Source organism: Beta vulgaris, chromosome 9 (genome assembly GCF_026745355.1).
Source record: "Beta vulgaris subsp. vulgaris cultivar EL10 chromosome 9, EL10.2, whole genome shotgun sequence".
Taxonomy (NCBI): Eukaryota; Viridiplantae; Streptophyta; class Magnoliopsida; order Caryophyllales; family Amaranthaceae; genus Beta; species Beta vulgaris.
The window spans coordinates 13,801,845-13,946,023 of NC_079210.1; the positions used below are offsets into that span (position 1 = coordinate 13,801,845).

The following is a 144,179-nucleotide window of genomic DNA, read 5'->3' on the forward strand; positions in this document are numbered from 1 at the left end:
TGTATGTGATCATGGCTTTGCCTATTGATCCTGTAATGATCCTTCTGGTGAGCAGAGTCAGTATTGCATTGACATTACAGGTTCGCAGATGCATCTCATTGGGAATCTGGAATGGAGAGACTCATTGTATTACTAGAGTATTTAAGTTGCTTTCGTAGGAATATGTTTTCAGACATTAGTTTATTTTGAGTTGGTGTGTTTAGTTTCAGACAGTTGTCAATTTATTTCATAAGTTTTAATAAAGTTGATTTTTAGTAAGTTGTTTTCCGCTGCAAAATTCTGAGTAAGCCGAAACGTTATCACACGGGCGATACTGCCTGGGTAATTCTCTAAGGTTTTATTATTAAAAGTATTTTATAGAAAGAGAGAATTATCGGGGTGTTACAGTCGATGACCCTCAGGGTATACTATTGTCTAGTGTTGCACCAGAAGTGAGAACGTTCGCTCCATGGGTGCAACATTTGGCCAGGACGTTGCATCCATGGGGCGAACGTTTGGTGTGGACGTTCGCCCCATGGGCGCAACGTTGGACATGACGTTGCATCCATGGGGCGAACGTTGCCAAACGTTCGCCCAATGGATGTAACGTCCTGTCCAAATGTTGCGCCCATGGGGTGAACGTCCAGGTCCAACGTTCGTTATTTTAAATTAGTTAAAAAAACCTCTTCTTCAGAAGACGACATTTTCTGGTGTTAATGGCGTTCATGCTGCGTTTGGTTGGAAGTCAACGGTGGCGATGAGTGGTGGTAATTTTAGAGAGAAGCGAGAGTTGAAATAAATTTGAAATGAAGTAAAAAAATTCAAATGATAAAGTAAAGGAGTTAAAGTAAAATGGTAAAATGGGAAAATGTTGAAGTAAAGTAAGATTAGTAAAAACAACAACAAGGGTATAATAGTCCATTCATATATAGGTTTGGACGATTTTAAGTACTTTATGGGCGACGAATAGAAGTTCAGACTCTAAACTCAACAAAAATATACTTGCCCTCAGCCCCTCATCACCAATAAGAAACTCAAATGGACCGGTGCACACTAACTTAGCGTACACCGGGTTGGTAAGATATTAACTTCATATAGTGAATTCTACAGAGATATAGTGAACCTATATACAATATAGTATATTTTATTAACGAAAAACACAATGTGAAATTATATGCAATATCATAGAGGAATTAATTAAAATGTTTTAACATACATGAAGATCTGAGTTGCGCAGTATATATCATTACACGTGTTCTAACATATGGAATGATTTAGTTTCTCCATGATATAATGCGTGCCTGAATGATATAGTGAGTTTCTATTTGATATAGTATGTGTGTAATTATATATATAGCCCTTAGGGCTATGTATAAGTTGCTTAAAATGGAAGTAAAAAATTGAATCAAGCATTTATTACCTCAAATAATGTGAATGTTATTATGAATTCTTAAATTGTTTCAATTTTAAGACATGCATTTAATGCTTATATATAGCCCTACGGCCTACATATAATTTTACCCTTGAATGATATAATGTGTTTCTGCATGATATAGTGTGTTTCTGAATGATATAATGATTTTATGTATGATATAGTGTGTGTGAATGATATAGTGAGTTTTTGTATGATATAGTGTGTGTGTTTGAATGATATATAAGTGTGTCTAAATAATATAGTGAGTTTCTGCATGATATAGTGTGGGTCTTAATGATATAGTGAATTTCTGCATAATATAATGGGTTTTCACATAATATGGTGGATTGTTCAGTAATAATATGTTGTTTTGCCTGGTGCACTCTAATGTTAACGTGAACCGGTTTCATACAAATCAGATTGCCTCACCAATACTTGATATTCAAATGATACTAATTTCGATCAGGCATTCTAAATTCTAGTTACCTAGCCTACTAGCCTACGATTCTCTCTCTTGAAACTTGAAAGAACAAAAACAAAGATTTGCCTTTTCAGTTCATTAATTTCAAATCAAAATCTGAAATCACAAGACCTAAAAAAATTCCTTGAAGAAATCAACAATGGAGTCCGACCAAGAAACTCTAGCTGCATCAGCGACAACAACAACTACAACAACAATGATCAAGATTTTCATGGACATCACATCCTCCACTGAAGAAGAAGCAAAATTCTTCCTCGAAAGCCATAAATTCGACGTAGACGCCGCCATTTCCACCTTCTTTGAGTCAAACTCTACTTCTCCAACCATTGCTGTCGCTGATAGTTGTAGTGTTAGTGGTGCTGATGCAAGTATTCAATCTCCATCTCCTTCTGCCTCGCCGTCTCGCTCGCGCTCCCGTTCTCCGCCCTCCGGAACTCGGAAAAGTACGAATAACAACAGCAATGATGATGATGATAACAATGGCAGGAGTTCTAATTCTCGAAGTCGTATAGCCCGCGTTGGAGGTGTTCGTAATTTGGCTAATCTTGACCGGAATGCTTCGGGTTCGCATAGTGATTCTGATCATGATCATGATCATGCTCGTCCTCCTCAACGGTACTCCCTCTACATTTCTTTTCTTCCTACTTTAAGTTTGCGCGTCAATGCACTTGTTTGACCTTAGTATATTTCGTTAGATATTAGTAGAATTATAGTAATTGAATATTGATAGAGTAGAAAAAAAATTTCTCTAATTTTGAATAATGTCAAAATTCAGACAGGAAGTTAGATATCTTTCGTTATATATTAGTAAAATTATATTGATTGAATATTAATAAAGTAAAAAAAAAAAAAAGATTTTCTCTAATCTTGAATAATGTCAAGATTCAGACAGGAAAACAAAAAAATATAGACTGGATTTTATGAATTATAGGCATGATACTGAAACCCATGTATATATTTGTGAATTCTGAATAACTGCCAATCACTCTACTTGCTTGGTAGATTGAAGAAAAACATGGCGGTGAGGTTTTACTATCATGGATATTGGCATGAGATTTTTCTTACAAAATTACACTAAATTTACTACTATCATCACCATTAATTATTGCCTACCGGACAAATCGTGAGTTTCATTTTAATATAAGTTCCTTTGACAAGGATGCCCATATTTGATAGGGTGTTTTGTGTATAGTGAATTACTTTGACAAGGTGGCTATTTTCTGATAAGTAGGAAAACCTGTGCATATTTGGCTAAGCCTTTGGAGAACAGAGAAGTATGGGCCAAAAACATGTAGGATTTAACAGGTGGTATTCTACTTTGCATGTCGTTAATAGATTGTGGTTGATGCGATGACAGGCTTCAGTCTAGCAGTTCTTTTGTTTGAGTGTAAATTTCAGCTGGCTATTGCTGACTGCCGAGTTCAACTTTTCGCCTTGTTTATGAACTTAGCTGATTGTAGTGCAGCTTGCAAACTCTCTTTGCTAGGTGGAAAATATAGGTTTGGATTGAGTTTATTTCAGGTTGCCATTTGAATATGTTAAATACTTCATCCCTTTTTCTTTTGTGTATCTACATAAATATGTGTTTCCTTGCATATAAATCATACAAGATGGTCAAATTAAAGTTTGTGAATAGTGTCACAAATAAATATGGTACAACTATTAATAAATGGAGACATATTATATGATTAAATCAAATACCATTATGTTATCCTTGTATTTCCAATGAGGCTTATGCTTTAAGTGGGAAAATGGACAAGTTCTTTTCTTTATTGATAGTGGAGAACGAGGCCTTTGATTTGCATTTGCGTGGACAACACTAACAAGACTATGAGCACTCATAATGCCTCTAAAGAAGCTCCCATCCTGGCTGGTGCAAGGGAAGTTGAAACTTTATCCCTACTATAAGAAAAAGGCTGTTTTCTATTGATCCTTTTGACATGTAATGTGTTCTAGTCAACTATAATCCCAAACTCCAAAGTCACAAAACAGTGAGTTCTTTAGCTCCATTGAGCTTGCTTCTGATTTTGGAAAATTCAGATAGTTATGGACATGTCCTGACTGATGTGTTTTTTATTGTTGATTGCTTGATTCGTTGCATAAAAGAAGATACCTTTGTTTTGGCATGTTCTAAATTTTTCCTTGCATACACATGGATGCAAAAACTTTGTATGATGTCATATAATTTTTTGGCCTTGTCTATTAGAATTTATGAAGCTTCTTCATTATTAGTTTTGTGATGAAATAAAAGCTTACATTTGAACTTAAGTTGGATTACAGTCACAAGGTAATGTAATTCAAATCTGCTTTGTCATGTTTTAATCTGTATTCTCCTCGTACAGTGTCATGATTTTGCAAGATAATGATGTTGATGCGATTTTCGAGCAAGCTAGACGTATGCGAGCTATTAAGGGACCACTTGATGTTCACCAACCATCTTCAAGCTCAAGAAGCTTTACTGGAAAGGCTAGATTACTCTCGGGAGAGACGGTGTCAGCTTCTCCTCAAGAGCGGGATCCTGAAGTTATTTGGCATACTCTCACCTTTTGGCGTAATGGTTTTACAGTGGATGACAGACCGTTGAGAAGATTTGATGATGAAGGCAATGCTCCATTTTTGGAGGTAATTCTGAAAAATAGTGTTTACCTGCCAATGTTCTTCAGTGTTTCTAGTCTCTTATCCTTTTTCTTTTTTTCCCCTACCAATTAGGGGGAAAGGAGGGGTGTATTGTTTTTTCTTGGTATATGAGGTCAAAACAATAATATTTGCAAGACTAGCAGGTTTACAGACTCCTACAGGTTGGGGTATAATATAGTTTCCTATATTGTATGCGTAGCAAGTATAACTTAGAGTTTATGAGTAAAGTGCTTCATTTATACTAGCTTTATTTATTTGTACTACTAAATGTGTCTCCATGTACCACTGTCTGGATCTAGTTCAAATTAATTTTGCGTAGAGTAAGATTTGTCATTTGTGGGGTATTAGTTTACATCTCTTTGGAGACCAAACCCTCTGGATTAGTTATTGATTTGCTGGGCTGCTCCTCTCCTTGCCATAGAGCTACTAATTTTATGTGCCTTTAGATATCTTGCACTTGATTGTGTCATTACATGCTAATAACTTGGGAGGACCGTGTTTTTAACATTCTAATATGATTGCTTTGTTATAATCTGATTGATAATTCTTGTGGCTTCTTTTTTCTTTGGTAAAATCCTCCTTGGAGTTATTATTGGCATTTACATATGCTGATTATGCAGAGCATAAAGAGGACCGAGTGTCCAAAAGAGCTGGAGTCAGCAGACGGGAAGAACCCAGTCATTGTCAACCTTGTGAGAAGATATGAGAACTGCCCTGTATGTGTACTTCAGTTACTTGCCTAATTTCTTTGGCCTTGTTGGTTTTGGCATTATTTAAAAATTCTTGCTTCATGCAGGAACCAAAAAAACGAAGAATTGCATTCGAAGGAGTTGGAAGGACATTGGGTACCAGCAGCCTTGTTTCTTCTGGTCCTGCTCCTGCCACTGCTCTCAACTCTGCTCCATCCCCTCTGATGGGCCTAGTTGTGGATGATAAACTGCCATCGACCTCAATCCAGCTTAGGGTAGCTGATGGAACCCGCACGGCTCTACGCTTCAACTATCACCACACAATAAGAGATATTCATGCCTTCATTGATGCGTCAATGCCAGCTAGAACAGGAGCTTATACACTGCAGATGATGGGGTTCCCTCCCAAGCAACTCACTGATCTTGACCAGACTATAGAGCAGGCTGGTCTTGCCAACTCCGTTGTCATCCTGAAATTTAGCTGATCGTTTCATGGATATTGGATTTGTTGCATTACCTTCTTTATACGCTGCTATAATAGGCTAATAGCATTGAAGACTGAAGAACTAACAAATGATGATTGCTAAAAAGTTTAGTGGTTGCTACATTTATTGAGCACATCGATCTGTGAATGTCTTTATTTCTCCTGTAACGCGGGGGTTATCCAAAGGCTAGCCAATAGAAAACCGTTAGCAATACCTCCTGTAAGACGGGGTTTATCCAAACATGGGGGATAGCAATAGAAAACCGTCGCTACACAATTCACCATTTCAATTTCCGGTAGAGTAGAACTCGAGAAGGCAGTTTTATGGGCATTTGTTTGAAAACAATTAAAATTTTGGGTTTCTAATCACGTTCATATGCAATTCCTCCATTGCATGTTACTTCCCTAGTTTTGTAGATCTATCAAATTTCATTTGAGATATCTCAAAATATATTTCATTCGTTTTTTAATAAGTGACACGTATTTCTTTTATGGAAATATCACATAAGAGACACATAACTTAAAATGGAAAATTTTTGTTACGTTTATTACAAAATTGCCATTACCAGCTTTTCATAAACCAAACTCCTTAATCACCTAACTACACATTTAACCCAAATCAAATTTAATCACCCACCTACCTTATGTCTAAATGCAAAATGTACAGGCATGTTGTGAGTATATCATGATTCGAAAGTATATATCATATTCTAAAACAACATTTTTCCTATGGTTTTAGAACCTGTGGTATAAGTATTTATTTCATTACAACATGGATATGATTCGAAATTGTTGTGAATCTTGTGATTATATATAATTAATCGATAAAATTATAGATTTGTTGAATTTGCATGATTTGGTTGTTACATTGATGTCTTCTGCTTAAAATGATTGATAATTCCTACTATATTGAGCATGTCAATCCTCATTGCTTATTTGTTATCCCGAACTTGGGTTTCGTTGGGAGTTTGGGTTTCACGTATTTTTTTAACTTAGTTCTGCCATGGGTTTCATGTATTTTTTTTTTTAAAAAAAACAGAGGGAGTATTTCATATGATTGAGATTTGAGAGATATATCATTATTGATTAGAGTTTTGTGAGTATTAATTAGAGTTAGATTCTCTTTTTTAGAGGTATAGCAATTATTTATTCAATCCGATTTGTGTGGACCCGATTCACATTTAAAATATTGTGGGCTATACACCTGACCCGCTACAAACTATTCACTCCCACTTTTCAAAATCTGCTTCTCTCTCCGGAATCTTGCTGTTCCTGTATTACTTACTACACAACACTCACTCATCAGTAAAATTCACACTGTTCCCTTTGTCGCAAAATTGAGAAATACTAAGTAGATTGTGTTTCAAACCCTCGACCAAAAATACATTATCTATGGAATGTGACTTAGACTTTCCTACCTTACCCATAGCTACAATATTACCGGTAAGATTGTCTCTGAAGGTCACAGTTCCTCCATCATAGGCTGAAAGCGAGAGAAATTTCTTTTTATCTCCTGTCATGTGTTTAGAACAACCGCTATCGAGGTACCACAGGATGTTCCCCCTGACCTGTATCCAAAGAAATCAGTTAGTGGTAGGAACCCAGTCTGAATTGGGTTCCTCTGTTGGGCTAGTATTTCTCTTAACTTTCCATACTTGCTTAATTAAGCGAGTGTTCATCTCAATATGTTCTTCTCTGGAGGAACAGTCAGACACTAAGTGTCCACTGTTCCCACAATAAGAGCATACTCGGCTGCTTGGAAGATCAATATATTTTTTCATTTTGTTTTTCTTCTTGTGATTGAAACCTAACCCACTCCTTCCTTCATTTTTATACTTTTGTATCCAACTCACTGGATCAGGAAGTTTTGTTCTTGAAGATTCCATTTTCTCTTTAAGTACCAGATACTTATTTAAAAGCTTTTCATGTTCGAACTTTAATTTCTCGAACTCGGATCTGGTATTTATAGAGGAACTAGTTCCTTCAGGAACAAATAGTTTCAATTCAGCCATCTCCATATTCAAGAAATAATTTTCATTTTTAGCATTTTCAAAAGTTTCTCGAATACGTCGGTTTTCATCAAAAATTCAAAGAATCTTTCCTCAATATTAGCATTTTCTAAATTTTCTTCTTTAACGCAAATGGCCCTATAGTCATCCAGTTTCCAAAAGAAGTTTTATTAATTGATTCTTTGAAAGTTCTTTTAACTCTTCTTCAATAACATTAATGCATACCTTATTGTTTGGCAAGTCTTCTTCCTCGTCTGTCTTTGCCATGAGACGCAAATGAGTTGTTTCCTCTTCTGGTTGTTCCTGCTCCTCGTCTGAATCCGATTCTCCCCATGCAGCAACCATGACCCTTCTCATATCAACTTTTGAGAACGGTTTTTGTTGTTCCTTTCCCTTCTCCTTGTATTTTCCTTTTCCCTTGTCAATTTCCCAGAGTGGATATTCCTTTATGAAGTGTTCAGGACTTCAAATTTGTGACAGCTTAGCTTCCCTGGCTTTTTCAAGTTCTTTCCTTTGTAATTCTTATTGAAGAACTTCTCGATCAATGCTGCCTCTTCATCATCAGTTTCCGAATCCTCTTGTTCATCGGACTTGAGAGCCAAAGCTTTAGGTCTACTAGAGTCAACTTCATGAGTTCCTAGATGTATTTCATGAGTCAACAAGGAACCGGAAAGTTGCTTGATATTGAATGTGGTGAAATATTTTGTTTCAAGCAAAGCAGTGACCTTTGCCATCCATTTGTCATTATGAAGTAGGCTTCGTAGTACTTTTCGTACTTGTTCCTCTAGAGTAATGACCTTCCCTAGGGATTCAAGCTCATTTATTATGTTGGAGAACCTTGTGAGCATTTCTTGGACAGACTTTCTAACACCCCCCAAAATCCATACACGTCTACAGCTATGTTGCATCGACTTTGGGAGTGTTACCGCTGCGACGAAACGCAAGGCATAAATCGAAAAACGGTAACTCAAATCATTGTCTCAAAACTAATATGCAGCGCAATTAAAAATATAATACAACTCGGGAATCCTCAACGATCCCTTTTATTCAAACCACAAATCATTTATGTAAGTTCTATAAAATCCAATAGTACTTAATTCAAAATGCTTAAATTCAAAACTAAAGACTAGCCCCCGTATGCTTGATATCATGCAGCAGCAGCAGCACCAGCACACCTAGTCTGCTCCCAATAGTAGCATCAATGGTTCATCACAGGTCAACAAACACATAATAACACACAATCCGCTATGCTGAGTACGTAATGAACCAATGAAGACATATAAGCATAAATAATGCACAAATGAACAATCTTAAGCCTGATACTACATTATGTTACATCCTTTAATCTTTATTTATTTGGCATCGAACGGGCACTGTCATATTACTAGAATCATACGGGCTACTGAATCCTTAACAGACAACTTTGTCTATTAGATGAAATGCAAATACGATTTTGTTCTGTCTCACACCCATCACCTTAGTATGCATACCCCCAAGATCGAACGGAACCTTCCGCCTACTTGAGTTATCAAAAATATAAGGACACTACTGTCGTCACAGTAGGCCTGCGTAGGAGTGTAGGACAAGTCCCACACTCCCCCCATTGCTCATCACTTGTAGGGATTATTCCAGCTACAAGTTATTGCCATAATTCACTTTAATACTGTCCATTCATTTCATAACCACATAAAGTCATTTACATGTTCTCTTAGTTACAATGCTCAAATCGTATCTCTTGTAACACTCTTGTTACACTATGGATCAGATTAATAATGCTCATATTTGTACTACAATAGTATTACGCATTCCAATGCAAGATATCGATGTCAAATTACAAATGTCTAACCAAACAATCTCAACAATCAAACGTTCCCTATCATGCTTCTAGGTTCCAATAGAATAGATTGCAACCTAATCATGATACTAGTACTTGGGATTAAACTGGTACGCGTACGTACCTTGTAACGGAGAATTTTCGCTGTCTTAATCGAACGTTCCGCTTATGAAATTGGTACCTAAATCGTTAAATAAAAACTTTAGTGCTACGTCCTTGATAACATTATCAACTAATACGTAACTAAGACTATAACGATCTAGTAATTCGAACTAAACGATAGCTAAACCCTTGTTCATGAACTTCCGTTACTTTTTTATTCTAATGAGTTTAGCGTCTTTGAGGAGTCAAAGTTAGTGAGCAAACTAAACTTAGTTAGTGTAATTAGTCCACTACTTTTACCCAACCAATCAAGCCAAGTGTCCAACCACGTCTTATGTCCAGAACTCTTAAGTCCAATCCAGTCTTATGTCCAAAAGTCAGGTCTTATGTCCAAAAGTCTGGTTCGCATAACAAGATGGTACCTCCAACTAATAACAGTAATATAATTTGTTCTACTTCCCATCTTACTTAATTACAAACCTAAACCAGATTCTCAACGAAAATCAGAATAATAAATTAAAACTAATTATACAGTCTAATTAATTACTAATTAACTTGAATTACTAATTAACTAATTACAACTTAACGTAGAAAACAGAAAATATAATTAAACTAATATAATAATGTACATATTAGGTTTATACCGCTAAATCTCGCCGGCAAAAGAACTCCGGCGACCGACCTCCGGAACCGGAACCCTCGCGCGTCCCTTCGCTCCACCACAACAGCGACGCACGATGAACCACACCCTCACAGCCCGCACACAGCCAACCCACGTCGAAGGCTCGCTCGTCTCACTTCGCGCAGCACTTCGTCCGTCGCTCGCTCGTCTCGCACACACCTTCTCGCAACTTCGCACAAACCCAGATTCGTCGCGCAACCTTGCCGCAAACGCTCGCGCAACACCGGCAAAACCTTCGAACACTCGTCGCACTCCCTCGAAGCCTCGCGTCGCACAACACAGCATAGTCCGACACTCGCGTCACACACGTGAGCCTCGCACAACACTCGAACGCGAACGAACCCTTGCACTCCCTCACTCGCACCTTCGGACACCACACACAATAAATCTTGCACACCAAACCTCGTCTTCGTCGACGAGATTCCGAGTAGATGACGAGGGAGAAAGACATGACTTTTGAGAGAGAGAAAAAGGACGGCTGAGAGAGAAGAGGGAGAATAACGGCTGAGGAAGGAGAGAGAGAATGAAAGTTAGGGTTTTCTATTTTTGATTTTTCACTTCTTCTTTTCCTTTTATACTCCCCTAATTAAAAAGTGGCAACCTTAGGTCAAGTGAATTCGGTTTAACCTTTTATAAACTCCAAAATTTACTAAACCATCTCATATTATTATTATTCTATTCTTATTATTTTGTAAATAATACTAAAATACCTTTTTATTAACTTCTTTTTATTTTCTTAATTATTACGAAATAACTCCAAAATACGGAGTATTACAGGCTTCCCCCCCCTTAAAGGAAGTTTCGTCCCGAAACTTTGAGGTAGGCAGTCTTAACGACGATCTTTTGCACTTTTAAGTCCCAAAATTTCACAAGCGTTTTCTAACAATCGCACAATAGATAAGCAGTAATTACACATAACTAACATAATTAACATACTTTAGGGTGAAAGCGCGAAATTGTATCGCATTCTTCCCCCCTTAAAAGAAAAGTTACGTCCCCGTAACTCACGTACCTCTTGAAAAAGCTCAGGGTACTTCAGACGCATCGCATCTTCGGCTTCCCAGGTGGCTTCCTCGGTATTTTGATTTCTCCACAACACTTTGACAATTTTGACATTCTTATTCCTCGTACTCCGCACCTTGCGGTCTAGGATCCGGACAAGTTTCTCCTCATAGGACAAGGTTTCATCTAACTCGACGTTTTCAGGTTCAAGGACATGTGACTCATCAAGTACATATCTTCGGAGTTAGGATACGTGAAACATGTTATGGACCTTTTCTAAGTCGTTGGGCAAATCCAGGCGATAAGCGACTTTGTCTACTCTCGCCAGTATCTTATATGGTCCTATGAATTTAGGGCTTAGCTTCCCCTTTTTCCCGAATCGCATCATTCCTTTCATTGGGGACACCTTAAGCAATACTTTTTCCCCGACTTCGTAATTCTCATCCCTTCGCTTCTGATCCGCATAGGATTTTTGCCTGTCCTGTGCAGCCTTAATCTTTTCTTGAATGACTCGCACCTGATCCATGTCTCCTGAATCATCTCAGGTCCTAACACCACAGTCTCACTAATGTCGTTCCAACACAAAGGGCTACGACACTTTCTCCCATACAATGCTTCGAATGGTGCCATCTTAATACTAGCATGGTAGCTGTTGTTGTATGAGAATTCTATGAGGTCCAAATGGTCTTCCCATGATCCTTGGTATTCTAAGGCACATGCTCGCAACATGTCCTCTAAGGTCTGAATAGTTCTTTCGGTTTGACCGTCTGTAGCTGGGTGAAAGGCTGTACTCATCAATAGCTCACTACCAAATGCTTCCTGGACCTTTTTCCAGAAATTCGAAAGGAATCGCGAATCTCATCTGATACTATACTCGTGGGTACTCCATGCAATCGAATGACATTTTTCACATAAGCCTTGGCTAAGGCTTCCATACTCCACGTATCCTTCATAGGTATGAACCTTGCTGTCTTGGTTAGTCTGTCCACTATCACCCATATGGTATTATTGCCTCCCCGACTCCTAGGTAAGGCGACAACGAAGTCCATGGATATCGAATCCCATTTCCATGTCGGAATGTCTAAGGTTGAATCTTTCCTTGAGGTCTCTTGTGTTCACTTTTGACTTTCTGGCACGTTAGACATTTGGAAACAAACTCAGCTACCACTCTCTTTATCTCATGCCACCAGAACATCTTCTTGAGGTCCTTATACAACTTATCTCCCCATGGGTAAATGGAATAAGTCGTGTTATGACCCTCACTCATTATCTCTGTTTCAACTCTTCACACTTTTGTGGTACACACCACCTACCCTTATATCGTATGCTTCCATCCTCATGGATCGCAAACCCCTCTGCTTTGCCCTCCTTAAGCTTTGCTTTGACTCGCTCAAGCTTCACATCCCCAGGTTGACTCTCTCTTATTTCGTCTAGAAGTTGGGCTCGATGGTTAGGGCACTCAGCAACTTTCTACCTCCCCTTCATGAACAACTTCTATCTGGAGTCTAGAAAATTCCTCACAAAGTTTGTCGGCAACGACTAATGTATTCAGGCTATGGCTAGACTTGCGACTTAACGCATCAGCAACAACGTTGGCTTTACCCTCATGGTACTGGATGTCTAAGTCATAGTCCTTAATAAGCTCTAACCATATGCGCTGTCTCATATTAAGGTCTTTCTGGGTGAAGATGTATTTCAGGCTTTTGTGATCAGTGAAGATTCGACAGGTCACCCCGTAAAGGTAGTGTCTCCATATTTTTAGGGCAAATATTATTGCGGCCAATTCTAGGTCGTGTGTTGGGTAATTGACTTCATATGGCTTCAACTGCCGAGATGCATAAGCTATGACCTTCCCATTTTGCATAAGAACACAACCCAACCCATTCTTGGACGCATCACTATACACATCATATCCCTCATTCCCGTTAGGCAAGGTTAGGACAGGGGCTGATGTTAACCTCTCTTTGAGCGTTTGAAAGGCTTTCTACTGTCCTCATTCCAGTTAAACCTACAATCCTTCTTCATCAAGTTGTTCATGGGCTTTGCTATTTTGGAGAATTCTTTCACAAATCTCCTATAGTAACCGGCTAAACCCCAAAAAAACTTCTTATATTGTGACATTCTTTGGGTAGGCCATTCACTCACGGCTTTGATCTTTGCAGGATCTACTGACACACCCTCCTTGGAGACAAAGTGACCCAAAAATGACACCTTTCCAACAAAATTCACACTTCGAAAACTTCGCATATAGTTGGTTGTCCCTAAGTGCCTGTAAAATGACTCTCAAATGACCCTCATGTTCCTCCTTGCTCCTAGAATAGATCAGTATATCGTCTATGAACACAACGACAAATTTATCGAGGTAGGGTCGAAAGATCCTATTCATAAGGTCCATGAAGACTGCAGGTGCATTAGTTAATCCAAAAGGCATGACCGTAAACTCATAATGACCATATTTAGTCCTGAAGGCAGTCTTGGGTATATCATGATCAACAATCCTCAATTGATGGTAACCTGACCTTAGGTCTATTTTGGAGAACATCCCCGCACCCTGAAGGTCGTCAAACAAGTCATCAATCCTAGGCAATGCGTACTTGTTTTTCATAGTGACATTGTTCAACTCCCGATAGTCTATACACAACCTCAAACTAGCATCCTTCTTTTTCACAAACAAGACGGGTGCTCCCCATGGTGACATGCTAGGTCTAATATACCCTTTATCGAGTAGTTCCTCCAACTGATTCTTCAACTCATTCATTTCTGCTGGACCCATTCGATATGGGGCTTTCGAAATTGGTCCAGTCCCAGATACTAGGTCAACGGTGAACTCTACATCTCTCCTTGGAGGCATACCAGGTATATCTTCAGGAAAAACATCCTGGAACTCTCGGACTATGGGCACATCTTGAGGCCTCAACGGATCATCCAGTAGTAGAATAAATGCTTATTGTTGCGGTAAAAAAGTGGCCTATTGTTGCGGTTTTGGGCGCGCAGCAATTAAGGGGGCAGCAATAGGTAATAATTACATTGCTGCGGTTTCAAACCGCATCAATATATGTCAGATATTGCTGCGGTTTCTAGGCCAAACCGCAGCAATAAAATTATGTGTTATCAGTTTATAAGAGAATATTGCTGCGGTTTTGGTCAAGAAACCGCAATAATATTACTTTTTTTTATTATTTATATAAGCATATTGATGCGGTTCCTTAGCAAAACCGCAGCAATATGTCAGGGTACAGGTAAATTTTTTTTTTTGATATTAAATTTGAAAAATTAGAACCAGGCAAATAGCCCATGCACTATCCACCAAATTCACATAACAAATGAGCATCAGATCTTTTAAGAGAAAGATGACACCACATTCATTCACAACAAATGAAACTAACAATAAATCAAAAGAATTGAAACTCCTAAATAGTAATAGTATCTCACTTACAACAAAAAGATGATGAAAATTATAACAGTATCTAAAATCGAACTAAATCTAAAAAATTATAACAATAGAAGAAGAAAATCAGAAAATCAAATCTAAAAAAAAAAAAACTAAAATCGAACAATGAAATCTAAGAAAAAAAAAAGAACAAAAACAAGCGCCCAGATCTTCGCTGGGCTTCGCGTGTTGCCAGTTTTGTGTGTGTGTTTGGTGGGCTTCGCGTGTCGCCAGTTGCGGTTTACTGGTGGAGCGACGACGGATATTTGTAGACCACGAGCGACGGCCGAGATTTGTAGACCACGAGAGGCGAGCGACGACCTAGATTTGTAAACCACGACCGACGGTCGGAAATGGCGGATGAAGAGGATGAGAGAGAAAAGTACTTTATCTTATTTAATCTGGCGACCTTGTGAATCTGGCGACCGACCCACGAGAGAGGGTTGACGAACGAACGACAAAGAACGGTTGGCGACGACCTTGCGAATCTGGCGAGGGACCTTGCGACGCCGTTAATTTCGAACGGTCGACCGGCGTGATTGAGCCGTTGATTTCGAACGGTTAACCGGCTTGATTGGGAGGAGAGAGAGAAGATGAGGGGGAGGCGTGAAATGATGAGAGGAAAAGATGAGAGAGAGGAGGAAACCCTAACTGGTAAATCAGATAAATAAACGCATCCATGGGCCTTTTTATTATAATTTTAAAAGTCTATTGCCGCGGTTTTGTATAGGAACCGCAGCAATAGGTTTAAATAATATTATATATATATTTTTTAATATATTGTTGCGGTCCTACGTGGAAACCGCAGCAATATTAGCTGGCCAGGGCCCCACATTTTTTTCAAAATGTATCCGTTGAACAATATTGCTGCGGTTTAGGGCGGGAACCGCAGCAATATTGTTATTTTCTGTTTTTTCTTTTCTTTTTGCGTGTTATATTGTTGCGTATAAGTAAAACCGCAGCAATATCACCGCAGCAAATAACATTTATTCTACTAGTGATCCTCAACTCTTCTCACCGAACACATAAATAAGGGCCATCCCTTGTCTACGTAGTCTATCTTAGCCATGTACTTTCCAAGCCAATCCATCCCCAAAATAACGTCTAGGTTTGATAAGTTAAACTCTATCAGATTAGAAGGAAAGAAATCCTCCCCTATTTTCAGTGGCACTTTTAGAAATCTTTTAGAGCAATTAACAGTCTCCCCAGACGGAATAACTATAGGCATAGAAATCGACTCGGACTCGATCAATGCTAAAGTTCTAACAGTTGAATGGGAAATAAATGACAATGATGCTCCAGAATCAAACAATACTTTAACAGGAGTGGAGTTGATAGAAAATGTACCCGTGACGACATCTCTACAAGCCTCTTCTTCTCTAGTCGTCATCATGTACAGCTTCCTCTTGCCCTTATCTTAGGAATTGGTTGCATTGTATCCATTAGAGATCTAATTGTTGGTGTTGGTTGAAGGCTTGGAGTAGTTAGAATTCCCATTGTAAGCACTTACCCCATTTCCATTCCCGTGTCCATTACGGGGCTTGTCCCCATAATTCCCCTTCTTTTGGCCATTGGGGTTCAGTTTGTTTTTCGAGTAGCACTCGTATGCTCTATGTCCCATTTTCTCGCATTCTCGACATTCGACCTTATTACCTTCACAGTCCTTACCAGGATGGTTGTTAGGGCACTTTTTACACCTATACACACGCTCAGGTCTGCGGTTGTTGGCGTTGTTATTGCGGTTATTGTTGTTGGGATTGGAGTTGTTGTTATTGGGTCCCTTACTGAAATTCCTTTGAGGGTTTTGATGGTTTTGGTTCCTATTATGCTTTCTCAAACTTTTGGCCCTCAGGGTTTGAATTATCTTTGCGTTTCTCACCAAGCTTACCCCCTTCCTCTCTCTTCTTGATGGCATAAAGATGAGCAGCTTTGCTAAACACGTGATCTAAAGAGGTGAATGTATCTCCCCCAGTCTTCCTTCCAGGTCAAGGGTAAGTCCTAGCTCGAGGCTTTAGCCTCCTCAGTAGGGGCAATCTCCGGGGCAAATCTCATCAGCTCAATGAACTTCCGGTAATACTCCTCCACAGACAGGGCCCCTTGCTCTAACATCATAAATTCCCGGACTTTCTGCTTCTTAAGATATGGAGGGTAATATTTGTCTCTCAAGGCCTTTTTGAAGGTTTCCCACCTAAAACCAGGTTGACTCATAAGGTTGTCCTTAGCTTGGGTCCACCAGAAATGGGCATCTCCCTGTAGGTAGTAGCTAGCTAAGGGCACGGTTTTCTCATCAGGGCAGGATAGGGTGAAGAAAAGTTTGTCGAATTCCCCAACCCAGTTTTCTAATTCCTCATGTCCCCCTTTCCTGTTCAGTATAGGTGGGTTTCTACGGGCAACCTTCTCAGATAAATCCCCATCACGGTTGTGACCTTGGGCTAGGTTGGCAATGATTTGTACCAGGTCACGTATCGATTTCTCGATATTGAGAGAGGTTTCCAGAGCTCCTCCCGTTCGAACCATTCTGCGCTGAAATTAACGTAATAGCTATTTCAGTGACTTACACATAATCTTTAACTCATTTAACGATACACATTGTGCATATAACCAGTTATTGCGAACAAATATCAAGTCTTTGCTGACTTGCACTACAATCATCTTAAATAATATGCCACAATCAATAATAAAGAATAACACCATGTACTATTATTGAAAATGGAAATGTAATGTTTGTAAAGAAATACCATATATATATAAATAACCAAGTAATGCTACTCACTATTCGGCATGCAAGCCTTATTAACACTGAAATAAACAAATGAATAAATACGACAAAAATAAAACAAAAGTCCTAATCCTAAATATATGACCAGAGGAATTATGGACTATGGCGGCGAGCTTCATCCTCTGATTCAAAATCCTCTATCACTCCTTCCACGTCGATTTCATCTGCATTAGGTTTGTCGTCCTCAATGGGTATGTCTTCCAGTAGGTGTTCTTCGCCCTCCATGGGTTCTTCTTCCTCAATGGGACCATCTTCCTCAATGGGATCCTCTTCCTCAACAGGATCTTCTTCCTCAACAGGTTCTCCTTCCTCAACAGGTTCCTCTTCCTCAACAGGTATATCTTCTAGTGGGGGTGGTTCATCATCCTCATTTTCCTCATCTAATACCGGTGCAGCCTGATCCCCGTCAACTACTACGATAAAAGTCCTATTGTTCCTCTCATCATCGGAGATGTAGGTGATGGTTCTAAGGTTCTGGTAGCTCTCAGGTACTAGCTCGTCTTCAAACGCTTGGTATCTTGGCCTCTTTGCAACTCTAGGTGGCGTTTGTGGTTCAGGTTTGACCCTTGGGTTCTCAGAACTCCCATCTACGGCCCTAGTTCCCGAACTTTCCCCCACATAATAGGTTCTTCGGGCTGATGGTGATGAAGTAGAAGGGTTTTGACCTCTTGTTTAACGAAGCCTCCACTCATTCTCGCAGTATTTGAGGTCAACTAGGAAATGTTTTTCAGTAGGAAGGTTTTGGTGCCAGTAGGTATGCTTTTCTCTGTTAAAATTCCCCTCTTAATTCGGTCCACATATGTTACAGCCCGCACTTCCGAGCTGCTAGCTAATCATACTTAACATTCATAAAACTCAATTAATACTTAATAACCTCGAATTAATATTTACTCGCAGCGGAAAACATAACTATTAAACGATCCTGGAACTGTGGGTCAGGGCCCACAACACATCATCCTCAATAACCAAATAACAGATTACATAATATCTTACTCAAATCCCAAATATATATAATACTTAAATATCAAATGAGAACTTAATATTCAACAACTTATATTTTAAATCTAACTTCGAATCACTAATATATTTACAACTTTATCACCAATTCTTATTTTCTGATCCACTATGAGCTCCCAATACAAACCTGCAAATTAAAGAAGAAAATACAAAACAAAAACAAAACTAAAATGAGCGAAAAACTCAGTAACTTTACTTCAGCCCGTCAAAACGGTTTTGGTTCGTAAACATTTTCATATCAGAAACAAAGTTGGTAATTGTTCGGAAATGATTCATCTTTTTAATATATCGCTGGCATAGCTTAATCACATTACATAAATCGCTGGCAAGTACAGGCTTATAACATAACTTAACATAATATTCGACCTTATCTAGTCTTAACTCATATACGAATCATTTTACTCCACCCGTACCTTGCCCACTCTTCATCTCAGTTCATAAACTAAGCCAGCTAATACCATTTCGAAAACATTTTCTCATTATCATACTCAAATCACATTTCTAGAATACTTTATAGTTTCCGAACAATTCCAATAATATAACAAAGTATTATTCTTTCATAACCATCAAATATCAATTCACAATTAACTTATAAATATGCATCTATAACCATGGCCATGACTATAAGCAATGTATGATATTGAAAACACAATACAACATGGGTATGTAAATTCATTTTGCTGAACATAAAGGTTACCTCAAATGCAAATCAATTCTCACATACAACTTCTTCTAAGCTTCCAAGACTCTTTCGCCTTCACAGATTAATACCCACAATCCACCTTAATAAGAATTACAATATAATCAATATATTACTCATTTTACTCTTAACATAAAAACCAATCCTTCGACTTTTATTATTATTATTATTATTATTATTATTATTATTATTATTATTATTATTATTATTATTATTATTATTATTATTATTATTAGAGCTAATTATCTAAACAACTAATCCTTTAACAACATAACTTGCATCAATCTGCTCAATTCTCATTCTATTAAATTTGAAAGGAAATACCCATCTGATCACATCTCCAATTTAAACAAGATAGGCCCTCATACTTCATCATTTCTCTAACTCTCTGATTATTGCTATTATACTAGAAATTGCATCCCAAACAAATATATGAGTTCTTCCTGTACAAAACGAGTGATGACAATAAGAAATCAAAAGAAAGTTCTGAAACACCAACATAAATTACAAACTTAGTTCTTCCTTTTGCACAGAAGAGGTGAAAATAATTTAACTTACACCTTAGATCAATGTATAAATATATGAAACTGAGCATCCAACATTATCATAGAAAACAAAGATAACCCATCCAATTCACCAAAGAATTTCATAAACTAATCTTAAGAAACAAAAATACAGATTTTGAGCTTTAACCCATCGTTTAGAGTGAAAAGGTTCAATCTTTAAAATTTAAAAATGCTCACCATAATTTAATTTCTGCCAATCAAAGACAAAAATTCAGAATTGAACTAATTACCAAAAGGTTTGTCACAAACTAAACCAATTTATACCACAACATGAATTCTTGGAACAAAAACATAGAAGGAGAGATGAGAGTTAATTTTATACCTTCACAAAGAATCCCTTAATTGAAACTCAACAACAATCTACGAATAAGGAGCAGCAGCAACAACAACATACCGGCAGCACAGAACAGAGGAGAGAGAAAATTCGCCAGCATCATTAACGAAGCAGGTGATGCAATGACGGCGGCAGCTCGTCGGCAAGAAACATCAACAATAGCAGCACCGAACAGAAGCAGAGGAAAGAGAAAGACAGAACGGCAGGGAGGCAACAACCACCGTACAACACGAATCAACAATAGAACAAAAGGAGAGAGAAATTCCGGCAACACTAGGCGCAAGAACGACGACAATAACGCCGGCAGAGGAGTTTAAAAATCGATTGTAACCAGAGGAAGGAGAAGCACCGTGAGTGAGTGAGAGAAGAAATGAAATTGGGGTTTAGGGCTTCCTTTATTTGTTTGAAGGATTTTGGGAATTTGACAACAAGGCTATAAGGTGGCAACTCCTACATATGCCACGAGAGATGACAAAATGAATAGAATTATTCTTCTCTTCTTTTTTTTTTTCGAAAATCTATCTTGAACTCAAATTACATTTAGGTACTAAAATTCACCTTTTCTAATATGTTTTTTTTTTCTATAATTTAACATACAATTATTGTAATAAAATACAATTATCTTTTTAATGAAACCTGCTTAAAAATACGGCTATTACAATCTACCACCCTTAAAATAAATTTCGTCCTCGAAATTTAAAACTTAAAACTTTAGATCATTTCAAAATGAATACATTACATAAAACATTTCGCAGAAATTTCCTCAGAACTCATAATAAACTATAACATCTCAAAAGAAAAAAAAAATTCTAACTTTCTGCTATCTCAATCAATATAATTCGAACTTTTTCTTATAACCACTCAAATCTAAAACCCAATAGACTTTTCACTTTTTGCAAATTTCCCAACACTCAACCTTTAATTTCTCATTTTCTAATTCCTCAATTTTCAACTAACTAATAACCCAATCAATTTCAATCATTCCCAAATATCTTCCTTAACCTCATATGCCATGATATGAAGATCACGACAACTCTAAAACGACCATGCTCTGATACCACCTGTAACAGCCCGCACTTCCGAGCTGCTAGCTAATCATACTTAACATTCATAAAACTCAATTAATACTTAATAACCTCGAATTAATATTTACTCGCAGCGGAAAACATAACTATTAAACGATCCTGGAACTGTGGGTCAGGGCCCACAACACATCATCCTCAATAACCAAATAACAGATTACATAATACCTTACTCAAATCCCAAATATATATAATACTTAAATATCAAATGAGAACTTAATATTCAACAACTTATATTTTAAATCTAACTTCGAATCACTAATATATTTACAACTTTATCACCAATTCTTTATTTCTGATCCACTATGAGCTCCCAATACAAACCTGCAAATTAAAGAAGAAAATACAAAACAAAAACAAAACTAAAATGAGCGAAAAACTCAGTAACTTTACTTCAGCCCGTCAAAACGGTTTTGGTTCGTAAACATTTTCATATCAGAAACAAAGTTGGTAATTGTTCGGAAATGATTCATCTTTTTAATATATCGCTGGCATAGCTTAATCACATTACATAAATCGCTGGCAAGTACAGGCTTATAACATAACTTAACATAATATTCGACCTTATCTAGTCTTAACTCATATACGAATCATTTTACTCCTCCTGTACCTTGCCCACTCTTCATCTCAGTTCATAAACTAAGCTAGCTAAAACCATTTCGAAAACATTTTCTCATTATCATACTCAAATCACATTTCTAGAATACTTTATAGTTTCCGAACAATTCCAATAATATAACAAAGTATTATTCTTTCATAACCATCAAATATCAATTCACAATTAACTTATAAATATGCATCTATAACCATGGCCATGACTATAAGCAATGTATGATATTAAAACACAATACAACATGGGTATGTAAATTCATTTTGCTGAACATAAAGGTTACCTCAAATGCAAATCAATTCTCACATACAACTTCTTCTAAGCTTCCAAGACTCTTTCGCCTTCACAGATTAATACCCACAATCCACCTTAATAAGAATTACAATATAATCAATATATTACTCATTTTACTCTTAACATAAAAACCAATCCTTCGACTTTTATTATTATTATTATTATTATTATTATTATTATTATTATTATTATTATTATTATTATTATTATTATTATTATTAGAGCTAATTATCTAAACAACTAATCCTTTAACAACATAACCTGCATCAATCTGCTCAATTCTCATTCTATTAAATTTGAAAGGAAATACCCATCTGATCACATCTCCAATTTAAACAAGATAGGCCCTCATACTTCATCATTTCTCTAACTCTCTGATTATTGCTATTATACTAAAAATTGCATCCCAAACAAATATATGAGTTCTTCCTGTACAAAACGAGTGATGACAATAAGAAATCAAAAGAAAGTTCTGAAACACCAACATAAATTACAAACTTAGTTCTTCCTTTTGCACAGAAGAGGTGAAAATAATTTAACTTACACCTTAGATCAATGTATGAAATATATGAAACTGAGCATCCAACATTATCATAGAAAACAAAGATAACCCATCCAATTCACCAAAGAATTTCATAAACTAATCTTAAGAAACAAAAATACAGATTTTGAGCTTTAACCCATCGTTTAGAGTGAAAAGGTTCAATCTTTAAAATTTAAAAATGCTCACCATAATTTAATTTCTGCCAATCAAAGACAAAAATTCAGAATTGAACTAATTACCAAAAGGTTTGTCACAAAATAAACCAATTTATACCACAACATGAATTCTTGGAACAAAAACATAGAAGGAGAGATGAGAGTTAATTTTATACCTTCACAAAGAATCTCTTAATTGAAGCTTAACAACAATCTACGAATAAGGAGCAGCAGCAACAACAACATACCGGCAGCACAGAACAGAGGAGAGAGAAAATTCGCCAGCATCATTAACGAAGCAGGTGATGCAATGACGGCGGCAGCTCGCCGGCAAGAAACATCAACAATAGCAGCACCGAACAGAAGCAGAGGAAAGAGAAAGACAGAACGGCGGGGAGGCAACAACCACCGTACAACACGAATCAACAATAGAACAAAAGGAGAGAGAAATTCCGGCAACACTAGGCGCAAGAACGACGACAATAACGCCGGCAGAGGAGTTTAAAAACCGATTGTAACCTGAGGAAGGAGAAGCACCGTGAGTGAGTGAGAGAAGAAATGAAATTGGGGTTTAGGGCTTCCTTTATTTGTTTGAAGGATTTTGGGAATTTGACAACAAGGCTATAAGGTGGCAACTCCTACATATGCCACGAGAGATGACAAAATGAATAGAATTATTCTTCTCTTTTTTCTTTTTTTTTTTCGAAAATCTATCTTGAACTCAAATTACATTTAGGTACTAAAATTCACCTTTTCTAATATGTTTTTTTTCTATAATTTAACATACAATTATTGTAATAAAATACAATTATCTTTTTAATGAAACCTGCTTAAAAATACGGCTATTACAACATATCTCTATACCTACGATGAACGAATCGATAAGGCTCTATGTCTGCGACATACCGAAGCATAAAATGTATCATAGAACACTCAGACCTTAACCACTGCTCCCCTTGCATGATTCTATAATCCATGGCAGCCTTCATCTTAAAAGCCCAAACATCCCAATCCTCCCCTACTGGTTGTTTCATCAGATAATCTTTAGAACCTATGTCGAAAACCATCTGCGAAAATAAAGAAAATAAAATAGTCTAAGCTTTTGTATATAATAGGGTTGAAAAACATACATTATATATATAATGTTTAGGAGCTAAAATGCTCATCTTAACTTTGAAATTCACATGTAGGATTAAGATCGTTTTGATCAATGAAGTAATTTCATACTAAAATAAGTTTTTAGTCCAACATCATCTTAGACCTATCCTTGTACACTCTCTTAATCTAGTCATATTTGAAGATTTCAAGAATCTTTCACAATTTCAATTAAACAAACAATCAACACATACGAGTTCAATGCACGAAATGAATATGCAGCTGAAATCATTCCTATGACTTAATGCACATAACATGATCTATATGATCCTATCCCATACTACCCATTTTGAAATGGTTTAAAAACGTCTTTGAAAATAGGAGCTTCTGACTCTGAATCTAGTTTTGTAACACCCTCCAAAATCCATACATGTCTACAGCTACGTCGCATCGACTTTGGGATTGTTACCGCCGCGATGAAACGCAAGGCATAAATAGAAAAACGGTAACTCAAATCATTGTCTCAAAACTAAAATGCGGCAAAATCAAAAATATAATACAACTCGGGAATCCTCGACGACCCCTTTTATTCAAACCACAAATCATTTATGTAAGTCCTATAAAATCCAATAGTACTTAATTCAAAATGCTTAAATTCAAAACTAAAGACTAGCCCTCGTATGCTAGATATCATGCAACAGCACCAACACACCTAGTCTGCTCCCCATTGTAGCATCAATGGTTCATCACAGGTCAACAAACACATAATAACACACAATCAGCTATGCTGAGTATGTAATGAACCAATGAATACATATAAGCATAAATGATGCACACATGAACAATCTTAAGCCTGATACTACATTATGTTACATCCTTTAATCTTTATTTATTTGGCATCGAACGGGCACCATCATCTGACTAGAATCATACGGGCTACTGAATCCTTGGTCTATTAGATGAAATGCAAATACGGTTTTGTTCCGTCTCACACCCATCACCTTAGTATGCATAACCCCCAAGATCGAACGAAACCTTCCGCCTACTTGAGTTATCAAAAATATAAGGACACTACTGTCGTCACAGTAGGCCTGTGTAGGAGTGTAGGATAAGTCCCACACTCCCCCCATTGTTCATCACTTGTAGGGAGTCCAGCTACAAGTTATTGCCATAATTCACTTCAATACTGTCCATTCATTTCATAACCACATAGAGTCATTTACATGTTCTCTTAGTTACAATGCTCAAATCGTATCTCTTGTAACACACCTGTTACATTATGGACCAGATTAATAATGCTCATATTTATACTACGATAGTATTAAGCATTCTAATGCAACATATCCATTTCAAATTACAAATGTTTAACCAAAAAATCTCAACAATCAAACGTTCCCTATCATTCTTCTAGGTTCCAATAGAATAGATTGCAACCTAATCATGATACTAGTACTTGGGATTAAACTGGTACGCGTACGTACCTTGTAACGGAGAATTTTCGCTGTCTTAATCGAACGTTCCGCTTATGAAATTGGGACCTAAACCGTTAAATAAAAACTTTAGTGCTACGTCCTTGATAACATTATCAACTAATACATAACTAAGACTATAACGATCTAGTAATTCGAAATAAATGATAGCTAAACTCCTTGTTCATGAACTTTCGTTACTTTTGTATTCTAATGAGTTTAGCGTCTTTTAGGAGTCAAAGTTAGTGAGCAAACTAAACTTAGTTAGTGTAATTAGTCCACTACTTTTACCCAACCAATCAAGCCAAGTGTCCAACCACGTCTTATGTCCAAAAATCTTAAGTCCAATCCAGTCTTATGTCCAAAAGTCAGGTCTTATGTCCAAAAGTCATCTTATGTCCAAAAGTCTGGTTCGCATAACATGATGGTACCTCCAACTAACAACAGTAATATAATTTGTTCTTCTTCCCATCTTACTTAATTATAACCAGATTCTCAACTAAAATCAGAATAATAAATTAAAACTAATTATACAGTCTAATTGATTACTAATTAACTAATTACAACTTAATGTAATTATGAAAACAAAAAAATATAATTAAACTAATATAATATGTACATATTAGGTTTATACCGCTAAATCTCGCCGGCAAAAGAACTCCGGCGACCGACCTCCGGAACCGAAACCCTCGCGCACGTCACTTCGCTCCACCACAGCAGCGACGCACGATGAACCACACCCTCACGGCCCGCACACAGCCAGACCACGTCGAAGGCTCGCTCGTCGCACTTCGCGCAGCACTTTGTCCGTCGCTCGCTCGTCTCGCACAAACCTTCTTGCGACTTCGCACAAACCCAGATTCGTCATGCAACCTTGCCGCAAACGCTCGCGCAACACCAGTACAACCTTTGAACACTCGTCGCACTCCCTCGAAGCCTCGCGTCGCACAACACAGTCTAGTCCGACACTCGCGTCACACACGCGAGCCTCGCACAACACTCGAACGCGAACGAATGCTCGCACTCCCTCACTCGAACCTTTGGACACCACACACAATAAATCTCGCACACCAAATGTAACATCCCGTCTAAATCAAAGAAGAGTGAAAATTTATAGTAAAGAAAATGATACATAGAATGGCAGGGGAAACACCAAATAGGACGGAGGTGCTACTCTATGGAGTAGAATATGAAACTATAAATAGGTAAAGCCTTCAAAGACATTAATCAAACTCCAAGTCACATATATATAAAAAGGGAAAATGAGGTCCCATACCCTCATTCCAACAAGTCTCAAAACATAACATAGTTTCCAAAAGAACCCTCCATCATAGAGAAAATCCAAACCAAAAGACAGCTAAAACCGTAGTTCAAAATACATGACAAACAAAGAGGTAGCTACTTAAAACCGACTAAGTAACTAGTCCTAATTCTAGCTTCGAAGTGCTCATCCACTATAACAAGCACCACTTCCTTGCTCACATGGTTATAACGCACAACCCCGGTCCAAACCGTGACAATTGTAAACAGCATCACCATCTGCACAATATTTCAACAACTTCCACAATCAGTGGGGAGTAACTAGCAGTTCTCCCAGCTCAATAGAAACAGATAAGGAACTTAAATAATTAGAAACAACACCAGAGAATACAATATCAAGATACCATACTCACTACGAGGTACAATCGATCATAATAACAATTAAGACACCCCACTTGATTTTGATTGAATTTCGGGAAGGTATATGTCATTTTTAGAAGTACTAACTACGGTAAAATGATTGAATTTTTAAATATGTATTTATTCCTTGGTTGTTTTGCAAGGTTTATGCGAATTCCACACCACGTTTGAGGAACTTCACCAAAGAAGAAATTGATGAAGTTCGGGATAAGTTGGTGTCCCACATTACCGATGATTGCATAGGATGAGATTTAGCTCGAATGTACTAGTTTCTATCAATCCTATGTACACTTTTTACATTATTAAATATATATGAAGTTAATTATTACCTTTCTCCACTTGTCATATATTATCGTATTTTAATTTGCGCTTTTTTTTTGTCCAAGGGAGGTTTTGGGTGGGGGTGGGTGGTGGGGGTGGGGTGGGCTGTGGATGGGGGTGCAGGGGTGTGGTAGGGGGTGTGCAGGGGTGGGCTGGGAGGGGGCAGTGGGGTGGGGTGGGCTGTGGAGGGGTGTGGCAGGGGGTGGGGGCTGGGCAGAGGTAGGGGTGGGGGCTGGGGGTGGGCAGTGGGTGGGGGCTGGGGGTGGGCAGTGGGGTGGGCTGGTGGGTGGGGGTGGGGGTGGGTAGTGGGTGGGGAGAGGGGTGGGCTGGTGGGTGGGGGCTAGGGGTGGGCAGTGGGGTGGGCTGGTGGGTGGGGGCTAGGGGTGGGCAGTGGGTGGGGGGTGGGTGCAGAGGTGCTGTATGCAGGTCTGGATGTGTGCAGATGCAGGTGCAGAATTAAAAAAAGAAAAAAAAATAATAGGAGAAGGGATGCGCTAGTTCTAAAAAGCGCAGCCCTTCTTTCATAAAAGGGCTGCGCTTTTTAGAACAAGCGCAACCCTTCTTACATGAAGGGCTGCGCTTTTTGTAAACTAGCGCAGCCCTTTTAGCTTATAAAGGCTGCGCTTTTTAGTAAAAAGCGCAGCCCTTCCTTGTGAAGGGTTGCGCCTGACTAGCGCAGCCCTACTTGAAAACTGAAGGGCTGCTATTGAAAGGGCTGCTGTCAAAAAGCGCAGCCCTACATGCCATTTTCAGCGCAGCCCTTCTGCTTTTTTCCACTAGTGACAAGAAATCCCCGTAAACCATGCAACAAATGCGGTCAACAAGCTCAAACACAACAGACCATGCCGCCTATGAGTAGACTTATTGGACCATGCCGTCCAAGGCCTACGTTGCTTATTCGAGGAACCATACCGCCCTTTTCAAATAGCCTGCATATTCGAGGAACCATACCGCCCTTTTCGAATAGCTAAATTTTACAGATCATACCACCTGTAGTGAACCTATGGACCATACCGCCCAAGGTTAGTAACCAAAATCCTAGGACCATACCGCCCTTAGGATGATCAAACACAAATTCCTAGGACCATGCCGCCCTTAGGACAATCAACTCAAGTTCCTAGAACCATACCGTTCTTAGGATCACCTACTCGAGACCTCTAGAACCATACCGTTCCTAGAATCACACTACTCAACAACGTACAAGTATACACATCAAGGTATACGCCAACTAATCCAAATCCAACTTTCAATGTATATATAACAAGTTATAAGAGCAAATCAAAACAATCTTACCCATCAAGGTTCCACCATGAGCCTACATAGCCAAACACAAGTAACCGACCCATTTCAAGGCAAATAACCAAAAGCTACCCAACACAATTGGGCACATACCCTTAATGTAACACTTAAACCAACAAAAGCTTACTCAAACATCCTTAGTATACATACCTAAGACCAACCAAGCAAAGATACATAAGCTGCAAACCAAAAAGGAATTTAAAACACAGCAGAACAACCCAAGGGACAGACCCCTCGTCGCGGTTTGCAACATCCTGCCATCGCGATTCTCGATGAGGCTTGCGAGTCGCGAGCAGCTACTGTTGTGGCCTGCGAGCTTCGCTCGTACGCCCACCAAAAATCCCACGAAACTTGCACTAGCCTCCTACGTCCACTCCAACTCAACCCACGCCAACACACAACACCAAACACCCTCACATGTGTCAAAACTTCACCAATAACAACAACAACTCCAATCCAAGGCAAAATCAAAGAGAACCAATCAAATAAATTCAACCACACAACCAAAAAGAAAACAACTAATTGACAAGTCCTATCAATAAGATCATAGTAGCAATCCAAAACATGAAAACAACACCAACAACCATAGAATCCACATGAAAATTTAATCATACAATCCTCTAAGTTCCACCTAGCATGATACTATGTTCTCTAACGTAATTCTAACAACCTAAGTTCAAAATCTATACTCTACCGAACTAGGATAACGCTAGTTACCTTTTTTTGCAGATAAATTTAGTAGATAGTCTCAAATGTAATCTAAACACCTTTTGGAATATCACCACCTTCGACTCCTACGAACACAATGCAATGATCTCGACACGTGCTTGAAAACCAGTGCAAAAATAGCTTGAAACCAAGAAATGTGGACTGATTTTTGTGAGAAAATAGTGAAAGAAGAACCAAGACTTTTCCTCTCCCATCTCTTTGGTTTAGGCGTGTGAAAATGAAGTGACAAGGGGGACAATTTTCTGATTCTATTTTCAGAAAAATGAAGGTGAAAAGATGGAGATTAAAATGTGCATTAAGGGAGGTATATGAAGGGATAATCTCTTGATTATCATAATGTTACAAGAGTTCAATAAAGCTGTCCAAAGACTCTTCGTATACCATAAATAAAAATCAGAAATTTCGGACCTCCAAATACACATAATACAATGTACGAAAGAAACACTAGTATAATGTACATTTCAGGCACCAAGTAAAATCGTTCAAAAATAATATATATATATATATATAAGTAAGTATTTTTCAAAATTGAAAATTATAATTAGTAATGTAATACAAATACGCACACACTATACTATCACATTTTATACTCGGCACGGACACAAGCACTACATTGTCCGTTTCGTATAAATAACGCAGATACAAACATTATACGACTAACAACAATGCCACACGAAATAAACACATTATAAACACATTGAACAATACCGATTAAAATAATGTAGATGTAAATATATATATATATTTATACTTTCTGAAAATATATTAGTGAAATATAATTTAACACTCCAATAATAATAATTAACGCGCGAAAATTTCAGAGAAATTTCGGGGTGTTACACCAAACCTCGTCTCCGTCGACGAGATTCCGAGGAGATAGCGAGGGAGAAAGACAGGATTTGTGAGAGAGAGAAAAAGGACGGTTGAGAGAGAAGAGGGAGAATGACGGATGAGGAAGGAGAGAGAGAATGAAAGTTAGGGTTTTCTTTTTCTGATTTTTCCCTTCTTCTTTTCCTTTTATACTCCCCTAATTAAAAAGTGGCAACCCTAGGTCAAGTGAATTCGATTTAACCTTTTATAAACTCCAAAATTTACTAAACCTCATATTATTATTATTCTATTCTTATTATTTTGTAAATAATACTAAAATACCTTTTTATTAACTTCTTTATATTTTCTTAATTATTACAAAATAACTCCAAAATACGGAGTATTAAAGGCTTCCCCCCTTAAAGGAAGTTTCGTCCCGAAACATTGAGGTAGCCAGTCTTAACGACGATCTTTTGCACTTCTAAGTCCCAAAATTTCACAAGCGTTTTCTAACGTTCGCACAACAGATAAGCAGTAAATACACATAACTAACATAATTAACATACTTTAGGGTGAAAGCGCGAAATTCTATCGCATTCTTCCCCCATTAAAAGAAAAGTTACGTCCCCATAACTCACGTACCTCTTGAAAAAGCTCAGGGTACTTCAGACGCATCGCATCTTCGGCTTCCCAGGTGGCTTCCTCGGTATTTTGATTTCTCCACAACACTTGACAATTTTGACGTCCTTATTCCTCGTACTCCGCACTTTGCGGTCTAGGATCCGGACAAGTTTCTCCTCATAGGACAAGGTTTCATCTAACTCGACGTTTTCAGGTTCAAGGACATGTGACTCATGAGGTACGTATCTCCGGAGTTGGGATACGTAAAACACGTTATGGACCATTTCTAAGTCGTTGGGCAAATCCAGGCGATAAGCGACTTTGCCTACTCTCGCCAGTATCTCAAATGGTCCTATGAATTTAGGGCTTAGCTTCCCCTTTTTCCCGAATCGCATCACTCCTTTCATTGGGGACACCTTAAGCAATACTTTTTCCCCGACTTCGTAATTCTCATCCCTTCGCTTCTTATCCGCATAGGATTTTTGCCTGTCTGGTGCAGCCTTAATCTTTTCTTGAATGACTCGCACCTGATCCACTGTCTCCTGAATCATCTCAGGTCCTAACACCACAGTCTCACTAATGTCGTTCCAACACAAAGGGCTATGATACTTTCTCCCATACAGTGCTTCGAATGGTGCCATCTTAATACTAGCATGGTAGCTGTTGTTGTATGAGAATTCTTTGAGGTCCAAACGGTCTTCCCATGATCCCTGATATTCTAAGGCACATGCTCGCAACATGTCCTCTAAGGTCTGAATAGTTCTTTCGTTTTGACCGTCCGTAGCTGGGTGAAAAATTGTACTCATCAATAGCTCACTATTAAATGCTTCCTGGACCTTTTTCCAGAAATTCGAAAGAAATGCGAATCTCTATCTGATACTATACTCGTGGGTACTCCATGCAATCGAATGACATTTTTCACATAAGCCTTGGTTAATGCTTCCATACTCCACGTATCCTTCATATGTATAAACCTTGTTGTCTTGGTTAGTTTGTCCACTATCACCCATATGGTATTATTGCCTCCCCGACTCCTAGGTAAGGCGACAACGAAGTCCATGGATATCGAATCCCATTTCCATGTCGGAATGTCTAAAGGTTGAATCTTTTCTTGAGGTCTCTTGTGTTCACTTTTGACTTTCTGGCACGTTAGACATTTGGAAACAAACTCAGCTACTGCTCTCTTCATCCCAGGCCATTAGAACATCTTCTTGAGGTCTTTATACAACTTATCTCCCCCTGGGTGGACGGAATAAGTCGTGTAATGACCCTTACTCATTATCTATTTATGTATTGCAATCAACTAAACTAGATTAACATGTATTGAAAACCACTTTGGGTAAGTGGATGTCATTTTGGGCCGATTTCGGCTTTTCAAGCTCAAATTCTTTACTTTATCGCTTTTAGCCGCATGTAATGTCTTGGCTAGTTATTATTAGTATCTATATATGATTGCAATCAACTAGACTATATTCACATGTATTAAACCCACTTTGGGTAAGTGGATGTCATTTTGGGCCGATTTCGGCTTTTCAAGATCAAATTCTTAAATATATCGCTGTTCACCGCATGTAATGTCATGTTTCGTTCTTATTAGTATCTATATATGTATTGCAATCAACTAAACTAGCTTCACATGTATTGAAACCCACTTTGGGTAAGTGAATGTCATTTTGGGCCGATTTCGGCTTTTCAAGATCAAATTCTTTAATTTTCGCTTTTAGTTTCATGTAGTGTCATGTTTAGTTCTTATTAGTATCTATATATGTTTTGAAATCAACTAAACTAGCTTCACATGTATTGAAACCCACTTTGGGTAAGTGGATGTCATTTTGCGCCGATTTCGACTTTTCAAGCTCAAATTCTTTAATTTATCACTTTTAGCCGCATGTAATGTCATGGCTAGTTCTTGTTAGTATCTATATCACCATTAAAGTTATGTAAAGTTGGGTCACATGATGGAAGAAACCATTTTGGGTAGATGAATGTCGTTAATGGCCTAAATAAAGATTTTTGCGGGGGTGGGGGATTGTGCAAGGGGGGAGGCTGAGCATGGGGTGGGGACTATGCAAGGTAGGGGGACTGTGCAAGGGGGTGAGGGGGACTGTGCATGGGTGGGGGATTGTGCTTGGTGGGGACTATGCAGGGTAGTTGGGTAGTGGGGGAGGATTGCGCAGGGCAGTGAGAGTGAGTGCAGTGGAGTGGCAAGTGGGTGAGGTGGGTTAGTGAGGGTGTGTGAGGGAGGGGACAGTGGCAGTGGGGCTATGGGGGGAGGACTGTGCAGTGGGAGGGTGTGCAGTGTGGCAGGGCAATGGGTGAGTGAGGGGGAGTGTGGCAGGGCAGTGGGGCAGTGGGAGGGTGTGCAGTGGTGAGTGTGTGAAGGGGGAGTGAGTGTGTGTAGTGCCAGGGCAGGGAGGGGGTGGGAGTATGAGAGGGCGGGGAGGGGGTATGTGCAGTGAGTGTGGGGAGTGCAGGGGTGGTAGTGCTGGGAGGGGGGCAGTAGGCAGTGGCAGGGAGGGAGGCAGTAGGCAGTGCCAGGGAGGGAGTGAAGTGCGGGGGGGGGGGGGGGGGGGGGACTGTGCATGGCTAGTTCTCTAAGTTCATTCATTTTTTTTTTGTTTAAGTATGCGATTTTCTAATTTCTTTCATGTTCTTGTTTTATCTTTCGCGTTTATAATTTCTTTCTTGTTTTTGTTTGATCTTGCGCGTTTCTAATTTCTTTTTGTAAATATTTCAGGATTCTCAAACATGGTCCTAGATGATGTGATTGTGGAGGAAGAAAATGACGATGAATACGATAAGTCATTGGATGATGACGAGTATGATGCGGATAAGGAGGAGGATAAAGGTGAACTGGAAGATATAGCGCATGATGAGCAGAAGCGCTTGGAAGATGAGGAAATGTGCAAGGTTCAACTCCTTGAGGAGCAAGGCGATAATGCTCCCCCCCCCCCGTTGGCAACAACGCTCGGGAAGATTATCCAACTGTCTCATCGCTCAGTGTGCCACCCAAAAAAGCCGAGAAAAAGTTGCAAGTTTCAACCAAAATTCCAAGGAGTGTTGCAACAAAGAAGCGGAAAGGGAGGGGTGCGAATAAGGGTTTGAATGTTAAGACCCAAATTACCCTCGAGTATAATGATTTGGGTCAACCTTGTGGTCAGTGGCGTGTAAAGTATGGGCAACATATTGGGTTTTGTATGCGCAAACTCAACATTTTGGTGAAGTGGAAAGGTGTGCCCGAGGCAATGAAGAAATCATTATGGGAAGACACTTGTGTAAGTTAACTTTGTAACATTTAGCAAAGCATGTTCCATGTACTTAGTTTCGCGTATTCAGCAACAAGCAGTTATGACATATTTAGCTCTAATAACAACATATACGACCATTATAGGCAACTAAAAGCATTCATATACTTAGAAACCCATTTTGGGTAAGTAAAGGTCAATTTGGGCTGATTTTTGCTTTTCATGTTCCATGTACTTTATTTTTTGTATTTAGCCACATGTTAACACATATGTAACTATAAATACAACATATATAACAATTAGAGTCAAGAAAACTCATTTCACATGCTTAGAAACCCATTTTGCGTAAATGAAAGCCAAATCGGGCCGCTTTTTGCTTTTCATGTTCCATGTTCTACGTTTCACGCATTTAGCAACATGTTAGGACATATTTAGCTCTAATAAAACATATACAACCATTATAGGCAACTAAAAGCATTCATATACTTAGAAACCCATTTTGGGAACATGAAACCCATTTTGGGTAAGTAAAGGTCATTTCGGGCCGATTTTTGCTTTTCATGTTCCATGTAATTTTGTTTTTTGTATTTAACCACATGTTTTCATTGATGTATATGTATAAGAAAATTAACTCCTAGTTTATTTCTTGTTTCTATAGAATTTGTTCCATATTACTCCTAATGAAGCTAAAAAGGCGTTCTTATCCGCGGTGGCTGAAAGATTTAGAGCTTTCAAAAGCAAACTAGTTAGTGGATGGATCACGAAACGGAGAAAGAGGAATGAAAAGAGGAGGAAAATTAAAAAGGACGGGGGAGATGAAGATTCACGACAACCGGAGAGCATGCCTTTTGAGATTTGGACACATATAAAACGAGAAGATTGGGAGGCATTTGTTGCCCAAAATACTACGCTCAAGATGGTGGTAAGTATATTGTGCTTTAAGCTATATTAGAATATGCATATTTACTTTAAGTATAATTAGATGTGTTTTAAAACTAACCATGTTACCTTATAGGCTAAGCGTGAGAAACATGCACATAGTGCAAGACAGAGGAACCACTATCATCATATGGGTTCCTACACTTATGTGAGGGTGAGACAGATGTGGATTGATGACAAATTTTACCCTTCTGCGACGATGGATTCTACCTCCAACGCCACATCTATCAAAGTTGACCGTGTCGCTGATTGGTGGTGCTCCATGCATAGGCGTGATTCAGACAATAAGATGACCATTTCAGATCCGGGACCTTCAAGATAAACAATGCCATTGTAAGTATCTTCACCCCTTTTAAATTGCCCCCCCCCCCCTCCCGTTTTTTGACTCCCCCTAGTTTTCTTTTCAACCCCGCTACATATTTTGCTCCCCCGGGTTGTTTTTGCTCCCCCCGGTTTTTTTCCTCCTCCCCTAGCTTGCTGCCCCACCCCTCCCAACCTTAGACCCCCCCTCCCCCACCCCTTTAGTTGATGATGAGCGAGTTTTCTCAACTAATTTTAGTTGTTAATTTGGATTTTTGGTGTAATTTTGTTGTTAATAAATTATATGATTAACTTTTTGTAAAAAAAAAAACATTTAATGATGTGTTTATGATACCTGAATTTGATCATTTGACATGATAGATGATGATGATCAATTATTCCTAAGAGGCAATTTAAGGCTTTAATATGTTGATATAAGACAAGTTAGTTTGTCTCACACTATGACTTTGCGTATTTAATATTACATATGTTCTAAAAGTTATTATATATCATTTGAAAAATAATGTATATATGTCTATGGAATGGTACATATTCTAAAATTTTACTAGAATTGATTCATAATGTACTTGTAATCATTTATAGCACACTAAAATAATGTAGAACATGTTGAAAATAATTTAGAACATACTTCAAATAATTTAGAATATAAATTTAAAATTTTAAAACATGTACATATCAATATATGTACGTGTGTTTTTTTTTTACAAACGAATAGATGATTAAATAGCAGAGAAATAAATTACAAAAATTGGTCCATCTTTCTAGCTTTGATAGCTAGACAATGAGCCTTTTCAACTTTTTCTCTAGCAACTTTAACAATTCTAAAGGAAGAAAAACTATCTATTGTGAGCATAATATCCCTTATGATATGTTTACTATTTGAAGGTACGTTTTTGTTCCTTTTGAGCCCCTCCACCAGTTGTTTGGAGTCTGTCTAGACTTCTAAGTCTTTTATTTGATTTTTCTTACCTTCCTTTATGCCCAACAGCAGAGCCAGGGTTTCTGCTTGCTGAGGAGAGTTAGCATTTATAATTTGGCTACCTTGGGCAACTGTCCTATTCATGTGTGTAATTTCCCAACCATAAGCTGCCACTCTTGGATTGTCTTTTCTTACCTTGCTTTGCTTTCCATCTATGATATTAGTCGCATGATTGTTGTTCTCTCCAGTTTTTACTCCAAGTAAGAACATTTGGTATTGACTCCTCCCTCCGCCTATGGATTGAGCCTGTGGTAGGTTGCAGTTTTACGGCACAATTCAGCCATCGAGATTTCCAATGATTAAAAATGCCAAAAACACCACTAGGCTTAAAGCTATATTTAGGATAAAAAGCAACTTTGTTCCTTAGTAACCATATACTCCATAAAATCCCTACAAAGTCAATAACTCTTGAATCCTCTATATCCCGATTTTGCATTAAGTACCAGACCCAGTTTTTTGCCCAACTGGATATAGAGATATTATCCAGTATACCCGAGTTAATTCCAAGAATTGAATTTTTCCAAATTCGCAAGGAAATTTCACAGCTTTTGAAAAGGTGAGTATTCGACTCCTCATGTTTCCCGCAAAACGGGAAAGGACTCTCGCTTAGGATTTTTCTTTTCCTAAGGTTTAATCTGGTGGCTAAAGCACCAATTACTAGCTTCCAATAGAATATTTTTCATTTTGGCCAAAATTTTGGTTTCCAAAACAACTTCCAGAATGAAGAAGTTCCAACGTGTGGGTTTTGGAGATGAGAATACACCCAGTAGCCTAATTTAGTCGGAGTATTCTCCGTGAGTAGAAGCCTCCCAAGTAAACTCATCTTCAACCTCTGCTGATATGGACTATTTGAATTGTTTTGACATCATCCAATTCGAACCACTTGTGTAATAGGGAGGAATACCAACTGTTGTTTTCTGTCATTAGCTCACTAACCCATCTTGGTTTTTGATCTTGAGAACCTATAACGCCCTCCTTGAACCACATCTTTCTTCCCCCAGCCCAGTTGAGATCTAGAATACTTGTGAATTTTCCATTTCCTATTCGTTTCCCTATCCCCTTGACGAGGTCACCAACACTTCTCATAAAGTAATCATGTACGTGTGTTGATAAAGTTCTTACGTAAAAAAATGTGTTCATGTTTTCAAATTCATAGCATATGTTCTATAATTTATTATTCTAAAAAGTATTACATATGTTCCAACACCAAAACTATTGCATATGTTCTAAAAAATCTTGCGTATGTTCTAAACATAAATCTATTCTCACATATGATATGTATAGTCATGTCTATATAACAAGCCTCTTTGTGCACAAGAGAGATGGTGAATTTAATTATAAACAGAGAAAATATATTAAAAACTTCACCATAATATTTGTACATATACAGCTTCATATATTAGAATGTCATTACTTGTCAAGTTAATTTAGCAATTCGGTGTTTGATGTGAATGTATATTAAGTAACTAATTGTTGATTTTTTCTTTCCGAAAAAATTCATTACATGCTGAATATCACTTAATACGAGTAGCTAATTACTTTATCTTCATACATTATTATATGTGCTATTACAAAGTAAAGGGAAGATCAATAAGGATTGCCATTGATTTTTCTGGTAAGCTCCAATTATAGTTGCTTTCTTAGTAGTTTGTCAATCGTAGAAAATATCTCTAATTCCATAATTCAAAGATATTAATAGTCAACTTAGGGTGCGTTCTGTTCAACTTAAAAAATTAAGTTTCAGGTCCAATAAGTTCAGATAAGTTCAGATAAGTTGCAATAAGGTCTAATAAGGGCAATAAGTTCCAATAAGGTCTAATAAGATCCAATAAGTTCCAATCAGGTGCAATAAGTTCCAATCAGGTGCAATAAGTTCTAATTAGGTCTAATAAGGTCCAATAAGTTTCAATCATGTCTAATAAGGTCCAATCAGTTCTAATAAGGTCCAAATAGTCAATGTTTAATAAACATTTGTATTATTGTCCATTATTTTGTTATTCATAATTTCATATCACTATTAGCTGATTATGTTATGATTAGAATTTTAATTAAAGTACCACAATGATTATATAGTATTATACTTGTATTAGTGTCTATTATTTTATTATTTATTTGTATTATATCTATTATTTTATTATTCATATTACTATTAGCTGATTATGCTATTATTAGAATTTTTATTAAAGTACAACAATGTATAGTATTATACTTGTATTATTGTTTATTATTTGATTATTCATATTGCTATTAAATAATATTATAATCATGGTCAAATAATTAAGGTTAACAATAATAATTATTATTATAGTTACAATATTTTGCAATTCATCTTTAAATAACTAGAGATAACATGTTTTCGTTACTAATAACAATGAAAGATATAAATGTTAATTAATTTTTTATTTTCTACTAGTGTTTTATAAAATCAAAACAAGACTATTAGATATATTAGTGGTGAAAGTTATGTATAGGCAAATATATAAATAGTAAATTTTTTTGTTAAATTAATTATCATAAGAGATAATTAATAATCATTATTTTATAAAGGACCAATTATAATAATTATTAATCCAGAAAAAATTTTGAGGGATAGTATTTACGTTATTGGTAATATTTATGTTATTCTGCTTATTCATGGTCAATGTTTTTGTCTAATAAGGTCAAATAAGTTTCAATCAGGTCCAATAAGGTCTAATAAGTTTTAATCAGGTCCAATAAGGTCTAATAAGTTTCAATCAAGTTCAATAAGGTCTAATAAGTTTCAATAAGGTCAATAAGTTCCAATAAAATCCAATAAGTTCCAATCAGGCCCAATAAGTTGAATCAGGTCCAATCAGGTTTAATAAGTTCCAAAAAATTCAGTCCAGGTTCAATAAGTTCAATTCAGATAAGGTCCAATAAATTCAAAGCCAATAAGTTGAATAGAACGCACCCTTAATGTGCTAGCAAATCTGCACAACCAAAATGTATTAACCTTTCAAGCACAGGGAGAACTCCATCTCACTATTTGTTCAACCCATGAAAACATGAATTATAAAACAGCAGAGATTTATCAGTAATATCCAAGTAATTCAACAGCTCAATTGTACAATCTCGTACCAAAATTTTTCACCTAGCTCTCAACATTTGCTAGATGTGTTGGCTGCAAATACAAATTAACATCTCAACAACGATCTAATCTAAAAGAATTCCACTTCACCTGTTATGAGAACAGGTGGATCAATTTCAATACGGGAAGCCATCCCCTGTGACACCAATTCGGGCAAAGTACTTGCTTCTTTGGCAGCAATTCCTGATGCTGTCCACAAGGTAGCATGAGGCCATTTGTTCTTGCAATTGATCTTTTCACCATCAACTGAGCCAAGGCGGGCCTCCAAGGCAGCTACATTATCGGACAACAACAAAGCAGTAAACTCGACATCAACCTTACGGTTAAGATATTGCCCATAGTTAGCCACTGCTATGACACCATGACTTCTCTTATGAGCAAGAGTGATATGAACCTTGTTGAGGGTGTCAGCCAAATTCTTGTCACTAAAGAAAACTTCAACCTTGGGGTTACGAACAGCAATCTGTTTGATGAGACAAGGTACGAATTGCAAATATCAGTCGCAAATATAAGTCAGATCCAGAGCACAGCTGCTGATCAGTTCTATACGGAGAGAGATAAATGAGGAATAATATCAGTTTATCAGCAAATTATAAGGGAAACACAAAAAAAGTTAACGTTCAACAAAATACAAACTAAGCATCTAGTTCGACTACTGATCAGGAATTCAGGATGCTCCATAACCCTGCGTTTCACATGGTAGAAAAACTGGTTTGGGATAACGTCACTGATAATACAGTCGGCCACAGTAAATTATTATCAAATATATCATCACAAAAATATTACCACCACTAAAGTAAATCGATTAAAAAGTGGGAGGTGTCACAACCTTCTTCCCTTGAAACAACACAGGCTTTTGCGAGGATACACAGAAACACGGGTGTAATGAACTAACATTGTTGGGGCATATTAAAGAAGAAGATTAAGAATTAAAACTGATGTTGATTGATAATATGGAAATTCAACAGAAAATGTAAGATAAATTATCTAAGTTCTCGAGTGACTTGAGTCTTGACACACTGCAAAAGCTAACTCGAACAACTCTTGATTATTTTCATCATAACCTTCTTCTCTCCCTCTCTTCTATTTACGGAGTTGCTAACTCGAACAACTCTTGATTATTTTCATCATAACCTTCTTCTCTCCCTCTCTTCTATTTACGGAGTTGACTTGCTTTCTCTCCAAGCTGTGCTTTGCTTCCTATATTACCCCTCCCTCATAACAACGAGTCACGACATAAGGGGTGCTGCCCCACCACACCCCTCCAAACTAACATGCAGGTCTCACTAATTCGCAGTAGGAAGTAAGAAACAGGTTTAAAGCTCAGGAAAGGGAGGTGGTCAGAGATCTGTGACATTAGACGAACACTGCGACAACCAAGAATCCAATATTCAGAATATCGTCAAGGGTAGATATCAAAGAAAATCTCAGTATCGAATTCTAATTTGAACTCCCAACATCAAACCACATAGCTTGATAAGGCACAAGGGGAAGATTTAAAATGGCTAGATTCATGTTCTCTTCCTCAGTGGATTTAATTTCCTGAAGTACTCATTAAAGAGCTCCAACAAAATAATAGGCAAAGACGGGACCTCTGAAATGGCTTTAACTGGTCAAAAGAACATGAATGTTAAGAGGTTGAGATAATATGTATTGAAGTCATCTGATCCAGAACTTTTCATTTATCTTGTTTCAGTAAAAAGCAATAATAATTAAAGGTAACAGGACTCACATTATTGAGGAGATGATGAACTCCGATAACAGGTAAACTGACACCTGCATAAACAATTGCTCCAAGCTGCCTCTTTTCTGTACTAGGAGTTATATAATCACCTTCTGCAATTGTTTTTAATTGCTCCAACACACTCTTTACAGCTATCTCAAATGGAACCTGAAAATGCATATGCAGATTAAAATCACTAAATCAAACTTCAATTTTTTATGTTCTAACAGGAAATGCCCCTTCAAAGACAGGAACAACATATGTCCCACAAATCCTTGAAAAGAGCATGCAACATTGCATATTAGCTAAGTGAAGGTCAAGACAAATACAGGTTATGCAAGCTAAGGAGCACTTATTTCTTGAATAACATTACATAAAATCAAATGCAATCCATATGGCGTGGATCCTTCATGACCTCATGTTTGATAACCTTGTGAGAACTAAGTAGAATAAAATAATTCCGAGCATATTTACAAAGGATACAGCAGGTTACCTAGATTTGGAGCATATCACTGCCATGTATTTACTAGTTACTACTAACATCCTCAAAAAGTATGTGGACATAATGGAAAACTACGTCATCTTCTAGGAAATATCATCATATAAGTTCTCCATTTCATATAAACGGCAGTGCACACTAAAACAAGAATTACCGAGTCCCATAAAATTCGAAGTCTAAGAGCCTTTTTTTGTATGCGGTAATAAGTGTTGGTAATGGTAATGAATCTAAGAAAGTACAATGATAATGTTCGTCTGTCCACCAAATATTTCTTTTTCTTCAAAACTTTTCATTACCATCTATTACCACTTTAGAGGTGGTATTGATCACTGAGTGCCAACGGGAATTTATGAAAAATAACACCTTTTTGCGGATGATAATCCATTACCATGGTCAACGCCATGAGATTTTCTTACAAAATTAAATATAAACTCATTACTAATTTACCATCATTTAGTCTTGGCTAACAAACATGCTAAGCATACAATTCTGCACCTTAAATTCAGGAACGTGACTATAATTCTATCTTCCACTTTAGTTTCCCCCCCCCCCTCCCTCTTTCTTCCACCTCTCAATCTGCTGTCACTTTATCGTCTACATCTCCTTTTCAGTTTCACAATCTTCTATCAGCAAGGCCTTATTTCGTTGAGAATGGAAGACAGAAAATGTATTGTGTCGCGAATTCACTTCCACGAAATCCATATTCCCAGTTTAGCTTCGATTTAACATGAGAAGTTGTCTCCAGTTAGGGAATGGTGAGTGCAACAACCCCTACACATCTACTTCCTCCACTACTCTAACTGCATCTTATGGGAGTGGCACACAAATTAAGGATTGCATAACAATGAGCAGATAGACAAAAAAGAGGGACCCAAGTGATAGGAGAGAAATAGACAGAAGTCACAGAACTCATACCAAACAACAATATGATGCAATCAATAAAAAACTTCCCAAAATGGGAAATGATGCAATTAATATGAAACTTCCCAAAATGGGAAATGATGCAATTAAATGGAATGAAGAAATTATCAAGTTTGGCCACTTTTTGGTATATGTTGGAACTTTACAGCTTCACTTGTGATCCTCTGGAAGTTTTTATATAGACCAAATGAAACCAGGTCTGGAGTTATTCTCCATACAAGTTAAACTTAACTTTATGTTTAAATTCCCATCGATGAAAATACTAGCAAAGTTATACTTGTCGAACCAAGCAAGTCCCCAACATGATGGAGACACTACCTCTTCATCTCTTTGTCAACCCAGAAATTGAAAGTGTCTCAACAAATTCAATTTGATGAATAAAGTAGTCCATTTTCAAAAAAAAATTTCCTTTCTTCTTTTTATCTATTGCCTAGTACAACAATTTTTAGGTTCTCTGAAATTATATTCTTCTATTATCTTAGATTAATCTAACGAAGGGACCTGCATCTGCTTCAAGCCTTCAACCAAATTAAATACTTCTTGTTAGGTAACAATTGTTTTCACTGTGACTGCAGTCGTTCAGCATCTGAAGTGAAATTAAAGGAAGCAAAGTTCTTTTTAGCAGACTTTTTGCAGAAATGACTCAGGATTATAATTCACATACTGGAGCTGTGCTGCTGATTTTGGCACTTTTTCCCTAAAATGGTTAATAGGCAGACATGGGGTTAAATGGAGATGAGAGACAGATGGTATTCTAGGCAAGGGAAAGGCAGGGGTAAGAGCATCAAGCCATCAGGACCATTGGGAAGATAAATTCTTATTCTTGCTCCAATATCGTGCATCATGATATTCCTGTCCATAAGATACCTTACAAAGTGAAGCCATGTTCTACTAGAGACTGACTATAGATAGTGAATCATCTTTGAAGAAGAGGTTACTTACAGTAATTAAAACTGATCACATTTATATTTTCTCTTCGAGGAGATTTTTTCAAAAGCATGTAAAATGTTTTGTCACACAAAAATTATCCAACAGCATGATGAAACTAGTACAATAGTAGAAAATATAGAAATCCCTTAAATAAATCAATGGAAGGTTTTTCTAACATTTGAATAGCAATCCAATACTAATCCATCAGCCAGATCATACTAGTTGGAACTTGGAACTACTAAAGAGGTAATCAATGTCAGGCAGATTAAATTTTAGTTTTAACAAGTGTCCCCAACGCGCCCCTAGGCACAAAGCGAGCCAAGGCTACGAGCAAAACAAATCCATCAGCCAGGCGAGGCGAAAGACAATAGGCTGGTGCTCAAGGGCGCCTTTTCTCGAGGTGCAGGAGGTGGCCGCTTTTGGGGTTGAGGCGTGTGTGTGGGCGATCACCCCCTTTTTAAAATTTTATTCCACGTTTTGCTCGACACTCTGGAAACCCTAGATCTGCTTGACCTCAACTCTCGCTGCTGGACCTCGCCGATGGTTCCCAACTCCTCCTTTCTCCTCGCCGGTGGTCAACAATAAGTTCTCTTTCTCTACTTCACTTTATTTTTGTCTTTGTTCTCTTCTCTTCTTCTTCATTCTTTCTTCTCTTTCCTTGCCGTCTCCTCACCGGTGGTCCCCGATGGTCTCCGGCAAGTAACCTCTCCCTTTACTTCATTTTCTTTGTATGTTCTTCTCTTTTCTTCTTCTTTCTTTGTTCTTTTTCTCTTTTTTTCTCTCCTTCTCTTTATTCCACTCGCTGCATCTTATTTTTCCCTGGTGGGTCTAGTCAGTGACTAGTAACTTTTGGAATTTCTCTGAACTGGGAAATCTTTTTTTCCCCAAGGCATTGACAGGTTATTTGTTTTTAATCATTTACATGCTTTTTTATGTTATTAGTTTTGGATTATCATATGAATTCTGGTGGGCTAATCTTGAAAACTTTGCTTGGTTTTCTTTCTATTTAGTATTTTGACTTGTTTCGGTAATTTAGCGATGAGTCATGATTTCTTATATCCTTTTATGGGTCTTTAATATAATACCTATGTTCTTTTAAGGATTACAATGCATCTTCATTTGATTTGCAACTTTTTTGGCACTAAAGGCGCGCCTTGAGCCTCGGTATGCTCTGCGCCTTGTGCCTTTTAAAACTAAGAATTAAACAATAAAAAGGAAAAAAAAAACAGCCAACCATTACTGGCCAATATAACTCTAAATCTTCTGACTTCATTGTTTGAAACTCTCTTTATAGTTCTTTTTCTTTCCATTTTCGGAACTTCTGAAGCATACATCTCTATCTTACTTGTAATGATCACTAATTGCCATACCTCACTTTATTATCAATGATTCCCACCCAAGAACATCAAAAAGAAGATTTTCTGAAACAGACATGTAAACTTCTATATAATAATCCACATCTTGCAACAGCGTTCAGGTTCAAAGAGTTCTCAGTCAGACTGCAATCATCGGCCTAATATGACAATTGATACTTCAAAGGCATTATCATTACGGAGAAGTGCCCTTGGATGGTGGGAAGTGGGAAGTCAGATAAAAATGACGTAATCAATGATTTAGGTGGATTAGCTTCAAGTACAAAAAGTTACCTGAATAGAGTTTAAGTACTCGAGATTGCTCAATAAAGTCTCTCGCAAATGCTTCTCCCACTTCATCCATTCTTTTGCATAGGACCCTTTAGTTGATTCCATTCTGTATTTGAATGATGACTCACAGTTACAAACTATCCCAGCTTTGAAAAAAGGGAGAAAATAAAAGCAACTTTAAGTTCAGGAAATCAGTCCATTGCTTTTTTTCAATTCATTAGCATAAACCAAGTGAGCTGCCGGAGGTTCAAAGTTCAATTCCTTGATTGGATGGAAGAAAATATCTAATCAATCAACATGGAGGAAAGTTAACAGAGCTCCAAAGTTCCATAACTCCTTTCAGAATATAATCACAAAAAAATGCTCTAACTACTTCTACCTTGTACTTGCAAAACCACAACCCAAAAGGTGATGTCACATAGCAATCAAAGGACCAACTGGGAAAAATTAATACTAACCTTCCATGCTGCTTTGTGTGTAGCCTGTACAGGTTAATCCCTTCCTCCAACACAGCTTTCATTGGATCAGGTAGATAGACCCTGCTCAGTAGAAAAAAGAATAATAAAAGAACTAATGTATTGTGCCCTCAGAATAGCTCACACCATAAATAAATATGAAAAAATAGAGAGATACGGCTTATCTCAACAGGAAGCACCAAGTTCATGAACTGTCAACCATCCAACATCAATGTGGTTACACTTGCGTTAGTTTGTGCTGAAAGGTGCCTTAGTTGGTCGCATCATCTATTTTGGGATGTGAGAGGTTTAATAAGGTCTGTTTACACACTGCTGCCAGAGAAGGGAGACTGAAAACTAATACTTCCTCCATTTCATAATACTTGCTACATAGAGAAAGTGGGCAGTTTTTAAGAAAGTAGAAAGAGCAACTGGGGGACGACTGCTTGAATAAAAAACATTTGTTAAGGAGAAAGTGGGGGCCACTAAGTTTGAAGGGTATTTTAGAAGGTATATTTATAGTATGTAGCAAGTATTGTGGCATTTTACTTTTTGGGAAGTGTAGCTAATATTTTGATACAGAGGAAGTAGATTAGAATGAAAAAAGTTCAATTTAAATTGATATTTTGAAACAGAGGAAGTAGATTAGAATGAAAAAAGTTTGATTTAAATTGATATTCTGAAATGTAAATCCAAAGAAAACAAAAAAAATCAAAGAACAAATATAGGATCCCAAGACTAACCTCCATGAGCATTAAGGCTGACCAGTCTTACCTAATTCGCTATCTAATTTGCCTTTTGAATTCACCAATTCGCCCAAAATAAGCCAAATATGAACCAAAACCGACCATAATTCGCTTTTCTCAATTCGCAATTCGCGGGGGAATTAGGTAACACTGAGGCTGACATTAAGTTTTTTCAACCTAGGTATGAGAGAGATGGGCTCACTCGTCTACTATTGCAGATGAATCAGTTTTATTTGGTAGAGCATATTTGATCTCAATCAGATTAATGTATGGTGTTCTCTTGATATTTTTTCATGCTTCTGGATCGAAGCCAATCTAGATAATAGTTGTATTTACTTATCTCGTACTGATGAAGCCTTGCGACATGAGGTTACCTCAACTACTGGATATGGCTAAAGGATCCTTTCCTTTTAGTAGTTAAAGCTTAAAAGTTCCTTTGTCTTCGAAGAATGTGGCTTTGTCAATGAAAGCATCTGTTAAAAAAGATCTTCTCCAGGATTAGTGAGTGTTACTGCTAAACAATTGTCATATGCAAGAAGGCTCGAGCTGTTAAAGTTTCTAACGGTCCCTCTCTTTAGTCTCCAAACATTCTGGTGTCAGCATTTTATTTCCTAAATTAGCCAGTAAAATGACAGACAAATGTTCTTATCTGGAATAAACCTCCATTTTCTAAGCTCTTGCGGGCTGTGAATTTCTAGCTGGATAAAGTGTGGGTTAAGCTTCAAAGGTTTTTTTTATTTTGGGGAAGAGATCTTGATGAGTTCCTTTTAATGGTAATTTTTTCTGGATGATGATGTAGTTACAAAGATAATTAGCGCTGCTGGTGGATGGGCTAAGTTTCAAATCAGTCATTGCTTCTCTATTCAGAGATACCAGTACATTATGCAAGGGAGCTTCCTTATAGTGCCTTGAGAAAGGATAACTCGTCACGGTGACGCAAGCCCTAATATCTTAATCACTGTAGTGTCCAGTACCAATAGGATTGTGAACTGGAATGTTAAAAGCAATCTTTTTGCACTCTTTGTTGGCTATCTGGAGCGATAGCCATAGTTTCTTTTCTACAGCAAATTGAAGTATGATATAGGAGTAGTCAATGAAGATTTACTAGCTTTACTTAATAATCTGTTATGGCTTCTCTTTCCACTTACTTTTCTCTAGTGGCTATGAAAAGGAAATCTGGCAGAAATTTCTCACGTACTTCATGATCTCAAGAGGTGTGCTATATTTTTAGACTGAAGTTTGTAATGCTTTTAAAGATGGACACTTTAGGAAAATAGGTGAACATAAATTATTGTTGGCTATTTGGAGTCATAACTGTAGTTTGTTTCTACAGCAATTCGAAGTATAAATGATATAGGATTAGTGGACGAAGATTTACTAGCTTTACTTAATAATCTTGTTTAGTTTGTTACTTCTTAGTCTTTTTAGTTAGTATTTTAGAGCTTTTGAATAGTTTAGCTTTGTTAATTAGCTAATTGCTTGAATTGCACATTTCTCCTCCTCTGCTCTTTTTTGGTTGTTTTTGTCTAATTTCAGGACATAGCAGCATGTTCGGAGGGTGCTTGCAATCCTGGACACAAGGAATCAAAGCGAAAGGTCAAAGAAGCATTAAGGGAGCTCAAAAGGACAAAAGGAGTGAGGTAGAGTCTGCTCTAGGTAACCTGACTCGCCCGGGTCACCTATGACCTGGTTGTGTTACCCCCCCAGGTCAACTCGAATCCACTTTCACCATACAGTCTGCCATGATGAACTGCCCGGGTCACTGGGTTGACCCGCACGGGTTGAGTCCGACCCGAGCACTCGGGTCGGCTGCTTCTTCCGGAAATGTTCCTCCTTTAATCTTGTTTTTGTAAGAGGGTTTATGTGTAATTGTGCTTAGTTATTTTAGCACAATATACGACAAAAATTTGTCATTTTAGGTTAAGCTTCATTACATTATTGCGAAGTGACATTTTTTTATTAGCATTTCAAGATTAAAGTTAGTAATTTCTTAATTATTTCATTTCATCTATCTTTAATCTTGTTTATTTTATGTTCTACTTTAATTACATTTTGTTTTCTTAGTGTATTAAATCTCTTTTTCTCTTTTCCCCCATTATTATGTTGATGAGATTTCTTGAAGCTTTGATTTGTTTTCCTAATATGATGTGTGAGTATTTACGTACTAGGGGAAGGGACGTAGCTTTCATATAGTCCTTAGATATAATATAGATTGGAAGGGTTCATATTGGGGTTTAACTTGTTGATCAAACTTAGGTGATTCATCACCAGTCACCACCTAGCTTGAATTTAGGACTCCGTAGTGAAGGATTGGGTAATAAAGCTAGGGCTAGACTATGTTTGATTATTAGAGATCTCCATGAAAATAGGCATTTCTTCATTTACAGTTTCTTGATTATTATGCGTAGATTAGCTACTCATGCCATGAGAATAGGCCGTGAGTGACTAATCGAGCTTCCTTAATTAGCTCGAGGAATAATTAGAATTCTTATTGAATGATTAATCCCCTTGCTACAACCCCTATTGTGATTCCCCTTGGTCTTGTTTTGGATGTTTGGATTATTTGATTGTGAATTACCCTAATCCCCTAGTGCCTTTATCCTTGATTTACTTCGTCATTCTATTTTTGTTATTTTAGTAATTAATTTCCTAGTTATTTGAGAGTTTGGACGTTAGTTTTTAGTCAATTCAAAAACCTAAAAGTAGGTTTAGCTCATTGTAATTGGCAAATTTATCGTTGGTTAGCCCTACTTCCTTGTGGTTCGACCCTCTACTTGTCTATTATTGGTTAGTTTAGGTTTGTTTTTGACTTGTTACAACGAACCTGTCATTACTCCATAATGAATGTCCTCTTGGTTAAGGTCTCGTTTGCTGCATGGCAACTATCTTGGAAGCACCACAAAGTTTGTTGTTTGCTTAGTGAGTTATAACTTGGATGGCAAGTAGCTTGTTTGGGGCGTCCAAGCTTCACTTAATTGAGTTCATTTGGGACTCGTCATATTCTATTTCATTTAGAATTTGGCTTACAAGTTATTACTATTTCACTTGTAATAGGGTTTTCTTGTTTTAAGCACTTTAAAACACTTCATTATTCTATCTTTAATTTATCGAACATGAAGCTAGTAGGATTTAATTAGAAGTTGGTTTATCTTTAAAGTTCTAGTTGGATTATGACTTGTACTAACCATAATAGGACTCTGTGTTGCCTATTTAAAGCCTTAGTGTTAATTGGATAATTAGTTTATAAAAGTCAGTTTTGTTTCTACTCCCTCCGTTTCCTAAAGATCTTCCCACTTACTGTTCCTACAGATACCAAGGAAAATCAAGTTGTGTGGGGCATGGTGTGAGTAAAGTAGGAGAGAGAAAGGGGTTAAGATAAATAAACAAATAAAAAGGGGTTAAAGTAGGAGAGAGAAAGGGAGTAAAATTGAATTAATAATGTAATGGTGGCCATATGATAGTGACATGAGAGGGTAAATAGGGAAATTTGTTTTGCCAAATAAGGAATAAAGCAAAAGAGGGAAGATCTTTTGGAAACACCCTTAAACGGAAAGAGGGAAGATCTTTAGGAAACGGAGGGAGTATTTATTTAGCACTTATTTATAAAAGTCGATTTTGTTTCTCTTTATTTAGCACTTATTCTTTTTGTGAAAGTTGGTGATTCAATTCTTTAAAGCTTTCATAATTCAGTTTTATTTAATTAGCTGGTGATTCAATTCTTTAGACTAATTTTACAATTCAAACCTTCTGATTTGTTCTTCTTGGTGATTTAATTCTTTAAACAAAACAAGCTAATGTTTTTATCCAGATTTCCGCACCTGATCTGGTCTTCCTGGATCAAATATAATAGTCCTGCTAAAAGCTGGGCATTCTTGCACAAAATCTCGCCAAAAAGCTCTTGAGGAAAAGAATTGATGTGTTAAGCACCCAAGAAAAAGACTTGCCAAAAAAATTCATAATCTCAGATAACTCAAAATCTTGAACCTCAAACAACACATAGAGCTCCTCAAACTACGTTCATGTAATGACGCTATATAGATGGAGGTCTGAAGAAAGACAATAGTATGAAGTAGAGAAAGGTTAAAAAGACCAGGTAAAAGGACAAACAAGGTTGCTCCCATCTCCAAACAACCTCCTATAACCTAGTATGCCGAGTCGCCGACCAAACCTTGTACTTGATGAGAGAGGAAAAAACAGGATCCACTTTAAAATAAAGTTCCCTCAACATGCAAGGGTCACCATCATACTCTTATGAGTACCCACCATTCAGATTCGGTAAGTACATGCTCCTAAGAATACAATACAAACGAGACCATGCTTGAAAAGAAGAATGACATAATGATTTACCCAACACTTTTCAACTTGTAGTCTAAACACCAAAATATTACTCACAAAATGATTCATTGGTCCTCCTCAACATCACACAGAAGTATCTCAAAGCAATCGCTCAATCTTGTTAGCAATTGCCAGACCGACATGACAGAAGTAATATAGTAGTAATATGATCCTGCCACAGAGAATACGTACTAGCTCCAAAAAGGACATAGAATTCTAAAATGGACAATTCCAAAAAGGCCAATTCTAAATTTAACATCACAGTAAAGCAGCAAAACCGCCAAATGGGTTTGCGCCGCAGCTACATTCAGAAAGATTAACTGCACTAAAAACGGTATTATTGATTGCTTGACCCATGAAACAAAGTTGTTTTTCTACCCTCACTTGCATCACACGCTTAAAGCTTTCATTTAACTGATATAAAAACTGGCTTTCTCTCGCATGTTCCAATGACAGGACTCATGTTTGTTATCACGATTGTTGTTGACCATTTATTATTCCTGGAATCATCTTGACAACACAAGAAGAATACATTTCTTATATTTGTTTTCAACTGGGGACCTCCTGATATTTCAATCACTAATGTTCTACTGTTGATGGAAATATTCCTTCTCATCTTTGTGCACACATACAGATAAAATTGTAACAAGTTAAAAAAAAGATTTCAGTTAAGAAATTAAGAACCTAGATCATTTATCTAAGCCTGTCCTGTTCGAGGGAAAAGGTGAGATGGTCATTGTCATCGACTCATCGGTCTCTACATTGATAGTCAACATTCTTCAATCTATCTGCACAATTATATAAAAAGGCGTTCCTGCCAAAGGAACGCCTTTTTATAATCTCACTTAAAAATATTAACAATGTGTAGCTACTAGCAATCGAACAAATACCTTTGAAATGACATGTGAGAGTTTAACCACCATTCCACTACAGGTTCAATTTTTAATGTTTCTCTTACCCCAATTCCATTGAAATTGTTATTTTTATCCTTAATTCATTTTAAGTTTTTTTTTTTAAAACAACTTCATGCCATAACGTCCATTTTCCAATTTTGCACTAGACATAAAATTACTAAAAAGCTAATAAAATTAATTACTGTAACTATTTGTAACTGACCCAGGGCATGTCGCCAAGACCAAAATACTAGTTAAAAGCTTAAATGGAGAGGTAAAATAGACAAAAGGTGACGGATCCCCAAGTTAAAAGCTAGACATATATTGTTGTCAGAAGATGCAGAAAAAGGTAATCGCAGACAAAAGAAAGTCAGACTTACTTTTTCTAGAGTAAGTCAAGGATCTGAGTCAGGACGAAAACATTTTTTAAGTAATTGGGGGAGAGATACTGACCTTTTAGTTTTGAGCAAAGGCATTTTCACAACTGAACCAAAACGTTCAATTAGTTCAGCTTCAAATTCTTTGCGACTCTGAGGAGAAAAGAAAAAAAAAAAGATGAAAAATTAAAGAGGTGCTTGACATAGCTGCACTGGATTCGCAATACTTATTAACTCCATGTCGGTAGATTCTCCTCGTTAGCCACATAGGAATATTTGGGAAAATGAATGACAGAATGTAACAGTTCTTGAAGCAAAAGGAGCTAATGAAAATATGAGAATCCGTAAATCAAAAATGAACAGCTCAAATGACAGATATATATATGTTTTCTTCGTTTTGAGATACCATCTTCTAAATACAATTCTGTGAGCAAGGACCTTCTAAAATTTTTTTTGCCTAGAAGCACCTTAAAAACGTCTTTTGATTATTTGGTGGCACCTTAACACCCAGATTTTGCCATATGGCCATGGACTTACATTTCCCCATTGTGATTCTCTCTCCCGCCCTTTTCCTTCTTGTTGCATAGAGTTCCCTTTTTCTCTCTTTGCGGGCATGTGTATTTTTGTCTCATTGTTGTAGGAAAAACTTTCAAATATGCGGGAAATTCTTATTAGCATGCAAATTTCAATACTGTTTTGTTTTTTTTTTTTTTGTCATGCTTTGGGTTTGATTTGTTGCTCCATCTCAGGAAACTGAAAAACAAATATAAATAAAGGTACATAGAATTGAATTTTATAAACTAGTATAATCAAATTGAATGGGTAATAATTAACTAAATCCCAAATCCAATCTCCCAAATCCCAATAATATAGAATATTAAAATTCCCTATATTTTCAAGCATGCACCAAGGAATAGTGTTACTATTTCATGCATGCACCGATAGTTTTGAATCTAGTGTACTAATAGTGTAAGCAAAGCTCAAAATTGCTGTGTTGATGGAGAAGAAGGTGCCTGAAAAGATTAATTTGTGCAGCTTACCATGAAATAAACTCGATATTTTTGGTGAGAAAGATGGACATGAATGAAGAGCTGTGTGGGACCTCGATTTTTTTTATTTGGTACATAATAGAGAAGGGGAAAGAGAGAATGACAGGAGGGGAAGGAGTGTGAGTCACAAGTGAGGAATTTCCAAATGAATAAACAAATGGAGGAAAAAAACGGTCATAACCAGAATGTTGATTACTTTGCTATAATCCAGTAGCGAAGTGCAACAGCACAAAATATACATGTTATAAAGTTCTTGTGTGCAAAAAAAAACAATTAACAGGTGCTTCTCACACTTAAGATGTATTGAAAAGGTTTTATGCTCCAAAGCATCTAAAGAATATGATATTGACAATATTTTAAGACAAGTGATATAATCTCATACCTTGCCCTCATAAAGGTGGTAAAACATAAGCAGTACATATCCTGCATTTGGAGATGCCTTATCAAGATTTCCCTGGCATGAAACAGAAACCCCAAAAACGAAGCACACTACTGAGATTAGAAACAATACATAATGTCATACTATTCAGATTAGACGGAAGGAATTACCGGATGATTAACTCGTTGAAGCACGCGCAACATAAAAACAGACAATGCATCCAACGAAAATGGATTAGAGTCAGTGCCTGCACAACCGTAAAGACCAGAAGGTGCGAAATCAGAAATACTATTTTAATGACGACAGAGGATTCATATTCAAATCATTTTGGGACTAAGGCTTTTGTTGTTATTGTAGAGCATTCGTATCACAGGCGCAATCACATTGATCCAGAAATTTTGTAAGCAGCATAAAAGTAAACTGTGAAACTTAGCTATAGCACATGTCAGAACTTAGGATCTCATAGAGAGAGTTACAAATTTATTATAGTAAGGGGTCTCCCACTCGTGAGAGCACATATCAAAGGATTGGTCATAGACATTTCCGTCCAAAACTATGAATCATAAATTTTTGTTGAATAATATAGCCATCTATTTCCACTCGGGGAAGAAAATCACGGATGTGGTCACGTTCGCGGTATCGGTTGCGATAATGTGGAAGTAGGTTGCAATGGATGAATGCAGTGACAAGTTTGTATTTATAGTTTAGCTTTGCATTTAAAGTTTAACAAGTATTACATAAACACAATATGACTAAACTATCATAAGCTTGGGTTATATATACAGTGAATGAACAATCACTTAAGATATGAGTGCTTTATTCTATTATTCATATAAATAAATGCTTAGGTCAATCTACTTTGTGGAACTCAAACTTTAAGAGGAATGTCAATCTCACTGATTTGGAGATCTTCCCTATTTCTGCTACCCGTCATGAACATCCTATTGTAGTGTTTGATTGGGGAAATCTTCAGCTGTCTTCTCGTGCAATTCTTCTTTGATATGCTTGTAAATAACCAACCCCCCCCCCCCCCCAAAAAAAAAAAAAAAAAAAAAACATTCTTTCTTCTTCCAAGCATCACTTAAAAATCAAACCTTGTTTGTCTCATTGCTAAATTTGAGCGTGTCCATAGAAGAGAGATTTTAACCTGCGCTTCACTTCGAGATTGAGCTGCTCTTAAAGTTCTTATCCACCCTAGTCCACAAGGAACCTTAATTACTTGACCACTTATACCTTAAAGAATAGGACGGATACTAATAAATTCAGGTTAATTATTTGAAAGGTTGGCAATACGACTACAAGATTACTTATAAAGAAAAGAGTCTCAAGGTTGCATCATTATTCATTAATATGAATTCAGGGGGTGAGGAGTTCAAAGTGATGATAATTGAAAAGAGATGAAGTCATATAACCTTCACAATCGGGTACAACTGGAACCGCACATGCCCTGCTAGTTCGACACATGTTCTCAATCTGCAACATAGGAACAAATTTCAAATCCAGTGAAGAAACTCTAAGTGTCAACCAGAATCCCTTGGAAAAGAGAAGGCTGAATCAACACTCAATACATTGCATCAACACATGCAATACAAATGGCAGGCAAGCAGATGGACATCTCTGAACGTGTTCCGACAACAAAGAAAGGTTGCTAAGAACAAGAGACAGTTATGCAACAGGGAAGAACAAAAAGGAAATCAATATCAGAGTAGCACGTTGCAGATTGATTAACCAATGGACATTCTACATGACATTTGGGCAGACAACTGGAGACACTTCACTTTCAGACTGAGGAAACTGAAAGACAAACACACGTTTTGCTAGGTGCCATACAAATTCAAGTTGGTAGAGCAAAGTTCTAGATTTTCAAATAACATAACAGCACAAAGGCAGATAACTCATGAGAATGTTTGAAATTTATCATCGTTCTCCAATTTTACAATATAATCAACAAATAACATAAAATAAAGTAGTTAGCTTCAAAATACCCACACAAAAGTGAAATAGAAAATTAGCTGTAAGCCTCACATTGCGGGCACCAAAAGTGATACATGTGATTACCTGTTTCCATACTTCCTCGTTTGGAGCATTTTTGTCTGCAAGCATTATGCAGTCGGATTTTCTTTTACATATTTCAGCAACTTTCTGCCAGTATCGCCCTACAAATACACAATTAGCATAAGATATTTTGAAGTCAGCAAATAAAAGTGTCGGTCAAATAGGACAAAAAATATGCAACAAAGTCTATGAGCATGCTCAACTAGCTTAAAATTTAAGATGCATATGCAAGCACCAAAATGTTTGTTGATCAAATAAGCACCAAACAAGGGGGCCATTAAGTACATCCCTTTCTTATCACTCCCCCTTTATAGCTCCCTCTTGTTGGCCAATAATAATGCCCAACCTTCTATTTACCACATTCGAGATGGGATGATGAAAGGCATAAGTGGCGCGAACCAACTAAAGGGAAAATAACACACAGCAAGTGATACAGAGTCAAATAGCATCTGCTTCAGGATACCACATTTGCAACCTAAATTTACACAATCTTTATTTTTAGATTATGCCTCACTTCCATGAGGCACACACCTCATGCTAGTACGTTGCACTTTGGCTCCAGGACTTCCTATCACCTCTAATGCGCCTTCAGCCTTTTTAACCACTGACTTAGGCATTAATCTTTCTCACTTTGAAGTTAGAAAAGGTCTATTAGTTCAGATAAGGGCTACAAGTTTCCTGACTACAAAAAATTTAGATAAAGGTCAAGGAGTTGGAGTAAAGTTTGATAAGTGAATTCAGGTGAAGAGACCAAAGCATTCGTGTCTCTTTCTTCTGATAAGATCTGCATCATATTAAGCACACACACAACTATATATATATATATATATATATATATATATATATATATATATATATATATATATATATATATATATATATATATATTATATGGTCAGGTGAGAATGGATCCTTATGTGAGAATAGATTTATGTTTAGAACATATGCAATACTGTTTAGAACATACTTAAATTTTTGTTTTTAGAACATATTCAACACTTTTTAGAACATATGCTATGATTTTTAGAATATGAAGACATCTTTTTATGGAAGAACCTAAACAACACATATACTAATATTGATATATACATGTTTCAAATTTTCAAGCTTATGTCCTAAATTATTTCACTTACCTTCTAAAATATTTTAAGTGTGTCCCAAATTATTTCAAATATGTTCTAAATTATTTTTAACATGTTCCAAAGAAGAAAGCAAGTAATTTTCAAATAATTTCAAGAAATTTCAGTGTGTTTTTGGTAATTTCCAGTTGATATTGTTTCAATTCCAAAAATGCAGAAATAAGGGATATAACACTATTCATATTTAATTTTTTCATAAATTTATAAATTAGGAACATCAAAAGTCTAGTGCGACTATTTAGAACATGACAAGAATTATATAGAGCACAATAAGAACTATTTAGAGCACTGTAAGAACTATTTGGAACAGAACAATGATTATTTAGAACACTAGAAGAACTATTTTGAACATATGTTTCACTACATATAGAGCATAAGAACAACCACGTAAAATATCCTTTGTTATTATCAATAGAATAATCACAAAATCAACATGAGAGAAAAATATGTTATGAAACATATGCTCTAAAAATTTAAGTATATACTTCCTCAAAAAAAAAAAACTCAAGTACGTATCCTAAAAAAAAAAGTTCAATAAATATGCTGTTCTAAAAAGTGTTGCATATGTTCTAAAAATTTAAATTTGTTTCCTTACAAAACTTCAAGTATGTTCCCTAAAAAAAATTATGTTGTTATTAAAAAGTGTTGCATATGTTCTAAAAAGTTAACTATATTTACCTAAAAAAGGGTTAAGTATGTTGTTCTAAAACGTGTTTGCATATGTTCTAAGAAGTATTTCACATTTTTCTAAAAAGTTAAGTATGTTTCATAAAAAAAAAATAAGTATGTTCTAAAAAATGTTACGTATGTTCTAAACCAAAATCTATTCTCACATAAAAAAGCGTTCTCATATAAGAGATGTGTTCTCACAAAAGCCTTCTATATGTATTATAATGTGATGAAATTCACAGAGGCCCTATGCTATTCTACTTTCCTCAAAAAATTGCAAACAATTAAGGGAACATTTGCCATCACCTGGTATACACTGGAGAATCCTTAGAAACAAAATTTATAGTAAATCATTAGAGCTTCACACTAACTTTTAGTTGATCAAACGAAAAGGGAGCATCATCACTAATTATACCAAGAAGGCCAACAAGGTCATTTGGGATAAGTTAGCAAAACAAGGAGCATCCATAACATCGTCAATCTATTAAACTGTAGTGTTTTATTTGACGAAGGCATCGAGAAAGCAGAAATGAAAAGCAACTAAGAAGGGCACTAGAATGTTCTTCAAGGACTCAATAGCATTGAAAAGCAATAACAAATGCAATTATCTTCAACAATGCTGCAATAACTTATCCAAAAACGGGGATAAGTAATGATATCATCAAGAGTACATCTCATTTAGTGTTGTTATGTTTACTGCAATATACATACTTAAAGATTTTCTGAAGCCATAACTATGCACAATCACAAAATCAAGCTCTAACATGATAAATTATCAATGAAAGGGCATACCGAACAAGACCAAAAGACCAAATTCCTAGAGAACCGAATCAAATTCACCATGCTTTCAACGACTATGCAACTCATCAAACTTTGTGCAAATCATGAAGAAGGGGCCAATAAATTTGACATCAGACTTCCTTCTTTCTATTTTAATTGGAATATTTCTCTTACTTGAAAATATCTTCTCTCTATGTCTCTTCTATCACATGGATCTCACTTTGTATCTTTATCTCTCTCCTCTTCACATGGCGAGCTTAAAAATGTGCTAAGGGGATGTTGCAATATTATTGGAATGGAGGAAGTTATATTAAACTTGACAAATTAACAGTTTTGAGCTATAGCATGCAATAGATGGTTAAGAATCTTATGCCTTTAGTAAGATCACCCATCAAACTTTGGACATGACGACCATCACCAAAAGCACTCGGAGCATTTAGCAGTTCCCTGCAAAGTGCAGACTTGGCACAGCCCGGTATTCCTGCAAGAAAAGAAATATACACAATACAGCACTGTTCATCATTCTGAAGATCATAGAAGACTTTGATCAAGGCATGAAAGAACATCAATCCCAAATAACATTCCACACTGTAAAAGATGTAACTGAAATGTCATCATACAACATGATCATATCTCCATGCATGTCGTGAGCTTACCAAAATGATGTGCAACAAATTCAATGATATTAAGGGAATTAATCAGGTCTGATAACTTAAGTTGCACATGGACGGGGAGGGGAACGAGTGCGGATTCAGGTACGGGGCTAGAAAAATGGCAAGATTTTTGAAATTTTAGGAAAGGGTATGTGTACCCATACAAGATACGTATCGTATCGAGTACGGGTGCGGGTACGAATACATGACCTAGAAGAAGTACCCATGCTACATAGGTAATAACTAAGTATTTTTTTCGAGCAAAAAAGGAAAAGAAGTCTTTAATGAGGTCAGCTTAGGGGTGTAAGCGGACTACGAAAAGTCCAGAGTCCAATCCAGTCCAGTCCAAACTTGTCGGACTGGACTGGACTGAAATTTTTTCGGACTGGACTCGGACTCAAATTTTCGAGTCCAAATATTTTTGGACTGGATTTGGACTCATCCCTTTGGAGTCCAAAAAGTCCAGTCCAGTCCAAAAATATTTTTATATATAATATATATTTAATACATATATAATGTATATATTAAAAAAAAATTGATACTATTTTTAAAATTTTGGAGTTTTCAACCTTCCCTCTCTAAATATTTCAACTGGCGCCAAACAATTTTACTTGGCGCCAGATTATTGCACTTAGCTGCATTTGTTAAATAAGTAAATTATACTAGCATTACTGCATATCTCACTTCACTCCTCAGTCCTTACTACTCACTTCCTCTTACTCTTCATTTCATTTCTACCTCGCTGTCTCGACTCTCGCATTCTCTATTTCTCTCTCAGATTAATTCTTAGTCTCTCTGCTTCCTTTCAGCTTAGATCAAGGTAAGCATCTAATCCAACTTTTTATTCATAGTATTTTACTTTAATTTAAGCTTTCAATCTAATTTGTGGATATTGATAATTGAATCATATGTCAAATGCTCAAGCATCTCAAAAAATATTGTGAATCATTGAATCTAAATCGGGAAAAAAGATATAATAATCGGACTGGACTGGACTGGATTCGTACTCAAGAAAAATTTATCGGACTGGATTGGACTGGACTCAAAAAATATTTGGATCGGACTTGGACTCAATTTCTCGGGTCCAAAAACTTTGGACTGGATTTGGATTTGGCAAAGTCCAATCCGGTCCAATCCACTTACACCCCTAGGTCAGCTACTTAATTTGATACATGTATGATACAGTAGGTTTCAAAATTGAGGATATAGGGCTACCATTCTGATTTTGAACACTGAGTACAGGGATACGGATTATCGCATTTATTGAATATTATTTCATGTATTTATTTTGAAAATAAATATTTTAGTATTTTATGAGGGGTTAGTATGTAGTTGTTTTAATAGATTATGTCCAAGTTTCCCTTTAATATAAAATTAAAAAAAGGAGCCAGGTAGGTGTTGCCTGTTGTGGGTCCAAATCCCATAAACCAAATTTTAAACTTTAGCAGCTAGACCTAGAGTAGAGAGAAACAAAAGAATCTCACGTTATTGCCACAACAGAGAGGAGAGAAAAAAAATAAAAACAGATGAAAAGTCAGCATGTGGGAGATGAGAGAGAAAGAATAATAAACAAAAGGAAATAAGTGAGGCACTAGAGAGATGAGAGGGAAAAACTGGAGGCAAAAACGTCGCATCAGAGAAGCAAAGCTGTGGGTATGCCGATTGCCATCGTCGGATAAGACAACCATAGGAGCTTGAATGTCGTTCGGCTCTCCTCAACCCCAAGAGTAAAATCCCGAACATTCAATTCATTTTTGTGATGGATCTTGTCATCAATTGTTAGATCCAGGGTTTCTCTTTCTGCCTCTTCTACCTTGGGCGTATCCAGGTGCAAAATGAAGGATCCGACACGTATTTCTTTCATACCCGGATGTGTGTTGAGTCATGTTGACATCAGCATGTTGGCTATGCATTGATTTCAATGATTACAGTTTTACAGAGACATAATTTTTATATCATAGATACTGGTGAGAAATTGGGACTTGGAAGGCTTTGTGGGATATAAGTATGTAACCGTAGATATTGCTTCCGTTCAGTGTTAGTTAAAACTTAAAACAGGGAGAAGGTTTCCATGGTTCGTTAGGAATGTAGATAAATAATTGCTATTCTACATTATTCTGTTCAAAGGACACCTTATCTTCCATTTACAAAAACATTCTTAAATGTTAATAGATTTTTATGTATCCTCAAAGCTAGTACCAAGGTTGTACGGCATGACATAAAAAATGTAGAGAAGAGGTACAACACCTGGAAAGAACACAATAAGGCCTTGTTTTTTTACAGCTTCTTTAGTGCTAGGAGATGTGGTAGTAGATTCCATTTCACGTTCTCTTCCAAGGTCACCTTCTTCATCGATGGCTCCAACAATGGCCATGAAATCTTCAGATCTCACCAGATTTCCAGCTGCACCTATGAGTGCTTGATTTGCCGGACTTCGTTTCGCATACTGTTCAAGGAAAGGCTCAGCCTCACTGAGGTAAATATCAGACCTCAGCTGTTTGTGGCCACACTTCCGTCTTACATAAACAGCCCTATGCAGAAAGCACCAAATCAGTAAAACAAGGAAACCAAACAATAACAATTAAAGGCTGAAGTATGACAAGGTTAGCACTACCATTCATCCAGCATCTTGCTCAATTCCTTTTGCTTTGCTGCTGAGGTGCCCCAATTTTTCATTTGTCTGCCAAAAAAAGTTCCTCATTAAGAGAAGCAACTGCGCTCCATTTAAGCTGACCATGACAAATGGTTAAAAGATATATAGCCTCCATAAAGTGCAAAACCCAAGAAACTAAGTGTTTACAATCCCAAAGCTGTCCGTTATGCAGGGAAGAAACTAAAGTGCTCACCCATTAGTTATACGACATATAAGACACTACAATTTCCTAACAAGCTGGAGTCCTTGACCCAATACTTATATATCATTCAAAACACTAGCCTTTCTCTCAAACCACAATCACCAAATAATCATCTGAAAAAGGCAAATTGAAGAATGCGAATGGCATACATTTGGGCTTAATTGCAATCCTATAACCATTATCATCATGCCTTATGTCTACTATGCATGTTTACAGTCTCATTCCAGTGTTGTCGAATGTTTACACCACTCAGCCCTCGAGACTTTGGCAAGTACTATGAATACTATGTCGCTGGGGTGACAAGCTCAGCGGAGGCAGGAGGTTACTCTTCTTCTGTCATGGGTGATTTTACGAGCAGCCCACTCAGCATGGGCCAGGAGCCACGAATTCTTCACCGCAATGCGGAGGATAGGGGGACATAGGATTCATGATGAACCCTATGTTGAGCCTCATGATCAACCTCATGATGAGACCATGGATAAAACTGCTGATAATGCAGCAAATGCAGCAGCATATGGGCTTCAGTTTCCTGATACTCGACTTCAAGGAGTTCCCATGGAGGATGTGATGCTTACTAGCCCTGGGGGGCGGGGGGGGGTTCTGGCCTGGCTCACGGAACTGGAGATCATAGCACAAGCTTGTCTTCGACGTAATATTTTTGGATTGCACTTTTATTTTGAAGACAAAGATTTTTTTATGCATGCTACGTACAATGGATGTTTGATGTTTCTATTAATATGCACGAGATATTTTAACTGATGTTGACAAAGAACAGTCTTATATTCTTTTATATGCAATGTTATGCAATATTGTACTAATTAAAATGCAAGAGTTCATGTTGTTGGCAGATTGTTGATACAACATACAAGTAATCAGTCGTTTTGAATATATGAAAAGATTGCCACAACCCTTGAAGGAAACCAATCATTGTTGCCTTGATAGGTATGTTTCAGATGAAAAGCTTCAACGAAAGCAGCATCAAGAAAGAAATGACACCAAAAACAGTGTAAGAAATCTTTATTTCCATAACAGATGCTCTGGTCATTTCAAACAACTAACTTTCAACTAGGATTTTCGTTCATTCACTCAAAAGTGATAGCTTGACAGGCGTATTTCTAAAACGACGTCTGATCTTCACAATATCTTATTATTCATCCTTTCTTTCTCCTCTAAAAGTCACAGCAATGAGATACAGGCATAGCTAACCTCAAATAATATGCCTTGTAAGCAGCAGGACCGTCTTTGAATAGAGTTGATAAACCATTTCGGATCAAGAAAGTGCGCAACTGCAAAAGACAGATGATAAAGAAAGGTTAGGCACATAAAAACCAGAAGCTTATCATAGGAAACCACAGGTCATCAAAACACCATTAATAAAACTGAACATCTCCATCATACATAACTAATGCCAACTACGAGACTTCTTTAATTGTTAGCAGCTATACATCCCCCTCTATATTAAGTATACATTTGTGCATTCACAAAAGGACAAAAACCACGTAAAAGATGTCTACCAACCTTATAGGGGAGAAATTTCAATTTAACCATCAAGTTCGTATCCTCATCAGCTAGTTTATCTGCTTGAGTTGCATCATCATTACTGTTAGCGTTGTTACCGTCAGTCTGGTTGCTTTCTCTGTATAGATTTATATCAACAAAAAATCCTGAAAAGCAAATGGCTGTCAGAAGCTTGAATTGAGATGGTCTATTTCATAGCCCGAAGCTTGAGATCAGATACTAGATTATCTGAGCGACTCCATATTTTATTTTTTAGTTAAGACAATAAATCAAGAGGAAGGTAAAAAGAGCTAGAATCTCACAATACATAAGAAAGGGGTACATTATGTAATTCCCCTTGAGCTTAGTCCCAAACGATACTAAATACACCGCTCGCTACCATAAAGTAGCCAAAGAAGATCATGGAAACTTCTATTGGTCCCTGTCACACCTCCACTGAGGCATGTTTATTCCAGGCGTAAAAAGAAAAGAGAGGAAATCTTCTAGAAGCTTTTGTTTTTGGTGTGCTGGCCTTTGATTGGGAATCCTAATATCATCAGCTATTTTGTCCTTTTTATGATGTAAGCTTTTTGTCTTCCAGTGAAGAATAATTCCGTTGGCAGGGAATTTTATAGGGCAGCCTATAGGAGTAAGCCTTTAAATAGGGAATGAAAAGGAGGAGAAGGGTATCCAGAAATTGAGTATTTTCATAGTATTGTAATGGAAAGTTTCCAGCCTCTCGAATTGCTGTGATTGTTATCTGGTTACCATTAATATTAACAAACTTGTCCCTCATATCTTTCTTTCTATTCCATCGTCTTTCTTATATTCGTGTCTCTATAGTTGTTGAATATAAAGTTGAACTTCTCAGTTCATAACAACTTGGTACCAAAGCTTTTCAGGATGGATTATTAGAGACGGATGGATTATTAGGGCAGAAAGGTACTTCAAGTTTTACCTTTTGTCGGAGGAAGAAAAGGTGCAAGCGGCCGTGGTGGCGTTGGAAAATGATGCCCTATTCTGGTATCAATGGGAGCAGAGAAGAAAACCAATTACTACTTGGGAGGAAATGAAGACATTACTACTCCGACACTTGCGGCCGACTCATGAACGCTCTAGGAGCAGTGGCTGAGTGTCGAACAGGAGGGGACGGTCCACGAGTACCGCCGGCAGTTCATCGAGTTTCTTGCTCCATTAGAGGGGGTCACTGAAAACATCACTATGGGGCAATTTATCAATGGGCTTAAGGCCCAAATCCGAGCTGAGGTACTTTTACTTGGCCAGAAATTTGGATCAGACCATGGCATGTGCTTTAAAGGTAGAAGAGAAAATAAGACAAACCCAACCCCACCTATTAAACCCACCCAAAACTTACAAAAATGACCGCCACAGCAAGGCCCAAACCCACTCACAAAACATTACCCCCTACCACCCTCAACCCATTACCACGTATGACCCAACTACAACAAAATACACCCACCTACCCCACCCCTCTAACACACGCACAACCAACACCCTCACCACCTATAGTCCGGCAGCCCCTGGGAAATACGCCGGTTGACAGAGAAAGAGGTACAGCAAAAACGAGAAAAGGGGCTATGTTACCGGTGCGCCGACAAGTGGCACGTCGGTCACCGGTGTAGAATGCTAATTTAATTTTAGGGGTGCAATGGCTGGAAAAATTGGGGGTGGTCAGTACGAATTGGAAGACCCAGATTATGAAATTCCATAAAGATAACAAGGAGTTGACACTACAGGGAGACCCGTCTCTAGAACGCACCATGATATCCTTGAAGGCAATGCTCCGAGTTATGAGAAGAGAGAAAGGTGGTGTTATGGTAGAGTTGAACGGGTTGGGGGCAGAATCTTCAGGCCCAGAAAAGGAGATTCCTTCATTTATCAGTAGCCTCGTGGCACACTATGACAGAGTGTTTGAAATGCCGGCAAGATTACCCCCGAAAAGAGGACATGAAGGAGGGCAGCAACCCCGTAAGTGTCAGGCCATATCGTTACCCACAGGTCCAAAAGGACGAAATTGAGCGCTTGATAGGTGACATGTTGGCAGCGGGCATAATCAAAGCCTCCACAAGCCCATTTTCCAGACTCATCTTGTTAGTGAAAAAGAAAGATGGGTCTTGGCGCTTTTGCGTCGATTATCGAGCTCTCAACAAGGAGACCGTTTCGGATAAAAACCCCATACCCATGATCAATGAATTGCTAGATGAACTACATGGGGCAGCCATTTTTTCGAAACTTGACCTGAAATCGAGGTACCACCAAATACGGGTTCGCAAGTAAGGCGTCCCAAAGACCGCCTTTCGCACACATGAAGGGCATTACGAGTTCTTGGTTATGCCATTTGGCTTAAGCAACGCCCCGGCCACTTTTCAGTCCCTCATGAATGAAATTTTTCGACCGTATTTGAGGAGGTTCGTACTCGTCTTCTTCGACGATATTCTGATTTATAGTCCGGACGAGAGCACCCATCGTGAGCATTTGGCTTTGGTACTTGAGAAACTGGTAGAGCATCAATCGTATGCCAACCGAAAAAAATGTGACTTTGGCCAGCGAAAAGTTGCCTATTTGGGTCATAAAATATCAGTCCAAGGTGTGGCGGCAGATGAGAAAATACGGGCCATGGTGGACTGGCCCCTACCTACCACCCTTCAAGTGTTGCGGGGTTTTTTCGGGTTAACAGGGTACTACTGGAAATTCGTGGCAGGCTATGCAAGTATTGCTCACCCACTCACCGAACAACTCAAAAAGGACAATTTCCACTGGACACCAGAGGCCACAACCGCCTTCAACCACCTAAAGACAGCCATGACCACTGCACCGGTCCTCTTAATGCCTAACTTCCAGCAGCCTTTCATAATTGAGGCCAATGCGTCGGGTTTTGGTCTTGGTGTTGTGCTAATGCAAGACCAAAGACCAGTGGCCTTCTTTAGCAAGACTCTTGGACCACGTAACCGTCTCAGGTCTATCTACGAAAAAGAGCTTATGGCCATCGTCTTAGCAATACAAAAATGGCGACACTATCTCTTGGGGAGGAGTTTCATAGCCCGGACGGATCAACAGAGCCTATGGAGCAACGTGAAGTAGGGCCTGAGTATCAAAGATGGGTACGGAAATTAATGGGGTTTGATTTCACCATACAATACCAACCGAAGGCTGCAAATAGAGTGGCGGATGGCCTGTCGTGCAAACATTTTGGGAACACAGAATTGGGCTCCTTAATGTCCACTAGTGGTCTGACATGGGACGCCATTAACAAGGAGATCAGCATTGATCCCTTCATACAACATCTTGTTCGGGAGATTGAGCAGGGGAATCAGCCGGTGGATTATCAAGTTGAGCAAGGGAAGCTGTTGTACAAAGGGAGGGTGGTGATTCCACCAAATTCAACCTTAATTTCTCACCTACTGCACTTCTACCATGACTCGCCTATAAGGGGCATACTGGAGACTTAAAAACATATCTCATAATTGCAGCGGAATGGTTTTGGCCAGGGATGCGCAAGGCCGTAACTCGTTATGTGGAAGCATGTGCCACCTGCCAAAAACAAAAAGCCTCTAACCGTAGCGCGGCAGGCCTTCTACAACCTCTTCTCATACCAGCCCAGGTTTGGGAAGACATCTCTATGGATTTCATAGAAGGACTTCCCCGGTCTCAAGGCTTCGATTTTGTGCTTGTCGTAGTAGACAGATTTACTAAGTATGCACACTTCTTCGCACTCAAGCATCCGTTTACTGCAACCACCGTGGCAGCAATCTTCATGAAGGAAGTAGTGTGGTTGCACGGTATTCCGACTTCTATTGTGTCGGATCGAGACAAGATCTTTATGAGTGTGTTTTGGAGGGAGTTATTCCGGCTGCAAGGGACTGAATTGAGGCGTAGCACAGCCTACCATCCGCAAACCGATGGTCAATCTGAGATCGTAAACAAGATGCTAGAAACTTATCTCCGTTGTTTCATCAATGGAAAGCCAAAAAACTTGTCCAAGTGGCTACATTGGGCCGAGTTCTCCTACAATACTTCACCACATACATATACACATCTTACTCCATTCAAGGCTCTTTATGGGTGGGACCCCCCACCCTTGATTCGATATGGTCATGGTCCAACCCCTTTGGACTCCCTTGAGGCTTAACTCCAAGAGAGGGACACAATGTTGGATGAAATGCGCGTCCAGCTCTTACGTGCCCAACAACGCATGAAGGCTAATGTAGATTCTAAGTGCAGAGAGGTCGAGTTTGACATTGGAGAATTGGTGTTCTTAAAGTTACAACCTTATCGACAACAATCCCTAGCTAGGCGCCCTAATGAGAATTGGGCTAATGTAGATTCTAAGTGCAGAGAGGTCGAGTTTGAGAGGTCGTGTTAATTAAATGGGCAGGCCTAGATCCTAGCGAAGGTACTTGGGAAAATTTCACCACTATCAAACAATTGTTTCCTCACTTCGACCTTGAGGACAAGGTCTTTGTCGTGGCGGGGAATAATGTCACACCTCCACTAAGGCATGTTTATTCCAGGCGTAAAAAGAAAAGAGAGGAAATCTTCTAGAAGCTTTTGGTTTTGGTGTGCTGGCCTTTGATGGGGAATCCTAATATCATCAGCTACTTTGTCCTTTTTATGATGTAAGCTTTTTGTCTTCCAGTGAAGAATAATTCCGTTGGCAGGGAATTTTCTAGGGCAGCCTATAGGAGTAAGCCTTTAAATAGGGAATGAAAAGGAGGAGAAAGGTATCCAGAAATTGAGTATTTTCATAGTATTGTAATGGAGAGTTTCCAGTGTCTCGAATTGCTGTGATTGTTATCTGGTTACCATTAATATTAACAACCTTCTCCCTCATATCTTTCTTTCTATTCCATCTTCTTTCTTATATTCGTGTCTCTATAGTTGTTGAATATAAAGTTGATTTCTTTAGTTACCTGTAGCTGAGTAATATTGAGCCAAGAACTTCTCAGTTCAAAACAGTCCCCTCCACCCAGACTGCCCAGACGCCGCCGAAAAATTAGCCTAACACATGATCTTATGCCGCTTTGACCTTTAGAACTTCATGTATTGTATCTTTAAGACTGTAACTGACCCAATAAGAGTAAAAGGGGCCATCTAATATATCCAAAAAGCATCAAACGTCTGCTAAAAAGTTTCAGCCACCTAACAATGCAAAGGCAGATGATTCTCGGTCCCTTCACGATCAAGACTCTGTACACTTGTGAAGGGATAAAACCTTGTGTACTTTTGGAGCCTGCAGATTATTACAAGTATTAAGTTCCCTGATACTAGCAATCTAGGCATGAGCTTCCACCCAATTTTGAGCCTTAGCCTTCCAGACTGAATTAGAACGAGGTAAGGATTGAGAATGAGATATCTTCTACGGATGGTTTTAGAAAGAACAACAGGTAAAAGGTCTTGAAACATCAGCAATCCATGCTTACCTGCCAAGGAAGTCTGAGAGAAACAAGCAGATTCCAGGATTCCCATAGTTAATGAACTTCTCCGACTCCCAATTGTGAGGGTCCCTCCTAAAATTGAAATTCAAAGAAAACCATCCCTCAAACCCAAACAGACAAACAGGAGTATGTTGACAACCTATAAAACGAGGAGATAAAAACTGCTAAGCCTGATCTCCTGCCCTAGAATCCTCCCAAAACCCATGCGCTCTCTATTATTGGCTGTACTTGGCCAATGCTAATCCGCTAATAAAAAATATATTCTTCTTTTTTGCCGATAATTTTTACCAAGAAAGTTCTATTTACGCAACAAATCAAATTGTAGAGAACATATTCGAATTTGGACTCCTATTGATTTGAGTCACTCAGTGACAACAGGCTGAGAGAGATCTAATTCATGTTATATGATAAATCTGACCATGCTATAAGTTTACTGAAAACATCAACAAAACAACAAGCCGGCTTGGGCAATACCTTTTCCGGGAAATCACATATCCAAATTACAAGGAGCACAAAAACGAATCATCCGAAACCCCCCCTCAGATCATCCAAGTGAAATGGGAAATGGATCATCTTGCCTTAGGACTAGAAATTTTTCAGCAGAAGACAAAAAGTATGTCAGCAAAAAGAATTCCTCTGAAGTAAGCTCCCTCAGGCCCTTGTTCATGATATTGAAAATCTAGATCAGTGGCATGATATGTATTTTTAGACTTGCCTTACCAGATCTCCCACCACTTACTCTCCATCTTCAGGTTACATATGGGTGAGTAGCTAGAAGAGTAGTGATAGTTATTCTAAATTTATTGAGGACTTGGTAGGAAATAAAAGAGTAATCAAATCATGAGTTGAAAGTGTGGTTGTGAGCTTAAGGAATAGGGAACATAGGATTTTCTGAAAGCTCATGAAAGAGCATCAGAGCCATGAAGTGAAAACCATTGCGGCACTTCCCACAACCACCAAAACCTTGCTCTCTTCTGCAACAAATAATTTCCTACAACAATTAACGTGCACGGACTGCAAAATAAGGGGTATGCAAACCATGGAATCAGAATTCGCTCATTCCATTACCTAACAGATTTTGAACTTGTCGTCCGGTAACATGCCATTACATAAAGCCGGAATATATATCATGTGGTTCATGTTATCCCCGCGTAGTCCAATGTGTAATGGTGACTTACCACGTTAAAATTTGCTTCTTCTCATTACATCAGTTACTCGTCGAACTTGGCCAAAGAAAGGAAAATGAGAAATGTTGCAACTTAAAAATCATGCACACCAAGAGAAGGAAGAACAACATGACATGGGCTTTCAGTTGGGTAATGTATATAAGTTGTGTCTATTAATATTAATAACAGGATAGGGCATGGGGTATTCATGTTTTTGGAATTATTTTTTACCAAAATATATAACCCAATAATATGATAGTTTTGGTCACATCATGTTGAAACAATAATTCTTAAACTAGGAAACTGCAAATTTGACGTTAAAATTCCCTAATTGTGATTACTTTAAAAAAAATCACGTCGTGTTAGACACGATTCATTCCCTTCATCCATTACAAGCTGCTTCGGGGACCTCACGACTGTTACAGTAAACACAACCGCATCTGCAACTTTCTGCAATGCTTTTCGTTGTTGTGGATCCAATGAGCAGTTAGCCTCTTAATAAAAGAGGACCCATGCAACTACTTGATAAATATAAACCACAGTTTGCAGAAGACATTATCTGACAACCCTATCAAAAAATCATTATCGGCATTGAGCCTCACCAAGCAAGTCTAAAGAACAGCATGCACCTTCTTTCGGACCACGGATTTTCAAGTATAGATGAAGATGGCCAAAGAAAAAGATGATGCATGTGAAACTTGCAAATGATTGTGGATATACTGATAAGATAAGACTATAAGAGCTGTGAGGAACAAACTTGATGAATCCTTCACCACATCATCTTTATCCAATTATAGTTACTAGGATATTAGAAAAATCACAATCTCTCACCCTTTGCAAATCGGATACTTCCCTATCTTACGTCTTGAGGAATAAACTTAAGATATGTTTGTACAAAAAATATCAGCAATCAGTAACAAGGAACTTGGAATTTGAGGCCCGGTATAAATGGAAAGGTGATAACAAGGAAAGGAAAAATATAGGGTGCTTTCCCACCCAATTCTCCTCATAAAAGAGGATTTTATTAGCTTCATCGGGTAAGGCTGTAGAAAAGATTGAAATTTTGACAAAGCATGTGCAGTGTGCTCACAGAAAACCCCCCAGATACTTTATAGCATTTGTCTTTCATTTCATCCGACGCCAATTAGGTTCAAACTTATAAGTAAAAAAACATGCTAGTGGCTTGAAATTGGAGTGTGAAGATGTCATGGATGCTGAGTGCAAAGACGAGAGCCTAGGGCAGTCTGGTGGTGTACTTGGAAGTATGGTTTTAAATCTCGGTTGTGGTCACGATTGCAATAATATCACATAACCACTTTTGTAGGCTATGCCGATGGTTTGTCCCCTAATATCTAGGTCACTATAAGCACAAAAACCTTTACAGGTCGTTCATCATGCAGCGATACTTCTGAAATTAAATACCATGCTTGAACGAAAAAATTCAGCAGATTTCTAAAGTAAAGCTTCATCTTGAAAATTTTCTTTCTTTTTAGGGGGAAAAAAGCTGCTGGCTCCTCTCTTCTCGAGAATCCATACATCCCTTATCAGCGTATGGACAGCTATCTCTCGAGCACAGGTTTAGGTTCAGCCTCAATGGAAATGGAGCACCTAACAACGCATCTTCACAAACCAAGAACTACAAGATCATCCCTTTCATTCATTCTGGGGTGCCGGACGGATCGTACCATTCGAGCCATGCTTTCCCAGAGGTCTGGAGAAAGCTGCAATCAATGGGATTTCCCAAATCCTCCCTTCCCGAAAGGAAGAACGTGAAATTCTTTTTCCTTTCTGCAGGGCAGCTAATCCAAGCACTAAACTTTGAACTACGCTCAACTTTTCTTGAATTTAAGGGAAAGATGATACAAGATATTCTGAAGGCTTTATTTTTTTTGGTAGTAACAAAATACTTATGCACATGGGTTTTCCCAAGAGAGGGGGTGATAGTGGACAAGCACTACATTTTGAGGAATAGTGGGTAAGGCAGGCTGTTGTACGGCTTGTACCGGACACGTATTCACCAAACTTGAATTTAGAATACCACTATGTCTCTCTCATAACCAAGTGCGTATCTGTTTTCTTATTTCACAAACATATAAAAGGTAAGACGCACAAGAGAGTTGCACCTAACAAGGTCAATTTGCCTCTAGGATCATTAAAAAAAGAAAACAAGGAAATTGCTGAAGTAAAAGTGAAAAAAGAGACGAGAAAGTCATTATGGACTATAACTTACCTATGCAAGGCAAAGAAAATGCTTGGAACGGCCATCACACTTTGACTGGTGTTAGAAACACCATAACCTTAGTTTCTTACCTTATTAAATTCTACAACTATACAAATACACCAATCCTGTAACATTTAAAAGAAAAAACAACTGGGGATAGAGGAAGCATAGGACCTTTTAGAATATAGATTTTCTAATGTCAAAATTTACTCTAATTCTTTAATATATGTTATTTTGTATCCGTGTGGCCTTTTTTCTTTTTTTGGGGGATCTGTTTTCCTGTAAGTCCGTCTCATATGCACCTATAATTGTCTCAATGAAACCTTGGGGGAAAAGCCTTTATAAGGAAAACCCCAAACCTGATAATATTAAACAATTTGCTCCAGAAACAACAGTCACCCTTGCAACAGATGCTGCCTGTTAAAGCTAAGAATCAAAAGGTTCCAGAGACAGAACATTATAGTTTGCAAAATGATAATAGAAGGAGAAATAAAATGATTTTTGTTCCTAATGCCTCCATTAATGCAAGAAGACAATTTAATTAGACCACATGATGACATATGAAGGCTTTTGTATATAGATCTTGGAAAGTGCTCAAAACTTTATTATAAAATTGTTTCACATTTTTTAGGTACTGACATACTCTCTAAATGCATATATATCTTTATTATCTTCATAAATTCTACTTGCTCTGTCACAAAATATGTGACACGCTTCTCCCAAAAAGCTCTCATAAAAGGTTAGAAGTGTGTCACTTCTCCTGTGACGGAGGAAGTATTACACAACAATATAAAAGCATCATAGCTTACCAACCAAATTAGATAATGTTTTAAAATGTAAACAAATATTATGTTACCTCTATATAATGGCCATAAGCTAGGATTGTGCCTGAAGAAACAAATGTTGCTCTCTGTTAGCACATACAATACATTGTAGCATCATTTGATAATATAGCTGAATTTTTCAGATAATAACCTCATTTCTTTCTGGTATCGCCTAAACACGGAATCATTGTGGACATGAATGACCAACTTAAAATGTATATTGTCAGTTGACATGCTATCAGCTTTGTGAAAGTTGAGGTGACATTTGAAGGCAGCAGGAAATCGCTTTTCTTTCATCAGACGAATCATTTCCTGATAGTAGACACAGAAATGGCAGACAAGCAAAGAAAACAGATAAATTAAGTGAAATGTCAAAGCATGAAGATGTGGGGGCAAAGGGGAGAAAATGAGAAAACCAAGAGAGATAGACAACCAAGGGGAAGGAAAAGAAGAAGTAATCGATAATTCATCATAGGACAAACAGTATCCATATCAGGCTTAGCCAGTAAAAATTTTAAGAAATAGTATCCCTCAAATTTGTACTTCGTAGACCAGAAAAAAACAATGAAAGTTTTTCTCTAAAAGAAAAAAGAAAAAAAAAATCAATGGGGAGTTACATTGTATTCACAGTCACGACAAGAAAAACAATGTGAGAGCCTTAATGACATAAAAAGGGGTCGGCTGCATTAGTCAAGAGTTCAAGACTTCATCTTTGAAGGTTGTCTACATGGATATTGAACCCTCTGCGTCCATTCTCTTCAATGAAGTGCTACATGCTCCTAATGGCAACTACTTTCCATCTAATGCTACCATCCTCAATTATCCCTTTCTCATTACAATAATTACTGTCCATGTAATCCATTTTGCTCGGACTTGACCTAAATCCCCTCATAATGGAAACACTTAAAAGTTGTTGAGCAGTACTTCTAGACAAGTATGAATCAGCATTGTAATTGCTTCTAAAATATTTTTGATTAGCCCGTGCGAGAAACCCACCCACCCAATTTCACTCAACAATTTTCTCGGCTTGGTTAAGGTGCCATTTGGATTTGGAGCATACTTATAGAGATGAGGAAGTACTATTTGCATCTTAGTCAGCGCAACTTGATTCCATATAGAAAATACTTTATCCATCAAGTAGATTTAAGTTTACCACATATTTTTTCAGTATCTGGATAGTGTCTTTGTCCCTAATTTATGTCTACTTTACTACATAATGGGACAATTTCTTCCATTCCAAACATATGGAGGGAGTGAGATACTACTGAGAACACTGAAGAAAAACTCGGCCCTGTAATGGATTTGAGCCTTGAGAGTAGCCGTTCCAAAAAATATGTCGTAGAGCAACGCGTTGAAATTGAGCTTACTGTAATATCTTGTGGTAATTTCTAAAACCTTATTTTACTGCCAAGAATTACAGGGCAATTTTTCATTATAAAAATTTACTCACGTAATAATAATTCAGTACACTAACCAAAATACACATATTCAAAAACAAACAAAGGTGAATATCAAATGGTTATCTTAGCCCCATGGGTACACAAAAAAAAAGGAAGCACAGGAAGATTCAAGGCAGACAGACAGACAGCAACCTCATAAAAGGTAAATAGCTAAATGACTTAATTCTATGATTAGGAATCACAATGCCATTAATAGCCATTTTCTCAAAATATAGAAGAACAGGAACAAAATCCGACAATTCAGACTTCAGACAGAAGACGATGGAAATTATTGTGCCAAACCTGCAACTTTCTGGTTGAAAAATCTGCTGGATGAGCTTGCAAAAACTTTGTGATAACGGATCTATCAGCAATCCTAGAATGAACATGATCTGTCTCTTTCCCCAACCAATCTACAAATTTAGGGCAAAACGAGGAACCAACTTCATCCAGAAGAGCTCTGATTTGCTGCAAGACAGATACGAAGACCAATGAATCAATAAAGTAAGGGCAATGAACAATTACTACAATTTACATAGAGCATAAACCACATCACCTGTTGTTCATCAGATCTATTTGCAGCACAAATTTCCCGTAATGTTGGTCCCAAGTCCTGCTGAGCTGCAATTTGACAAAAGTCATTATTAAACTCATGTAGCGCACTCCATATTTGATATTTCCATTCCAGAAATATATGTAATCGAGCATGTAAAAATAAATATACGAAGCAAATGGAATAAGAAGACTAACTACAAATTCCAACTGTCTCATCAAGTAATACTGAAAGTAGAGGTTTGAAATTGAAATTACGCCACAGCAAGCACAAGGCAGTTATCAAGGGTTGGTAAGATATAAACCAATTAATCTCAAACATACAAATGTAAAAATGCACGCAAAATTGGTGAGATATGAATTTGAGAAATAGAGAAACAAACAGTCTAAAAGGGAATCAGTGGTAGGATTAGGAATGTAGGACATACCATCAGATGTTTGAAGTCAGCAGATTGGATGGGGAAGTTTCACTAGAATAGCATAGATAGCATGATGTATAAAAGGTTTGCTAAATTACAGTTCCTAGTACATACACCCTTTTAATTGAAACCTGACAAGCTAATAAGGATGTTGGTTGGAAAAGCATTTTGGAGGTTATCATACTAAAGACATAAAATTATTTTTTTCTGAATAAGAAAAGAAGAGTATGTCTGAGATGCAAGGACGTGCATAGATTTGTATTAGGGTCGAAAATTAGATAGGTGCCGACATAAGAACTAACTTTAGCAACCAGAACAATTAGATCCTAAAGCTTAATGCTTTCATCGCACGACTGTCATCACCAGAAAAAACTAAGTTTTTCATTGAGAAACTGGTGATGAGCAAATGCTGACAATCAGAAAGATCAACAGCGCTTGAAAAACAAACAATTGCCTTCTAGGATATGAACAACTGTACAATAATAATTGAACTTCCTTGTTAGAATTTGACAAAAGATGCAACCGAAACAAACAACTATGCAGCAATAAACTAACATTTTCCTTAAGTAAAATAAACATCTGACAGTTTGAAAAAGAATTATAAGTTGTAATAACACCTCGTCAAAGAAATTAAACATCTGACAGTTTGAAAAGTGTCCTTTCTTTCACACCCTGAATTATGGCTTTGGTTTTATCTCTTAGATTTAGATTTTTGGATTTGAATATGTCGAAATCAGTCCTTTTTTATTAATATTATTAGCAGTTTTTTATTATTAAAATTTTTCAGCTTTGGCTCTGCATGTTCCGGAAAAAAGAAATTATTGGGAAATCGGGTCGCAGCGGAGCAGATACGGAGTCAGAGGTGGCGAAGGTCATCAGAGTCGGGGTTGGATTAGGAACTTTCGGAGTCGGATTCGGAGGCAACTTGAAGGTCTGATTATCATGCAGTTTGCATTCAAATCTTACATACTCAGAACCAAATCCGACCAATTGCCATTCCTACCGGTAGGCCACTCTCTTAATGAATTTGGCCTTAATTGATGATGCAAAAGCTACTATGTTTGCATCTAATCAATGTGTACGTTGTAAGTACAACAAAGGAATTCAACAATACAAGTACCGTAAATCTTGTCTTTTATTTTTGCTTTTTTCTTGTGCTTTCTGTAAGTTGCCTATGGACTTTCTAAAGCCCATTGATAAGAGAGTCAAGACATCAACAAGTTTTCCACCCAGATCTTGTCCTTAACAAATTGAGACCATAATTCATCATTTAATTATAAGACCTTCATGAAGCACTATAAAAGCAATTTAATGAAGTAATCAAGCTCAAGAAGCGCTATAAAAGCAATTTACTCAAGTAACCAAGCTCAAAACAGTAATACAAAAAGTCTAGAGGAGAATACCACCTTTTGGTGGTGGAGGAGAACCATCAGTCAAAACCTCTTCCAAATGTTTTGAGCTGTCTGCGCTTACCACACGAGCAACTAGACCTTCAAGAATTTCACCTTGCACCTTTATGTGATCCTTTGTTCCTAAACACAAACAAAGATACATACATCAACTATCTTTCAATTAGTTATTCTCCATTGCACAAGACGTCAAACATATATTGAAGTAGTTCTTAAAGTGTAGTAATACAGATCTTTGTCCCCTACAATCCATCCTAATCTTTTTAAAAATTCAACCATAATAGGCGTACATAAAATTTGTAACATTAAGGAAAGAGAGAAGAGGGGGGGGGGGAGACATGTTGAAGAGGAGAGAAAACCAAGATAAGAAACAAAGCAGCAACGCCGACTACAAGACGTTAATTTGTTAGATATGAATAATATGGTGAACCATTACCCCACATCATTTTTATTTGATTATCATTATTCCACTAGTTTGATTCCTTCAATCCGAAATCCATGACTTTGTTTAGATTTTCCAAACTTGAAAGCCGGATTAAAAATAACCATTTCCATGTGGATTCGACTCTACTTACCCTACTATATTGTTAAGAGGTTTGCTAGGAATTATTTTTGACAGGTATTCGCTCTTAGAGAGAGAGAACCAAAAAGAGGCCAAAGAAAACACAAAATCGAAGAAAGAAAAAGAAGGGTAGTTGCCACAAGGGTTGCTTATCAATCGAGCCGAGTCCGAACTGTGGTCCGCTCGGCTTGGGTTCATTTAAGTTTTCAGACAATGAAACTATTAACTTATTATTGTGTGATATCTATGTTAACATATTTATGTATATATATAAATATATTATTTTTCTATCTAAAAGTATAATCGAGCCAGTTCACGAGCTTTGGAGCCGAGCTTTGTCTAGCTCCGGGTGGCTCATCACAATCTCGAGCCGAGTTTGAATTCGAGCCGAGCCATCACAAGCCAAGATTTGACCGAGCCGATGCCGAATCGTTCACCCCTAGTTGCCATATCCGAAGAAAAACAACAAAGTGGTGGCCTGTGCGTTTCTACATAAAGTGACCAAGACACTGCGCCTGGCGCCTCGCCAAAGGCGGCCTGAGGTGCGCGCCTTGGAGCGCTTGCCGTATATCGCTGCGCCGGCCTTCTCATATGCGTTTTTATTAGCGCTTGACTCACTCCATGCATAGGCAAGCGCGCTTTTTAAAACTAAAATGGTGTGAGCTTTGACCACAGGGAAAACTGGTTGGCAGATTTGACCATGAATAAGCAGTGAGGGTAGTGGCAGCGGATACTTTGGCTTTTAAATTGGGGGAACGAATGGATCAGTCACCAATCTAGCTCTTGGTGCCAATTTTCAATGCTAAAGATTTATGCAAAGTGATTGCAGCACACGTGGTAATATGGTGATCTCATAATCATTTATCACATGGACGGGAGTATGGCATTACTGGTAAAAGGTTGGTGGTAATGGGTTGAGATGTCAAACCCCCAAAATTGGGGAACATAAATTGGGGTGGACTAGGGAAACATAAGGGGGTTTAGGAGTAAACCAACGAGGATAAATGAGAAAAGGGAATTGCGAAAAACAAGAACCAAACACTCACAAAGGAAAATGAGGTCCATGATTCTTTTTCCTTTCCTTGAAACCCCCGAACAAAAACACCATCAACAAGGAACTCTAGGAGTTTTTGTTTAAGACATAGTTGATCCTAAAATTTATATAATGAACTTCTATCAACTAGGATAACCTAGAAGACTTTATATCCATACGAGCAACCACTTCTACATTAGCTTACACGTTGATTGTTTTACACTCTTCTTTGGCAGTAGTGCTATATTTGAAAGCTAAAATATATATATCAAAATCTATCGTCAGATTCACCCGATCCATAGTTATTACAATTTTCACTCGATTCCTGAAAGATGAACCTAGAATACATGTGACGAAATACAATAAAAAGAGAGAAGAAGTTTCCTCACAATCTTATGTTCCAAAACTTCATGCCATAACATTAGACATTAGATATTAATTATCTTCAAAAACCTAAGGCATGAAATCAATGAGACGGTACTAAGAAGACAACTGCATCCATCCCACAAGCACACCAAGTGAATAGCCTTATATGCTATGCTTCCGTAAGAAAAATGCTAAAGAAAATTAATTTTCAAAACTGAAGCATTCAGGGCAAGGCAAAAAATGAGACAACCACAACCTAGTTATAACCTAATCACTTTCTTACTCTTGATTAAATTATCTTTTTTATTCTTCTATACCAAAAGATGAGCAGTAGATGAAAACCTTGTATAGAGATATCTGCTATTTCGTCCAATGCCTTGCATACAGGCGTTGTTGTTCCATCTTCACATAAAGCATCAAATGCTGCAAAAAATGATGTCACCGACTTTCTGCAGAATGTAGGTACACATCATCATGAACAGTAATATCAGAATAATGATATTAGATAAAGTTCTCTTGGTTTCTTTATGCTTTTCCTATAAGGAAGGTATGAAGAAACCAAAGAAAACCTACTTTTGCAATTTCTATCTACTTTTGGAACTTCTTACTTTTTGGTACTCCTATCTTGTTTTATGATACTTCTATCTTGTTTTTTGATGTCAAAGTATGGTAATATACGATCTAAAAAGGTCTTTTCTAAAAACCCCATTGGGAAAACCAGGAAAGACTTAAAGAAAGAGATGGATAATATGTGTTTGCGTGTGCGTAGACATTTACACAAACACAAACACATGTATATATATAAGGTTATGTCCGATAGAAAGTTTCTTAAAAAGAGGATATATATGCTTTTCTAATATATGTGCATATTATTTGAATCGACAGAATCAATGGAAATTCAGTTCACTTCAGACAAATTAAGTAAAATTATTTTTAGTTCAAACAAATTTAGTTCAACTCAGTTCAAACAAACTTAGTTCAATTCACTTAAGTTCAGAGAACTATTATTGTTATGGTTGTTGTTCTTCTTGTTGTTGTTGTTGTTGATGATGTTATTGTCGTCATTGTGTTATTGTTTTTATTATTGTTTGTTATTGTTATTATTATCATTATTGTTGTTATTATCGTTATTATCATTATTATTGTTATTATCATTACTCCCTCCGTTCGTTTTTGTTCTTCCTATTTACAATCTTGTCACTATTCACAATTGAAGAGAATCTTCTAAATCATCTTCAACATATGATAAAAAAATATAGTCATGTAAGGTCTTGTTTGATTCGTCAGAAGTATTTTATTAATATTTAGTCATTATAATTTTTACTAATACATGATAAAAGATATTTAAGGTCAAAGACGTGCATTGACAAACGTAAAAGTCAAAATAGGAAGAACAAAAAGAAACACATGGAGTATTATTACAATGTCAGCATTCCCTTCAAATCCAACTCTTAAACAGGATAGAAAAACTGAAAGACATCACCATAAATAATGATTTTGAGCATGTTACGCCGCAAACAGCCGCAAGGCGTTCGCCAAGCCAGGCTGTTAGCGGAATTGGTTCGGCAACTACTATCGAGATTGCTACCATATCCGCGATATAAATCCCTGCTCTGGAAGGATTAGCTTTGTTAAAGAGGGAGAGAAAATAAATACCCACCGCCACCCCTTCCCTTTCCCCGCCCAAGCTAGACATAATCCGAACAAGGAACTTCCCTCACCTCCCCCCACCTTCCGTTGCCTCCCAATTTCTGTTTCTTTTAAATTCCCTCCTAAAAGTTGCAAGAAAAGTACCAAGCATAGCACAAAATCTACAGATAGAAACTCTCATACAAAGCAGTAACAAAGAACCATCAATAATGGAGAGTAACTAACCGGAACCAGTATTAACACTGTTAATTACCTTGTAGAGAACAGCCAAACATGATTTGTTGGCAGCCGCCATTTCCGACAAAAAGCAATTACTTCAGGAGTAGAATAAAACTTGGGTTTACCGACTCCCAACTCCGTAACAGCGGTCACAACAACTGGAGAAGCAACATAAGATGGCAATCATCAGGGTGCTTCAATACAGTGGACTGACATCACGGTGCTGTACAGAAGACTCACTGGTTCAAAATTCTAATTTCCTTCTTTTTTACGCCTAACCAAGAACTGGTTTAGATGTTTAACATCAACAGTTGACCATACACAAGTGACAACACAAACACTTTAACTAGTTAGTTTGAGGAAACCATCCCTCTCGGGCTCAGAGCTTATATCCTTCTTTTGTCCCTTGACCAAGGAGAAAAACAGTAAAGACATAAGATAAATGCAGTTTCGCTAAGAAAGCATCCTATATTCCTATCCTATACAAAGGCTGCATACTGCATACAAAAGTAAAAAACCAAAACAGCTATTCAATATGAGAGTAAGGGTATGCATCCCACCATAATCATCTCGAGGACGCTGGCCATGATCACCCAAGACAGCAGTTACCAGTTCCATTGATATGCACATGCGATTTTTCTGAGAGGGCATGTGATTGAAAACAAAATATCACATAACACAGCTTCAAAATAAGTTTTTAAAAAGAAAGGAAAGCATCCAAAACTTAAACAGAAAAATATAATAAATCAGAAGCAATAACGAAGCGAACAAAAACCACCATAACATTAGATACGATGATGCCATACCAAAATGATGGCAATCATCATAATGTCAACAAAGATAGAGACTTCTATTAATTGCTTCTTCCTATCAAACTCACAATTCAAAAGACTAGATTAATGGCACATCTTCTAGTGGCAGAAAAGTATGCTACAGCAGAGCACTCAATTGATTGAGCCTTTCGGCTTTCACAGTGAAGTCAAGGAGAAGTCCACAGATTCTAACGTTTTCAAAAATAATCTTAGTTTTCATAGTTTCCATCCTTTGTTAGGTTCGGTTGGAATATCTCAAAATTCAGGAAGTAAATAAGGTCTGAACATATCTAAAATTAGGTATGGTAGGAAATTCCAACATAAACATCTAATAATCTTCATTTAGTATAGGACAGTATCGGCTCGTTTTTTTAGCAATACAGCATGATGGTATCGGAAATGAAATTAGGGATAATTTACGATTGAAGTCCCATGCTCGCTACCGCACGGGCTGCCAACTCATCAAGACACAACCTTCTTACAAAATCTCCAAAAAGATTTTCAGCATAAAGAAATTTCAAAAGATCAGAAACAACATATCTTGTTTCCAAAAAGAAAACAATCTTCACAATGGTGAGTTTTAAGTTTCTTTACTAAGACACCTCCCCCCACCCCAAAAAAAAAAAGGGGGGGGGGGGGGGGGGGGGAGAGAGGAAAAAAAAGGAAAGAAGCAAGGCCTGTGAAGGGTGAATCTCTCTTAGACAGTCGTCTTTCCACCATGTTCTCACAATATGAGTTTCGTATTAACATTCTAAAAGAACGCCTTTGCTTCTGATAGTTATAAATGCTAACATTAGGATCTTAATTAGCCATGTATTGTATATTTGTATGGAAAGTTGGAATTTCTTTACACAACCATATTCATTTACTCTTCTGTGGACGCACAACAAAGTTAAAGCTGAAAATCCCCTATGGTTTCCACTAAGTAATGAACGTTGGTAATTCATGACCCCCATAATATTGTCAGTAATGATATCTGCCTTTGCGAAACACGAAGCGGAAACTTCTAATCAAGTTTCCATATACCAATATATCGGCGAGAGTCCAAACTAGGCACCTGCCCATATTAGGTTATTTTCCCATTTTTAAATTTTAACCCTTCTTTTTTTGTTATATTGCAAATGGAGAATTCCAAGATTATCTTTTTGATGAATGTTAGCATTAGATAGTTAAATCTAATAAACCTCCCTAGAATCAAACAAAAAAAAATTGTGGAGTACTCTGCATGTGCTTATTCCAGCCAATTATTAAGATAATTTCACGCTGTCACTATTTTAGTAGACAAAATTGTGATACGGATATATGACAAAATCCCCTGTTCTTATACTGCAATCTAGTATTCGGTCTTCATAAATTCCTTCGCTTAACTTCGAAATACATGCTGTGTATTTGGCTTATGGTAGGTCATGAAGCCAGATACCATTGAAGCGGACCTGTTAAGAAGTAATATTGCATATCTCTCCAACCCATACTTATAGGCAACCCGTAGATAACTAACAGCTTATTCTTGTGTCTTCGGCTACTTTTTTGGGTTCACGAAACATTGTCACAAACTACTGATGACTTCTTCTCTTCTCTTATAATTCCCTTTTCATTCAGAAAACTAAAACAGTTAAAAGATCAGACAATTACACACAAGCACTGCAAAGGCAACAACTACAAGTGTGCATTCATTCAAAGATTATCTGCCTCTTTGTCATAAGACCATCAGCTCCTTTAAACAATAATAAGATGGAAGACAAATTCACAAAGTCCAGCTTCAGACTACTCTTTTACTGAACATTCCATCTGAACTAAGTAACTCCTTGTGCTGCACACATATTCTTTCTCACAATACTCCCAACATCATACAAGCACTATTTTTAACATGACTTCACCAAATAATGATAATTAACAAGCTTACCTCAAGAAAGTCATTGAATTCTGCCTGCTTATTACTCGCTTGAGTACCCCATGCCTCGCGAAACATCCTTCCGAGAACAAAGACCCCAACTGCAGTGTATCTGGACCAGTAAAAGACTTTTGTGTTAGGAACTTGTAACAGCCAAATAATTATTCAAGACTGACAGCTCTAACTCTTCAATATTATTTTAGAACATGAGCAAGATCTCATTCCTATTCTGACATAGGGAATCTCACAGACAGGAATTAAAACGGAACTATTGGCAATACTGAGACACAAGATCAGTAAAAAGCTTAGATCATCCAAGACGAGCAATGCGCCAATTTCTCAACAATTCGTATTACTTTAAATTACTAAGATCTTCTCTGTCTAAAAGAAGTTCTTAAGATTCTTCTCCAAGACTCCAACAATGCAAAATAAAATCAAATAAAGGTCGTTTCGTTGCGTAAATTAGTCACAAAGTTGTCAGTGGAATATTGGTGACAAAATAACACATGCTGTCTGTAGCAACAGAATTGTAAACAAAAAAAGGCAACGGAAAATTTTCCAGCGGATTGGATTGACATTAAGTATAACTCACATCACATTAGTTTCCATAATCAAAAGTAGTTGTTTCAAAAACTATTTACTTCTACTTCCCCTCATGCCTAGCTCAACAACTAGAAGAAAAAATTATATCGAAACAATGACAGACTATGGCAGGGACCCAAAAATGCTTGCCCTTCACTCAGCAGCCAATGGGTATTAATAAATTTGCTTCAAAGAATACCAGCACGGAAGAACAATATCAGAATTCATATGTCAAAAAACGGGATATACTTAAGCAGCAAACTGAAATAAGACCATACATATTCCCAAAGCTGTTCTTTGCGTATGCTCCCCCTTCATGCCCAGCGTACATAAAAAGAGACCCAGAGTGTTTGAGGGATACCTGCATTGATTGAATAATCACCAGCAAAATAAATTATTAGCCCTCACATCCTTAATGTACACATCCAAATAATTGACATCAAAAGCATGACAAGTAAAAAAAATGAAAATCCATCCCCTACCTCCATGACAGCAAGCCCGTTGGAGACCATTTCAATCATCCTTGTTCTTATCTGAATACAAGAAAGAAATAACTAGCTAAAACTGTGCCTGTAAAGCAGCAAACACATGATACATGACCAGTGGAAATTGGAAAGCCAAGTCACACATTACATGACTACCCACCACTTTATATTCACATAATTTTACATAATGCACATAATGAAGCACTTTAAGAAACGGAAATTTTCTGCTGTCTACAATAAACCAGTACAGATACTGCCAGATATTGGTCAACCTCTCCTTTTTGAAATTATATAATAGCAAACAGAAATAAGAAGATGAAAATTCTAGTCAAAGCGTTGTTGCAGATTATGTTCCTCCAATTTTTCTTTTTCTTTTTCTTTTTCTTTTACCAAAACATTATCAACTTTTTGGAACAGAGAGATTTGCATAAGTGATGACATAAACAGAAGAATATTGCAAAAATATGGAAATTATAACCCAATGAGATGTAGATGAATTCACTTCACACATTTTTGGATACAAAAATTAACCTCAATATGACGCAAGATACAAAACTTAGAAGGTCATGCACAATTATGTGTATTGAATATAAAGCAATCCTTGGTGCTGAACCTAGATTAAGCCTTAAAAGGCACAGCAATATATGAGATGTGTATCAAAATAAAGTTTTCTGCAAATGCTGAACTAGCCAATAGTTTAAGCACAGGAACATACGGATAATTCCTTGCTAAATTTATTTTCTCCACAATAGTAAACTGGGGGTAATACAATTCCTTTTCTAGTACAAGCTTGCGTCTCCAAACGTCTCTTAATTGCTAGGAACTAGATTATATATCTAGCTCTCCTGACAAACCCCTCTGTTTGTGGATCACCACACAAAAGACAAACTACATAGCTTTCGTGCAACAGCATAGCATAATGAACGTCGCAGAGTCCTTTTTATAGACTACATAGATAACCATACAAGAACCTAATGGAGATAATTTAAACAGAAAAATGTGTTAATGTAAGGCAGACTTTTGCAGAACTTCTCTCCAAGTTAATAACGATTGTGCAAAAGCTCTTAAGTCAGCGTAGGAAAAAATAACCAATTCTCGACCGCACTCAATATCAGTCGCAGAAGCTGCAAGCACAAAAATAGGTTCCTGATGAGGAAGAGGAAGTAACAAGGCAGACAGCATATTCAACACAGGCAATCTAATCTCAGGTACATCTATCATGAAATGGAAGTCCACTGCTGCACTGAGGCTCCATTTTTTTGGAGAAAAATGTTCTCCAAGACAATGATTTTCCCATAATTCGTTGCTTGGTTAGAAAAGAGATTTGAAAAGGAAAATTAAGGTGGAAAAGAGTGATCCATCCATTTGTAAAAAATTTCCTCCAAAATTTGAAGGAAAACCATTTTCCTCCACTCTCTCATTCCAACATCTCCAATTTCCCCTTCTTAGCTTAATAGTTTTCCATCAAACCAAAAAAAAGAAAACTAATATTCATTTGCATTTTTCACCGAAAAATATTTTCCATAAAAAATCATTTTCCATCGAAAATATTTTCCATCATACCAAACAGACCATAAAAGGGAAAGTGAACACAGTGATGCAGATTGTGTAAATAAAGAGGCTGGTACAGTGTCTAAGAGAATACAACGCTTGACATGAAAGCAGTTACTTGCATGACAGGAGTTCAATAAGTTATTGCCATTCAGACTAACATAAACAAAATTAAAGCTTAGAGTAAGATTACTACAATAGGTTTCTCAAAAAATTAGCATTGAAGAAGTGAGAAGAACCACAACTAAAATAATAGCAATAATAGATATCAAAAGAAACTACTAATTTATCACTAAGATATGTAAATAGTGGATATAACATATTGCTATAATTATTCATCACAAATATTACTATTAAACATTTCTGAATTACAAATATTACTACTAAACATTTCAAAATTACTACAGAATAGCATTTACTGCACTTAACGCCTTTATCAGATCAATTTGACCTACATGACTTCTATTCAAGTCTTTATATATACGCAATATGGAACTATGGGTATTAAATATATTCAAATATCAAATTATTATAACAAACAAGTTAGCAACTACATAGATATGGAAAATTTAGCAACCTGGCTGCTTACTAAAGTAACTAAATACTCACAAAACAATATATTTGTCAAACCGTGCATCGCACATTCGCACTGAATAATAAGAAACTAGTTATTAGGCCCGGGCTATGCCCCGGGTAAGAAAAAATTTCATTTATTAATATAATACTTTATGATAATAACACTAAATACAACTTAGCCTAGTGATTAAAACTTTAGTATATATACTTGAGGTCTCGGGATCAAACCTTATACTATGCAATTTCTTAATTTTTTTATTGTACATGGATTACTTGAATTAAAACTCCCTAGGGAGAGCGCCATGTGGCACATTCCTTGTTTTCGCACGCCTTTTAATATATTTGTATAGATGTTTAGATAAACAATTTACTATTCCCCCCCAGATGACCATGATAAATAAGACTGATAAAAGAATACCTCCTGATCAGACTTCTCATTCTCGAATTTCGGGTAGAAGGTAGCTCTTATTTGAGCATGTGAGTAAGTGTTCTTGTCAACACTGAAGTTCTCCAATACTTTCCCACTGAATAATGTACTAGAAGCAGCACTATTCTTCTCACTTGAAAGACTCAAAGTTCCAAGAGATTTAGGCTTCCAAGCCAAACTTTGTCCAGGTAATATTGCATTCTGATTCGCAACGGCGGCAGCTTCAGCATCTTCTCTGATGCTTAACCCACTGTGAGCATCAATTGCAGCTTCCATCATTGACGATGATTCACTAGGAGTCGACTTCGCTTTCCACTTTTCCTGCTTACTATTACCACCCCTCCCCTTCTCAGTTTCAAATTACAAGAAACAAAATCAATCAAACTTGTAAGGAAATTTAAATTCATAAGCATTTTCAAGCTTTTATTCTTCGAATTTTTGCAACTACCAAAAAAAATATAGATTAAGTCAATTTTTTTTTCAAATTATCATCGGCATTTGCTATACATAGATTACGTCAAATTTTTGTTTGATGAACTTTTTGAACAATTTTTGTTACATTTGAGGTTATTAGACGTAATACAATTTGGCGTTATTTTTGTTTCAACATTCAATATGTCGAACTAAGCCAAACATCAACATTCAGACATAATTTCAAATTAGTAGAAACAAAATCAATCAAACTTATAAGGAAATTGGAATTCATAGGCATTTTCAAGCCTTTGCGGGGCGTTTGGTATGAGGGATTGGGAGTTTGGGGATTAGAGGATGGGATTGGGAATGGGAGTTCGAAGGTGGGAATTTATTAAATATATTCCAATCCTTTGTTTGGTATGTTAGTGGGATTAAGTAGGGAATATATTGCTAAATTACAAATTTACCCATTTTAATGAAGGATAACAAAAGAAAAGCCAGCAATATTAGTGAAGTATATTTTAATGAAGGGTAAATTTGTCCCTTAACATAACCAAAAATAATCCCCCTCCCTAATATCTGCCCCTCCCCATGTCTTATTTTGGTGGGATAAGAGGGGTTTTAATCCCATTCTCCTTCACATGGGAATTTAGATATCCCCTCAAATAAATATGGGATATCTACCCATAAGGATATAATATCCCATTCCCACCCCCTAATCCCCCTAAACAAACACCCCGTTATTCTTCGAATTCTCGCAACTACTAAAAAAATATAGATTAAGTAAAAAAAAAAATTTGTCAATTTTCGTCGGCATTTGCTAAATATAGATTATGTCAAATTTTTGTTTAGAGGAACTTTTTGAACAAATTTTTTTGGCTACATTTGAGGTTATTAGACGTAATACAATTTAGTGTTATTTTGATTCAATATTATATATGTCGAACTAAGCGAAACATCAACATTCAGAATTCAGAATTCAGAAATAATTTCGAAAAACTAAAAAGGAAGAACTAGCAATTACCTTTTTACGCGGCATGGTTGAATTATGATCAGAGACTGAAGCACTGCAGTGAAGAGAATGAGGAGGAGAGAGAAAGAGTTGGTGATGATGATGATTGAGAGGAGAGAGAAAACGAGGAGAATAAGGGAGGTAGAGGAAGGTTTTGGAGTGGGAAGAGAGATAGGGAGTAAGAAGAGGAATAAACCTCTGCGAAGCCCACATTCAACGTAAACGATTTCTAGAAACGCTTAGAAATTGAAATGGCGGCACCTAGCAGAGAGGAGGACGAGGGCGGTGGGCTCTGTTTGCTACTTGCTACTGCTGCAGCACTCAACAATTCGGTAGTAGTCCGTCTATGTAGATGGTAGGGTAGGGGTAACTATTGAGCAAATTATGTGCACGGGTACGTAGGGGTGACTTGACTAGAAATGATAGTGGGTAATCGATCCTATTGGGATTTGTGGATTCAGAATCATTTTTGATAGATTTGGGTCGTCAAATTTTGAATTTTATGGATTCAGGTAGGATCTAGATTCTTTTTGAGAAAACGGATCCGGACCGGGTACTAAATTATTATCCAGGTCCAGATCCATTTACCCGTTTTTATAATATTATTATTTAATATTATATTATCATAATATTATAATATTAGTTATTACATGTAAAACGGATTTTCGCTTGAATTTCACATGATTCTTCTAATTAATGTATGATTTTTGTACGAATTTACTGGATAATTGAGTTCGAAAATTACGTTGATAACTAATCTACAGTTTGATAATTGAATAGTTGTAGCATATAAGTAGTTGAAATTATTATTTTCAAAAATTAAATGTTTTTTTGGTTGATATTAGATGACTTTATTATTTAAAATCTTTAATTATTGTGAAAATTAGGATAGTTTGAAGACAATAGGCAATGATCTGTTTTAGAACCCAGATCCGTAGGATCCATACGGATTTCAAATTTGGATCATCATTCTTATTACCCAGTGAATCCGGGTAGGATCTGGATCCTTGCCTAAAAAAATGGATGTGGATTTGGATCCTAAAGGACCTTGTTAAAATTCTACCTATTGCCTGTAACACCCCCAAAATCCATACACGTCTACGTCTACGTCGCATCGACTTTGGAAGTGTTACCACCGCGATGAAACGCAAGGCATAATAAGAAAGAACGTTAACTCAAATCATTGTCTCGAAAACTGAAATGCAGCGAAAATAAAAGTGTAACTACAACTCCGGAATCATCAACGATCCCTTTTATTCAAACCACAAACCAATTAAGTAAGTCATAGTAATCTTATAGTACTTAATTTAAATTTAAAGTTCAAATACTAAAGACTATCCCCCGTATGTTCGGTATCATGCAACAGCACCAGTACACCTAATCTGCTCCCCATTGTAGCATCAATGGTTCATCATAGGTCAACAAACACATAATAACACACAATCAGCTATGTTGAGTCCATAATGAACCATTGAATGCATATAAACATAAACAAAGCAATAATGAACAATCCTAAGCATGATACTACAATACGTTACATCATTTACTCTTTATTTAGTTGGCAGCGAACGGGCACCATCATCTTACTAGAATAATACGGGCTACTTAATCCTTAATAGACAACTTGGTCTATTAGATGAAATGCAAATACGGTTTCGTTCCGTCTCACACCCATCACCTTAGTATGCATACCCCCAAGATCGTACGGAACCTTCCGCCTACTTGAGTTATCAAAATTTATAAGGACACTACTGTCGTCACAGTAGGTCTGCGTAGGAGTGTAAAACAAGTCCCACACTCCCCTCATTGTTCATCACTTGTAGGGAGTCCAACTACAAGTTTATTGCCATAGTTCCCTTTTAATACTGTCCATTCATATCACAACAACATAGAATCCTTTAACATGTTTTCTTAGTTACAGTACTCAAATCTTTTCTCTTGTAACACTCTTGTTACACCATAGATCAGATAATACGAATACAATACTCATGTTCATAATACGATAGAATCACGCATTCCAATGCAACATATCGATTTCCAGTCATAAACATGTTACCAAACAATCTCAACAATCAAAACGTTCCCTATCATGATTCTAGGTTCCAATAGAGTAAATCGCAACCTAATCAAGATACTAGTACTTGTAACTAAACTGGTACGCGTACGTACCTTGTAACGGAGAATTTTCGCTGTCTTAACCAAATGTTCCGCTTATGAAATTGGGACCTAAACGATTAAGTAAATACTTAAGTGCTACGTCCTTGATAATATTATCAACTAATACGTAACTAACTATAACGACTTAGTAATTCGAAATATAAACGATAGCGAAACTCATTGTTTATGAACTTCCTTTTCTTTTCTATTCTATTGAGTTTAGCGTCTTTTAAAGGTCGATTTTAGTGAGCAAAATTGATTTTAGTTAGTGTAATATACCACTACCTTTACCAAGTCCATTCAAGTCATATGTCCAATATCCAAAATTAGGTTCGCATAGCAAGGTTATACTTCCAACTAATAACAATAATCTAATTTCTTTACTTCCCACCTTATTTAATTACAACCCTTAAATCAGATTTACAACTTAAATCAGATTAATAACTTAAACTAATTATACAACTTAATTAGTTACTAATTTACTCAAACTACAAATTAATTACTTACAACTTAAAATTAATATAAAAACAGAATATAATATTAAACTAATATAATATCATATACATATTAGGTTTTATACCCCTTAATTTCGCCGGCAACCGAACTCCGACACCGGAACTCTCGCGCACGTCACTTCGCACCACCACAGCAGCAACGCACGACGAACAGCACCCTCATGGTCCACACACAGCCTAACCACGTCGAAGGCTCGCACAAACCTCCAAGCCCCTCGCAACCCTCGTCACTCGCACGTCGCACCGCACTGCACCACACTCGCACAACTCCTCGTCGCTTGCACGTCACACCGCAACACCTTTGAGCGCTTCACCCGGCCCTCGACACCACTGTCGATCTACAGCACCCTCGCACACACCCTACCCTCCACACCCTTGTTCGCACTTCGCTTGCACTCGAACACACTCGTCCAACCCTGGTTGTCGTCACAGTAGCGACAGCTCAAGTACCGCACAGAGGACGGTGAAGAAGAAAGAGAGAGAAGGAAGAATCAGAGGGAGCGAATGAGAGAGAAACGACCGAGAGAAAGAGAGATTGAGAGAGAAGGGAGAATGAAAAACGGCTGAGAGAGGAGAGAGAAACTTAGGGTTTTTTTCTAATTTTTTTTATTCTATTTCTCTCTATTTGTAGTGTGGCATACTTAGGTCTAGTAGGATTCGGTTTAATCTTTTAAATTGCGAAATTAACTAACCCGAACTATATTATTATTATTCTATTATTATTATTACTAAAATACCTTTTAATTATATTCTTTAAATTTTCTTAATTATAAAGAATTAACTCCAAAAATACGGAGTATTACATTGCCATCTCTAGGGGTGACAATATGGGATCATTTATTCGTTTAGGTGAGGAATATCGTAGCTCGTAGGTCATATTTTTGGGGTTTGGTCTGCATTAGGTTAGGTCAAGTGAATTCGATTTAAAAGTTTAGGTGTACGCTGTGTTCTAATGATGAAGTTCAAGTTTACTGTTTTCAGGTCAAATAGAGTACAGTTAAATTTAGATTGACTTAATATTTAATTTAAAAATTTTGAAACTAAATAAAGGCATATTAGTTGATAAAAATTAAAGTAAAATAAAGAAATAATAAGTTAAGATTATAATAAAAACAACAATACAATTGTTAAATAATGAAATGAAAAGAAATCTATCTATTAAAAAAATTGAAAAAAATAGCTTCTACTTTCTCAACTGATAGTGAGAGAACGAAATACGGGTAAATGCCAATACCTATTACAGGTAGAAAGATAGAAGTCGAAACAAACAACTCTTGCGGCCCAGAATCAAAAAAGAAGAGTTTGTAATGTTAAATAATTTATATCCATAAAACATTTGACGTAACATAGATAATGAATAAATAGGAGTTAAAATCATTCCAATTGCCATTCCAAAAGTAATTAGTATTTTTGGCATTAAAAGATATTTTTGGCTGGTAATTATTCCAAAAAATACTAATAATTTTGTAATAAAACCACTCATGCTTGGTAATGCAATAAATGAATAATAATGAAATATATAAAATGAATTTAGTAAAATATATAAGTTGAATTTAGTAAAATATATAAGTTGAATTTAGTACAATATATAGTGGATTTTTGAAATACATAGTGAATGTAACACCCCAATAATTCTCTCTTTTCCAAAATACATTTTTAATATGAATTTAGAGAATCATCAAAGCATTATTGTCTGTGTGATAACGTATCGGCTTATTCAAAATTTTGCAGCGGATTACATATAAATAAACTTTAGAATCGAAATATGATAATTAACGAAATAACTTTAAAATCAAGCAACATTGTTAACTTTAACTTCAAACCAAACTTAAATGTAAATGTATCAACTATAAAACAATAGATCAATTTGTTACACAAGCTCTCCATTCTCAAATTCCCATGATGCAACATCTGCACACTTGTAGATGTCAATGCACTAAAGAATCTGCTCACCAAGAATGAGTTATCACATGATCAATAACGCAAAGTCATGATCAACACATACAAACGAAGCACGTAGTCAGCAAAACTGAGTACTACATAATAATAAATAAACATTTCTAAGATAATACTAATAAATATTAAGCAGGGATAAATAACAACATAACAATCTACCGATAACTTTTACTGAACTAAACTTTAACAATCTTTTTATTACTTTAATGGAATAGTCATTGGACCGAGTTGTCTCATCTAAAAACCAACCTTCCCTTTGAAAGACGAAATACGTGCACGTATTTCACAATGACCCTGATATAGATATTCCATACAAACAAAGAACGTAGTCAGCAAAGTTGAGTACTACATAATAATAAATAAACATTCCTAACTTGATACTAATAAATATTAAGCATAGAAAAATAACAACATAACAATTTGTGGATAACTTTTACTGAACTAAACTTTAACATTCTTTTTATTATTTTAATGGAATATTCATTGAACCGAGTTGTCTCATATAAAAACCAGTATTCCCTTTGGAAGGCGAAATACGGGCGTGACTCCGTATTCCAAATGACCTACGATATCGAGGAATCTTTTAAAAAAATAGGAATGATGATCAATCTAATGCCCAAATTAAGCCATGGCACGACCACCATGAACCGCAACTCCTGATTGTCCAACTTCAGACGTGCGCCAGTCTAAAGTTTATTACTATCCAAGTTTCACTTTACATGATTTACCAATTATTACTTGTTATGACCCACAAGAAATACAAATAATATAATCAAACATTCACAACTTTATTCCTTTTTATCTTAAGATTAAATAAGCGATCATACAACTTACAACCCAAGATTAATTCCTTCTTTATTTCAATCCTTCTTATTTATTGAACATAGCCAACAACCAACTTACCTTTTAAAGGTATAAATTATCAACTTACCGAATAAGGCCCAGAGTCCTCATAGAGTGCGATATACAGGCGTAACCCGTTTTCTTCAAGGGGGATAGAATTTCATGCTTTTGCCCTACTTTTATTGTAACCACCCCGATAATTCTCTCTTTCCAAAAATACCTTTTCAATATAAAACATAGAGATTACCAAAGCATTGTCGCCCGTGTGATAACGTATCAACTTATTCATAATTTCGTAGCGGAAAACATATTATTAAACTTCATACTTTAATATAATAATTAAATAAGTACTTAAAACCAAACATACTATAAATGTCTACTTTGAAAACAACTTAATATAATATATTCCTACTAAAGTAATAGATATAACAATTTGTTACACAAGCTCTCCATTCTCGGATCCTCATGATGCAACATCTGCAAACCTGTAGATGTAAATGCCCTAAAGAATCCGCTCACCAAAATGGGTCATCACAGGATCAATAAGGCAAAGCCATGATCACATACACAAACAAAGCACGTAATCAACAAAGCTGAGTATTACATAAACATTCCTAACATGTAACTAATAAATAACATGCATGGATAAATAATAATATAATATAACATTCTGCAGATAACTTCTACTGAACTAAACTTTACTCATCTTTTTATTACTTTAATGGAATAGTTATTGACCGAGTTGTCTAACTAAACTTGCCTTCACCTAGGAAAATGAAATACGGGCGCGACTTCATATTCCAGAATGACCTGCGATATCGAGGAACTTTGAAAAATATATAGGAATGTTGATCAATTCGTTTCCCAGAAAAAATCATGGGCTACCACCATGTACTCCAACTCCTGATTATCCAACTTCAGATGTGCACCAGTCTAAAGTTTTTTACTATCCAAGTTACACTTTACGTGATTTACAACTTATTACTTGTTATGACACACACAAGTAACACAAACATATATAATCAAATATTCACAATTGAACTTCCTTTTTATCTTAGGATTAAATAAGTGATCACATAACTTACAGTCCAAGATTACTTCCTTTTTATTTCAATCTCTCTTATTTGTTGAACCTAGCTGTTACGTAGTGCTAGACTCGTAAATTAATACTACTAACCCCGACAGTAGGTTCAATAATAGGAGACTTGTGCAACAATGTCTGGACCCAAAAATTCGAACTTGAGCTCCGCCTTCAGACCTGCAAAAAGGGACCCACCCTAGAGGTTTGGGTGGTATTTCCCCCTTCGAAGCTTAAGTCAGGTATCAGAAGTGCAAAAGAAACTTTTAGAGAGAGAAAGTAGAGAAAGAGAGAATTTATGGCAGAATAATAGTACACTGCTCTGAAAAACGTACATGTCTCTTGATTTCAAGGACTATTTATAGTGTTTGGAGTAGGTCACCCTAATTTGCGAGCACCTGATTGGCTGAGCAATAATTTTATGACACATGGCGATCATTGATTGGAGAGTACACATCATCTATTCTATAAAGATGTCCTTTGTAAATGCTGGGCCTAAGTACAAATTAGGCCAGAAGGAGAGTTAGTACAACTTCCTTTATTCAAAAAAGTGTACTTTAGGCCCTGCACCTTTGTAAATGTTATTAACTACATCTTTTGAATGAAGTGCCTAAGAAATCGAAACTAGAACCTCTTTGGTATTCTAATGCCTAAAAGAAACAATTTCTAATCCATACATAGGCGTGACTTCTATGATTCACACTAGCATCCCACTATATATTAATAGGGATTACGGTCATGTCTATCCCACTATCTATTAATAGGGATTACGGTCATGTCCAGCTCATCATAAAATAATAATATTCTGTAAAACAAGTTCACTTTAGTGGAAGTTAGTAAAGTATGCATCGGCAATTATTTTCCACGTGGTGATCTCCCCCATTCAATGGGTTTTGCTTCATGCCATACTCATATATTACAAATTAAATCTTCTATACAAATATATTAAAAGGCGTGCGAAAACAAGAAACTGTGCCACGTGGCGCTCTCCCTAGGGAGTTTTAGTTCATGTAATCCATGTACAATAAAAAAATTAAGAAGTTGCATAGTATAGGGTTTGATCCCAAGACCTCAAGTACATATACTAAAGTTTTAACCATTAGGCTAAGTTGCATTTAGTGTTATTATTATAAAGTATTATATTAATAAATGAAATTTTTTCTTATCCGGAGCATAGCCCGAGCCTAATAACTAGTTAAGGTCATTATAAGTTGTTCTACCAGTGACCTAAAGTATTAATATCAATGACCTAACCAAAATGCAATATAATCTTATAGTACTTCTCTCAAGTCTCGAAACAAAAGATAATGACCGATAATAAAATAAGGCATGAAAAACAAAGGATCCTCTAATATATTATTTAATTTAAAATTTTTATTTCATAAGCTAGACATAATGTTGTAGTATATAAGGGTTGTTCACCCAACAAATCGAGGCATTGCCTGGACTCACCAACTAGTAAGACTATTAGCCGAGAATAAAGAAGAACCAAACGACTTCCATTTTTCGCAAGAAATGATCTTAGGAAGGAACTAAAAGAACAAACAACCTACTTTATAATCATCAACTTATAAGCAGTACTGCTCTGTCATTCTTAAAGGAAAAAAGCAACATATATTACATAGGGGGGGGGGGGGTGTTTGCTTGCATGGAACTATCACATATTTACATCAAGAGTTTGAATGTTAAGGCATGTACACATAACATAAACCTAAAAGCAAGAAGTTGTCTCATCACAAAAGGCAATAGACGGGTAACTAGCTAATATTAGTATAAACAATAACATGAAGTGCAAAAAACAAAAATTGTAACATATTCATATACCGCTGTTATCTTTCTCCTGAATGGCCTCTGGTGTTTCATAAGGTGAAATGAGACTCTCAACATGATCCCTTGTTATCAGCATACAGTGGCGGGTCCAGGATTTTCAAATCGAGGGTACTGTGATTACTCAAATAAATCTTGGTCTCGATATTTAAAGTCTTAATATTATAATGCAAAACAATGTTCAATATTTAATGTCATAAATCTCAAAATACGAAAATAAATAAGTAAAATTACACAAGTTGTCGAAGATCTAATTGGAAACTAACGCCACTAATCATTATCTAATAAATAGTAAATTAATAACCAAGAAGTATTAAGGATTTGACGAGCTAATTGCATTGTGATTTAAGACATCATTAAACAAGATAAATTTGTTGGCTTTACCTATATTTACATGGGCTTGCAATTACCTATATCTATCTGGCTTACAATTACAGTGAAAAGCCCCGATTCTTCTCTCTCTCTCTCTTCTTTCTCGAAGTTACAGCTTGCAATTCCTTTAGCATATCTAAGTTAATAATATTCTGAACAACAGAAAAACAGGAAATTTTTTAAAAAGCAAATTCATAAAGAAACTTTCGTTTTTACAAACCTCCAAGCCCAAAACTTATATGCTGTTTTACTCTTTTCAACTCCTCCCTCCTCTCTGCTTTCTTTTATACTCAAATTCTCTCTCCTACTCCGATGCTATTTCCGGCGAATTATCGCAGAATCTATGGTTTTTCTCTCTCCTGTTCCGACAAAAATGGCAGCGTCAAAACGCCAGTTAAAGGCGATGCTTCACCTAGATGAGCAGATCTTCTTTCTCTCTCTTCTTTCTCCCAGTTCCAGCTTCATCCTTTTTTCTAAGTCTTCTTACTTATATTTCAATTTTCACAAAAAAAATTCACTTCGGGGGTACTGCAGTACCCCCAACGACCCCTCTACATCCGCCAGTGTCAGCATACGTGCAAAATCAGCATGCTTCATTCCCTCGGGTACCAATGAACATCCCCGATACCTCCTGACAATTTAACTAAGTCTTTCACTTTGCTGCAATCATGGTAAGGTACACTTTGATTGGTATTTTTTTAATAAAGGAAGGAAAAAGAAAGGAATAGAAAGGAAAAGAAGAGAAAAGAAGGTAATTGTAGTTTCTAATGTTTGGTATAATTGGTGGATTTGAGAGGAATCACGTTGTCATTAGTAAAGGAAAGGAAAGGAAGGAAATAAAGAAAATATAGGTAAAAGCTTCTTAGCTTTCTTTCCAGTCAAATTCCTCCGATTTTCCTTCCACTTCCTCTCCTTTCCAATCAAACCCCTCTTCTTTTCTTTTACCAAACATGAGAAAGTTTGTTTTTACCTTTTCTTTCCTTTCTTTTCCATCCAAATCCTTCCTACCAAACAAAGCCGTAAGAAAATTTTTATGGTGGTTTTATTTTTGGGCGGAGAGGTGAAAATGTTAAGCAAATAGTTCACTGGAAAGTGAAAACTAAACTTGCAAGATGTGAAGTACTTCGCTTCCTTGCCAAACGTTGTTGCTCCTTTATACTTCCTGCGTTTCGAATTAGTTGCACCATTTCATGTTTTCACGCTTATCGATGCATGATGTCAAACATTAATATCTTCAATTATCAATGAGTAAAAATTATAAAAAGTTAATATTAAAAAATATACATTGAGATGAATCTAACAAGATCTCATATGACGATGTTTTTCCTAAAATATAAATCACCAAAGATAATCAAAGTGTAAGTTTGTAAGATGTGAATAGTAAACACTATACAAATTGTGCAACTATTTATAAATAGATGAAGTATACTACTAGATTCAAATGCACGACAGATAAATCACCCTCATTGCCACTTTACAGACATATCTTTCGAAGGCATGTAACATGTTATCAAAAGATGTATGATAGTCATAGTATATTAATATCAAATTGTAAAATACTTTTTTAAAAGTAAAGGGCATTTAAGATATTCAAGTGCATACCAACTTCTTAAGAGTTGCCTTATATAATAGATATTCAAACTAAGTTTTGGACTCGTGCTAGTTGTACAAGAAATTTTTGTTTCATAGATCTAAGATTTAAGATATTTTACCAAAACCATAGTGTAAATATTTATTGAGGACATAAACTAGATGTATATGGAAAAAATTAAAGGGAAAATTTGTTATCCAATTCGGTTAAAAGAATTTGTGACTCGACTTGTTAAATAGACGAGATAATTCAACAATTTCATGACATTTTACAATTAAAGAATCTTAATAAAATTCAGAAAGGATTTATGGCAGCAAGTTGAAAACTTTCACAATGGTACAATTAGTTTACTCAACAAAGAAAATAAAATATCTTCATAATTTATATAAAATAAAAATTAAGTAAAAAAACATAAATAACATAAATGTTAACTAAATACATTTACAATTACTTATCATTATGTTGCGAGTATGAAATTTCTAAGTTTTATTGTTAACCTATTGTGAATTTTAATATATTAAATTTAGTGTTAAACTATTGAGACTGAATATATATGTATATATATATATATATATATATATATTATATATATAATATATAGAGAGAGAGAGAGAGAGAGAGAGAGAGGAGAGAGAGAGAGAGAGAGAGAGAGAGAGAGAAGAGAGAAGAGAGAGAGAGAGGAGGAGAGAGAAAAGAGAGAGAGAAGAGAGGATTGGGTTCTAATGAGAACCCTCTTGTGGTGAGAACCACTTAAAATGAGCAAAAACTTCCTAAAATGAGCAAAAAAAAGTAATAAATGAGCATAAACATAAAATGAGTAGAAAACATTAAGTTATCAAAAACATAAAATGAACAAAATGTAAAAGAAGAAAAACGTAAAATGAGCATCAAAAAGTTCAATGAGAAAAAAAGTAAAATGAGCAAAACGTAAAATGAGCAAAAACGTTCATAAATGAGCATAAAATTGTTAAATGAGCAAAACCATAAAATAAGTGAAACAAAAAATGAGCAAAAATATTATGAAATGATCAAAATCTTCGTAAAATGAGGAAAATTGAGTGGTTCTCACCCTTATGGTGAGAACCGTGAACCACTCAATTTTCCTCATTTTACGAAAATTTTGATAATATATATATATATATATATATATATATATATATATATATATAGGTTTAAGTTCATATGAGAACCACCCTTATGGTGAGAACCGTGAGAACCACTCATTTTTCCTCGTTTTATGAAGATTTTGATCATTTCATAACATTTTTGCTCAATTTTTATTTCACTTATTTTATGGTTTTACTCATTTAACAATTTTGTGTTCATTTATCAACATTTTTGCTCATTTTACGTTTTGCTCATTTTACGTTTTGCTCATTTTACTTTTTTTCTCATTGAACTTTGTTATGCTCATTTTACGTTTTTTCTCTTTTATATTTTTCTACATTTTACGTTTTTGATAACTTAATGGTTTATACTCATTTTATGTTTCTGCTCATTTGGTACTTTTTTTTGTTCATTTTAGTAAATTTTTGCTTATTTTAAATGGTTCTCACGGTTCTCACCATAAGAGGGTTCTCACTGGAACCCAACCCTATATATATATATATCCCTTATGTGAAAAATATATAAAAGTTATGTTGAAAGTGTATGTTGTGATCATAAAGATCGTGTATGCTTTTCCTATCATATTGTGAATATACTCTATAGAAGATCACTTGAGTCATGACTTCATCCACTTTACCAGTTTACCGTGTATGCGTCACAAGGTGAAGAAGTCTTCAAGGCACAATCTGTTTAGGTCGGTGAAATCTATTCAAATTGTTTTGACAACCTCCAATGATTTGGTCAATGGACACCACATAATTAATTTGGTTTAGCACAATAGCTATGAAGCAAACCAGTGGTGTACTATATCATACGGATATTCAATGCAAATACAATGCTACGTTTATTACTATCAAAATAAACTTTCTAAGAATGAAATTAAGTAGTACACGTTGGTAAAATACAGACAAAGTAGCAAAGCATCCTAATGTGAACCCAATTGCTCTACAAACAACAGTGATAAATCAATCCCAGAATGTAAAAATGCACATGCTGACATCATTTAATTATGTGGTACAATTACAGTAGTTTAATCCTGGGAACAAAAGAAAGAAAAATTAGATGAATTCCCATGAATCTCATTCGACAAAATATATTACGTAATTTGTATAAACAGATGAAAGTCTCCATTTTTCATCATCTTCACGTTTGTATTTTGAAATTTCTAGGACCATTGGCTTCATAGAGACCCCACTCTTTGAAGACTTATAATATAGTACAACATGAGTTGGTCTTCTTTGCTTGCTTGTAGAACATCTGTGGAAACAAAAACTCCTGCTATTATAAGCCATCCCATTGCTTTCACGTTGCAATGCACCCTCAAGAAAATAAAACATGACAATATAGATAAAGAAAAACGAAGTTATTAAATAAAAGAAAAAGAAGGAAGATGAAAGAAAGATTGCTTGAATACATTAGCTACAAGCCTACAACTGGGTAACTTTGATGCCTCAAATAATTTTCTAACATCGAACCAGATCGATCCTTGTGGCAATGCACACCACAATTCAAAGTGTGCAAGGAATTATTGAAGCCAGTAAAGATAACAGATCAAAATGACCACAAACAATAAATCCAAGGTTTCTGATCTTTCATTCCTGTTCCCAACTTCCAAGGCTGTTTGGTTAGAGGTTATCAGGAAAGGAAAAAGAATCAAGAGCCACTATACCTTTTTGCTTGTTCTGCTACACTTTTTAGATTCCTTCTGCCTTCACAAGTTCTCAAAACCCTCACGGCCCGTTTGGTAGTTGGTCATAAATGGTGGTAATGGGAATGAATTTGTGCGTAAATTTGTGAAAAATATCATTGTCCATTCCCATGGTAATGCTAATTTATCATAAAGTGTCCACTTTCCTTCTTGAATTTTCATTCCCATCCAATACCACCTTGTAGGTGGTAATGAGTGTAATGAAAATTGCTTCCCTTTGGAGACAAAAACACAAGTTTAGGGGTGAGATTGCTTGCCCATGGAGAAAAAATGCCTCCCCATGGAGATTTTAAGGGTGCTTCCATAATAAAATTACACTTAAAATTCATTCCCATTACCGCAATTTATTAACGACTACCAAACGAGCCGTCAGGCCTCAACACTATTCCCCTCACCTTTAAGGATTTGAATTTACCCAATTTCGGTAATCAAGGTACCTGCCATCTTAACCAACCACCACCCCCTCCATCTAAACCCTTTGCCACCACTAACCACCTCTATGAACGTTGCCACCCCACCACTGCTGCGGCAAAACCATCTCCACCATCTCGAAAAGTTGTCAGTCTCCTTCACTTCCCTAAGACCATCAACCTTAGTTTGTCTTTGTTAAAAGCAACCGCAAGGTACATATAGAGGGGGAGAAACTAGATATAACGGAACTTGCTTCATAACTTCTACAAGGTAGACGAAAGATGTATCCAACTAGTTTTGGAGTTTAGATGTTGAACATGGCCGAGACAAGGAGCATAGCTGAGGGAGGAAAGGACAGAAGGAAGAAGGAGATGATGAGAGGAGGATGAAGATAAGTAGATGACAGTGGGAAGAGAGAGAGTAGAGAGACCTCTTTTCTTTCAATATCAGTAATCAAACTAGAAAAAACAGGAATGACGTTTAATGAACTACCCCTAATCAAACAAAGTATTTACAGATTCCTTTGTCTCGCATCTGTTTCTGAATTCCTTTCGCGTTTCCACTGAGCCAACTCGAGGGCCCTTTGGCTCTTCCTCTTCCATCTATACAATCTTTCAGCAACAAGAACGTAATGTCACATCTAAAATGTACATTCTCTTAGAAAAGAAGGCCACTCCATAAAATAAAATAAAAAAAACCTCTCTTCCCCACTGAGCAAAAGGTACAGGGTTAAGGATTGGACAACCCAAAGCAGCAAAGAGTAAATAGAATTTACTACAAAAGCCAGCTAATGGGGGTATTCCTGTCCTTTCCCATTCCAAGATGACAAAATCATTGGTGGAGACTGCCTCAGCAATGTGTATCGCAAACTTCAGGAAGCTTTGCATGCTAAAAAGGGGGAGCAAATGGTTTATGAAAAGCACTCGAAATCGAGGTTAACATTTTGACCTTCTTTACCTTTACTTTCCCTTTACCTCTCTATTTATTTACACTATTCTACTTAAATTCAGATCATTTTTAGGCGATTTCTATTAGACGTATACCTGGTTTTAAGTAAAATCTCCAAAGAGATTACCAAGAGTACTACATTTTTACAAGTGCGTGCAGGGATGTTAACTGCACGAAAAATTATCTCAAGCTGAGTACAAGTTACAGCTTACTGAAGTACTGGCATTCCAACTTTCAGAGCCATTGCACATGATATATGTTCAAAAGAAACCATACACTTATTAAGCATATCCACTCCTCTACATGGGGAGTGTAGCCAAGGATGTGCTTCATCTTTGTCCATGCAACATAAGAAATTTATCTAAGCTCAGTAAATAGCTAACATTTAGAAGTATGATCATCAAGTGAATCACCTGTGATGCAGCACTAAGATCTGAACTCTTTTCTACCAAGCTGTCTAGCCTTTCACCACGCTCCAGCACACTATCAATAGTCTTGTGCTGTAACAAATAGAAAAAGAGAGCAAAAGAAGAAAAATAGTTACAATAAACAATCATAAGCACACCCATTCTTGCAATAACACCATTACACCAACCAATGATATACCTTCTAGGTTTTTAATTACAAAATAAATCTTTCCCTTCTCATTTTTTGACACAATTATCAAATTGAAGAATAAAAGAAACGTTTGAGTAACAATGCAGTTGCAAGACAACTACCAATAGATTTACAGCTAGTCACATTGCAAATCAAAGCCCTAAATCAGGGATCATCATGTAAAGAGAGCTACCAATTAATTGACATTGCACTCAAGTATATCCCAAATCTTTTTAGCAAACAACATTCATATGATTAGAAGTTCCCATGACCTCATCAAAAGCTGTACGAATTGTTGCTTTACTTAACGAAGGCTAACAGCTATTTTGTGCCTGATCACGTAAAAAATTAAAAAAAAAAGTAATATAACCACATTTTGAGCACATAAATCTTCAGGAGACAAGTAAGCTTAAAAGCTGCATATATGTGAAGCAAGGAGAATCCAACATAGAAACTATCAGTTCATGACTGGTAAAATAAAATAAAAAATTGATGGTAAGATGCAAACTATCAGAACAAAAATTTTGCTAAGGACATGCTACAAAAAGCGATGTTGGTTAAATGCCAGCGTAAAGCCCCCTACAAGGATAATCTTAGTTTCATCCAGCTCCCTTTGAATTTTCAGCAGCTTATCAGCTTCAGCTGGGTCCTGTAAATTTAGTGAAAGAGAAAATGATTAGTTTCATCTCAAAAGGCATATGTTAGGAGTTAGAAGTGTATCAATAATATATATATAAAAGAAAAGATGCAGAAGCTGTAGAATCAGTTTTGAAGTTCTTCCTCAATTAACATAATCAAGTTGCAAGAAACATAAAATTACCTGGTACTTTGCCAAGGCATCATTCAAGTAGGGCCACGGTTGTGTGCTGTCTGAAGTTGCACCCTTCCACGAATCACCAAAGTTCTTTTGATATTCATCCAAAACCTATAAAGCATATCATACTAATAGGCATCAAAAGACTGGAGTAAATAAATTACTAAAGTTACTTCGTCAATAGAAATTGAAAAACACGCATTAGTAATTTACTATATCATAGAGTTACATTTAATAACAGCAGATATTGGTAGATAAAACTATCTCAAGTTAATAGTAAAACACTCAATACCTAAACAAATTCCAGGATTCTCTGTGTAACAACTAACATCCACAGGAGAGGATAATAGAATGAGGGTGAGGGGCAATGCTACACAACTGAACCAATGTTACTTACACTCTAAACAAGAACTGAACTTAACCATAGGATATCTGGACTCACCGGAAACATCATAAAATTTAAGACAATTAAACACCTTTTCTAAAAGGGTACTCAAACTTTAAAATGAAACGTGCCATAGAACATGCACTCCAGAAAACAATTGAAAAGAGAGAAGAGAGGTTGGGGGGGGGGGGAAGGAATCTAGCCCTAGAGTTTTACAGAGTATAAGGCGCAAAAACAATCAAACAACAAAACAAGTGTTTTGACCTATTCTCTAAACATTGGTAAGATTAGTCTCAAGTGTCTTGAAATTTAACGATATGAGCAAAAAAAGGATAACAGGCGCACTGATCTAATTTCCACATAACAATTAGAAAGATTTTTATTCGCTAACAAGTGTTTGGGTTACTGGGTGAGAAAAAGAAACGGGGCTCCAATCAGAAGGATCAGCATCCAAGACGGTATGGGGAATAACAAAGACTTTCAGATCCTTAATCTTCACCAGTGACTCAAGAGAAAGAATAAACACTGTACTAAGAGGAGAGAAAAAAATGCAAAAGGAGCAATGAGATGAGAGCAAAAGATAGAAAAAGAGTTCCACGTGACTTTCTCATTGGACCCGACAACCCGCACAGCTGCACCTCTTACAAAACTAGAAGAAATTAAGATAAGATGGATAAACCTGCATTAATACCAGTAAATAACAATACAAGAATGAACTAAAGAAGTAACAATGACCCCAGAAAACAAACATCATAACACACCACAAGTCCGCATCAAAACTCAAATTTCAGATCTTCATTTATAGATTTCATTTTTAATTAGTATAACAAAACTTAGATGATTTGAATCCTAGATCTAAAAACTACTGTAATTACAGTGGCTTTCATGGGAACAAAATATAAGCCTGTCAATAAAGGGGCAAACTTAGGTAACATTTTATCCTCTCTCACCCTTCCCCTCCCCTATCACCCTCCATCAATCTTTAAGTATTAGAGTTGTGTACATACTAGGTATACCGCTCATTGTATTGGCCATATGTTTCATCTCAATGCAAACACTAGATAGTTAAACGACGAGTTCGGATAACCAAGCTCCTAGGCCATTTTCATCTCGCAACCACCAATCAATATTTATCTCTTGCTAAACAAAAACCACAAGGATATACGTCTCCCTATCATCAATGGCCTCTTCAACATCCAAACATGAAATAATTGTTAATTTTTAAGTATGGTATGTGTCTTATGGGTCATATTGCTACCCTAAGTAGCATAGATACAGATACGGGTACGGGAGGGAGATGAGGATAGAGATGGGGACAGCGACGAAAAATGGCAAAAACAAAATTGTGAAATACAGGTGCAGCGCAATTTCGGCAAAAATAAAATATAAATATAAAATATTATAAATAAAGGAAGTAATTGTAGTTCTTTTTTTAAGCGGAGTAATAATGGTTATTTGTGTGATTGTGTCTTTTACAATTACTATTATTATGTAAAATAAAATTGATATGAATAATAAGAATTATTTAAAATGAATAATAAGTACATATTTAATAGAGAAAGTGTTAAATACTCTTAAATAAAGAGACTAGAGAGATTAAATTGTTATCTCTACTTTATCATTAAGTGGACAACCACGGTAAACAACAAATAGTTACTAAATGCATGCATTGCATGCATGAGTGATGTTCCTTCTTCCACTCTTTTCTTCCTCTCTCCACGACATCTTCCCCAATATCTCTCTACCTCTTCTCTCTCTTGTTTCTTCCTAAACAGATCTGGGCTCAACATTCTACTTCCTCCGGCGCTTCTTTAGGAATTTGACTCAAAGTTAGCTTTTCTTTTGGGTTAATTTCATCTAGACAAGTCTGTCGAAAACCCTAGAGTTGATATCAAGTTTACGTTGTTTAATTTATTTTTCTTTGAAGATTCATGAACCATATGGGTATGTTGCTTTCGGCCCAAATATGTATCTAATACGTACCCGATCTCCAATCTAGCCGTCCCCATGAGAAGCCCACATACCCACCATCTCAGGTACAGTTTTGGTATTAATTCACCCCGTGGCCGACTCATACTCGTACCCGCTAGAGGATACGACACTCAACAAGCGTAATGCTAAAACCCATGGTCCGGATAAATGGATCATATACTATGTTGGATCAGATTGACACACCATAACCCCTACTTTAATGTGTTGGAGTGATAGAGGAGCCTAAGGGCATGTACACTCTTTCAATTGCCATTCAAATTTGCCTATAATGTTGACTTGTGATTGGGGTCTTGCAGTTGTATGGGACGTTTGTGATTGTTGGCTGAAGTAAGGTCAAAATTTTCATCCAGCAAAACTTAAATGTGTGTAAAGAAGAGTTGGTGAAAAAATTGTTTCTGTTGCGTATTCTGACAAAGCAAAGTCCCATAGTTATCTGATGATCCTTCTCTTCTGAATTCTGACACTTGAGTTGACATGCCAAATCAACTTTTTGAGTGGAACTTTTATTATATAAACAGAGACCTCGATTGAGTTATATTGTCTCTCACGCACTCTTTCATATTCACTTTATGTAAGTGTCTTTACCTTATGCTAATTGATATTTAGTTTTATCTTATTACTCATTAGTAAATAGATTCTGAATTATGTATTTCATAATTAGACAGGAGAAACATTAAGTTATGACATTAGGTCAACATTGTCAACCAAAAAGAAGGTTGGAGGCTTGGAGCAAGTTTGTGGAATATGATGTGGAGGAACGAAAAGCATACAGAGAAAATTTGACCAAATCCCACGGGGAGAAAATGAGCATGCTCTAATAGGGGCAATTTGAGACAATAAAGTCCAAATAGCAACTTTGCATCATTTTATACTGACTACCACAATTTCCTCAAAAAAAGCAAAAAAATGACTACCACACATTAGTCTAAAGAAAGCAACCACACATTTTATACTACAGTTCATAAGAAATTCTTCATCATCGTATAAGTGTCTATAAGAGGCTGCCACACACTGGTCTACCTTCCCAAGTATGTATGTGCATAAATAAGAGGTGGAGGAAGGTTGGAGTAAGTTCGTGGAATATGAGGTGGAGAAGAAAAAAAGCACGAGAGCGAAAATTTGACCAGAGCCCACGGGGAAAAAATGGCAACTTTCCATCATTTTATACTGACTACCACACATTCCCTCAAAACAAGAAAAAAAATGACCACCACATTAGACTAATAAAAGGTACCACACATTTCATACTACATTTAGTAAGAAATTCTTCATCATCGTATGTGTCTAGAAAAGGATACCACACACTAGTCCACCTTTGCAACTACGTATGTGCATAAGAGTGTATGCAACGAGAAAATTCGATCAGATCGATAAATGAGTATACTAATAGAAACCTATCAGTTCTCCAACAAAAGAGGGAAAACAATTGAAAAGAGAAGAGGTCTGCATCAATTACAATGTGCATCACTCAGTGTTTTCCAGTAGTAAAACATTAAGCACCAAAAAGGCGAAGTAAAACTACTCTATCCAACAAACACTCGCAAATTAAAAAACAACCAATCTTGTTCAATCAAACAATCACCAAGTGCACTGATATGTGAAGAAATTTTCTCTCCTCAGTTCACTCAAAGCCCACATAACTTTGCCAACGCATCAAAATTGATAACTAACGGACCTCCCCCCCCCCCCCCCCCCCCCAAATAACAAAGGAACACAACTAAGGCACAGTGCAAGAATGAATTATTCCCTATTTCTCACTACTATAGCAGATGGAGCACATATAAGCAAAAACATCTTAATTGATCTCTGAAGTCACATTGTTCAGTTTGGGTTAGCCTTCCTAAAAAAGATGCCTAATAGGAAATTTTAAAAGCCATAACAACACCAACCTCTCACGACCTTTTATGACCCTTGTGTTCAAAATAAAATAAAGTCACGGTGATTTCGGAAGATTTTCTAAAAAGAACCGGCCTTCAGTAAACTCAATAAATCAATGAACTCCACATCCCAATACTATTGTTGTTTCTTAGAAGTTCCATAGAAAAGCATTTTGTAAATTATTGGAGCTAACATGCCAGTCATATATCTTCAAAAACACATAATTTGGTATATTCACTTGATAAAAGTGCTAGAAAAGTAAGTGCTAACCATCCTGAGACCCCAAGTGTGCTAGATATTCTCCTATATGGTGTTTACAAACATCTCTTAAAAAGACTGAGGATATAGATTTACGGAAAGTGTATCGGGATTGAAGAATGAATACAACCAACCCTATTATCTTTAATGGCTAACGGTTCCAAGCAACCAAGTATTACATAGTCATATTCTTTATGGTTAAAATTTTAAGTGCTAGACAACACTAAACGACTAAAAAACAGCCATTATTTTGCTTGTTCTCCCACATTATTTGCTTTAAATCACCTCTTAAAGAAGCTTAGCCCATGCACTTAAGACAAAAATGAAATAAGTATTTTGCTTGTCCTCCCACATTAATTGTCTTAAGTCAGCCATTATTTTGATTTCGGACACCCTACATGCCTATTTGATATCCTCAATGTTAGGAACTTCACTTCAAAATCAACGAGAATAACACATAAGGAATTTTAGTGGTGGTTTAATCCACCTCTTCTTTTATTAATGAACTGCAAATTAATGATTACAATGTAGTTTTCTTCATATCAATTGGAGAATAAGAAATCTATTTCTTACTTAAACTCCTAAACATGACATATCCTCATCTTATTAAACTTCTTAAAACACAATGAGTCAACGACATATTATTATATAATACTTGCCTACTCAAATAGACTTGGTGTTTTAGGAAAGATAAGAATGTGGGGCATAAAAGGAAGAAGAGAAAGTATTAATTTATTACATGTTGTATTAAAGTCGATGTTGTGGGTCAAGAGAAATAGAGTGAGAAAAACTCTATTGCAAAGAAAATGATATACAAATTATTAGGACTATTCCAAAGACAAAAAAAAAAGAATAAATGGGTAAACTAATAAATGGAAACCCAAAAAGGAAAGTGGGTAAACTAATAAGAATCGGAGGTAGTAATTAATAGTGGCGTGCTTCTTGGATTGCAGCCCAACACTCAACACATATTAGCCTATACAGCTATACATAAAACACTTTAAAAAATATCAAGATCGTACATACTCAAACACTCTCAAAGAGTCCTAGCAAAGAGATTCCTCCTAGAGTTCTGGTCTAACTAAGAACATCAATTTCACGACCAGAACATACATAACAACAAATGTATAGCATAATGAAACAGGCCAAAATACCTGGTTCAGCAGTGAAAATGCACTTCGGACTGGGTAGGGGTCATCCATAAATCCCAATGCACAAAGACCCCCTCTATTATAAGCATGTACCTTGTATTCTGAGCACAACAAAAACAAATATATGAACTTCCAGAACCAAAGAAGAATAACTCAGCAACACAAAGAAAAGTAGACAAACATTAATTTAACTTTCCCATTTATGCTGGAACACGAAAATCCCTTTGTCAGGGTTCAATCATCACTAAAACCTCCAATTAAAGTGCTGATTACCTAAAACCAAGAAATTGAAAGCCAAACACAAGTAACAACACTCTACGAATGCGTTATTTAAAGGGGTAGATGTATCCAAAAGCAAAGAGTATCCACGCAAACAAGGGCATAATGAATTACTTGATAATTCCTCAATAGCTTAAGCTCCAGCATATCATAGATCGACAAGGAGAGCTTTGCCCAAATCCAGAATTGATCTATATATTTTTTCTTCAAATCATCAAGAATAATATCTAGAAAAAAGTAGTACATCTAATAAAAAGTAGTATTTTGGACCCAAAAACGTTATTATAATGATACCTGTGATCAGGTCATAAGTTGGGTTTTTATGTACTATTTCATTTTATATAAATATACTACCTTTATATTTGTTTTCGCTAAATATACAACCAAAAATTGTTCTAAGTTAGGCATTTCTTTCGACAAGGACGTGAAGGCTCGCATTTCCTGAATAGATTATGATCCAAAATTTGAATGCCAAATCCATAAAGTGCAGGCACAAACCTTTCGAATCAAAACCTAAAAATTTACATAATCCTCAACTTATCCAGCTAAGTTATCCATAATAAAATTCAAATTCAATAAAATCAAGATCAAACTGCAATTATAGAAGCAAAAAAAAAAAAAAAAAAAAAAATCAAAAACCCTAAACAAGAATAACAAAAAAAATGCAGACCTTCGTGCTGGACGGATTGGCGTTGGCCAGGTAAGGTGCGTTTAGCGACAGTGCGAGAGACGAAGACGATGAATTCGCGAACGCTGGATCGCTGGAAAAATCCGAAAGTGCTGACATCCGAAGCATTTGCTAAGATGATCGGATTATCTTCGGTAGAACCGCATTTCAGTACTACAATTGCCGTAATTTTCATCGTCTCTCTCTCTCCTAAACGCTTATTCTGCTCTCTGTTTCTCTCTCCTCGGAAGTTGAAATTGTGAAGAGTTTGCCGGTGATCGTCTTTCGGAGAATGAAAATGAATATTAGGGAGGGGAATAATGTTGGGTGGAACCGTGTAAGCGTTTTTTTAATGCAAAGCTATGCAATCTTTCCAAAAACGAATAGAATAATTTCACTTTGGCACGATTTTCCATAATCCGTGCATTGAAAGCACGATTGGAATGGTGCTCCTACAATACAAAATAAATTATTTACGAAAATAAATATGAATATTTTATAATTAAAGTGAAATATTATATTTATCCATAAAAATGAACATCTCAATGTTAAAATGGAATATTATAAGATTTACCTACGAAAACGAACCATTTTCACGTAAATAGAACATTTGTTGAAATATAGAGCATTTACTCATCGAAATAAATTGCTTGGTTTTACAAGAACAATTTCATATGATTTTATTATCTCAACTAGTTATTCGTCTAGGTGATATACTCCCTCCGTCCAAGAATACTTTTCACAGTTTTCTTTTTTATCTGTCTCAAAATACTCCATCTGTTTTTTTTATCTTTCTCACTTTCCGTTTTAGTGTGTTTTTTTTAACCTTCTCACTTTGAATCTATCTATTTAAGGTATTGAAATCTTCCTATATTACCCTCATCTATTACCTAATATTTACATCTAATACCCTAACTAAAATAATAAATTAATCTATAGTGGGTCCCAATATCTCCATTAGGTTCGGACTTTTCAGTCTCTCTCTTCTATCTCACGTTTTTTTCTAGATCCTTCATTACTCTCAACCACCCATTAAATATCGCATTCAATGAATTGTCCACCCAGTCAACCACCCTAGATCTAAAACTGTTCTTCTTATCTCATGTTCATGTTTTGGATCCTTCATTTCTCTCTCTCTCTCTCTCTCTCTCTCTCTCTCTCTCTCTCTCTCTCATATCCTAAATCTAAAACTGTTCTTCAACCTCATACTCCCAACGTCTCTCTCTCTCTCATAATTCACTCTCACTCTCTCTCAACCCCTAGATCTAAAATTGTTCTTCATCTTCTCTCTCACATAAATTTTAAAGGTTATCAATTTCTTGCAAAATTCAAACACCTAAATTTTCTGGGTTTGCTTTGTATAAAGATCATGGCTGAAAAGTCGAATTTAGAGATTTGTGAGGAATTTCAAAGTGTTCCAAACTCAGAGATCCCTGAAAGTCCTTTAAACGAGGCTTTGAACAATGAAGAACTCTTTGTTCCAGACTCAGAGAGCCATGAAAGTCCTTCAAACGAGGCTTTCAACAATGAAGAAGACGAAGAGCTAATTGTTCCAGACACTCCTAACAGAGAAGTTGTTAGATCTGATGTCGAACTTGATGAATTTCCATTACCGTCGGCGGAGGAAATTTACAACAATTTGAAAATTTATTTCCCGGCGGTGAAACTTAAGCATTGTCAACCTTCGAGGGAGTTACCTTAACTTTCCTTTTTTTTTGTGTTTTGCCAATTAATTTTTATGCATGATTGAATGTGGTTTTGCTGCTGGTAGATCTTAGGGTTTTCATGTTTTTATGATTTTTGCGTTGTCTGTTACCCTAATTTTTTTTGCTACTGAATTTTTGTTTGTTTTTTTTTTTGTTCGTCTAATTTTTGTTCCTCTGTTTTTAGGATTTTCATGTTTGTAGAATTTTTGCTGCTAAGGTTAATACTGAATTTTTTTATGTTCCTCTGTTTTTAGGATTTTTGCTTACCCTAATGTTTTTTGCTACTGAGTTTTTGTTTGTGTTTTTTTTTGTTCGTCTGATTTTTGTTCCTCTGTTTTTAGGGTTTCATGTTTTTATGTTTTTTGCGTTGTCTGTTACCCTATTTTTTTTGCTACTGAATTTTTGTTTGTTTTTTTTTTGTTCGTCTGATTTTTGTTCCTCTGTTATTAGGATTTTCATGTTTGTAGAATTTTTTTTTTGTTCGTACTGAATTTTTTTTGTTCGTCTGTTTTTTGGATTTTCATGTTCCACTGATTTTTGTTCGTCTGTTATGCTATTGAATTTTTGTTTCTTCATGTTGGATTTTGCTGCTGGTGTTAGTGTTATTAGTGTTCGATTAGGGTCATGTTGGTCTTCATGCTATTAGTGTTAGTGTTATTAGTGTTAGATTAAGGTCTGTTTGTTCGTCTGTTAGTGTTATTAGTGTTGGATTTTTCATGCTATTAGTGTTAGATTAGGGTCATGTTGGTCTTCATGTTAGATTTTTGCTTTGTCTAATTTTGTTATGCTACTGAATTTTTGTTTCTTCATGTTGGATTTTGCTGCTGGTGTTAGTGTTAGATTAGGGTCATGTTGGTCTTCATGCTATTAGTGTTAGTGTTATTAGTGTTAGATTAAGGTCTGTTTGTTCGTCTGTTAGTGTTATTAGTGTTGGATTTTTCATGCTATTAGTGTTAGATTAGGGCATGTTGGTCTTCATGTTAGATTTTTGCTTTGTCTAATTTTGTTATGCTACTGAATTTTTGTTTCTTCATGTTGGATTTTGCTGCTGGTGTTAGTGTTATTAGTGTTAGATTAGGGTCATGTTGGTCTTCATGCTATTAGTGTTAGTGTTATTAGTGTTAGATTAAGGTCTGTTTGTTCGTCTGTTAGTGTTATTAGTGTTGGATTTTTCATGCTATTAGTGTTAGATTAGGGTCATGTTGGTCTTCATGTTAGATTTTTGCTTTGTCTAATTTTGTTATGCTACTGAATTTTTGTTTCTTCATCTGTTTTGTTTGTGTATGTTTTGGTTCATGTTGGTTTTTGCTGCTGGTAGACCTTAGGGGTTCTCTGTTTTCATGCTATTAGTGTTAGATTAGGGTCATGTTGGTCTTCATGTTGGATTTTTGCTTTGTCTAATTTTGTTATGCTACTGAATTTTTGTTTCTTCATCTGTTTTGTTTGTGTATGTTTTGGTTCATGTTGGTTTTTGCTGCTGGTAGACCTTAGGGCTTTCTCTGTTTTCATGCTATTAGTGTTAGATTAGGGTCATGTTGGTCTTCATGTTGGATTTTTGCTTTGTCTAATTTTGTTATGCTACTGAATTTTTGTTTCTTCATCTGTTTTGTTTGTGTATGTTTTGGTTCATGTTGGTTTTTGCTGCTGGTAGACCTTAGGGCTTCTCTGTTTTCATGCTATTAGTGTTAGATTAGGGTCATGTTGGTCTTCATGTTGGATTTTTGCTTTGTCTAATTTCGTTATGCTACTGAATTTTTGTTTCTTCATCTGTTTTGTTTCTGTATGTTTTGGTTCATGTTGGTTTTTGCTGCTAGTAGACCTTAGGGGTTTCTCTGTTTTCTTGCTAGTAGTGTTGGATTAGGGTCATGTTGGTCTTCATGTTGGATTTTTGCTTTGTCTAATTTTGTTATGCTACTGAATTTATGTTTCTTCATCTGTTTTGTTTGTGTATGTTTTGGTTCATGTTGGTTTTTGCTGCTGGTAGACCTTAGGGGTTTCTCTGTTTTCTTGCTAGTAGTGTTGGATTAGGGTCATGTTGGTGCCTGTGATGATGATGAGTTGCGTATGGCCATTGTTTTAGTCAAACGTAGTGCGGCTAACTAAGTGTATCCTACTTAGAATCATGGATAGCTCTGTGATGCGGCTCATAGTAGCCACCACAGTAGCATGAAGTTTGATTCTAAGTGGGTTATGCTTGTGTTATTGCCACCTTGTTTGACAACCTCAATGATCAATTATGTGAGAGGTTCATTTTATCATTGATATGCTCCATTTCAACGTAACATGATGACTTCATTTCAATAAATACAGACATTTGAATAATATGACAGCCCAAACAGAATATATATAATATGCATAAGCTTTCAAAATGTTTACAAAAACTTGTATGTTTTCCATTTAACTTCCTATCTTCACAATAACTTTGTAACTTTACAAAAACTTTTCTTTCTTCACAAAAACTTTCTAACTTCACAAAAGCTTTCTACCTATTCTTCATAATAACTTTGTAGATATCCTTCATCTTCTTGTTGTAAGATGTTCAATTGCCATTCTTATGTTCAGCAATAAATTGAACTGCCTTGTGAACATCTTCAACAGCTGCTCCAACTTCTTCTGGCAGCAAGCCTAAATCTTCAAGTTGTGACTTCTTTGCATGGGGTTCATCATATTCATTATTTCCACAAACTTTTATAACTTCATTTAGATAGAATTGAAGTGACATCCATACATTACTTAGAGTCTTTGGATGTAGTTCTTCCCATGATTCATTAACAGCAGCAACTAGTTGGTCAATTTTCCTTGGTGATTTTCTGTATTGCAATGTTTGAAGTACTCTAAAGTAACCTAAATCCAAAATATTCATGTCTGGGCTGTTTGGTGGCTGTTGTATCAACCTAAAATCAAATCCATGTAGTAGTCTGTGTTGTTGAAATACTGGATCATCATTGTTTATGTGACATGGTGCATTATCTTGTTGTATGTATATGACCTTGCTAAGGTCATTTGGCCATTTCTCCCTGATGGCAGGATGATTTTGTTTACCAACATGTCTCTAATAACATCTTTTGTTATTGCATCAATGGGCTTTGTTTCTAGAGTTCCCCTAGGCCTGTTATCTGATGATCTTTGTGCTGGAACTTGTTTTGTGAAAGGCCATATGCCAATCTTCCCGTCAAATGCACAAGAACCATCTTGGTTCCACCTTGGTCTTGCTACTGCAGCCATGAACATGGCTTTTGGGATGAAGTTTTTGTTTTTTATCTTCCTCCATGGTGTTTTTTCCTTTGGATGTAGATATGCTCTGACTCTTTTTGTGTCATATAGAACCATTTCTCATCTATGTGAACAACATTTCTCATATCTACGTAAGTGGGGTTTGTGTACAATGTGTTTCTTTGAAGTAAACTGATGACCACATACACCTTCTTAGTTTTTTCTTCATGTCCAAATCTGGTTTTAATGGACTTGTATAAGGTCTTAATCCCCCCTTTTAACTATCCTCCATAATGTTGTGTAATGCAAATCAAGTGCTTGAGCTAATACTCTTAAACTTGTCCTTTGACATAAAGGTACAGAGGATACCTGATGGAGAGTGACATTTGCCTTCCGTCTTCCACATTTGTGTTTGTTGTTTCTGACATTGATGGGCTGCCCTTGAGCTACTTGATGTATGGCTTTTTTCCAGATGCTGTAAATGGTCTTTGTGGTGACGTTGAGCTTCTGTGCAGCTTTCTTCTTCGCCCCCCATGGAAGATTTCCAACCACTGTCTGACTTAAAAGCCATTCAGCTATGATTTGGCGCTTTTCGTTGCTGAGCCTAGGCCCGTGATGTGGCTGTTGATCAGATACTACAAGGGCAGATTGTTCATTTTCTACACTTTCGTCATCAAGCCCTGAGGCCTCTAATGGCAATGATGCCATTTTTTTTAAAAACAAATCTTTCTGTTTTTTTTTTCTAAGTCAGCAAGTGGTTGGGATGAGTTGAGGGGTATATATAGTTGAGATATCTGAAATTTCAAGTTTGGAGAGAAATTTTAGTTTCTGAAATTTTATTGTTGCCTCAGTTTGGAGGAAATTTTTAGTTTATGAAATTTCGTTGTATAAAACAGATTTCGTTGTTTCCCTCCTTTATTATTGCCTCAATTTTAAAGTTGTGTACAGCTGTTTTGTCTAGTTCTGTAAAGTACTCAACCTTTTTGGATTTATAATATTTAATTATAAAGGACCCACTTGCATTGTACTTTTTCCTTTTTAAATTGTTTAATAGTAAAACAGATTCCAACCCATGTGCAAGAATCTTCCCTTTTCCTTAATATTTGTGCAAGATTCTAAGTAGGAAGGATAAAAAAAAAACAGAGGGAGTACTCTTTACACTTTTATTTTGGGATATAACCTACTATTATTTTAATCATTCTACCTTTGAACTATTGACCCACACACTCTCTCCTCACCCTAAAATAATACCACTCTTATCACCTATCATAACTAACCATGATCCACATTTTATCTCCTTAAAATAAAATAATACTACTTTTACTAACTACTAAGGCTATGTTCAATTCACCTTATTTTTGCTTACTTCAGATCAGATCAGATCAGATAAGTTCAGATTAGATCATGCTTATATTTGAAAACCCATTATTACTATTAATATTATTATTTACTAGTACATTTGTTCAAAAAGATTATTATTGTTGATGTCGTACTTATTAATTATTAATATTGGTAATTATTATTAAGCTCGTTGTTATCATTATAAATGTCATTGTTATCATTATAAATGTCATTGTTATCATTATTTTAAGTTATTTTGTTGTTATTAAATAATAGAAAATTAAAGCCACGTGTTAAGAACATAAGATTGGCACAAAAATAAGAAATATATAAAATATGATAGCTCAAATTCATGACAATGAAACTACTAAGTTCTGATTACATTTCAGAATAAGCTAAGTGCGAGATACAAATTATAAATTTAGATCTGGTATACCTATTCCTATCGAATTCCAAATCTCTCTAGCTATTTGAAGTTGCACCCTATCCATTTCTTTCTTGCGCAAGTCATTGAACATATCACAATCTGCTCTACTTGGTGCAATATTTACGGTCCTTGAAATCGGTATATCCAAATCATACAATCGGATGGAATTTTGGAGTGTGAATGCATAAACCATAATAGCCAAATGATATGGGACATCCATGTTCGGGATGTTTGACAATATTTTCCATCTCTTTTTAAGGGTTCCAAAACATCTTTCAATTGTAGTACGGAGAGATGAATGACGTAATTAGAGTGTGAAACATTTTGATTATAAACCATTTTGGAGTTTGAATGTAGAATTATTTTGGTGTGAATGCAGAAACCATTTTTTTTAAAGGGAAAGTGTGAAACATTTTAGAAGTGCTCTTATAAATTAATGACTTGGATTATAGAATTATTTTTATTAATAATAATTATTATTATGATTATAATTATTATTGTTGTTATTATAATAATGATAATAATAATTATTATTATTAATAAAAGTTGTGTAAAAGTTGTGAAATAACATGATAATAATAGTAATACTATAAATAAGATCTTATATGAGTTGCATAATAATAAATTACAAAGTAATAATATAATATTAGTAATATATTTTATAAAAGATAAGATCTTGTAAATCAGATAAGAAAAAATAAGTTCAAATCAGATCAGGTCAGAAAAAATAAGTTCAGATCAGATCAGAAAAAATAAGTTCAGATCAGATAAGTTCAGATCAGAAAATTTCAAGTGAACTAAACATAGCATAACTCCTATGACATCTACTTTTCAATAAAATAATAATTGATAATCAAACAACAACTTATCATCTAAAACTACGTGGCTTAATAAAGAGTATTTTGGGATGGAGGGAGTATATGATCGTTGCAGGTAATTTGATATTATTTTTTTGAATTGAATGAAATATTTATTTATTTATATAGATAGAGTTATAAACGATATTGTATTTAAGATTATAGTTTTAGTTTAAGTATCATCAAAAAAAGTTGGATTTATTTCATTCTCAATATACCACAAAATAGGTTAACCAACAATGACATTTGTCAGCCTACATTTCTTGATCAACACTTCAATAAGTTAGTGGGATAACACATGATGACATATAATTTTTTGCCCACGCGATTTTCATATATGTAAAAATTATAAATTTGTTGATATTGATACAACCGTACTTTCAAACGTTACGCTTGTAATATGCGTCATATATGGTTTAATATTTTTATTGTTTTTCACCATCGTTTTATATTACGTTTTGAAAATTTACCACCATATACTTTTTCCTTTACAATTTACCACATTAAATATATAATTTACCACCTTTTTCTTTTACATATGTTCCTTCACTCTCTTTTCTCCACTTCAACATCGTAGTCTTTCTCATAAATGGTGAGTATCTACCACACCTTGCAAGACATAAATCTTCTCTCGAAATTTTTATTAGTCCATACTTCTAGCCCTGCTATAGGAATGCCACAATTGTACCTTTGAGTGTCCAAGCTTTGGTCTTGTATTGTGACATCATGTTCCCGAGCAAACACTAATTACCATTTTCGTTAATCTCAAATTGAATGCAAAAACAACATGCCAATTTTATTTTGCTTAGCAAATAATTCGAAAAAGCCCCAAAATTTACATGTACATTCTATATTGTTCATGCTTAGCAGACATAACTTGACTTCATGCATCCATCCAGTAGGGGTACCTGATATACCCCATCCAGTTAAAAAAAATTACCAACAAGTTAATAGAACGGACAAGTAAAGAAAATATGTAATCCCCCGTAAATTTATGGATTTTATAAATATATTTTAGTATGTGTATAATATATATATATATATATATATATATATATATATTATATATATATATATATATGTTTAAAATAATTTATATCTTTAAAGGTTGACTAATTGAAAGTCAAAGGAATTATTTTAAGGATTTAAGGAAGTTAAAATATTTTGTTAAGGCATGCTTTGAAAAATATATAAAATACTACTTGGATTTGAAAAAGGAGTTTAAATAGACTTGAGAAATCCAAATACTAATTAAACCTAGAAAATGACTTCTAGTGATGTTAGGAGTTTTATTCATCAATCATATTTATCATTAAACTCTATTTAAAATCCAATTGCCTTTTCCTAAGCCAAAAGGAAAACATGCCTATAAATACATTAGACTCAAAATTTGACCCACACGCAATTTTCTCTTCCTTCCTCTTACAAAGAATCTGGTGGTACCTATTCTCCTCTCTGTTTCCACGATTTTTGCTCCCCCTTTCTTCCTTCTCTTCCAAGAAATAATTTCTTCCTCAATAAGAAATCCTCCACTTTACACAATCACCAACGCCGACCACCGTGTTGCCACTGCTGCTGCTGTCACTCCACGACCGGCACCTTTTCTTGTTTTTTCCTTCTTTTGTGTTGGTTTGATTACTTTTATTGCTCCTCAAGTTTTGATTAAAGATTATGTTTTTATGATTTGTTTTAGTAGTAATTATGTTTAAAAGCTTTAAATTACTAATTTAATGATGAGTCTATGATTATATAAATTATGTACTGAAAGAATATGTTTAAATTGGATTTTTAATTATCAAAGTATATATGGATTTTTAGGGTGTTAAAGATTGAAAAATCATAATAGTATGTTATAAACTATGAAATTGATGATTAAACTTATGAGTTTAAACATGTTTAAGTATGTTTAAAGGGAGTTTTAATAAACTATATGTTGCTCGAATTTTAAAAAGGTTGCTATTAATGGAGTTTTATGGATTTTAATTAATAGTATAGTATAGTATAGTACTATGCTAGGAAGTATAAGTAATTGAAGTTTTAATGATGAGAACAACTTTGAATATTTTTAAAGGATATTTAAAGTATTATAAAGTTCCTGCAATTTATTAGGAGTATTGAATATAAATTTTATTGGCTGTTTTAGGCGGAGAGTTCTCTTTAGGTGACTTCTAAAGTTGTTAAAGTGACCTATCAATTTGTATACTCAAGGTACGTACATACTTACGTGTTATTTGATGTAGTATCATGATTTTAGGAAGGAAAGTTATGTAGTATCATGTATAGGAACTTTGTGAGTTCATATATGATTGTTTTTATATTAGATTTTATATGTTTTATGCTTGTGTGCGAACATGCTAAGTATGAGATTTAATTATGAGATTTATATCATGTTTGTATGGAAGGTTGATGCAAGCATGTTGGTTGGGAACTTTATTTATTAATTCACATGGGGGAATTAATATATTTATTGGTTTGGATCATGATTGAATCATGTGTTCCCTTATATTATTATTTTCACTACTCTATGAGGACGGTGACCCTTATTTGACAAGTTGATAATTTATATCTTTGAAAGGTAAGTTGGTTGTTGGCTAGGTTCAACAAATAAGAAGGATTGGATTAAAGAAGAAAATAATATTGGGTTGTAAGTTGTATGATCACTTATTTAATCCTAAGATAAAAATAAAGTTGTGAATGTTTGATTATATATTATTTGTGTTACTTGTGTGTCATAACAAGTAATAATTGGTAAATCATGTAAAGTGAAACTTGGATAGTAATAAACTTTAGACTGGTGCACGTCTAAAGTTAGACTGATGCAAGTTCCTATTTTTATTTAAAAGGTTCCTCGATATTGTAAGTCATGGGAATACGGAGTCACGCCCGTATTTCGTCTTCCAAAGGGAAGGCTGGTTTTTAGTTAGACAACTCTGCCAATGACTATTGCATTAAAGTAATAAAAAGTGTTGTTAAAGTTTAGTTCAGTAAAAGTTATATGCAAATTATTAGGTTGTATTTATCCCTGCTTATATTATTTGTATCATTTTGGAATGTTTCTTCATTATTATGTAGTACTCAACTTTGTTGACTACATGCTTTGTTTGTATGTGTTGATTATGGCTTTACCTTAACCTTACTGATCCTGTGATGATCCGTTCTTGGTGAGCAAATTCTCTAGTGCATTGTCATCTACAGTGTGCAGATGATGCATCATGGGGGTTCGGGAATGGAGAGCTTGTGTAGTAGAGGTGATAATGGGCCGGGCCGAGCCACGGCCAAAATTTTTTGCCCATTGGTCGGGCCGGGCCGGACCTAAATTCGGGCCGAATTTTTGTGTCCAAAGCCCGCTATTTCGGACTTAAATTAGCGGGCTTTTGCGGGCCAAAATGGGTCGGGCCAAAAAATAGACGAAAAAATCGTTTTTGGCTTGCCCAAAGCCAAAACAAATACGGCCGGGACGAAAATTTTTGCCCAAAACCCGGCCCAAAAGCGGGCTGGGCCGGGCCAAAATTATCACCTCTATTGTGTAGCATATTGATTTATTTATTGTTTTATAGTTGATACATTTATAGTTAAGTTGGTTTGGAGTTAACGTTAACCTTGTTATTTGTAAGTTAACTTTGTTATTTATTAAATTTTAATTCTAAAGTTAGTTATATGTTTTTTGCTGCAAAATTCTAAATAAGTCGATACGTTATCACACGGATGATAATGCTTTGATGATTCTCTAGAATTTTATTTGAAAAGTATTTTTGGAAAAGAGAAAATTATCAAGGTGTTACAAAATATGTTTTAGGGTCTCAATATCAGTGTTACAAATAATACAAGTTTGCTCATAATTGATCCCAATTTTCTACAAATTCTCACAAGTCATCAACCTTTATCTAAGTTCAAGCCAAGTGATGAAAATGCTCTTAGGAGGGGAGGGATTGTTACAAATAAGCTTCATCTAGCTCACTTTCTCAAATACTCCTTTGAGCTCATGGTACATTTTCTAAATGGAGAAATGATATTATTTAAGTAGACTTAGACGCTCTGACAGCTGTCGGAAGTGCTTTAAAGCCTTAAATATCTTCCTTACGACCCATGGAACTTGTGCAGGGACTTCTATAGTCGGCAAAACAAACTCGTACCCGTTGACCCGACCTAAAATATGCGATCGAGACCCATATCCCACCCGAAATATAACCGAAACCGAAATAACCCGACCTGAAAGTAAAATAGACACGAACCTACCCGACCCGGAAGTGACCGACTCGAATTGACTCGATAATGATGACCCGAACCCGACTCGAAAAGTTGTCATATTAGTTACTTTTTAAACAAATTTAAGGAAAAAATTATGAAATACTATATATGATTTATCCAATGTCCATTAATTATAACTTACTCTCATTAGTCTTATATGTGTGTTATTTGTTTGCGAGATTGAAAACCCGATTCAACCCGACCCAACATGCCCCAAAATCTCATGCACCCGAGATGGACCCGTACCCTGACGTAACCCAACACAAAGTTGACCCGATCATGACCCGACCTGTATGACTCGTTTGCCGCCTCCAGGGACTTCCATGGTTTTAAGGTTCCTACTTTCAATATAGTACCTATAAAATCCATTGGATCTAAGCTCGATCTTTCTTTTGAGGTAGATACCAAAATAATTTGTAAATGGCAGCAACATTCTGAATCTTGATGTATATTATGTTCCAGCCCCCAACAACTGTAGGCAAACACAAATATTCCTAAGCCACCAAAGACTCTTTCGGACATATGAGAGCTACATGTCCACATAATTAATTGATTTAGAATTATTTTCAGCACCTTTTGAGGAATCATAAATACTTTACACTAGTGGGATTGGATTTCAAGGATAATTGATTTTATAAGTTGGATTCTTCCCTCATAATAAAGTAGCTTCAAATCCCAACAATCAATTGTATTTATCTTCTTGATTAGATGTTGGTATTGCATGACTTTGAGTTTCCTAGAAGAGAGGGGAACACTCAAATACTTAAAGGGAAGCTCACCTTTGCTCCAACCAAAAGTACTCAGAATTTCTTCCTGGATATGACGTTGGATAATTGACACCACCAAAATAAATAGAACTCTTTGCAGCATTAGCCATAAGACTAAATAAAGAAGAATAATCAAGGAAAGCAGCATGCAATTGTTATATAGAAGTTAAATCTCCTCTTGCAAACAACAAGTCATCAGCAAAGAAAACATGTGTGAAATTCAACTTTTTACATCTGGGATAAAAGTGATAATCCTTGTTGAAGTGCAATCCCAACATACATCTTGTTGTATAATATGAGCACTATAAGAGGGGGGTGAATTATAGTGAGAGAATAAGCTATACTTTTTGCGGAATTAAAAATAAACTTGGGAACAAACAATGGGAACACGAGAGATTTTACGAGGAAAAACTTCCTAGGCCTAGTAGGAAGAAACAACCTCGACCACAAGGGATTTTGAACAACTTTCCACTATAATAGGCCAAAATAACTTTGATTACAACCTATTACTTTTCTCTCGATTCTCAACTTAAGTCACTCAACTCAAGTTCCCAACGACAGTTCCCAACAACTGACGTTTTCTCTCAAACTTCACTCGAAGTTCCTTTCTCTTTCTCCTTTCTCTTTCTCTTTCTCTTGCTTCACTCAAAGCTTTTCACACTTACAAGAGTTCACTCAAACCCTTTTTCTCAAAAATACACTTTATAAAATAATGGAAGAGTAATAAACTCGATTAATGTAAGTATGAATTCTCTTAAGGAAAGGCACTGACACTTTAGATAACTTAAGACAAATTAGCTAAGTCAGACACACTTTTGGTGTGACTAATAAAAGTCAGACACAATTTTACTCAAATGAATTAGGCGCCTATTTATAGACAATAAGACAAGACATGATTTTCACTAACTTAGACCATTATCACATGTTCTCCATGATTTTAATTAATTAATTAAATTAAATTAATTATTCCATGTCATGTAAGTCATCCACTAATCCACTACTTCACTTCATAGAAGCAGTAACAATTACGTGGTTTTGCAAAACTTGGAGAATAATTAACTTATTTAATTTAATTAAATACTTGGAGGATAATTAACTTAGCCACTAAATCCACTAACTACAAAACATTAGCAGTAAACTTTAGGCGTGTAACTAGAATTTAGGAAATAAATAAATAAAATCTTTAGCTAGTTTTTAGGAAAAATATCTTTTTCAAAATCTTTTATAAAACCGGAAAACAGTTTTTATATAAAAATCCGAAACATTTTAAAAACCGGAAATAATAAATTTTTCGAAAACTAAATCTTTTAAATAAAATATAAAAGATAAATATATATTTTAAAAAGAATAAGATTTGAAAATCAGTTATTTTAAAATCAGAAAATCTTTTAAAATCTTTTCCTAACAAACTTAAACTAACTTCCTAAAATATGGATCTTAGTCAAATTATCCCTAAAAACTCTAACAACTATATTGGGCACACAATTACTTAGGCGCACAATATTAGTCACTTAGAAGTTCCTAAATTAGTTTTAAGTCTTGTTCCCTAATTATTAAGTCTTGTTCCTAACCTGTTCCTATAGTGCCAGGTCTGTTCCTTTCATGGGAACAGAACCAAGTTCCTTTGAGAATTCACCACGAACTTAATAAAGCTTTACTCAACCTTAACAAGAAGATTAATAAATACCCTAATGTATTCTAATCTTCATTCCATGCTTGATTCTTCATTTCTCGAACATCTTTACTTCGATCTTGATTAATTCTCCGCTTTAATCTTCAATCAAGTATTCTCTTAGCTCGAGCATGAATTACCTTGCAACAACATAAATAAAATATACTATGTCTTTTGTGGTTAGGTCATCTTCAAAACTCAAGGGTCAACAATTTCCCCCTTTTTGAAGATGGCAACAAAAGGCATATACTAAAAATAATAACATATACTAAAAAAAATTTAACATAAGTATATAAAATTAATTTTTAACAAGTTATTGTAACAATTAAAATAAGCTATTATGACAAAAAAATTTACTCTGATTTGCCTTATCTTTCCCCCTTTGGCATCTTCAAAAACATAGTCCACGATTTCAAAAAGATGAATATTATTCACTAAACACATCACACCACCAAACTTGTAAGAAATAAGTTGGTTAGTATAAGCAAATAAAGCATTCAACTCTCAAAAACCGCAATCCAAGAATATTAGCCATTCATTTAGACGCACACATGCAAAAAGATCAAACTTAGAATTAAGCAAAAAAAAGTTCCATTGTAGCATGATTAAAGGAGAAGGATAGAAAAGACAAATATTAAACAAAGTTCATGTTCCCACAAAAAAAACAAACTAACTAGAAAAGTTTATGTTTAGGAGAGGGAGGTTGTTCTACTTCTTCCACCACATCATGAAGCTTTGCCATCACTTCTTGATGATTTTCGGCCAATGTATCATTTCCCTTGAGCACAATTCTTCCAACTTCAACAATCTGAGTTCATGCTTGAATGAGGAAGAAAGTTCACCAAGCCGAGCCATAATTCTTGTTGTCCATCCAAGGCTTTGTCAACTTTGCTCATAACCCCTTTTACCAACCCATTTAAATCCTTAGCTTCCGTAGCAAACTCCATCATTGCTTCCGAATGACCCATAACCAAGGAAAACAAAGAATCCAACCTTCTAGCATGAGCTAGAGTATATGTAGAACCAATGGTAGGATTTTGAGAAGACGAGGGAGTTGAGAAGGTTGGGGTTTGCGTTTGTTCCTTAGGTTTGGGAACAGCAGGTTGTTCCTCTAGAATGGGAACACACTGTTTCCTTAGCTTTAGGAACAGAACAGGAGGGTTTTGAGGTAGAGGGAGGGATAGGATCATCTGTGGTGCTAGGGTAGAGGGTGAGGCAGATTTTTGTGGAGATGGAGGAAAAGGAGGATTGGTTTCCATGGGAACAGGAGTCGGTTCCCTAGAAGGAGGTAGGTTAGATTCATAATCTTCCCTATCAATCACCTTTACTTCATCTTCCTCACAACTTTCTTCGGCATCAAGAATAGGAAAATTAAGCACTTTCATATTTTGAACCCTTTGACTAGCTCTAGTGCTTTCATAACCGGTTTCACCACCTCATCAACCACCTTCTTCCCTTTCTTTTTAACTTCTTCTTTTTCTTTTTCGATTTTCTTTTCTTTTGGATTTTCGGCCTTTTCATTTTTTTTCTCTTCAACTTCTTTTTCTTCTTCTTCTTCTTCCACTTCATCATCCACATCATCATCCTCATCATCATCAAGATTAGCACGTCCCTTAATAACTTCTCCATTCACAACACAAACATTTAAGTTATTCAAGGCACGCACATTCAACATATTTCCCGTGGAACACAATGGACTGAGTTCCCGAAATTTTCACTTTAAACTTAAGTAGAATTTCGGTTACTAAGGCTCCATACCAACAACAAATCCATTTTCAATGCAATGACTCAAATGTTGAATCATTAAAAGGAAAGTTTATGTGTTTGTGAGAAGCTAAACAATGAATGTAAATTAAATCCAACATGCTAACTTGAGCACGTTTGGAAAGACGAGGCAATAAAGCTTTCTTGAGGATGTGAAACAAAATTTTGTGATAAGGGGAAAGAAGATTATGTCAAGAAATGTTTTTCCCTTTTGACCACCATACTTAACAATCAATTGATCAAAAGAAATGTCCGAAAATGGATATGAACCACGTTGTTTCTTGAAATAAACATCGTTCCTCTCACGGGAACACCAAGCAGTTTACCCAAATTTTAGCATTAAAATCAATTTGAGTTCCTTTCACCAAGAGTGGAACAATTTCCTTCTTCATCCATGGAAAAGTTTTCACAAAATTGTCCATCAATTTAGGAATCAAACTATTTCCATAACATTTCACAAAAAGATTTTCCCAACCTTGAAACTTAATCATATTAAGAATTGACGAAAGTTTACTCTTTTGCACCAAGAAACATCAATAAAAAGTCCATGCACATACCTAGTTGCCGTGGAATTTTTTCGAACAACCGAGTTGTTCCTCTCTCGGGAACATCTGATTCCCCCTCACTAGTTGCATGAGCTTCTTCAACCTCCATTTCAACCGATTCTTCTTGTTTCTTCCTTTTCCTTAGAATTCTTGATGAAGAATTGGGAGAAATATCCATGGGTGTTGGTGATTCAATTTTAGTGGAGGAAGGAGAGGGTTTTTCGGCTTTGTGGGAGGAGAGAGAGTGATGAAGTGTTTTTGGTAGTCATTTTGTGGAATATTTTCGGTTTTATGAGAAGGAAAGAAAAATTTGTTTTGTTATTAAGGAAAAATAAATTATATAAAACCGTGTATTGTACACGTTTTAAAAAAAATCTTCTATCTAAAAAAATATCTTAAACTAACTTGAGAGATATAAGGAAAAATCAGATTTTTAGGAAATAAAATCTGAACAGAATATTTTTGGTTTTTCGAATTTTGAAAAGAAAAAATATTGTAATCGAATGCGATGGGAACAGCGTTAGGGAACAATGAATGGAAACAATGAAATTTTGCTACTTTGGAACTCCATTAATTCTTTTAATCCTTTGTTATCACTTAAGGCATAGAATTGTCCTATGAACAATAAGGGGAATATTATTGGACATTGGTGAGCAGTTTTCAGACATTTTTACTTATACATATGAAATAATCATATAAGAATTGTGATGTATTTAAGCAAATAAAACATCAAAATGCACATCAGACATAATGCCAAAGAATTAACACAAAGGGGAATATGTAGCAATCATTTCAATTTATTAAGCCAAGTTCAAGTCTCAATTTCTCAAACCTATCTCTATTTAAGGGTTTTGTCAAGATTCTGCAATTTGACGTTCAGTCTCACAGAATTCCATTTTAATAAGACCCTTTTCTAACATTATCTTTCAGAAAGTGATGCCTAATATGGATGTGTTTGACTCTTGAATGTGTACGGGATCTTTAGAAATACTAATAGCACTAGTATTATCACAATAGATGGGAACACATTCAAAGTAGATTCCATAGTCACGTAGTTGTTGTTTTATCCATAGCATTTGGGAACAACATGCTGCTGCTGCAACATATTCAGCCTCTGCTGTAGATAAAGCAACTGTGTTTTGCTTCTTGGTGCTCCAAGAAACTAAACTATGACTAAGGAACTGAACCATACCTGATGTACTCTTTCTATTGACCAGATCTCCTGCATAGTCAGCATCCGCAAATCCTTTCAATTCAAAGGTATCACTCTCGAATAGAATAGGCTTAAATCATCTGTTCCCTTGAGGTATCTTAGGATTCTCTTCACAGCTGTGAGATGAGATTCCTTTGGATTGGCTTGAAACCTTGCACATAACCTACACTGAAAGCAATATCAGGACGACTTGCAGTTAGATATAGTAATGAGCCAATCATACCTCGATATTGGTTTGATCCACACTTTTCCTATAGAATCTTCATCCAATCTGGTTGAGATTCCCATAGGTGTATGTTAACTTTGGATGCTTCCAAACCATACTTTTTCAATAGTTCCTTTATGTATTTTGTTGATGGATGTAGATTCCTTCTTCTGTTTGCTTGATTTGCAACCCCAAGAAGAAGTTGAGCTCACCCATCATACTCATTTCAAATTCTTTACTCATGAGATTAGCAAAGTCCTTGCACAAAGATTCATTAGTGCACCAAATATAATATCATCAACATATATTTGAACAACTAATAAATGTTTTCCTTTTGATTTTAAAAACAAGGTTCGATCCAATTTTCCTCTTTTAAACTCATTTTCAAGAAGGAACTTAGAAAGTCTTTCATACCATGCTCTTGGAGCTTGCTTTAACCCATAAAGAGCTTTGTCAAGCTTAAAGACATGATTAGGAAATTCTTTATTTTCAAAACCTGGAGGTTGTTCTACAAATACCTCCTCATTAAGATAACCATTTAGAAAAGCACATTTTACATCCATTTGATACAATTTGAAACCCATGAAGGCAGCAAAAGCTATGAAGATTCTAATTGCTTCCAATCTTGCAACTGGAGCAAAAGTTTCTTCATAATCAATGCCTTCCTGTTGATTGTATCCTTTCACAACTAACCTGGCCTTGTTTCTTATGATAGTTCCGAACTCATCTAATTTGTTTCGAAACACCCACTTTAAACCAATAACCTTGTTATGTTTAGGCTTAGGTTCAAGGTGCCAAACTTTGTTTCTTTCAAATTGATGAAGTTCATCCTGCATTGCTACGATCCAATCAGCATCAGTGAGAGCTTCTTCATGATTCCTAGGTTCCAACATAGAAAGAAAAGCATGAAAAGCACAAAAGTTTTTCAATTGAGATCTCGTTTGAGTTCCCTTATTTATGTCACTGATTATTAGTTCCACAGGATGGGAACGATGAGTTTTCCAAGGCTTTGGTTGGAAATCCTGGATGGAAACTTGGTTTCCTTGATCATCTTCATTTCCTGTACTTGGGAACCAGGTTCAACAATAGTGGATTCATTCACTAGTGCATCATCACTTAGTTCCTCTTCTTCCTCATTGGGAACAGGAACAGGATGTTGTTCCCTTGGCTTTGTTCCCATGACTTCGTCTTCCAAAGTCTCATCAATAAGACTTGAGCTTTTGCAATCCTATTTCGAAGTCATCTTCAACCTGTGTGCTTGCATCAAATTTATCTGTTTCATCAAAAATAACATGCACACTTTCTTCTACACACATAGACCTTTTATTATACACTCTATAAGCCTTGCTACTAGAAGAATATCCTAAGAATACAGCTTCTTCACTTCTAGCATCAAATTTTCCAATATTTTGTTTCCCATTATTATGAACAAAACATTTACATCCAAATGTTCTGAAATATGTAATATTGGGCTTTTTACCAAAATACAGCTCATAGGGCGTTTTATTTAATAAAGGTCTTACCATGGCTCGATTTATAATGTGACAAGCAGTATTCACAGCTTCTGCCCAAAAGTTTTTAGGAAGCCACTAGCTATCAACATAGTCCTAGCCATCTCTTCTAGTGTTCTATTCTTCCTTTCAACAACACCATTTTGTTGAGGTGTTCTAGGGGCTGAGAAATTGTGATCTAATCCATTGTCTCTTGAAAGTCATCGAACTTAAATTTTCAAACTCTTTACCATGGTCGGATCTAAGGTGAAGTAATTATGACCACTCAAATTTTGTACTTTCTTTGCAAAGACAAGGAACTCATCATAAGTCTCGTCCTTGCTAGAAAGAAAAATAACCCAAGTAAATCTAGAGAAGTCATCTACAATTACTAACACATATTTCTTTCCACTCCACTTTGTATCCTCATAGGTCCACATAAATCCATATGTATTAACTCTAAAGGTCTTGTGGTACTCTACCACATTCTTGGACTTGAAAGAGGACCTAACATGCTTCCTTTTGCGCATGCATCACACACATGATCTAAATGAAACTTAGTAGAGGGTAAACCTAAAACTAGTTCTTTAGAACGCAGTTTGTCAAGCAAGGAAAAGCTAGCATGACCTAGACGCTTGTGCCATAAAATGAATCATCATCAATAACACTAAGGCATGTGAATTTGTTTTTGGGAACAAGGTTGAGATCCACAACATATGTGTTCCCTTTCCTTGTTCCTTCCAAAATGATATCCTTTGTGCTATTGTTGACTATCAAACATTTTTCACTATTAAACTTCACACAGTTCCCTCTATCACAGAATTGGGAAATACTTAACAAGTTATGCTTTAATCCATCAACTAGAAACACATTTTCTATGGAATGTGACGATGACTTACCAACTTTGCCCATGGCAACTATGTTACCTTTCTTGTTGTCACCAAAAGTCACACTTCCACCATTGTAGGCTGAGAGTGAGAGAAATCTTGATTTATCTCCAGTCATATGCTTAGAACAACCACTGTCTAGGTACCATGTGTTGTTCCCCCTCACTCCAACCTGCAAGAAAACTAATTGTTAGAGTTAGGAACCCAATCTTTCTTGGGTTCCTTTCCTTCAGGAACAATAGATTTCTTTTTCCAAATTACTTTACTTGTTTCCAAGTTCTCATTGATGCGACCAAGTCTTTTAGGACAAGAGTTCCTAAAATGACCAGTGTTCCCACAAAACATACAAACTTTATCACTTGGTAAATCAACTCTCTTTTTAGGTTTTTCAAATTTCTTTTTGTGATTAAAACCAAGACCTTCAGTTCGTTTTGTTTGAGGTTCTTAATCCAGTTTGGAATAGGTAGCATTTTCTTTTCATTTCTCATTTGGTGCAGTTCCCCTACAAGTTCCTTATTTTCAATTTCCAAAAATGAAACATGATTTTTCAATTCGTTTATTTCAGATTTGAAACTTTGCAAGGGAACTGACTTAATGTCAAATGAACTTACTTCAGGAACAAACTCTTTTAGTTGTGAAACTCAAGACTTAACAAGTAGTTCTCATTTTTAAGATTTTCGAAATCCTCTTTAATTTAAGATTTTTGTCAAACAATTCGAAAAATCTTTTCTCAATATCAATCGAACACTTTTAAGCCAAGAGGTATGTTCCTTTGCTACACTTAAAGCATTTTGACATTGTTTTAGTTTAATGGTTTCATCTTTGCAATCATTTACAGCGTCAACAATAAACTCAAATAATTTTTCTTTACTTAAAGAATTAAGACGAGTTTTGATGGTGTCTAGACTTGCCTCAAGAGATTCAATCTCTTCATCAGATTCGGAATTGTCAAGAGCCATAAGACAGAAGTTTGCAGTCTCCTCATTTGGTTGAGGATCATCTTCTTCCTCAGAGTCAGAGTCTCCCCATGCAGCAACCATAGCTTTCTTCATGTCAGATCGAGTATAGGAGTTTTTGTATTCTTTGTTCCTATCTCTGCTCTGTTCCCTTCCTTTGCCTTTTTCTTGTTCCCATTGGGGACAATCCTTGATGAAGTGCTCAGAACTGCCACACTTATGACAAACAAGTTTGTTAGAATATTTCTTATTCTTACCTTTGTAATCACCTTTCTTCATGTTCCTAAACATTCTTTTGAATTTTCGGACCATGAGAGCAGATTCTTCTTCATCTGTTTCTGAGCCTTCACTTTCATCAGCTTTTAAGGCAATCGACTTTTGCTTGGACATGTCTCCATTCTCATTGTCCAATTGCAACTCATGAGTCATGAGGGAACCAGCAAGTTGTTCCAAATTGAACTTAGTAAAGTCCTTAGTTTCCTGTAAGGCAGTTACCTTAGCCATCCAACGATCCCTAGGAAGGCTCCTTAGGACCTTTCGTACCTGTTCCTCAGATGTAATCACTTTACCAAGAGATGTTAGCTCATTAATTATATTAGTAAAGCGTGTAAACATGTCTTGGATAGACTTTTTGATTTCATTTGAAAAAGTTCATATTGGTTCATCAAAAGATCTATTTTTGATCTCTTAACTTCACTCGTACCTTCATGAGTGACTTCAAGAAGATCCCAAATTTGTTTTGCGGTTTTACATCCCATGACACGATTGTGTTCATGAGGCCAAGACCACAATGAAGATTTTATAGCAAGAGCATTAATTTCCATCTTTTCGAAATCAGCTTTATCAAAATCAGATATAGATTTAGGAATTACCTCATTCTTGTCATTAGTGGTAGTGACTTCAAAATCACCTACCTCTATGACTCTCCATACCTGGTAATTGTCGGCTTTGATAAAGATCTCCATTCTGTTCTTCCAGTAAGTGTAAAACTTACCATTGAACATTGGTGGCCTCTGCGTAGAGTACCCTTCTTCCAGTTTCTCTCTAGTATTCATATTTTTCAAGATCTTGAACTCAACAGGGTTTCCTGAATATTAGAGTTCCCGCTCTGATACCAATTGTTGTATAATATGAGCACTATAAGAGGGGGGTGAATTATAGTGAGAGAATAAGCATACTTTTTGCGGAATTAAAAGTAAACTTGGGAACAAACAATGGGAACACGAGAGATTTTACGAGGAAAAACTTCCTAGGCCTAGTAGGAAGAAACAACCTCGACCACAAGGGATTTTAAACAACTTTCCACTATAATAGGCCAAAACAACTCTGATTACAACCTATTACTTTTCTCTCGATTCTCAACTTAAGTCACTCAACTCAAGTTCCCAACGACAGTTCCCAACAACTGACGTTTTCTCTCAAACTTCACTCGAAGTTCCTTCTCTTTCTCTTTCTCTTTCTCTTTCTCTTGCTTCACTCAAAGCTTTCTCACACTTACAAGAGTTCACTCAAACCCTTTTTCTCAAAAATACATTTTAAAACAATGGAAGAGTAATAAAACTCGATTAATGTAAGTATGAATTCTCTTAAGGAAAGGCACTGACACTTTAGATAACTTAAGACAAATTACTAAGTCAGACACACTTGTGTGACTAATAAAGTCAGACACAATTTTCTCAAATGAATTAGGCGCCTATTTATAGACATTAAGACAAGACATGATTTCCACTAACTTAGACCATTATCACATGTTCTCCATGATTTTAATTAATTAATTAAATTAAATTATTATTCCATGTCATGTAAGTCATCCACTAATCCACTACTTCACTTCATAGAAGCAGTAACACATATACGTGGTTTTGCAAAACTTGGAGAATAATTAACTTATTTAATTAATTAAATACTTGGAGGATAATTAACTTAAGCCACTAAATCCACTAACTACATAAACATGTAGCAGTAAACTTTAGGCGTGTAACTAGAATTTAGGAAAATAAATAAAAAATACTTTAGCTAGTTTTTAGGAAAAATATCTTTTTCAAAATCTTTTATAAAACCGGAAAACAGTTTTTATAATAAAAATCCGAAACATTTTGAAAACCGGAAATAATAATTTTTCGAAAACTAAATCTTTTAAATAAAATATAAAAGATAAATATATATTTTAAAAAGATAAATTTGAAAATCAGTTATTTTAAAATCAGAAAATCTTTTAAAATCTTTTCCTAACAAACTTAAACTAACTTCCTAAAATAGGATCTTAGTCAAATTATCCCTAAAAACTCTAACAACTATATTGGGCACCAATTACTTAGGCGCACAATATTAGTCACTTAAAGTTCCTAAATTATTTTAAGTCTTGTTCACTTAAGTCTTGTTCCTATAGTGCCAGGTCTGTTCCTTTCATGGGAACAGAACCAAGTTCCTTTGAGAATTCACCACGAACTTAATAAAGCTTTTACTCTACCTTAACAAGAAAATTAATAAATACCCTAATGTATTCTAATCTTCATTCCATGCTTGATTCTTCATCTCTCGAACATCTTACTTCAATCTTGATTAATTCTCCGCTTTAATCTTCAATCAAGTATTCTCTTATCTCGAGCATGAATTACCTTGCAACAACATAAATAAAATATACTATGTCTTTTGTGGTTAGGTCATCTTCAAAACTCAAGGGTCAACACATCTATTCAGATACTCCATACAGATCAAAACAGATATGGTGACATTGAATCACCCTGTCTTAATCCTTTCTTAACTTTAATTGGATGAGTGAGATCTACATTGACATTAAAGAAAGTGTAAGACAGAGTAGAAAGGCAAGACATAACTATATACAAATCGAGAAAGGAAGCCTAACTCCAACATAAGATATTCTATAAAGCACTAGTGGAAAAAAGCCCCTCTGATGCGGTTCAAACCCGGCTTACGGATACAGTTTTGGTCCACATTAGGTGGGCTCGCAGCACATCTCATTTATTTACTGATCCGGTCCAAAACCGGATCAGTAAATGATTTACTGATGCAGTTCTTAAGGAAAACCGCATCAGTTAATGTGATTAACTGATGCATATTTCTTTAAGAACCGCATCGACTCATGAAATTTTTTTAAAAAAATCCCGCAACACCACACCCACAAATAGGATGAGCCAAAACCAAAACTCAAGCATACAAACTAATTATACAAACTAAATTACAAAAACTTCGCAAACTAAATTGCAAAAAATTCAGAGAAAATAAATTAAAGAATAGTAAATATTACACAAACTGATTAAAGACGAAATATTATACGAAATGATTATACAAACTGATTGGCAACGAAACCAACACTAGATCTATACATAATAACGAAATTAATTGGCAATGAAATTAAAATGAAAATTAAATAACTAAACTATACATAAAATTTAAAATGTTGAACAATATTGCTTTTCTGAATCAGAAAGCAAAGCTCAGTTGGTGTAAGTAAGGTGATGAGAACACCAGTTTGTTTCATCAATCCATAAAAGCCAGGAGGATCAGGAATACTGTATATGCAATAGAAGATAAGGAGGGTAATTGGAAGGACAATATGAAGGAAGTTAATGAAGCTTTCATGGGCTATTATGTGAGCTTGCTGGGGACATCTATGAACAATAGAACAAGAGTAAAGCAGGTAGTGATAGAGAAGGGCCGTGTGCTTTCTGAGGAACACATCCAGAATTTGGAGAGACCTTATACTGCTCAGGAGGTCAAACAAGCTTTGTTTTCAATACCAGGCAGCAAAAGCCCTGGTCTTGATGGCTTTGGTGGTTACTTTTTCAGAGATGCTTGGCACATTATTGGAGAAGAGATAACTAAGGCAGTCCTAGATGTGATTCATTCAGGTAAACTTCTTACCGAATTGAATACAACCATGTTAACTCTCATACCTAAAGTGTCTTGTCCTAAGTCTGTAAGTGAATTTAGACCAATATCTTATTGCAATACATTGTATAAGTGCATAACTAAGATGCTCTGCAATAGATTGAGTCTAATTCTCCCTGATATTGTAGCTCAAAATCAAGGAGCCTTTGTTAAGGATAGATTTATTGCTCATAATATTATGGTTTGTCAAGATTTCGTGAGATATTATGGAAGGAGGAAGGTTAAGCCAAGTTGTATCATGAAACTGGACTTGAAGAAAGCATATGACACAGTTGATTGGCTATTCCTTGAAGATATGTTAAAGGCTTTGAAATTTCCTGTAAAGTTCACTAGCCTAGTAATGAAGTGTGTGAGTACACCTAAGTTCTCTCTTATGGTTAATGGATCATTGCATGGATTTTTTGGTTCCAAGAGGGGTTTGAGACAGGGAGACCCTATGTCCCCCTTGTTGTTTGTGATATGCATGGACTACTTGACAAGAATACTGAGGACTTTGGATAATCACCCTAGATTCCTCTTATCATCCAAGATGCAAGCATATCAAACTATCTCACATGATTTTTGCTTGATGATATTATCTTATGCTGTGATGGGAAATTCCAGCTGTTTACACAATGCTTCAGGCAGTAAAACTATTTTCAGACTCATCTGGGCTGCAGATAAGTGATCAAAAATCAGAGTTTTACACAACTGGGGTGGAAACAGATTGTGATTGATAGAATCAAGAGAGTGTCTGGATTCACTCATAGCACTCTTCCATTTAAGTATATGGGAGTTCCAATTTGTTCAAAGAAGATTTCAGTCAGTGAATGCAATGGAATAATTGAGAAGATGAGTTCATGAATCAAGGTTTGGAGTAGTAGAATCCTCTCCTACACTGCTAGGCTCAATCGTATTAATTATGTGCTTATTAGCATTCACCATTATTGGGCTCAGATTTTCATAATTCCTAGATATGTGTTGAAGGAAATTGAGAAGGTGTGTAGGGCCTTTTGGTGGACATGTAGCTGTTATAGTGCTAGACCTGGAAATATCTCCTGGGAAAAAGTTTGCTCTCCTAAACAAGTTGGGGGATTGGGGATAAGGTAGGTTAAGATATGGAATAGGGCTGCAATTGCTAAATATGTATGGGCAATAGTCACAAAACAAGATAATTTGTGGGTGAAGTGGGTCCATGGAGTTTACATTAAGGGAGCTGTTTGGTGGGACTATGAACCACCCCTTGATTGCTGTTGGTACTGGAAGCAGGTCTGCAAAGTAAAGACAGAGTTGAAGAGGTATTATAGTGAGCAGGAGCTCAAGAGCCTGACAAGATTGAGTATCTCAAGCACTTACCAGAAGATGATAAGAGTCAATGACGTGGTTCAGTGAGACAAATTGGTATGGAATAGGTTGGCTATTCCTAAGTATAGAATGATTTGTTGGCTTGCAATGCATCAAAGGTTGAGGACCTCAGATTTGCTGGTTAAAATATGACTCATGGAGGAAAATAAATGCTTACTGTGTGATGCAGGTGAAGAGTCCCATAGTCACTTGTTTTTTAAATGCAACTATTCAATTCAATGCTTGAGATGGTCAAGACATGGTTGCATTTGTCTTCGATACAAGTATTGATACATAGACAATGGTTCTTGCTCCAGAAGAGTAGGAGAACAGGTTTTCAGAAAAGAGTCATAGCAGCTGTGTTTGCTAGATTGGTATACAGCATATGATGGGCAAGAAATGAAGCTATGTGGAATCATGTAGTTTGGAGACTAGAAGCTCTAGTAAAACGTATGAAGCAAGCTGTGCTACTCAGGCTAAAGTTAGTAATGCCTCAGAAAATAAATTCTAGGGAGAAATAGTGGGTAGAGAGAATTCTGAGTGAATGAAAATGATGTATAGTTTTTGAAGCAGCTGATTCTTGAGAGGACCAACCTAGTTGGGCAGCTCATGGATTAGTTTGCCTAGGTTGTAGTTGTTGTTTTCTGGTGTTATTTGAATTACTTACTTAGCAAAAAAAAAAAAAAAACAATATAAATTGAAACTAAAAAATCAAAAAAAAAATTAATCAAAGAAAATTACAAATCTAAACCCTAAATTACATGCGAAATTACATTCGTCATTCATCATCTGCATCTCTTCGTCTTCATCTCTTCGTGTCGTCATGCGAAGATAGTGAAGCGGTGGTGGTTCAGAGACGAAGAAAGGACGTGTCGAACAAAGGACGAAGCGGTGGTGGTGGTTCATGTCATCGTTGAAGCGACGAAGAAAGGACGCCAATGTCGTCGTCGTCGTCGTGGTTCGTAACAATATCGAAGAAAGAAGAAGTGAAAGCGGTAATGGTGGTTCGTTGTGGAAGGAGAAGGGAGAAGGGAGGAAAAAGAGTAGAGGGTTGTCCTTCAGTTGGGAGAGAGGATCTGATTTTATAGGGTTGGGGTTATAAGGGAGTGGCCGGGCTGGGGTTATAAGGGAGAAATGGGCCACACAGATTTTTTAAAAAAATAAGACAATATGATGCGGTCCACCAAACCGCATCGGATTTTAAAAACCGCATCAGTTTTTTTAATCTGATGCGGTCTACAAAAGGATCGCATCAGATTGTACTCCCAACTTTCCCTCCCTTTTTTAATGTTGATTGGGATGCGGTTTTACAAAAATCACATATGTTACTAAGTGACATATAAGGTTTTTTCCACTAGTAAAGGACCCTTGGCCTCAAAAGAATCATATGCTTTTTGAAAATCTATCTTGATCATGCACCTTGGAAAGGTACTCCCCGTCCCAATTTATTTGCTACATTTACTTTTTCACAAAGACCAAGAAAATGATGGTGGCCCACTATGCAGAGGGTGTTTTAAGAGAAAAGTTAGGGGATTAATTAGTTGTAGAGAAGGGTGATTAAAAGGCATGAAAAGGGGACTTGGCCCACATGTTGCAATCTGGCGCTTCTTTTTTGTAAAAAGTGGGAGTTATTTTCCCTCCAAATTTTCAGAACAAATATTATTGGATGTCAGTTACAAATATACAACCAAGGGAGAATATTTTTTTCCTTCCAAAATTTCAGAGAACACTATACAATACAGGGGTTAAAATTTTCCCCCTAAAATTGGAACAGCCAAAATTCAAAATTTTTGGGGAATTGAAATTTCCCCCAAAAAATCGAATTTCTTTTTTAAACTTAAAGGGGACTATATAAACAGGACCATTTTTCATTTGAGAGCATTTGACCACCAAAAGCTCATCTTTGAGCATTTCACCACCAAGATCATCAAAGACAACAACCAACCAACCAATTTCTTTTGGGGGGGGGGGTTGGGGTGGATTCACTCTCAAAAACATCATCATTGAGTGATATATAGTGCCATTTTTTATTTAAAAGCCTCACTTGAGGAAAGTGTTGAAGCATTATCAGCTTGAACATATCTGGCATCCATAGCTTAGCTATGGCCCCCTAGACAGTTCTACAGACAACACCTCAACACCATCCCCATCGGCTCAACCCATACCACAAAATCAGCCACCCTTTGATCTCAATGATCCACTGCCAGAACCAATTGCAGAACCAGAGCCACATCCACAACCACTGCCAAAGGTCTTTGATCTTAACTGACCACCAGTAGCTGCATCTCCAGAAGAACAAGAAGAGTTCTTTACTGAAATAAAACAAGTAAATGGTTATGTTGAGTTAGTTGCTGAGTGGTTAGATGATGACTCAGATGTCCAAGCCACAAAATATGACCGGACAAATAGTGAAATAGATGATGAGCAACAAGAACAAGAACAACCAGAAGAAGCGGTCAATGAAACGAGGAGGAGCAAGGTATTGGACAATCATGGGAGAGGTAATGTTGCAAACAGGCTACAACAAGTGGCACAAAGAAGTAATTATGGCCAATTCACTTTACCTCATGGAGCTATATTAAAAATTGCAATTGAATTAAAGACTTCAAGGTGGGCAGTTGGTAGAATATGAAAGAATGTATCACAACAACTCCAACAAAATGCATCAATAGATGTGAGTCACAAAAAAATAGAGAGGGTAGGCAGAAAAAGAATCCAGTTGGATCCTCAAAAACTAACTTCAATTCCACTAAGGAAGAGGACAAGTATAAGATCAACAGCAGCATTAGGTGTGCACAAGTCAACCTTGTAACAGGTTGGTGAAAAGGGGTGCCATCAAACCTCATCTGACCCCAGCACATAAGGTTGCTAGGGTGTTGTGGTCTTTGGGTTCCATCATACCAAACACTAGGGGTGTTCGCGGTTTGGGTTGGTGCGGTTTGGGATGTAACCCAACCCAAACCGCAAATATACGGTTTGAAAATTTTCCAACCCAAACCGCACCGCAATTTTTCCCAACCCAACCCAACCCAAACCGCGCAAAACGGTTTGGTGCGGTTTGGGTTGCGGTTTAACCATTTTTTCCTCCGCGACATTACTTTTGTAATCTAAGATTAAAAAAAAATTGTTACTAAGAGTCCAAATAGATATGAAGTTGAATTCATAATTAAACATATATAATGATTTATCAAAAGTGTTAAAGTTTTTTACCTCAAACTTCTTTTTTCAATTTTATACTTGTATGTCACCTTTATAAGTGTATTTAATTTTATTTTTTTTTTAAATATGTAACTTTGCGGTTTGCGGTGCGGTTTTGGTTTACAAAAATTAAAACCCAACCCAAACCGCAAACCGCGGTTTGCTTGAAATCATAACCCAAACCGCAATTTTGAAACCGCAAACCAACCCAAACCGCGAAAAAACAGTTTGGGTTGCGGTTTGGTGCGGTCCAGACCGCACTTTGAACAGCCCTACCAAACACTATCCAAAAAATACCAAAATTCAGCAACATGTACAATGTGGTTCATGTGGATGAGAAATGGTTTTGTATGAGCAAAATTTCTTAGAGGTACTACCTAGCCATAGGTGAAGCAGAGCCATATAGAAGATGCAAAAGCAAGAGATTCATAATCAAGATCATGTTCATAGCTGCACTTACAAGGCCCATTATCACATTCAATGGTGTGGTAATTTTTGATGGGAAGATAGGCATCTTCCCATTCATAGAAGAGGTGGCAGCAAAGAGGTCTAGTTGTAACAGAGATGCAGGGGTGATTGAAACCAAACCTCTACTAAGCATCACAAAAGAAGTCATAAGAGAGAAGCTAATAAACCACATACTGCCAGCCATAAGAGAGAAGTGGCCAGAGGATGGATGTATGTAAATCTGGATTGTCCAAGACAATGCAAGGCCACACATAGCAAGTGATGATGCTCAATTCAACTTAGAGGCAAAAAAGATGGATTTGACATAAAATTAATCAATCAACCAACACAATCTCCTGATATGAATGTGTTGGATCTTGGTTTTTTTAATGCAATTCAAACATTAAAAGATCAAATTGCACCTAGAACTGTGAAGCACTTGGTGAAGGCAGTGAACATGGCCTATGACAAGTAGGATCGTAAGCTATGCAATCACATATGGTTGACTCTACAACAAGTGATGAAGGAGACTCTTATAGTCAAGGGTAACAATAATTATCACATACCACATATGGGAAAGAAAGCACTAGAAAGGAGAGATGAGTTACCAACATCCATTATCCTTAGTCCACAACTAGTACAAGAGAGAAAACAATGGGCACAAGAAGGTCATATTGAAGATGAACAACAAGAACCAAACTATGCAACAAGTGAGGAATCAGATTCAAATGACGGTATTGGCATAATATAAATACAAACATCAAGCAATGGGTATTTGGAGGCCATTTTTTTGGGCATCAGAGTGCAAGATGAAGTTCAGTTTTTGTATGTAAAATACACCACATATAGGTTGGTTACACATTTTGTATATGTACATGAAAACATTTTGTATTTAACCTTTACATTTATAATGTGAAAACATTTTGGGTTGCAAAACACTTCATATTAATGTTAAGTAAAAAAACATGCATCACCTATTGTTAAGGTAAAAAACAGTTCATATAAAGTTAAGTGAAACAACGTACAGTTCATATAAAGTTAAGTAAAACAACAGTTCATATAAAGTTAAGTAAAAAAACAGTTCATATATAGTTAAGTAAATACAGTTCATGTAAAGTTAAGTAAAAAAATAGGGTATCATTGAATCAAACAAATGAGTGACAAAAATAGAAAATCAAATTAAACATGCACAAGATACATTGGTGCAAGATAACTTCAATCAGATTTCATTTTTTTATCACTCATATTTGAGACAAAATGATAATCAATTTAAACAATTTATAAATACAAGTTAGGCATGATTAACATTCCTCTCAGGGAGTCCCCACTCATCCATATATAACTCAACACATGAATTCAAACAGAGGGAAAGTTGAAAAGAAGAGCATAAATATTTGGTGGCAATATGAGTTATATGATGTCAAAAGGTATAATGGTCAAGGTATAAATCAACAGACCTCATTCATCATTGAGGAGTATAAGGCACCTCTCATGTAAACAAATTATAAGTCATTAATACTCTTTTGGACAACCTATATAACACCACAAATAACATAAACATGCCTCATCAGTTATTTACACTACAATCCTATTCAATTTACCACTGATTAAATGCAAAATGGAGTACATATTTAGATGTTTTATCCCATATCATCCTTGAGGATCACACCAATACACACACAACCGATTCATGCAACACTCAACCTTAAATAACTAAATCAAGCCATATTCATCTTAAATCAACAACAACAAGGCAGAGAACAAACAGAACATGCATAACTCAACCTTAAATAAGTAAATCAAACCTTATTCATCTTAAAACAACAACGACAAGGTAGAGAACAACCAAAACATGCACCACTCAACCTTAAATAAGTAAATCAAGCCTTATTCATGTTAAGACAACAACAATGTAGAGAACATCCAATTCATGCATCAGGGAACCTTAATTAAAAAACAGAAACAAGCCTTATTCATCTTAAAATAACAACAACAAGGCAGAGAACAACCAAAACATGCATAACTCAACCTTAAATAAGTAAATCAAACCTTAGTTATGTTAAAACAACAACAACAAGACATAGAACAACCAAAACATGCATCAGTGAACCTTAAAAAACTAAATCAAGCCTTATTCATCTTTAAAAAACAACAACAAGACAGAGAACAACCAAAACATGCATAACTCAACCTTAAATAAGTAAATCAAACCTAATTCATCTTAAAACAACAACAAGACAGAGAACAACCAAAACATGCACCACTCAACCTTAAATAAGTAAATCAAACCTTATTCATGTTAAAACAACAAGGCAGAAAACAACCAAAACATGCATTAGTGAACCTTAAAAAACTAAATGAAGCCCTATTCATCTTTAAAAAACAACAACAAGGCAGAGAACAACCAAAATATTCATCAGTGAACCTTCAAAAACTAAATCAAGCCTTATTCATCTTTAAAAAACAACAACAAGGCAGAGAACAACTAAAACATGCATCAGTGAACCTTAAAAAACTAAATCAAGCCCTATTCATCTTTAAAAAACAACAAGAAGGCAGAGAACAACCAAAACATGCATTAGTGAACCTTAAAAAACTAAATCAAGCCTTTTTCATCTTTAAAAAACAACAACAAGGCAGAGAACAACCAAAACACGGATCATTAAACCTTAGAAAACTAAATCAAGCCTTTATAATCAACAAACAACAAACAACATGGCAGAGAACATCCAAAACATGCATCTTTTAAACTAAAATAACTAAATCAATCAAGATCTCCTTAAATCAACCAAGATAAACAAAGTGAAATCATAACCGTAAACGCAATCCCACAGGAAAGTCATTCAAAAAAACTTCCAAAAAATTAAAAATAGAGAATAAAGTTAAGGAGTGGACCGATCTCCCGCAAAATCACAAAGGGGATGTTCATAAATCATTTCTTGATGGTTTTTATACCACCGAAGGTAAGATCGCCATGAATCGAACCCTTCTGGAGGTGGATCTTCGAATTTTTACGCTTTTTTTTTTCCTTTTTTAGACAACCAAACTCAAGATCTGGTGGTTTCTTTGAAGGAGCGCCGCAAGCCCAGCAATATTTTCCAAAATCCAACACCTTTTTTGAAACCCTAGCTTTTTTGCCTCAGTATCAAACTCATCAAGCAAAGAAAAGAGTCTTTTCTTCGAGTTTGGAGTTAACGCATCCATGGAAAACCGACAAAAACAGGGGACTCAAAATGTAAACTCACTCAAAAAATGAAAATTTTGGTTTCACAATAATCGCAGGAAGGTGTAGACTATTAATCTACGGATTTTTTTATGAAATTTGAAGTCTCAAACCCTAGATCTGAGGGTTTGATGAAGAAGAAGAGA

General features: G+C 36.1%; 5 protein-coding genes and 2 long non-coding RNA genes across 12 annotated transcripts; 1 reads left to right on the top strand and 6 right to left on the bottom strand.

Annotated features, from left to right (window-relative positions):
- Positions 1-1,854: 1,854 nt before the first annotated feature.
- Positions 1,855-6,157, top strand: LOC104883235 (plant UBX domain-containing protein 4). The gene is made up of 4 exons (XM_057391969.1): positions 1,855-2,489; positions 4,217-4,496; positions 5,132-5,227; positions 5,308-6,157. Exons 1-4 carry the CDS (start codon positions 2,014-2,016, stop codon positions 5,683-5,685), a joined length of 1,230 nt encoding a protein of 409 aa, XP_057247952.1. The 5' UTR covers positions 1,855-2,013; the 3' UTR covers positions 5,686-6,157.
- An 11,458-nt stretch (positions 6,158-17,615) lies between these two features.
- LOC104883244 (uncharacterized) lies at positions 17,616-18,429 on the bottom strand. The gene is made up of 2 exons (XM_048637277.1): positions 18,414-18,429; positions 17,616-18,157 (listed from the first exon to the last, which is right to left on the bottom strand). Exons 1-2 carry the CDS (start codon positions 18,427-18,429, stop codon positions 17,616-17,618), a joined length of 558 nt encoding a protein of 185 aa, XP_048493234.1.
- Positions 18,430-18,480: 51 nt separating this feature from the next.
- LOC125493448 (uncharacterized) lies at positions 18,481-20,534 on the bottom strand. The gene is made up of 2 exons (XR_008967756.1): positions 20,128-20,534; positions 18,481-19,321 (listed from the first exon to the last, which is right to left on the bottom strand). It is a non-coding gene; the product is annotated as an uncharacterized LOC125493448 (long non-coding RNA).
- Positions 20,535-21,390: 856 nt separating this feature from the next.
- LOC125493335 (uncharacterized) lies at positions 21,391-22,248 on the bottom strand. Its single transcript, XR_007269879.2, has 2 exons — positions 22,115-22,248; positions 21,391-21,545 (listed from the first exon to the last, which is right to left on the bottom strand). It is a non-coding gene; the product is annotated as an uncharacterized LOC125493335 (long non-coding RNA).
- A 17,001-nt stretch (positions 22,249-39,249) lies between these two features.
- Positions 39,250-88,451, bottom strand: LOC104883236 (hypothetical protein). Of its 6 annotated transcripts, none has more exons than XM_048636921.2 (28): positions 88,118-88,446; positions 86,671-87,024; positions 84,123-84,173; positions 83,919-84,001; positions 83,071-83,170; positions 80,916-80,994; positions 80,390-80,513; positions 78,829-78,935; positions 76,523-76,648; positions 74,702-74,766; positions 74,449-74,613; positions 72,858-73,018; positions 72,739-72,770; positions 68,481-68,567; positions 63,061-63,206; positions 62,749-62,828; positions 61,302-61,367; positions 60,935-61,218; positions 58,408-58,515; positions 55,450-55,547; positions 54,804-54,864; positions 53,562-53,638; positions 53,395-53,466; positions 52,040-52,116; positions 45,616-45,696; positions 45,161-45,263; positions 41,174-41,332; positions 39,250-39,904 (listed from the first exon to the last, which is right to left on the bottom strand). In XM_048636921.2, exons 1-28 carry the CDS (start codon positions 88,316-88,318, stop codon positions 39,512-39,514), a joined length of 3,540 nt encoding a protein of 1,179 aa, XP_048492878.1. In that variant the 5' UTR covers positions 88,319-88,446; the 3' UTR covers positions 39,250-39,511. The 6 variants fall into 6 exon arrangements, 5 of the variants coding, with proteins under 5 accessions (XP_048492878.1, XP_057248037.1, XP_010666019.1 ...); XM_057392054.1 differs by having other exon boundaries at positions 86,671-87,007; positions 88,118-88,254; XM_010667717.4 differs by lacking the exon at positions 68,481-68,567 and having other exon boundaries at positions 88,118-88,445.
- Positions 88,452-100,371: 11,920 nt separating this feature from the next.
- On the bottom strand, positions 100,372-111,031 carry LOC104883237 (VAMP-like protein YKT61). Its single transcript, XM_010667719.4, has 6 exons — positions 110,643-111,031; positions 109,697-109,794; positions 104,036-104,140; positions 103,799-103,864; positions 103,032-103,118; positions 100,372-100,808 (listed from the first exon to the last, which is right to left on the bottom strand). Exons 1-6 carry the CDS (start codon positions 110,833-110,835, stop codon positions 100,758-100,760), a joined length of 600 nt encoding a protein of 199 aa, XP_010666021.1. The 5' UTR covers positions 110,836-111,031; the 3' UTR covers positions 100,372-100,757.
- A 3,853-nt stretch (positions 111,032-114,884) lies between these two features.
- Positions 114,885-115,675, bottom strand: LOC125493763 (uncharacterized). The gene is made up of 2 exons (XM_057392168.1): positions 115,335-115,675; positions 114,885-115,239 (listed from the first exon to the last, which is right to left on the bottom strand). Exons 1-2 carry the CDS (start codon positions 115,673-115,675, stop codon positions 114,885-114,887), a joined length of 696 nt encoding a protein of 231 aa, XP_057248151.1.
- Positions 115,676-144,179: the final 28,504 nt, after the last annotated feature.

Excerpts from the sequence above, each read along its gene's own strand:
- LOC125493763 (XM_057392168.1), bottom strand. The coding sequence starts at position 115,675 with ATGGTTCTATATGACACAAAAAGAGTCAGAGCATATCTACATCCAAAG. Across the intron at positions 115,240-115,334 it reads GGCCAAATGACCTTAGCAAG|GTTGATACAACAGCCACCAA; the intron begins GTCATATACATA and ends ATTTGATTTTAG.
- LOC104883235 (XM_057391969.1), top strand. The coding sequence starts at position 2,014 with ATGGAGTCCGACCAAGAAACTCTAGCTGCATCAGCGACAACAACAACT. Across the intron at positions 4,497-5,131 it reads GCAATGCTCCATTTTTGGAG|AGCATAAAGAGGACCGAGTG; the intron begins GTAATTCTGAAA and ends CTGATTATGCAG. Across the intron at positions 5,228-5,307 it reads GAAGATATGAGAACTGCCCT|GAACCAAAAAAACGAAGAAT; the intron begins GTATGTGTACTT and ends TGCTTCATGCAG.
- LOC104883237 (XM_010667719.4), bottom strand. The coding sequence starts at position 110,835 with ATGAAAATTACGGCAATTGTAGTACTGAAATGCGGTTCTACCGAAGAT. Across the intron at positions 104,141-109,696 it reads CATTTTCACTGCTGAACCAG|GTTTTGGATGAATATCAAAA; the intron begins GTATTTTGGCCT and ends TATGCTTTATAG. Across the intron at positions 103,119-103,798 it reads ATGAAACTAAGATTATCCTT|CACAAGACTATTGATAGTGT; the intron begins GTAGGGGGCTTT and ends TATTTGTTACAG.
- LOC104883236 (XM_048636921.2), bottom strand. The coding sequence starts at position 88,318 with ATGTGGGCTTCGCAGAGGTTTATTCCTCTTCTTACTCCCTATCTCTCT. Across the intron at positions 58,516-60,934 it reads CCTTATTGTGTTCTTTCCAG|GAATACCGGGCTGTGCCAAG; the intron begins GTGTTGTACCTC and ends CTTTTCTTGCAG. Across the intron at positions 39,905-41,173 it reads TTCATCATCTCCTCAATAAT|ATTGCTGTTCGTAACCCCAA; the intron begins GTGAGTCCTGTT and ends CTCATCAAACAG.